This window comes from Phascolarctos cinereus, unplaced genomic scaffold (genome assembly GCF_003287225.1).
Source record: "Phascolarctos cinereus isolate Bilbo 61053 unplaced genomic scaffold, phaCin_HiC Scaffold_9;HRSCAF=440, whole genome shotgun sequence".
Classification (NCBI taxonomy): Eukaryota; Metazoa; Chordata; class Mammalia; order Diprotodontia; family Phascolarctidae; genus Phascolarctos; species Phascolarctos cinereus.
This window is the reverse complement of record NW_027556402.1, coordinates 48,689,138-48,833,316: the sequence shown is the minus strand read 5'-3', so window position 1 is coordinate 48,833,316 and position 144,179 is coordinate 48,689,138. Positions and strand designations below refer to the sequence as shown.

General features: G+C 38.9%; 3 protein-coding genes and 1 pseudogene across 3 annotated transcripts; 2 read left to right on the top strand and 2 right to left on the bottom strand.

Moving 5' to 3' along the window:
* Positions 1-75,535: 75,535 nt before the first annotated feature.
* On the bottom strand, positions 75,536-91,760 carry OSTC (oligosaccharyltransferase complex non-catalytic subunit). The gene is made up of 4 exons (XM_021001394.2): positions 91,526-91,760; positions 83,047-83,140; positions 80,792-80,989; positions 75,536-76,157 (listed from the first exon to the last, which is right to left on the bottom strand). Exons 1-4 carry the CDS (start codon positions 91,662-91,664, stop codon positions 76,139-76,141), a joined length of 450 nt encoding a protein of 149 aa, XP_020857053.1. The 5' UTR covers positions 91,665-91,760; the 3' UTR covers positions 75,536-76,138.
* On the top strand, positions 88,069-88,946 carry LOC144455422 (large ribosomal subunit protein eL6 pseudogene; annotated as a pseudogene).
* A 24,664-nt stretch (positions 91,761-116,424) lies between the features above and the next one.
* On the bottom strand, positions 116,425-121,739 carry RPL34 (ribosomal protein L34). The gene is made up of 5 exons (XM_021001401.1): positions 121,676-121,739; positions 120,098-120,171; positions 119,916-120,015; positions 119,398-119,501; positions 116,425-116,550 (listed from the first exon to the last, which is right to left on the bottom strand). Exons 2-5 carry the CDS (start codon positions 120,160-120,162, stop codon positions 116,466-116,468), a joined length of 354 nt encoding a protein of 117 aa, XP_020857060.1. The 5' UTR covers positions 120,163-120,171; positions 121,676-121,739; the 3' UTR covers positions 116,425-116,465.
* Positions 121,269-137,868, top strand: LOC110218620 (uncharacterized). The gene is made up of 5 exons (XM_078148841.1): positions 121,269-121,352; positions 121,436-121,877; positions 123,602-123,688; positions 123,985-124,090; positions 137,565-137,868. Exons 1-4 carry the CDS (start codon positions 121,269-121,271, stop codon positions 123,987-123,989), a joined length of 618 nt encoding a protein of 205 aa, XP_078004967.1. The 3' UTR covers positions 123,990-124,090; positions 137,565-137,868.
* Positions 137,869-144,179: the final 6,311 nt, after the last annotated feature.

Genomic DNA, 144,179 nt, shown 5'->3' with positions numbered 1-144,179 from the left:
AACAAGTTCAAAAATCTGCTCAACTGGAAAATTTCTCAGACATTTTGAAGATAAAGGTGACAGATTTGGAGGACAAAGCTCAGAAAAAAATGAAAGTATTATAAGGTTCGCAGAAAAAAAAACAGAAGAAAGAAAAAAGATTACCATTATATTTCATTGTCACACAAGAACATTTCCTAGAAAATTTGAAAACAAAAGGATTAAGATAATTCCAAGAACATCCACAAGAATCCAATTTGCCTAGCTACACTGTCATCAAAGCTATAATGACAGAGATTGTCATAGAAACAGTCAAGGAGAAAAACTCCACCTACCAAAAAACCACCCATTCAAATTACAAGTGAATTTTTGCTCCAAAAAAAGAATGACAGAAATAATTAAAATTTTATATACCGCAAGTGACAGAAAATTGTACTTCATCCTCAAATTAAACACCTGGCAAAGCTGACCATACTTTTCAAAGATGGTCATTTAAGAGGCAACAAGAATTTCTAGCACCTATGAGGGGGTGGGGTTGGATGTGTGCAAACCTTAAAGGAGCTTTTTAAAAATATTTTATTTTTTCCCCAATTACATGTAAAAACAATTTTTAATATTCATTTAAAATTTTTTTTAATTCCAAATGTTCTCCCTCCTCTCTTTCCTCCCACCCTCATTGAGAAGGCTAGCAATTTGATATAGGTTATACATGTGCAATCATGCAAAACACATTTCTGTGTTAGTCATGCTGTGAAAGAAAACAGGAAAAAAAAACAAGAAAAACAAAGAAAGTAAAGGAAAAGTGTGCTTCAATCTGCATTCAGATTCCATTAGTTCTTTCTCCGGAGATGGATAGCATTTTTCATTATAAGTCAAAAGGAGCTTTTTACATATATATATATATATATATATATATATATATATATAAAATATACACACACACACACACACACATATATAATACATGTATACACACACATATATATACACACACACATATATACATATAGGAAAGAATGAGAAACAGTTTTATTAAAAGCTGTCATACCCTGGACATGCTGCTATCTGCAGCTATTCTCTAAGTATCATTTCTGCTAGGTAAATCATCTTTGTGGGGTCTGTACATTGTTTTGCCTCTACTGACCTTCCTTACTCCAATCTCCTTTTCTCCAGGTTAAACATCTCCAATTCCTTCAACTAATCTTAATATTGTGTTTCAAGTACAGTGGCCTTCCCAATCATCTTATTCTGGATATTTTCCAGCTTCTAAATATCCTTGCTAAAATGTGGTGTTCAAAATTTTAAAAAAAATACACTAATGAAGCATTCAGAAGGATTATTGCTTCCTCTGTTATGGATGCTACTCCAAATAATACAACCTAATGTCACATTTCCCTTTGTTGGTAGCCGCATCAGATTGTATAGTTCTAGGTTATTTGTTTTTGTTGGTTTTTTTTTCAAGTTTCTTATTGACAATTTCTCTAAAACAATTAAAGATAATCAAATACAAAGAACTGGTTTTGGAGGACCTGGTTTTAAATCTGCACTCAGTTGTCCATCCTCTGTTTTCAAGGAGGACCAGTGACATCACGGGATGAGGTCTTGATTTGTGTGTGAATCAGATTTAAGTGAATTCGTATGTATGTGTACACACACACACACACACACATATACACACACAAAGAAGAAGGCAGGGGCTATCAGGCAAATGTGTCAGCTATAATTCGCAGCAGTTATACATCTCTACTTTCCTTTATAATACTTCCCTTCAGAATTACATTTCAGAAACTGAAAGTTTGCTACCTTTCTTCAAACGATTTTCTGCTGAGTTAAATATAACCAAAGACAATGTCTAAATGGGGGACAGAAGGAGTGTAACAACTTTACCAGAATTAGACTAATATTTAAAGTTTGTCACAGGTAACTCCTCTCCCTGTTACTGCCCTTCCCTGGTTTCTCAGGGCTGCAAGAAAACATCAGAGGAAAATGCAGGTTACATCTGTTTTGATGGGACTTCTATGTATTGTTAGCTTGTATTTGTCTCCAGTGTTTCTATTTTAAGCACTTTAATTAAACTTTATTGTTTTATGTTCTAATGCTATGTTGATGTAATCATTGCAAAGCTCTTTAAAATAATTAAATGTACTAACCATCTACATTATACTGAGATATTATATAGATACGGAATTTATAAGGACAGAACATTCCTGCCCTATAGGAGTTCATGAATAGAAAGTGAGATTATTAAAACACAAATGCACACACATAATTCACCTTTACAAATTTCACAAGATATCCTATCAATAACAAGGAGAATATGCATAGAAACAGACCGGGCATGCCGACTTTTTAACTTCTGAAGTGTCTTTCTTGGTAGCAGAGGTAAAACATTTATTGAACACCTGTGTCTTTAATACTGACAAATATCTTCTTTATCTTCACTTATCTTTTCTAGTCATTTAATGTGACTTCTTTCAATCCCCTTCTACCACACCTCAAATGTCTCTGCTTCTTCATTCATCTCTTCCTTCTTTCCATTCTCCTTCTAGCCTCTATCCCAGTCACTTCATCCTTTCTCTCCATCTCTGCTTGTTTCTCTCTCCCTGTTTCTTTCTTTCCATGTATCTCTGTCTGTCTGTCTTTCCACCATCTTTCCTATGTCTTCTCCCCTTCCCATTTCCTTTTTTTATTCTGTCCTTTCTTTTTCTCTCTCCTTTTATCTCAGACACCACCCAACTCATAGTCATCTCTAAGCACTTCCACCTAGAAGTTATATGATCCTCTAAACTCTTTGCTTTGTCTTTTTTGCACACTTATCACACTCAATGAGGCAGTTAGGTGGCATGGTGGGTTAAAGTCCTGGGACTAAAGTCAGGAAGACCTGAATTTAAATCCTACCTCAGACACTCCCTAGCTGTGTGAACCTGGACAAGTTATTAAGACTGGCTGGCTCAGTTTCCTCAACTGTAAAGTGGGTATCATAATTGCACCAACCCCACAGGGTTGTTGTGGGGATGTATATTGCTGGTGAGAATAACGTTATGTTTATTATTAAGGTTTTAGTTATACCATGTCAGGGACTTTGATTATGTCTCTTTGATAGGCTAACCGGGGTAAAGGTACATCTTATTAGCCTACTGGCAATACCTTGAGGATAACTATTGCAGATCTGAGCCTTCTCTTTGGACTTGGCCCTTAAGAGGGGCCAGAAAAATATGAGGAGAGGGCCCACAAGGATCAGAACTGAGTCAAGGGTCAATAAAGCATTTATTAAAGGCCTACTATGTACACGCACTGTGCTAAGGACTGGAGACGTAAAGAAAGGCAGAAGATAATCCCTGCTCTCGAGGAACTCACAGTATGAAAAAAAGAGACAACAAGCAAATAAATACGTATAAGCAAGTTATGGACAGGATAAATGGAGGGAAGGTACCAGAACTGGGAGAGGCTTCCCGTAGAAGACCCAAGAGAACGAAGAAAGAGGAACGCAGACAGAGACCAGAACCAAGAGACTGCCCCGGGGCTGCAGCAGAGAGAAGCAAGTTCCCCCTTCTTGGAGCCTTTCTGCATGTGGCTCATTTCTCAGCCCTAGACTCTCTGCCTGCTCAGCTCTCTCACTTTTTAGTTCTCTGATCTTTGAAGAAGTCCTATACTATTCAAGGGCTTGGTGTAATGAGTACATTATCTACAAACACACAAGCATCAGGAAGACTTCACCATTTAGAGGGAAACCCAAAAGAATTCTTTCTATGAACTCTCCTTTAGAGACTTATAATACTAGACTGGGTGGGACCCCAGTAGGGGAAGACAGAAACTCTGTGCTTCTGCTGACAGTTCTGTTCTCATTGCTCCTTTTCCAGCCCTTCCTCTTTCTACTGGAGATCTACTACCACCCTGCCGCTGTCCCCTGTTTCTGGCAGGAGCCACACTTCCTTCTTGCCGTGGTCATTATCTTATCTGTTTTGCTGCTCCCCAGTGTTGGGCTCTTCTTCACAAGAGATGGTGACCGCCTGAGAACACCTGGGCTATGAAGTAATTACAACGGGAATTCTAACGGATGGTGATAATATACTTTAGGGGTACAGTCTTTCATGGCTCCTGTGCCACAACTCGTCAAGGCTAAACTTTCTATCTACGTCTCCCACCTCTACACTTAGTGGCTAGAGAAAGACCTCTCTTGTAGCTCAGTGATTGGGTCTCTTTCTTCAACTGCAAAAATTGCTTTACAGTGAGGCAGAAACCTCTCCCTTCTTCAGCATCTGAGAGGTGTGCTTCCATTTACATCCACATTCCCATGAGGGCTCAAAAGACACTCCTATTTCTCCCACTAGCAAGAGACACTGCCTCCATTCCCCTCTAGGGCAGCTGAGCCAAGTCAAGACCTTGAAACCAGAAAGTCCTGAGTTGAAGTCCCATCCCTTGGCAGACACAAGCTTTATGTGTGACCCTACATTCCAACAGAAACAGATCCCTGCAGGCAGCATACTGACTTAGACAACTACAAATTAACATTACCTATGTCATATTGTACTTTTATTTACTTTGTTAAACATTTCTCAATTATATCTAGTGGTTAGAGCAGCACTTTGGGTTGATGGCTGAATTTGACACATCTACTCTTGATAATTTTCTATGACAATAAATTCCAGAAAAGGTGCCAACCTGCCTCGGTAAAGGGAGGTTCCCCATCCAGAAGTTTCATATACCAACCAAATCACAGGTCAAGTTGCTGATAACTATCCTTTATGTAGCAATGTTCAGAAGCTTCAGCGTGGGGATAAAATGAGACCCTTGTAAAGTACTCTGCATTGTACCTGGCATATAAAAGGTGATTAATAATTTTTCCCTTTGTGTAGTGCCTAACAGGGTTAAAAGATGAGTCCTTTATTCTGACTTTGTTTCTCTTTTGTGGATGTGATGTAGGAAAATACTTCAAAAGCTGTAAAGTACTTTATAAGCATAAGATTTTAGCTACATCATAGGTGTTCAAAATATTTGCTGAATACACATTACTGGTGCGAATAACACATAATGAATCAATGTAGAATTGGAATTAAATCAGAATAACACATTATATTATTATTAAGTTATTAGTTATATCATGCTGGGGATTTTGACTGTGAAAAGAAAACATCTTAACAATTAGAGATTTACGAAGGTAGAATGGGATGCCTTGTTGATAATAAGTTCCCCATCACTGGAAGCTGGACGAATATCTGTTAGGAATGTTGTAGCAAAGATACCTTGAGGTCTTTTTCAATTTGAAACACCCAGGATAAAGCCTTTCACTGGACATATGGCAATGATTTACTTTTGGATTCAAATAACTCAACTATAGTTGTACTTTGAACTGGTTTTCCATGTGACTATGGGAGTTTTGTGCATGTGTGCTGGGAAGACTACATATGGAAGAAAGTAGAGAGGGACACGTAGGCAGGCCCAGGACAATTTTCTGTGCTATAAATTTCCAGGTGGTGGAAGTGGAAGATAGCATGTTGTTTTTGTTTAGTCATATCTCACTCTTTGTGAGCCCATTTAGAGTTTTCTTGGCAAAGATACGGAGTAGTTTGTCATTTCCTTCTTCTGCTCATTTTACAGATGAGGAAACTGAGGCAAACAGGGTTATTAAGTGACTTGCCCAGGGTCACACACTATTAAGTGTCTGAGACCAGATGTGAACTCAGGAAGATAAGTTTTTCTTATTCCAGACCCAGCACTTTATCCTCTAAGTCAAACTGCCTTGGAAGATAGCATAGTCTAACAGAAAAAGCATTGGCCCTGGAGTAAGAAGATCTGAATTCAAATCTCATCTTTAACAAGAACTAGCTATATGAATTTGAGCAAGTTACTTAACCTTCCTGGCCACTGTTTTCTAAATGGCAAAATGATTAGATCATTGATGTCAAACCTCAATAGAAATGGGGCCTGCTAATCCATGCCGAAGGGTCCCTGTGGGCCACCAGTTGAATTAGTTTTAAAATGTAATATTATCTATGTCTTATTGTATTTTTATTTATTTTGTTAAATAGTTCCCAATTCATTTTAATCTGGTTCAGCTATACTTGAAAGCATTGAGTTGCTTGGCCAATGTATTTGACAGTTTTGGATTAAATGACCTCTGCAATTCCTTCCCACTGAGAGCTATGATCCCACGACCTTGTATTGTGCTGTGCACCTGGTACAGTACCTGGTATCTCAGCACAACACCCACCAGTTCCTCCAGGACGCTAGTGAGCATGTGCCTCTAAAGTACACATACCTATTATCAAATGGAACTTGTAAGGGACCATGATCACAATAAAGCCTGAAGTAGCAGAAGCCTGACATAGGATGTAATTTTGACTATACCTGATATATGCTGGAGAGTGAAAGCAGGAAATGTAGCAATGTCTGTTTATTTTTCATATTAGCAAAGTTTGAACTGAGTTAGATGGTTAGAACAGATAATATTATTTATTAACCTCTTGGAGAAGACTGAGACATGACAAAAAGAATTGACTCATAGATCATCTACATACCCATAATTACCTATTATAGTATAAGGCAGACAGAAAACATACACACATACAAACCATACCAGCCCACAGAACCTTTTTGTCTAAACTTCTGTGTTGCTAATTACTAGCTGTGTGATTTCAAGTAAATCACCTCTCCTTTGTAGTCCATTTTCTCTAGGGAAAATGAGATAGTTGGGCAAGACAATCCCTTTCCAGATCTAACATTCTGTGATCCTAGGCCTTGGATCCTGACTCTTGTTGAAGTGGGCACTGGGCTTTCTGCCATCTGTATAAGTAGGGTTTTGCAATTACTCTGGGTGTCTGGTATACTGTAACTCAGACTTTGCCCTTTCCCCCCCACCAAAGTCTCTCCCACATGGAGTGAAAATGCACATAACCTAAATATAATTGTTGTCTTCTCTTATTGGAAGAGAACTCCTATGGCAGAATCATAGATTAAGAACTGGAAGGGATATCAGAGACCAACCCTTTAATTTTTCAGATGAAGAAACTAAAGTTCCAGGAGATTAAGGTTACCTTATATTTATTTTGTATATATTTATATAATAATGATTTTATTATGCAAGGCATAATCACAAATAATTAATAGTAATTTAACCATCACAAAGCCTTTGACTTTATTCTCATGGGTTGTTCATGTCATATATATATATATATATATATATATATATATATATATATATATATATATATGCATATATATGTATAGGTGTGTATATTTAGAATTTTAGAATATTTGATCATCACATGGGAAATTATTTTCTACTTTAAATATGTTATCAAAACCACGATGTCAAACACAACTGATGTAAAACATGAGCTCCATCAGAGAGAGAATTTAAGCCTTCAAGGTTCTGCCCAACCTTAAACCTATTGTCATCTTTCCTAAATAGAAATGAGTATGGTTTCCAAGGTAAAGAAGGAATTAAGTGGATGGCATGATTACATGCTTCATTGAAAAACCCCATTAAGCTGCTTTATCTCTGGGAATCTTTATCCAATGGTGTCCAAATGTCATTTGGACTCAGTAAGTGTACAGGTCTAAAATGTTTGATGCATTCTGAGGAAAGAGAGAGAGAGGGCTTCTAGCTCGAATTCAGAGGTCCAACTGAACTAAAGGGTGAAGCCTTGGTCTCCTCTAGGCAAGCTCTATTAAGCTTATATCCAGGGAAAAGCTGTGGCTGTGTATGTCAAGAGAATCAGTCTTATCATATACTTTTGGAATTGTAAAATGACCTATAGCAGATTTGGAATGAATCCTAAAAACACAAGCAAACAAAAAAACCTTCACACAATATAAACAAAATACAGAGTTTACCACCTTAAGGTGTTATGGAGAGATTAATACTTTCTCCTCTTTTGAGGATTCATAAAAGTTCTCAGAGCACATAGCAAACAGGTTAAAAACTTATAGAAATACTTTTAGAATAAGCAGACGTCACTTCACCAAATAGAAAAGGCTGAAAATAGATATATAGTATTGGATTTGTCAAATGTAACCAAAAGTGGTTTACTTTCAGATGGAGCCTGTGAAACGGCTAAGAAAAGGCTCAAACTCCTCAATTGCCAAAGACTTCCAGGGCTTCACTGTTTAAAGGCTTCAGGGGTGCTATACCAACTTTCAACCGAGACAATGGCATTGCCCCTTTTTGTTTAGAGAAATCATGCTTTAGAAAGACATAACAGTATCTATCTTTGGTGTTCACCTTCTGACCCAAGAATATATTAGCACCTTGTTAACTGGTTAACAGTTCGCCATGATTACATACTGTGATGATGAGTGGAGTGGAGTGGACAGCAAGCAAATCCCACCCCCCAAACCCCCCACTCTCACTTCCTTAAGGCAACATTTGCATACATTGAACCAAAAATGTGTTGATGAAGAAGCATCAACTAACCAATGGATTATTCATGTGGATTTGTTTATCAAAATTCAGTTTCCAAAAACTAAAAATGTCCATGGATTTTGCACACTCTTTTAATTACTCCTGAAGTTGCTGGTGGGTATGTAGGAGCAGGTCACCTAAGGAGCACAGATTTAATGACCAATAAGGATGCTGCAAGGAAATGGTTAAAACTAAGCATCACATCATTGTAGGCATGTGGGGAATATCTAACAAGACACGACTTGGTGGCTAAAAGTATACATCAGAAACTCATTATCTTTCATAAGCTAATATGACAAATCCTCGTACTACAAATGTAGACCTCAAGCTATCCTTGATAATTCAACAAATAGACTGTACTGGGACAAGAGCATTATCACAAACAGAATTGCTGCCAACAATCACCCAGACATAATGTGAATCTATAAAAGTTTATGAGCGGTATTTTTAATAGCCGTCACCAAACCAAAAACTCATCATTTCTAAGCCATAAGAGGGGAAAAGGGGCTTAAAAACATAGAGACCTAGCAGAAGAAATAAAAATCATGTAGAAACAGAATTATTATTATTATTATTATTAAAATTATTAAATTATTAAAAGGATATATTATCCTCATCATCTCATTGTCTAATAGAGCTGTATCAATGTTGAACATACTGAACATGAACTTATGTATTAATAATTTTATTTGCTTATAAAAAGCAGCTATTTTATCCATCTATGCAATAGTCTGTAGAATATCAAATATAAAAGGATGACAGCAGCATAGGACCATTCCTATTTGAATTCTCTCAAACAAGATGGAAATGACTTTCTATAATGATAATAATAATAATAATAATAAATATACACAGAGCCCTAATATTTACAAAATATTCTGCAGATATTATTTTGTTCAATCCTCCCAAGAACTATATGAATAGGGTTATTATTATTCTTTTCAACCTAAGTTTACATGTACATTCTGTCTTTGTACCTCTAATATTTAGCATAGTACCTGCAATATGCTTGTTGATTAGAAACATCACTCATCTCCCCAAGAGTTAATCAAACGTCAGTTGGTTGACTGCTTGATTAGAACTGTCAGTCATTTTCCCAACTTCACCTGTATGGGAATCCCAAGTAGAAGAGAGAATTCCCATTCTGGTTCCCTGTCTTTTGTTGTTGTTATTCAGTCATTTCAGTGGTGTCTGACTCTTTGTGACCCCATTTGGGATTTTCCTGGCAGAGGTACTGGAGTGGTTTGCCATTTCCTTCTCCAGCTCATTTTACAGAGGAGGAAACTGAGGCAAACAGTTGTTTAGGGTCACACAGCTAGTAATTATCTGAAGCCAAATCTGAACTCAGGAAGATGAGTCTTCCTGCCTCTTGCCCTGTCTCAGTGCTCTATCCGCTGAACCACCTAACTGTCTTTGCATACCTCCTATTTCTGTTGTCACTCTCGGTTTTCCTGCTGTTTTTTTATTTTGAAACAAAGAAAAATAATTGAGATGTAGAGGGACTGGAGGATAGGAAAATCCTCCCTGAAATATGGCAATAGAAGTCTTTGAGATCCTTGAAGTCTGGTTTTTAAGTCAGGCAACAGTGCCCTCTTTCTTTTTGGCTAGGCAATGAGGTTAAGTGACTTGCCCAGGGTCACACTGCTAGTAAGTGTTATGTGTCTGAGGTCGGATTTGAAATCAAGTCCTCCTGAATTCAGGGCCGGAGCTCTATCCACTGTGCCACCTAGCTGCCCCAGGCAACAGCGTTCTCAATATCACTTCAGCAAGACAGTGCACATGTGGCCTCATTCTTCATGTTTGAATCTTCTGGGTCTAACACAATGCCTGGAACATAGTAGGTACTTAATAAATGCTGGTTAATTCATTGATTGATTGCCTTACTCTCTTTTTTCACCACTTTATTGTTGAATAGCTGCAGACATCTGAAGGTTTCAGCCAGTTTCTGCACAAGTTAGCGAATAACAAAGTAGAACTTTTTCATCTGAGTTGTTGACATGAGCTGAATAGCTGTACTAAGTATCTGATCTCACTGACCTGTATGATCATTTTAGAAGAGGACACTTTCAATCTTCACAACTGGGGATTGCCATCTTGCCCCCTGTCCAGTCTCTGTCTCGACTATAGGGTCTCTAGCCAGATTCTTATGGCAGAATCTTAATTCTTAGCTAAAGTCTGGTTCACCGTCTTTAGGAGGTGGCGTTATAGAGGCATTGTGGGTGCAGTGAAAAGAAGATGAACTTGGAATGCTGAATTCTCATTCTCAGATAGTTAATAAGCATTTATTAAGTACCTACTATGTGCCATATAGGACTATGTTGAGCTCTCCAAGGATGCAAAGTGAGGCAAAAACACAGTTGCTGTCCTCAAGGAGTTCACATTCTAATGGGGGTGGGGGGGGAGAGATAATATGCAGACAGCTGTGTACTTACAAGATATAGGCAGTGTAAACAGATGATAATCTTAAGTGAAGGAAGGTGGCACAGTGGATAGAGTGTTGAGCCTGGACTCAGGAAGGCTCATCTTTGTGAGTTCAAATATGGCCTCAGACACTTACTGACCAGCCCAAGCTTACCTTGGCAGGGCCTGGTAAGCTACTGACTGAAAAAGCAACTAGCCAAGAATGAATTGCCAAATGAGAGGAATTAAGAGATGCAAATCATTGCTTCCTTCACATTTTCATTAAAGACCAGAGCTGTCAGCTCCTGTAAAGCTTTAAGATTTCTCATCATTTCATAACTTTCTCATTTGGCTTGTTAACATTTAATTTTTAAAAAGTCTTTTGCTATTTCATGTTGATATCACTTTCATTTCCTTGGCTTCCTTCAAGATTCAGCTCAGATATGACCTTCAGCAGGATGCCTTTCTCCATTTCCCCAGCTGTTAGCACCCTCCTCCCCAAAATTACTTCTATCTCCTCTGTATGTAGCATGTATTTACATATTATCTCCATTGCTAGAATATAAGCTCTTTGAGGGCAGAGACTGTTTTGCCCTTTTAAAAAATTCCTAATGCTTAGCTCAGGGACTAGTATATATAGCTTTGTTAATGTTTATTCATTAATCGATCACTCAATGTATTCCTCTCACATCCCAACCCAAAGAGCCATCCTTTATACAAAAGAAAAAAGAGAGAAGAAAGAAAGCAGTTCAGCAAAACTAACCTGCCATAGTAACAAAGTCTAAGAGTATATATGTTCAGTTTGACGCCTTTGCAAAGAAGGAAAGGAGGAGTACTATCATATCTCTTTGTTGGGGTCAGCCGCGGTCATTTCAGTGATCAGTTCTCTGTAGTTGTTCTTACCCTTTGTTATAATCATTATGTATGTTTTTCCTTGGTTTTGTTTCGTTCATTTTGTGCCCATTCATATAAGTCTTTCCATGCCTTCTTTCATCCTTCACATGCACCATTCCCTACAATGCAGTGATATTCCATCATATTCTTGCAACCCTAATTTGCTTAGCCATTCTCTTATCAACAGGCTTCTGGTTTTCTCTTTAAACTCAACGCTATACTTACATGTGGGCAGCTAAGAGGCACAGTGGATAGAGTGTGGGCCTGGAGTCAGGAACACTTATCTTTTTTAATTCAAATCTGGCCTTAGACACTTACTAGCTGTGTGACCCTGGGCAAGTCACTTTCCCCTGTTTGCCTTAGTTTCCTCATCTGTCCAATGAGCTGGAGAAGGAAATAGTAAATCACTCTAGTATCTTTGCCAAGAAAACCCCAGATCAGGTCAGAAAGAGTTAGACACCACCGAAACAACTGAACAAAAAAAACCTTTCATGTAGTTAGGGATAAGTAGTGAACTTACAAGTTCTTTGATGTAGGGAACTCTTGGAAAGGAACTTTCTCTGTCCAAGGAAGGGGCAGCTAGATGGTACAGTGGATAAAGCTTTGGAGCTGGGGTCAGAAAGACTTGAATTCAAATCTTGCCTCAGGTACTTGTGAACTGTGTGATCCTGGTCGAGTCATTTAACCTCTGCTTGACTCAATTTCCTCACCTACCTCACAGGGTTGTTATGAGAGTCAAATGAGATAATAATTGTAAAGTGCTTAGCATGATGCCTGGAACATAAGAAGCACTATATAAATGTTATGTATTACTATATTGGCACTTTCTCTGCAATATATAGGCTTAAGAAATTGCCTAGTAGTGTTGTTCAGTTGTATCCAACTCTTCATGACCCTGTATGGGGTTTTCTTGGCAAAAATACTGGAGTGGTTTGCCATTTCCTTCTTCAGTGAATTAAGGAAAGTGGAGGTTTAATGACTTTCCCAGGGTCACACAGCTAGCAAGTATCTGAAGCTGGATTTGAAATGAGGTCTTCCTGACTTCAGGCGCAGTGCTCCTTCCACTCTTGCTTAGAGTACCAAGAAGTTAAATGATTTACCCAAGATCATACTACAACTTTGTGTCAGAGGAGAGACTGGAACCTGTCTTCCTGGCTCTAAGTCTAGCAGAGCCATACTGCAGCTTTTCATGTAGTTATTTGCAATAAAAATCCACAGAAAACCTAAAGATTGGTTATAGACTTATTCTAGGAGGAAAGAAATTAAAAACCTGTGCCCTGCTTTATAGGAAATCCATACAATAGGAATCCAGGATAGAAGAACTAGTTCATAAGCTCCTTGAGGGCAGGGTTGGAGTCTTATTTGTCTCTATATCTTCCCTAGCACCAAGCACAGGGCTCTGCATCCAGGAGGTGCTTAATCAATGTTGATTGAATATGTGAATGATATGAGCGGTGGCAGCAGCAATATAAAAGTGGAGTATGTAAGTAGATCTGGATTCAGTGGTGGAAGGAAATGGCCCCGAATTAAGAAATGTTTCTGAGGATTTATCAGTGGCATGACCTCATCCCCACCTCCCCGTGGGGGAGCAGATTGGCTCTGGCAAATGGATCTGGTCTCATTTCAAGCATCACCTATCAAGCAAAATATTAAGCAAATTTCACCTTTCCTCACCTTGGGTGTTGATGCTTTTTAGGAAAGGCAGGACATAAACCCGGTGTCCAGCCAACTGGACATAGTCAAATGTCCAAGGTTTGCTTGGAAGTACAGCTGGATGCTTGCTAAGGGCAGCATACAAGGGTGTGAGGGATCAAACTCAAATAGAATGACAATCTGACAACCTCTGATCTTTACCCCCAAGAGGTGCTGGGGTGATAAACATACAGATGCTGCCGATCTGGACCCCTTTCTACCATTGCAGGGAGCTTAGGCTTTACTCTTCTTCATGTACTAGGTGATCCAGGGACCTTGGCGTCCACACTCTCTGTTCCTTCTCATTCACTGTCCCTTATGCCTGGAATACTGTCCTTCCTCGTATCTCCTTCCTGGCTTCCTTAAAAAGACTCAGCTCCAATCCCACCTTATACAACAACCCTTCCCTGATATTCCTTCTCCCTGCCTTAATGTTATTGTTGTTCAGTTGTTTCAGTGGTGTCCAACTCTTTGTGACCCCATTTGGGGTTTTCTTAGCAAAGATACTGGAGTGATTTACCACTTCCTTCTCTGGCTCAATTCTTATTTTTTTTTAAACAATTGAGGAAACCAAGGCAAACAGGGTGAAGTGACTTGCCCAGGGTCACACAGCTAGTAAGTGTCTAAGGCCAGATTTGAATTAAAAAAGATAAGTGTTCCTGACTCCAGGCCCACACTCTATCCACTGTGCCTCTTAGCTGCCCACATGTAAGTATAGCATTGAGTTTAAAGAGAAAACCAGAAGCCTGTTGATAAGAGAATGGCTAAGCAAATTAGGGTTGCAAGAATATGATGGAATATCACTGCATCGTAGGGAATGGTGCATGTGAAGGATGAAAGAAGGCATGGAAAGACTTATATGAATGGGCACAAAATGAACGAAACAAAACCAAGGAAAAACATACATAATGATTATAACAAAGGGTAAGAACAACTACAGAGAACTGATCACTGAAATGACCGCGGCTGACCCCAACAAAGAGATATGATAGTACTCCTCCCTTCCTTCTTTGCAAAGGCATTAAACTGAACGTATATACTCTTAAACTTTGTTACTATGGCAGGTTAGTTTTGCTGAACTGCTTTCTTTCTTCTCTCTTTTTTCTTTTGTATAAAGGATGGCTCTTTGGGTTGGGATGTGAGAGGAATACATTGAGTGATCAATTAATGAACAAATATTAACAAAGCTATCTATACCAGTCCCTGAGCTAAGCATTAGGAATTTTTTTAAAAGGGCAAAACAGTCTCTGCCCTCAAAGAGCTTATATTCTAGCAATGGAGATAATATGTAAATACATGCTACATACAGAGGAGATAGAAGTAATTTTGGGGAAATGGGGAAAGGTGATATCTGAGCTGAATCTTGAAGGAAGCCAAGGAAATGAAAGTGATATCAACATGAAATAGCAAAAGACTTTTTAAAAATTAAATGTTAACAAGCCAAATGAGAAAGTTATGAAATGATGAGAAATCTTAATGCTGTACAGGAGCTGACAGCTCTGGTCTTTAATGAAAATGTAAAGGAAGCAATGATTTGCGTTTCTTAATTCCTCTCATTTGGCAATTCATTCTTGGCTAGTTGCTTTTTCAGTCAGTAGCTTCAATGCTGTCTAGGCTTGCTTACCAGGCCCTGCCAGGTTCTTAGGGTTAACAGCCCTTACTAGAATCTGCTTCCTACTTTGCTTAGCAAGTATGGCAGAAGGAACCATTTCTCGGTCTAACTATAATCACAGAACCATAGGTTTAGAAGCAGAAAGAAGTCTTAAGAGACTATCTCATCCAATGCTCTCATCTTCTAGCTAAGGAAATTGGGATCAGAGAGGCTAAACTACTAACCCAGGGTCAACAGCTAGTAAGTGTCAGAAGCAATGATTGAACCCATATCTTCCTGACTCTAACACTTTATCCACCATACCAGCACTTCTCAAACTTTTTGATCTCAGGCCTCCTTTGAACTCTTAAAAATTATTGAATGTCCCACTCCTCACCAACCAGAATATTTATTTATATAATTTATATTTATTGATATTTACCACATTAAGATGTTTTAATGTCTTTATGTTATTACGAAAATAGTTTTAACCTCAAGGACCCCCTGAAAGGGTGGCAGGAACTCTCAGGGGTTCCTGGACTGCGTTTTGAGAACTACTGAACTGTAGTCAATGTTGCCTCCCATGGAATTTAGTTACTTCCTTTACCCTCACTGGATGCCTTCCCACAAGTCAGCCCATGGCAGAAGCACACAGGCAATCACCCATTGAGAGAAACTCCCCAAGGGAGAAGGCCCACGAGGAAGCTATACCTCTGCCCAGTTTGAGATGCTAACCTGGATCACAGCCTCTTTCTAATTAACAGGTGAATTTGTTAATTAATTATTAATTTGTTAATTAATTAACAGACAAAACAACATTAACAGATCTTCCTTTTCCTAGGATCACAGAATTCTAGGTCTAGAGCTGGGAGAGAACCCAGAGGTCATCTAGTTTAGTGACATCAAATTCAAATAGAAATGGGAGACCACTAAACCTTAGAAAAGAATTCCTACAGGTTGCATATTGACTTGGAAAACTCATATTAACATGTCCTATTGCATTTTTATATATTTTGTTATGTATGTTTGACATCTCTGCTCTAGTGCAACCCTCTCATTTTACAGAGGAGGAAACTGAGATTCATGGATGTTGAAAGATTATATGATACTAGATCCAGGGCCGGGCCCCAAGGAGCCCTGTAGTTCATAGATAGGAAATTCAGGATGAGGAAGAATAAGGCACTTGCCCAAAGTCTAACAATTGGTAAATGAGAAATACATTATTTAATCCCAGGTCCTCTGACTGAAAAGACAGTATTATTATTTTTTTTGTGAATTCATGAAGCCTGCTAACTAAACGCTAGTAACAGTAATGGCAGTGCAATGATTAGCTGTGGTGCTAACATCTTCTCTCACCCTTGAGGTGTGAGGATACACTTCTCTGAGTCCCGAATGGATGGCCTGAAGCCACTAGCTAATTGCAAGTTACTTCTAACCTTTAGGTGAAGTCTGTCTCCTTTATCTCTTATTCTAGACTAGCTTGAGGTCTAGCTACCCTAGAAACCATGAGTCCTAGGTGGTATAATAGGCTGAAACAAGACGCCCATAATCCGTCCAAAAGAGACCACTCAAAAAGAGGTTTCCTTAGCATAGAAAGGGAAGGATATTCAGAGCAGGAAAGGGATGTTCATCCAGGATCAAGAATTGATTCAATTGAACATTGCTTTTGCAGCCTTGTTCATGCTGTTGATGTGTGGCCTAGTGTGTCCAGTATTTAGGGGAAAAAGAAGCTACACCAATGACCCAAACCAATTGAATCCCAGGGAAATTTCAAATACCTTTTAACGGAAATCTAGCCAAATGTGCCTGGAAGAAGTGAAGAGTTAGCATATTGCTCCCATCTCTAATAGCTAATGCTTTCATGCTATCATACCCACATATCACTGTTGGCATTATAGCTGGGCTTATTCCGAAGTGTTCCCTTCCTGTCTCATAGCTTCCATCACTTTTTAGACCTCTCGCTACATAAATAGCACTTGATTATTGGGTGTCAGAAGGTCGGGTTTGAACCCTAGATCCTGCCATATCTTATTTCTGTGGCCTCAGGCAAATCATCTAATCTCTTTGATCCTCAGTTTTCTCATCTGTTAAATAAAGGCATTGGATTAGATAATCACTAATGTTCTTTCCTCTATCTACATCTGTGATGCTACCATTTCTATTACCTGTGGGAGGGACCCCTCTCTCACTTTCAGTTCATTTGCAGAGCTGATGTGACCGACATATGCTGCACCCTTTCCCAGCTTATGTTATCTCTGATGGCTCATCCATCAGAAGGGAATTGTTTCTCAGAAGCCTATACATAGGGGCAGGTAGGTGGCACAGTGGACTGAGCACCAGCCCTGAAGTCAAGTTCAAATCCAGCCTCAGACACATAACACTTACTAGCTGTGTGACTCTGGGCAAGTCACTTAACTCCAATTGCCTCACCAAAAAAAAAAAAAAGAAGAAGCTTATACATATATCATATGTACAAGTAATATCAGTATACCTATATTATAGATACACATACAATATGACCATATAGCCATATTATACACAGTAATATATAATATAATATTGTAAAGTGAAAAACTGCACTAAGACTTAGGAGGCCCCCGGTACCATTATAATGTCGCCAAAGGAGAAAAATACTTCAGCACACAACAGAAATACAAGCTATTCTTTATAAAAAGTCATTTTATCACAATTAATTTGCAGCAGACTTTCCCCCTCTCCACTTTTCTGTCTTTAAGAAGAAAGTGAGCCTGTGACCTCTTCATGCTATTGGCTGTCTGTATCTTACTGCAGTCAGTTGGTAATGCAGTTTGTAAATAATTATACATGGGGACCCCTCTTTAATGACAGCCACCTCATAGGCTATATTATAATAGCATATACATATGTATACATATATATATATATATATATGCACATACATATACATATATATATATATATATATATATATATATATATATATATATGCACATACATATAGATAGACACACATAGACAGTTAAATATGTTACACTTATATCTGGACCTAGTTCCCCTAGAAACCGTGAATCTTAGATGATATAGTATAGTCCAGAGGTTCTCAAACTTATTTGGCCTACCACCCCCTTTTCAAAAAAAAAAATTACTCAGTGTCCCCCATCCTGGAAATCTTACAAACTAGGAATAAAGTCTCAGATTAAGTGTACAATTGCACCCGAAGCTACTGCTGCCCCCCTGTGTTCCAGTAACACCCAAGAGGCAATAGCATCCACTTTGGGAACCACTACTAGTCCACAAATACACACACATACACACACACACACACACACACACATATGTTAGATTTTAGCCCTATAGAGTTTGTGATTCCAACGTGACACACAATACATCCAAATCTATATAGCAAGTGAGTCATAAACCCCAACTTTATTCAATCATAGTTGCCATCCAACTCCACAATCTCCTTCCATTGGGCCCCATGGCACTACCATTCCATTTTTCTGTGCTCTGATAACATCGTAAAGATAGCAGCAGAGCTATAGAAACAAACAACTATAAGGACCACTGACAATTCCAAAGAACCAGTGATGAGTACCTTTCTCCTGAGAAAGAAGTGATGGAATCAATAAGCAGAATGAGAAATACAGCCAAGGTGGTAATTTGTTTTGCTTGACATATTTGTTACAAGAATATTTTTTTTCTCATTATGGGGTGCGGGTGTGGGAAATGGAAAGTGAATGCTTTTTAACTGGAAAAATGTGATTTTAATATAACTGACATCTATTGGTGTTTTAAAGCTTGTAAAGTAACACATATAAATGCACACACATATGTATTAACATATTATATTTGTGTGCATATATATACATGCGTATATATACTTTTACATACATTAATATACTGTGTTTATGTATATACTGTATTTACACATAATATGTGTGCACATAATATATATGATCACATAGCTATATTGTACACAATAAAATATTGTAATATAACATAATATTGTAATATAATTTAAACTATTAAAGATTAAAACTGAACTAAGGCTTGTGAAGTGAGATACATATGTAAACATATAAATATACTTACACTATATATACATATACATACATATATGTGTATATATATACACATATATGTATGTATATGCATGTGTATATATATATATACATATACATATATATATATATATATATGTGTGTGTGTGTGTGTGTGTGTGTGTGTGTTTTTATTTGAATCTTACAACAGCCCTGGAGGTAAATACTATACATACAATTATTATCATTTTAAGATGAAGAAGCAGGTTCACATGATATGCTTGCGGTCACATAGCAAGAAAGTGTCAGAGGTAAGATTTGAACCCAGGTTTTCATGAATTCACTTGCCCACTCTATCCATAATTACACACTGCACTTGAAACCAGCATCGGCAGACCAATCTGCTGGCATTTTTAGGTATTAAGAGGAAAGGATGATCATTCTTACAATCCATAATCTGCATCTCCAGTAGTAGCTAATATGTGGACTCTTTGACAATATTTGACCAAGTGATAATGAATGGATGAATGGGTAAATGACTAAATAATGGCCTGGGTCTTGGTTACTGTAGCAATATAGATTCCAGTGACATAATATTAAAATTTTTTCGTTAAATACCCCCTGCCACCTCCAGTGAGACTTGTCTACTTGACTTTCTTCCCATTTGAATGGGAGCAGGAGAGGGTAGCAGCCAAAGACATGGGAGAACCAGATGTATAAATTGGACACAGAGTTGGAAATAGATGGCAAGATACTCATTCTGATCAAACAAGGCATTTTCTTTAGGAACACACCTCTGTTTAGCTTGATATTATTTATAGCAAATTTATAGCAAAAAAGAAATGAAAGCATTTTTCTAGATGCCTAGGAAATTTAAATTATAAGTGATTAACCCAGGCGAGAAAAATCTGAGTAAAAGCTGAAAGAATTTTTTTTTCCTTTTAAAATTATTTGTTCTAAGAGAAGGCTTTCTGGGGATGGGAGAGAGATGATGGAAATTTGAACTATGCGAAAACAAAAGATAGCTATGAATTAAATCTTTTTTTAAAGAGAAAAAAAGCTAATTTTTATAGGGGCTCCAACATTTTGAGCAATATTTGGCAAACCAAATCCTAGCACAATATTTTGCTGCAAGAGTTTGGCCTGAAGATAGACGGGCAGATGATCCCATCCTGGCCTGTAGATGATGGAGGGCAAAGGTGTATTGCAATATTGACAAAGGGCCAGCACACATTGCAACACTCGCCTCCTGCCCTCCCTAACAAGGGTTGCCTCATTGTTACGTAAACAAACCTTGTAGCTTCAGACTAACAAACAGCCAGTGGTTTCTAGATCCAGCTACATTAGTGCAGCCAACATTGGCTCTACCACTAAATGCCATGACATTCATGCCAGTGTCCTCCTACACTCATCTACATCTGTTCATTTCTTATAAAGTTGTCCTTCAAAGCAGAAACACAGCTTTGCTCAAGGGTGCCATTGATGAAATTCCAGAAGAGCAAAGTTAGAAAACTGAGTTGTGGAGTTGTTGCCGAATGGACTGCTTGCATTTGATGACCTCAGTGGAAAAAGGCTGGATGAGACATCCTGTTCTAGCATGCCTTCCAGAGGTGACCCAACATATGGGCAAGCTGAATCACAGAAAGAGGAACAGAAATCATTATACAAGAGTCCCTAATGGAACCTCAGCCGGGACAGATCAGAGCCTTTTCAATCTACAATTCTTTTTTCAGGAAGCATGGTGAGGCCATAGTGCACTGAGCATTAGGCCTAGAATTGGTAAAACAAGCTCAAATCCAGCCTGACACTTACTAGCTACGTGACTGAGCAAGTCACTTAATCTTTGCCTGCCTTAGTTTCCTCATCTGTAAAATAGGGATCATAATTACACCTACTTCCACAAGATGTTGTGCTTTATGCACTTTGCAAAACTTAAAATGCTATGTAATTACTATTATTTAAAAGATTGTTCTCAACTGTGAGAATTTTCCCCAAATGACTCAGTATCATTACAGTTCTGTTCGCTGTTGTGAATAAAACAGACATTTTAATCATGTCCCACTTAAAATAAGACAAGAATGAAATATGTCACATTGACTGATTCTTCCTTTCACTTGAACACAATACTGTTGTGTCTCAAGGAACAGGGAGGGCCGCAGGCAGAAAGAGAGAGATGGGAATGTGGATGGAGCAGTCAGAACACACACAACTGTTATCAATTAATTTTGCTGGGCCTGGTTTGTGGTGCCCCCAGATAATAACAAGATGGCATCAGCAGTGGCAGAAAGATGTAAGAGATGTTATAGATATCAAATGAATAGGAATGAGTGACAGCTAGAGAGATGGAGGAGAGGGAGAGAGCGCACAAAGTGTCAAACATGGGAGACCAAGTGAATGGTAGTGCCACTTAGATATACAGTAAAGTCAGAAAGAAGAGCAGGTTCAGGGAGAGGGAGAATAAGCTCTGTTTCTTCTTTTACAATATGACTAGTACAGACTTAGGTGCATACCCTATATCAAATTGCTTACCATCTGAGGGCAGGGTTCAGTAAAGGAGGAAGAAAATTTGGAACTCTTAATTTTCAAATGAACATTAAAATGTATCTTTTCATGCAATTAGAAGATTTGTGTGGGTTTATTTTGTATCTTGCAACTTTGCTAAAGCTGTTAATTATTTCAAGAAGTTTTTTAGTTGATTCTCTAGGATTCTGTAAGTGTGCCATCTTATCATCTGCAAAGAGTGATAGTTTTGTTTCCTCATTGCCTATTCTAATTCCTTCAATTTCTTTTTCTTGTCTTATTCCTAAAGCTAACATTTCTAGTGCAAAATTGAATAACAGAGTTGATAATGGCATCTTTGCTTCACTCCTGATTGTATTGGGAGGGCTTCTAGCTTATCCTCCTAATAGATAATGCTTCTTGATGGTTTACATAAATATTAATGATCATTTTAAGGAAAGCCCCATTTATTCCTATGCTCTCTAGTGTTTTTTTTGATAGAAATGGGTGCTATATTTTGTCAAAGGCTTTTTCTGTATCTATTGAGACAGTCATATGATTTCTGTTGGTTTTCTTATTGATATAGTCAATTATGCCGATAGTTTTCCTAATGTTGAACCAGTCTTGCATCCCTGGTCACACTGTATGATGCTTGTGATATATTGCTGCAGTCTCCTTACTAGTATTTTATTTTAAAATATTGCATCAATATTCATTAGGGAAATTGGTCTATAGTTTTCTGTTTTAGCTCTTCCTGATTGAAGTATCAGGACCATCTTTGTGTCATAAGAGGAATTCAGTAGGACTCTTTCTTTGCCTATTTTTCCAAATAGTTGTATAGTAATCAAATTATTTCTTCTTTAAATGTTTAGTAGAATTCACTTGTGAACCCATCTGGCCCTGGGGATTATTTTCTTAGGGAGTTCCTTGATGGTTTGTTCAATTTGTTTATTCTAACATGGGGTTACTCTGTTTTCTCTTCTGTTCATCTGGGCAATTTATGTTTTTGTGAACATTCATCAATTTCGCATAGGTTGTCAGATTTATTGGCATATAATTGGGCAAAAAAAATTACTATTAATTGTTTTAATTTCCTCTTCATTGGAGGTGAATTCAACCTTTTCATTTTTGATACTAATAATTTGGTTTTCTTCTTTCTTTTCTAAAATCAAATTAATCTGTACATAAGGTCCATCTTGTCTCCATTAAGTTGCTCAGATTCTTAAAATGTAACCACAGGCTCAGATTCTTAAGATCTGGCCCACTTGCATTAGTGATACAAATGTTCAGATTCCTTAAGAGTCTGGCCAATATGGCAGATCTTTAATAAACCTTGTCTCTAGCTAAAAGAAGGCTTGGGTCAAATTCTTTTGGGCAGGACCCATGTCTCTTGCTCTTGATATTTTGGGGTCCCAGCACAGCTAAACTCCTAAAACTCCTAAACCGGATTAAAGCATACTTTTAAAAAATTAAAGCAAATCAAATTAACCAATGGAAATCTTTTTTTTTATTCACAAAACCAGCTCCTAGTTTTATTTATTAGTTAACAGTTTTCTTAATTTCAATTTTATTAATCTCACCTTTGGTTTTCAGCATTTCTGATCTGGTGTTTAATTGGGGATTTTTAATGTGTTCTTTTTCTAGTTTTTTTAGTTGCATGCCCAATTAGTTGATCTGCTCTTTCTCTATTTTGCAGATGTAAGCATTTAGAGATATAAATTTTCCCCTAAGCACGCTTTGGATGCATCTCACAAATTTTGGTATGTTGTCTCATTCTTATTAATGAAATTATTAATTGTTTCTATGATTTGCTTTTTGACCCACTCATTATTTAGGATTAGATTGTTTAATTTCCAATGAATTTTTAATCTATCTTTCCATGGCCCTTTATTAAGTGTAACTTTTATTGCATCATGATCTGAAAAGAATACATTTAATAATATTTCTGCCTTTCTACATTTCATTGTGAGGATTTTTTATGCCTTAACACATTATCAGTTTTTGTGTAGGTGCCATGTACTGCTGAGATAAAGGTATATTCTTTTCTATCTCCTTTCATTTTCTCCAGAGGTCTATCATATCTAGCTTTGTCAAAATTCTTTTTACTTACTTAACTTCTTTCTTCTTTATTTTGGGGTTAGATTTATCTAGTTCTGAAAAGTGAAGGCTGAGATCTCCACTAGTATAGTTTTGCTGTCTATTTGCCTAACTTCTCCTTTAAGGATTTGGATGCTATAACACTTAGTACACATATGCTTAGTATTGATATTACTTTGTTTTCTACTCTATGGTACCTTTTAGCAAGATGTAGTTTCCCTCTTTATTTCTTTTCATTAGATCTATTTTCACTTTACTTTGAGCTAATTGGTACCCTTACATTTTTCACTTCAGTTGAAAGCATAATAGGTTCTGCTCCAGTCCCTTACCTTTACTTTCTTGTGTTTCTCTGCTTAGGATTCTGGTTTTTAATTCACCCTGCTATCTGCTCCCATTTTATAGGTGGTTTCATTCCATTAACGTTTACAGTTGGGAGCAACTATGAGACACAGTGGTTAGAGCACCAGCCCCAGAGTCAGAAGAACCTGAGTTCAAATCTAGTCTCAGACCAGACACTCACATTTACTAGCTGTGTGACCCTGGGCAAGTCACTTAACCCTCATTGCTTCACAAAAAAAAAAATTACAGTTATGATTACTAACTGTGTATTTCCCTCCATTCTATTTTTCCTCCTGTTTACCTTCTCTCTCTCCTTTCAGCCTTTCGCTCCTCATCAGTGTTTTACTTCTGACCACTGCTTTCCCAAATCTGCCCTCTCTTCTGTCAATCTCTTCCACCCTTTTTTTAACCTCCACCCCTCCTACTTCCCTATAGGGTAAGATAGATTTCTATACCCAACTAATTGTGTATGTTATTCCCTCTTTGAGCCAATTCTGCTGAGAGTGAAGTTCATGTGATGCTCATTGCTCCTCTTTCCATCTTCCCCTCCACTGTAATAGGTCTTTCACATCTCTCCAAGTGAGATAATTTACCCCATTTTACCTCACCCTTCCTTTTACTCCCAGTGTAATTCTCTTTCTCACCCCTTAATTTTTTTTGGGGGGGGATATCATCCCATCAAAGTCACTTTATACCTACACCTTCTATCTATGTATACTCCTAACTGCACTGATAGTGATACAGCTCTTAAAAGTTACAAGTATCTTCTTTCCATGTAGGGATGCTAACAGCTCAGCTTTATTGAGTCCCTTATGTTTTCTCTGTCCTTTTTGCCTTCTTATGCTTCTCTTGAGTCTTGCATTTGAACATCAGATTTTTTGTTCGGCTTTGGTCTTTTCATGAGGAAAGCTTGAAAGTCCTCTTTTTCATAAATGACCATTTTTCCCCTGAAAGATTATGCTTAGTTTCACTGTGTAGTCCTAGTTCCTTTGCCCACTGGAATATATAATTCCATGCCCTTTGATTCTTCAGTGTAGAAGCTGCTAATTCCTGTATAATTTTTACTGTGGCTCCACAATATTTGAACTGTTCCGTTCTGACTGCTTGTAATATTTTTTCCTTGACCTGAGGGTTCTGGAATTCGGCTGTAGTGTTCCTGGGAGTTTTCAGGGGTATCTCTTTCAGGGGGTGATTGCTAAATTCTTCCAATGTCTATTTTACTCTCTGATTCTAGGATTTCACAGCAGTTTTCTTTGATAATTTCTTGAAGTATGATGTTCAGGTCCTTTTTTTGGTCATGGCTTTCAAGCAGTCTGATAATTCTTAAATTGTCTTTCCTGGATCTATCTTCCAGGTCAACCATTTTTCTAACAAAATATTTTACATTTTCTTCTATTTTTTTCATTCTTTTGATTTTGTTTGATTGATTCTTGATGTCTCATGGAGTCATTAACTTCCATTTGTCCAATTCTAATTTTTAAGGAGCTGTTTTCTTCAGTTAGCTTTTTTTTAAACCTCCTTTTCCATTTGGCCAATTTTATTTTTAAGATGTTTTCTTCATATATTTTCACTTTTGTCCTTCCTTGATCAAGCTGTTGACTCTTTTTTCATGATTCTCTTTCAGCATTTTCAGTTCTTTTCCCAGTTTTTCTTCTACCTCTCTTATTTGAATTTTGAAGGGTTTTTTTTTTTGAGCTCTTACAGGAATTCTTTCTTAATGATATGGGAATAATTAGACAAAGGTAAAAGTTTGTGAAACAAAGATACAGACACAAGGTTAAATCATTATCCCATAATCTAAAGCTGGAACAATCCGAGCTACTATAATAAAATACATATGTGTAAGATCTGAGCTATTCAGTGTAAAATTATAGTCCTTTCTATATCCTAAACAACTTAGTATACGTGTATTAGGCCTAGTCATATGCCTGTTACCAGATATATATTTCTGTACAAAATAAGGTCATTAAATATTTCAAAATGATATGAGTATAATTGGATATTGATGCAACAGTTTATGGGACTAAGCTACTATTCTATTAATTATTAAAATTGAATCACAAACATTTTCAGTTTTATTTTGAAGAAAAGAATTTTAATGTAATTGGTTTTCTTAGAGGGGAGTAACTTACGGAATATTTTGTATCATATCAATAGAAAAGTCAATTTTATTTAAGATCATTATTTAATATGGAAATAATACCTGTTTATACAGCATGTCCTGTGGCACAAACATGCATTATCATAAATAATTTATTTGATATGCACTGTTTTGAAATGGATTACTTGAATGTAGTTGAAATTAATTGGTAACTTTTATGTAAATTCATTTGTGTATCATAGATCATCTTCTCATAAAAAGTGTTTTATAACCTATGTTTTTATGTAAGGATTAGAAGACATTTGTCATGACATACCCTCTATAATTTATCAAGCTAGTGAGAACCAAAGTCGTCCCAGTAATTGTAGGTGGTCTTCAAGCCAAGGCCTCTGAAGAACCACCTCACTGGGGGGAAAGGAGAGGCCTCCTTCCCTTACCTTGTTGGACCAGAGCAAGGACCTTGGGAGCGTCAAAGGGTCTAAAGGATTTTGGACTTTGCATCTTGTTATTAACATCCTAGCACCATCCCCTCCGGGACAGCAGAAGCTGGTAATAATACCTGCATGAGAAGCCAAGGACCAACTAGACATGCATTTACTATGCTGAAGGGAGAACTTTTTTAGCATCCCAGGAATAGCTAAACAGGACTTCCAGCAAAGAGGAGCCATGAATTATCCCTTTGCGACATGGGTCCTCTAAGCCCAATTTCCCCTGCACTCTGGCTCTGTATATACTCTGCATGCATATTCTATATTTGTGGGAGAGTATGTCACGGACTCTGGGGAGGGGGTTGTTTTGTATCAACTGCTCTTACTGTACCATCTCAGTAAATATGCCTTTCTAAAAGCTATTGTAGGCTGTCTAAACTGATTCTGAACTGATAATGAGCAGGTGGGAGGGGGAAGAGGAGGCAGTGGAAAGAAGGTGAGCACGTCAGTGGGAGATTGAGACAACTGCATTAGAGAATCCCCAACAAATCTTCAAGAGCACCCTGAGAAACCTGAGGGGGAAATATAGCTTTCTTTTTGTTCCTGAGACTTGTCAGAGAGAGGAGCAATTGGAATAAGGATCCTAACAGCTTACTTGGACTATGTGTCTATGTTCTCTTCTAGTGATATTTGTGAAGTACTTAGCAAAGTGCGTAGCACTTAATACATCCTTCCTTCCTTCCTTCTTGTCTCCCTCCCTCTCTACCTTTCTTCCTTCCTTTTTTCCCTCCTTTCTTTCTTCTTTCCTTCCTTCCCTCCTTCCTTTTTATAAATTATAATTTTCTTGATCGCATGGACTTTTATTTATGTCTTTTCATCTCTATAGCTAAACACAGTGTTGACATATAATAGGTACTTAATAAATGCTCATAGATTTATTAATAGTTTCAAAGACAAAGCTACATATAATTATGTACAGATATATACACACTATATATACCTATATGTATACATCAAAGGCTATTTAAAATTGAATAATACCATGGAATTGAAACACCTCTTCTATAATGAGTACGGCTCTAGGTTAGAAACAGAAAACAAATGGTAAGAATGGTAAGAATAAATGAGCCCTCTCTGGATAGAAAAAAATAGCATAACTCTTCTTCTCCCTCCACAAGGTATAGAGTTAGCACTTAACCTTGTTAATAAATAATTTGGAAGAGACTATAAATTTCATAGTTTGTTGGATAACACTAAGCTTTAGGAGGTATCTTAATGACAAATTGGCTGCGATAAAATAAAGGATGACATCATGAGGCTCTGTAAACAGATAGTAAAGTTACAGATTGAAGATAAATTCATTTAGGGAAAAATAGAGGATTTAGAGCTGGAAGGGATGTGATAAATCATTTAGTCTGACCCTCACATTTAATTGATGAGAAAAGTGAGACAAAGAAAAGTTTAAATGACTTGGATAAGATCACACAAGGAACAGAGCTGGGATGGAACCTCAGGCTTCTGATTCCAAATCCAGCACCTTCCTACTAGAGGTGCTATGTGTTCTCTTGTTTTCTATCTCCCTCTCACTCTTCCCTCTTCTCTGTCTGTCTGTCTGTCTCTGTCTGTCTCTGTCTCTCTGTCTCTCCCCCCCTCCCCTCTCTCTCCCTCTCTCTCCTTCCCTCTGTCTCTGTCTCTCTCTCCCTCTCTCTGTTTCTGTCTCTATCTCTCCATTACTTTATCTCACTCTCTGCATCTCTAAAGATATGGATATACAGATCTAGATAATCTAAAGTATACTTATAGTACTTTGATCTGTCACTTACAACCAGGAAATGAAATTTAAGGATCTCTGTACCATGAAGACATTGCTTCTACAGCTAAAAAACCCAACAAAAATGTTAAGCATCACAGTATGGTTTACTGGAAACAAAATGGAAAATGGTATCCTATCCTTAGGGCACCTAGGTGGCACCGTGGATAGAGCTGAATTCAAATCTGACTTCAGACATTTACTAGCTGTGTGATCCTGGGCAAGCCACCTACCCTTGTTTGCCTCAGTTTTCTCATCTATAAAATGAGCTGGAGAAGGCAATGGCAAACCACTCCAGTCTCTTTGCCAAGAAAATCCCAAATGGGGTCACAAAGAGTTGGACAGGACTGAAAAACAACCGAACAACAACAATCCTATCCTTGTATAAAACCCCAATGCTTTTGCAGAAAGGATGATCTGTGTAGTTCTGGGCTCTTAACCTCAAAAAAGACAAAACAGGGTTCTGAAAAGAGCAAGCGAATGACCCTAGGGAGAGAAAGATTTCTTCTGTATGAAGACACTTATTTCAGTACGTCCAGGATCTGTCATTTCATTGCTATACATGCTCCTTCCATCAGTGCAGATAACAATGCTCCTATAGGGAAAATGACTGAAGCTGGAATTTCACTTTTATAGAAACACCCAGAGGACAGAAACTCCCTTTGTCGATGCAAGTTGGTGTCTTCTCTGTAATGTAGAGTCTTATAGAGTTGTGAGACCCCTGAGAGGTTAAGACACTTGTCCAAGGTCACTCAGCCAGCATGTGTCAGAGGCAGGACTTGAACTCAAGTTTTCCTGGCTCTCCAGCCAGATCTCTACTAATTACAACGCAGCTGCCTTACCCTTCTTTAAATAGTAATAGTAAATAGTTATTCTTGGAGAGTTGCTATCTCCCTATAGCCAATCTAGTCATGAACCTTAAGCCTGCAAGTAGCCAGAGATGCAGGCACATGGCTTGGACCAACCCAGAGCCCGAAGTCTTTCCAACTTGGTATGATCTGCCTGAGAACCCAAAATCACCTTCATATCTCAATAAGGCATCAGAATTTGCTTGTAGTTGACCCCTATAAGAGGACAGACTAGACAAAAATTAAAACTTTTAATGATAGGTTAAAAACTGAAGGGAGAAGCTATGCTTCTATCTTGGTAATAGTTAACAAGTAATTAATTATATGTACATATAAACACGGGGGCAGCTAGATCACACGGTGGATAGAGCGCTGGCCCTAGAATCAGGAAGAGCTGAGCTGAAATCTGGCATTAAACATTTATTAGCTGTATGGCCCTTAGCTCTGGTTTGTAATTCTGTTATAAGTCACTTAACTCTCTTTGTCTCAGTTTCCTCATCTATAAGATGTGTAAGACAGGGGCAGCGAGGTGGTGTAGTGGATAGAGCACTGGCCCTGAAGTCAGGAGGACCTGAGTTCAAATGTGAACTCAGACCAAACACTTGACACTTATTAGCTGTGCGACCCTGGGCAAGTCACTTAACCCCAACTGCCTTTAAGAAAAAAAAAAAAGATCTGTAAGACAAGCTGGAGAAGGAAATGGCAAACTACTCCACTATCTTTGCCAAGAAAACTCCAAATGTGGTTACAAAGAGTCAGACAGAACCAAAATGACTAAAGAACAACAACATATATACATATACAGTATTTATGTGTGTATGTGTATAGATAGAGAGGGAGAAAAGGGGAGGGGAGAGAGACAGAGACAGAGAGACAGATTCAGAGAGAGACAGAGACAGAGAGAGACAGAGACAGAGAGAGAGAGAATATGTATAAAAGAGAAGGAAAGTTCTCTTTGGTGACAGATAGAAAAATTAAGACCTCAGCAGCTACTCACTGGAACGTTGCCAGCCTCTAAATGGAGATGAGAATAGCACCTATATTAAGGCTTCTGTGAAGATCCAATGAAGTAATATATAATGCTTGTAATTTTACTGTACGTGAGAAAGCATACTCTTTGTTCTATAGGAAACCTGGAGTTCGGTTCAAAATAGAACAGATGCTGATAATAAGAACAAGTTACTGAGAGATGACATAATAAAATCAAGGACAGGTTACTCTACTCTGAGTCAAATTATTTTGCAAGGAGGACCATCCAAATTGCAACATACTTATGTGGGAGATCTGTGTTCTCTTCTGGTTCAGTTACTCCCTGTGGCCTGTTTGGAGGTAAAACTGATTTCAATTGCACTGGTGTCTGCCAGCAACATCATGGATGCCAACACAAATTTAGATCTTATCAATCAGTTTGACCATGGCCAGAATAGACTTCATTCTATTTTACATTTATTTGCTCTACTGAAAAGTTTAATTGCAATTTTAAATATTTTTCCCAAACAGGAGAGATTTTAAACTGATCAGATTTCAGCTGAGTTATTGTGCATTCATTTATCAGGCAGTAAGACAACAGGGAGATTTTATCATCCACATGGAACACAGAAGACAGCTCTTTCATCATGCCATTCCTACATTCATTCATACGTACGTCAAACATCCATATAGCATATATAGCATGAACCTACAGTGACTTCTCACTGCCTAAAGAATTTAGGCCAAATTTCATTAGTCTGGCATTCCAGTTCCTCCGCCAAAAAGAATCACCTGGGCTATCTAGTCTTATTCTGTATCCAAAATATGAATCATGCACTGTTACCAAGTCAGGCTGACTTCGTAATACCTTTCTCATCATCAAGTAGGCTGACCCAGAGAATATGCAGTAAATCAAATACACCAAGGCCTAGACCCTACTCCAAGGCACATGTGTGTATACATATATGTGTATACATGCATATATATTTTATATATACATACACATGCACATGCATTATGTGTATATACACACACATACACACATGTATATATGTGTATACATACATATATATTTTATATATACATACACATGCACATGCATTATGTGTATATATACACACATATACACACATGTATATATACATAGACATATATAGATTATGTCATACATACATACATACATATGGCAATATGAAATCAATGTATAGGTTCTAAACAGAGTTTACCTGTAGGATTTGGGGATGAGATCATAAAATGTCACTCTCTGAAGTTCAAACTAATAAGAATCAACATGAAAACACTCTGTCTCACAGTAACAGCCACGTTGTGTGATTACTAACTTTGATAGACTTAGCTCTTCTCAGCAATGCAAGGATCTAAGACATCTCCAAAGGCCTCATAATGGAAAATGCTATCCACATCCAGAGAAAGAAGTACAGAGTTTGAATTCAGATTGAAGCATACTATTTGCTCTTTTTTCCCCTTCTGTTCTGTTTTGTTTTCTCTTTCTTGTGGTTCCTCCTATTGGTTCTAATTCTTCCTTACAACATGAGTAATGTGAAAATATTTTTAATAGGAAAAAGAAAAGAAAACACTCTGTCTCCCCTCTATAAACACGTCCCCCATGTCTATGTAAGAAAGAGTACAGGTTTGTGGTAGGAGCAATAGCTTAACCTTTTCATGAAAGTTGGATTAATCTTTGCTTAAAAGATTTAAAGCCTATCCTTGAGTCTTTGGTTGGCTCAAGGGACTGGAGATTCAAGCTGCTGACTCTACTTCCTGCCTGCCTGAAAACAAAGCAGCCACAAGGAATTATTGATGTTTGCCCGTTGGATCCAGATGGACAACTGAGGCAAAGCAGCTTCTCTCAGCTGAAGCTTTCAAGGTGTCCCCAGTGTCTATCCTTGTTGAATATCCTTCCTTCTCCTGCTGGTACTAAGTAAATCTTCTAGTTAATAGCGGAATCATCTATGAGTGTTTCGTTTTCTTCTGATGTCAAACCTACAGTAGGTGAACTGGTATTTTTTTCGTTGACTGCCTTAGAAGGAGCTGTCATGTCGATATTTTGCAAGTACATCACATAATTGCAGAAAGCTATTTTGATCCCACTGATGACCTACATGGCATGTATTGTTAAAGCCTGAAAGCACAGTAGAACTAATAGCTTGCAGTTGTGAATTTTGGTGCGTGTAGGAGAAGTATGTGTGTGTGTATGTGGGGGGGCAGTCTATATAGGGTGTCCCAAAAGTCTTAGTACATTTTAAGCTACTGAGGATTCAAATGGGAGTTTTAGGAAGTATTATTTCAGTTACAGTAAACTCATGAAATGTTCAACTGGCTAGATCTCTGATCTGCCCTGACATTTCTCATGCTCTTTGCTCTTATGAAATACTGTATACATTTGATATATTATGAATGTCTATGAATTGATCTGTTCCCCTGAGATTTGAAGTTTGAGCTGGAGAAGACAACAGCAAACCACTCCAGTATCTTTGCCAAGAAAACCCCAGATGAGGTCACAAAGAGTAGGACATGACTGAACAGCTCAACAAAACAACAACAAAAGCTTAAAACCGCACTAAAACTTATGGAACACTCTGTAGAGATATATAATTATTTAAATAAAATTATTTAAAATTTGCAATTAAACTTTAGTAGCCTGTGGCTGCACTAACACTTTTGGGACACCCTCTAAAGATATACAACTATTTAAATAATAAATAAAACTAGTTAAAATTTGCAATTAAACGTTTAAACTCTAATAGCTTAAAAACAGCACTAAGATTTTTGGGACACCCTGTATTAAAAATATACACAAGAGAGAATTTGATGAGGCGCAGAGTTCTAGCAACACTTGATTTCTACCAATAGCTAATTATTTCAGAACATTTAGTAAAAGCCAGGCATTGGTTTTTTTGTTGCTGTTGTTTTTGCCGATGAAAAAGTCCCTTAACTTCTCTGGAAAACTTAGCTTCCTTTATTCTTCATTGTAAAATGCTAGAGCTAAATGAATTCTAAGGTCTCTTTCAACTCTAACATTCAATGAGTCTAAATAAACATTAATTTAAAAAATACCCATCAAGCAGTAGGGGATATTTTGGGGTCCACAGAATCTATTGAACCATGGCCTGGTTTCTAATTATAACTCTGGAAAAGAAGAGTACTGTGTGACCTTGGGTGAGTCACAGTCTCAGTGCCTCAGTTTCATACTATTTAGAGTTTGAAGGGCCCTGAGAAATCACCTAGTGACTTGTTTAAGGCCATCATCATAATCACCTTGGTCATAACCTCTTCTATTGGATTGGGAAACCATGATTCTTTTTATCATTTCATCTTCCTCAAAATCTGAAAGTGCTCTATGCACATAAGTGATGGATAAATGTTTGTTTAATGAAAGACTAGATGCATGCATTGAAGATGAAAATGAAGTTTATTCCTGGAGAGATTTTAGACATGGAAGTGTAGATATCTGATTTTTTTCTCTTTGTCTCTACACCATGATAGAGGGTATCTCAAAGCTTAAAATTGCACTAAGACTTTGGGGAGGGTCTATACGTTACAATCACTTCTTTGGCAATTAAGTATTAGCCATTCCAGAGAATGCTATATAAAATGCACCAAGTATCTGTCCAATATTATTTTTAATAAGATTCTTTTTGATCAACCAAAGTTATTTTCTATGATGGAGAGGCAATATTGTGTAACAGGGAAAAGACCAATATATGAAGTTTTAAAAAATCTGAGTAAAAAGCCTGTCACTGATAATTAATAATAATTTGGAACTGAAAATAAAATAAAATTGAATAAAAGATAATTAATAGCTTTGTGACTATGGCCAAGTCATTTAACTTCTCAGTGACTCAGTCAATTCTCTAAGACTGTGATTTAGAGAATAGTTGTGAATCTCTATTAGTAGAGAGAGTTTTTCACCATCTAACTACACACTTATAAAAATCAAAAGTCCCAACCAAAAAAATGATCAATTAATAATGCTAATATATAATAATGTCATATTAATAATGTGTTGATAATGTATGTGCATATGGGTTACCTAAATAAATAAATATGACTTATGAGTGACATGAATAGATATAATATGAGATTTGACCTGCATCTGACAAGAGAATTGCTTATATTCCTGGCATGGTAGCTGCGGGAGGGGGAGGGCCAGGCAGGCCCTATGAGAATCCTTAAGACTAAGCCCTCTTTTCTCCAGTATCTGAGAAAACTACTGAGCTAGAACTACAGCTATTTCCCCTCTTCAACTATTGATAATCTAGCCATAGGTTCAGAACAAAAGATGCTTCCAAGGTCGCCCTCAGCTTATGCTTTCCGGTTTAGCTACTTTCCACTAAACACTGGTAATATAAAAGACTATCACCGATAATGAATATTGAGGAAATTCATTTATCCAAACAAACAAAAAAAAACCCAAGCCAAAAATCAAAGCAGTTATTAGTTAAGAATATACCAATAAATATACAAGAGTGAATGAATGAAACTGGTGGGAGGGGGGAGATTTTGTAGCAAATTTCTGTAATAAAGTCCTCTTTTCTCAAATATATATAGGAAACTGAGCCAAACTCATAAAAAACAACAGCCATTCCCTAGTTGACAAATGGTCAAAGAATATGAGCAGGTAGTTTTCAGAAGAAATCAAATCTATCAATAGTCACATGAAAAAATGCTCTAAATCACTATTGATTAGAGAAATACAAATTAAAACAACTCTGAGATACCACCTCATACCTATCAGAATGACTTAACATGACAGAAAAGGAAAATGACAATTGCTGAAGGGGATGTGGAAAAATTGGGACAGTAATGCACTGTTGGTGGAGTTGTGAACAGTCCAACTATTCTGGAAAACAATTTGGAACTATGCCCAAAGGGCTATAAAACTGCACATACATTTGATCCATCAATACCACTACTAAATCTGTATCCCAAAGAGATCAAAGAAAAGGGGAAAACATCTATTTGTACAAAAATATTTATAGCAGTTCTTTTTGTGGTGGCAAAGAACTGGAAATCAAGAGGATGTCCCCTGGAACTTAATATTCAAAGTCCAAAGCTTCCAGATCAAATAAATTATGCCACAAGCAATCAGAAAGAAAGAGTTCAAGTACCAAGGAACCACAACTGGGATCACAAAAGACTTGACTAACCTATAAAGAAAAGGAGATCTTGGAATACAGCTTCCAAAAGGCAAAAAAAAAAAAGTTTGTTACTCATACATGCATGTATACATGCATGCACGCACGCATGCACGTGCGCACACACACATACACACACATTAGTTTGGTGTTGAAATACATTAAATTCAAGAGAAAAGGATGAGGGGACAAAAAAAGGGGAGAGGAAGACTTAGGAGGGAAGGTAAGCTAGAATTAGTGTTAAGCAAAATCCAGCATCAAAGAGTAGATTGTGAAGAGGGGTGGGAATTAAAAGGAAAGAAAGAGTAAACACTTGTGATCAAAGTTAAGATAAGGAGAGCGGAGGAGGATCAGTTGGGTGGAAACATCACACAAATTAAAGATCATTAGAATCAGGCACACCCTCTTTCAACACCTTCTTCTTTGCAAAGGGAGAGGCAGAAAGTCTGGCTGAAGCAGAGTATATAAATGGGAATAATATCAAATAACACTCGAAAGGGGAAAACAAAACAAAGAAATTAAGAATCTTTTGCAACTTCTTGGCCTCAAAATCATTCTTCTAAAGAAGTATCAACCCCTTCCTCTTTACCCAGAAAACAGTGAGCTAAATCAAATCCAAGGGTGGGGAACCCCCCGCCTCCAGGTAATATATGGCCCTCCAGGTCCTCAAGTGTGACCTTTTGACTGAATCCAAACTTCACAGAACAACTCCCTTTAAGAAAAGGATTTGTTCCATAGAACTTGGATTCAGAGACTTGTATGGACTGATGCTGAGTGAAGTGAGCAGAACCAGGAAAATGTTATACACAGTAACTGTCACTTTGTGCAATGACTAACTTTGACAGACTTAGCCCTTCTCAGCAATGCAAGGATATGACATCTCCAAAAGTCTCATGGTGGAAAATGCTACCCACATCCAGAGAAAGAACTATGGAGTTTGAATGCAGATTGAAACATGCTATTTGCTATTTTTTTCTTCTGTTTTGTTTAGTTTCAACTTTCTGGTGGTTCCTCCTATTGGTTCTAATTCTGCCTTACAGCAAGACTAATGTGAACATATGTTTAATAGGAATGTATATGTAGAGCCTATATCAGATTGAGGGCTGTCTTGGGGAGGGAGGTGGGAAAGTAGGGGAAGAAAAATTTAAAACTCAAAAGCTTGTGAAAGTGATTGTTAATGAATCAAAATAAATGAATGAATGAATGAATGAATAAACAAACAAATGAATGAATGAATGAATGAATGAGTGAATAAGTGGGTAAATAAATAAATAAATGACTTGGATTCAGTCAAAGGGCTGCATTTGAGGACCTGGAGGGCCACGTGTGGCCTGGAGGCCACGGGTTCCCCACCCCTGCTCTAAACCAAAGGCACAATTTTCCAGAAGCTGATACGAATACAAGGTAGGACAGTTTGAAGGATTTAAGTGATGTGTTTTAAAATGTAACCAAACTTTAAAAGTTTGATCACTCAAAAAACCCTTCATTGTCTTGCACAATACGAGAACATTACTTGAAGCATTTTCCAGTTCCTATTGTCAGTTCTCCATTCATCCTGGGTGACCCAAATGTTCAAGGCAAAGAGGAGAAAGTGAGTATGCACTCCCTTTCTCCCCAGGTTTTCCCACATTGAGCAAACTGTATCCCTCTAGACCATAAGCTCTTGCCTAAGACAAAAGAGAGTTGAATACACACACACACACACACACACACACACACACACACACACACATACACACACAGAGTATGGTGTAGAGAAACATCAGTGTAATATTAGTAAGGGAGGAGTCACAAACAAAACAAATTTCCTGATCCTGAAGGGAGGATTAAAAGGAAAATAATAAAAGCTAAGGCTAGAACCAAAGGGAGATGTGGGGGAAGGCACTCTTGGTGGTGCAGGTCTTCAACTCAAAGTTAAAAATGGGTTCTGGCCAGCTTGGGGCAGGGGAAGATGCAAAGGGGAGAAGGATACAGGAAGAGCTGTCACTGATGTCAGGTCTTTCCACAGCCTGACCATCTTGGGCACCCAAAGATAGGCTAAAAGATAAGCAGAGGAGAAAGGAAGAATATTCTAGGACCTAGTCTTTTGAGGGAAAAAAAATAGATAAAGAATTAGCTACTCTTCCCAACAAGTGAAAATGATATGAAGAAAACAATTAAAAAATATTTTTGTAGGGGCAGCTAGGTGGCACGGTGGATAGCGTTCCAGCCTTGGAGTCAGGAGGACCTGAGTTCAAATCCACCCTCAGACACTTGAAACTTACTAGCTGTGTGGGCAAGTAACTTAACCCCGACTGCCTCACGAAAAAGCAATATATATATTTTGTCCAATAATATGACAATAAAACTGTTAACCTAAATAAAATGTATGCATATTTGCAAAAAGAGAAAATACTAAGATTAACAGAACAAGACAATTTAAATAACCAAATTTCATTTTAAAAATAAATCAAATGATAGTTTTCTCTAGCCTCTAATTTTAATTATAAATGAATCTTTATGTTTTAGGTAAACAACCCATTCTTGGATCAAATAAGACATAAATGAACTCCTACAGGAAAAAAATCAGCACCAAATAAAAGAATAATTAATTCCAATATTATATAAATTGTTTGGAAAAATAGGAAAAGAAAGAATCCTAACAAGTTTCTTCTAGGATGTAAATATAGTCAAGGCACTTAAACCACGGAGGGACAAAGCAGAGAAGCAAAACTATAAGCCAGTATCACTAATGAATATTGATGCAAAAATATTAAGTAAAATATTAGAAAAGAGCCTACAACAACATATGAAAAAGATTGTACATGATGACCATGTTGGATTCATGACAGGAACATTGGGATTATTCAATATAATGAAAATTATATTAGGAATACATTAACAAAATCATATGATTATATCAATAAATACTAAAGAAACGTGACAAAATTCAATACCCATTCCTATTTAAAAAACAACAACACTCTACGGCAAAGAAATAAATGAATCTTCTCTTCCTACACAGTAAATAGTATCAGTCTAAAAAGCAAGATCTAAAATCCTATGTAATAGAAAAAGTTCTTTATGATAATAAGATTGGGATAAAGCAAGGATTTCCATTGTCACCATCATTATTTTATGCAGTGTTAAAAATGCTAATTATCCAAGAAGATTACAGCAATATAGCACAAGGATCATACACTATGACCAGGGGAATTTATACTGGAAATGCCAGACCGGTTCAACCTTAGGAAAACTATCAGCATAATTAACTATCTCACTAACAAAAGCAACACAAATCATATGATTATCTCAATAGCTACAGAAAAAGCCTTTGACAAAATACAGCACTCATTCTTATTAAAATCACTAGAGAGAGTAAGAATAAATGGAGATTTCCTTAAAATGATAAGTAATATTTCTGTAAAACCATCAGCAAGAATTCTGTAATGGGGATAAGCTGGAAGCATTCCCAATGCAATTGGGGTAAAACAAGGATGTCCATTATCACCTCTATTATTCAATATTATAATAGAAATGTTAGCTTTAGCAATAAGAGAAGAAAAAGAAGTACAAGGAATTAGAATAGGCAAAGAAGAAACAAAGCTATCACTCTTTGCAGATAATATGGTGGTACACTTACAGAATCCTAGAGAATCAACTAAAAAACTACTTGAAATAATTAACAATAGGACTTGTTGTTGCAACAAATTGCAGAATTGCAAGATACAAAATAAAGTCACATAAATCATCAGCATTTCTATATATTACCAACAAAGTCCAACAGCAAGAGATAGAAAGAGAAATTTCATTTAAAATAACTGTAGACAATGTAAAATACTTGGGAATCTCCCTGCCAAGAAAAACTCAGGGACTATATGAATACAATTACAAAACATTTTTCAACATATAAAGTCAGTCATAAACAACTAGAAAAAATATTAGTTGCTCATGGGTAGGCTGAGCCAACATAATACAAATGACAAATCTACCAATATTAATCTACTTATTCAGTGACCCACCAACCAAACTATCAAAAATTATTTTACAGGGCTAGAAACAAATCATAACAAAATTCATCTGGAAGAACAAAAGGTCAAGGATATCAAAGGAATCATTAATAAAATGTGAAGGAAGGTGGTCTAGCTGTACCAGATCTCAAACTGTATCGTAAAGTGGTCATTAGCAAAATAATCTGGTGCTGGCTAAGAAATAGAATGGTGGATCAGTGGAATGATTAGATACACATTACATTACAGTAAATGACCACAGCAATCTTTCATATGATAAACTCAAAGATCCAAGCTTTTGAAACAAAAACTCATTATTTGACAAAAATTGCTGGGCAAACTGGAAAACAGTATGGCAGAAACCAGGCATAGACCAACATCTCACACCATACACCAAGATAAAGTCAAAATGGGTACATGATTTACACATAAAGGGAGATATGATAAGCAAATTAGGAGAGCATGGAATTATATGTTAGATCTATGGATAAGGGAAGGATTTATGACAAAAACTATAGAGAGCATTACAAAATGTCAAATAAATAATTTTGATTATATGAAATTTAAAAGTTTTTGCACAAACAAGACCAATGCCACTAGATTTATAAGGAAAGCAGAAAACTGGGGGTGTGAGGGGGTGGGATTTGCAACAAGCGTCTCTGATAAAGACCTGATTTCAGAAATATATAAAGAATTGAGTCAAATTTCTAAAAATATAAGTCATTCCACAATTGATAAATGGTCAAAGGATATGAACAGGTAGTTTTCAGATGAAGAAATTAAAGCTATAGCCATATAAAAAAATGTTCTAAATCACTATTGATTAGAGAAATACAAATCAAAACGACTTTGAGGTACCACCTCACACCTATTAGATTAGCTAACATGACAAAAAAAAAAAAGGAAAACGATAAGTGTTGGAGGTGATGTGGGAAAACTGGGACACTAATGCATTGTTAGTGGGGTTGTGAACTGATCCAGCCATTCTGGAGAGCAATTTGGAACTATGCCCAAAGGCCTATAAGATTGTGCATACCCTTTGATCCAGCAATAACACTATTTAGCGTATATCCCAAAGTAAAAAAGGGAGGGAGGGAAGGACCTATTTGTACAAAAAATATTTATACCAGCTTTATTGTGGTGGCTAAGAATTGGAAATTGAAGCAATGCCCATCCATTGGGAAATTGCTAAACAAGCTGTAATATATGATTGTGATGGAATATTACTGTGCTATAAGAAATAAAAAGCAGGATGATTTCAGAAAAACCTAGAAAATCTTTCATGAACTGATACGAAGTGAAACAAGCAGAAGAAGGAGTACATTCTACACAATAACAGCAGTACTGCACCATGAAGAATTGTGAATGACAGCTATTTGAAGCAATATGATAATCCAAGACTAATGATGGAGCATAGTATCCACCTCCAGAGAAAGAACCGATATTGTTTGAATACAGACTGAAGCATGCTATTTTTTACTTTTTTTCTTTCTTTTTCTTTTATTTGAATCTTCTTGCACAAAAAGACTAATATGGAAATGTTTTACATGATTGCACATGTATAACCTATATCTGATTGCTTACTATATCAGGGAGGAGGGAAGGTAGGGAGGGATAGAATTTGGAACTCAAAACTTTTTAAAAATGTTAAAAATTGTTTAACACGTAATTGGGGAGAAATAAATATATATTAAGAAAAAAAAGAAATGCTAGCTATAGCAATAGTACAAGAGAAAGAAATTGGGGGAACAAACACAAACAAAAAAGAAACAACATTAACACATCTTGCAGATGATATGATGGTGAGCTATATAAATTATCAGCCTTTCTTTATCTTGTGAATAAAACTTAACAGAAAGAATTAGACAGAGAAATTCCATTCAAAATAACTACAGAGTGCAAAAACTATTTGGGAGTCTACTTAACAAGACATACACAGGAACTATATACACATGAATAACTACAAAATATTCTTTACAGAAATAAAAATAGACATATACAGATTAAAACGACTCTGAGACTCTACCTAATATCCACCAGGTTTGCAAAAATTACCAAAAAAGAAAAATTACCTCATTGAAGGGGCTATCTCTTGTTCAATAGTTAACTCTCTCTTAGTCTAATGGCAATTTATTGATGATGATTATTATTAATGGCAGTTGATGAACCACCTTCTCTACTATTTTATGGAGTCTGTGTTAGACAAAATCAGAACAGCTCAGAACCTCTAGTTAGGAAAATTCCCGACATTCGGCCAGATATTTAGATCTGTGCCCCATTTAAATTCTGTCTGTTTCCCACTAACCCCTGGCTTCTTGTGTTCACCTTTGCTCAGCACAAAGTATACAGACACACAATACAACCCTTCGTAACTGACCACTAATTTCTACATGAAGCAAAGGCAGGAAAAAAGAAAATAGCTTGAATTTTATTTTAATAGCATTTAATTTTTTTCCAATTATATGTAAAGACGATTTTTAGCATTCATTTTTACAAGATTTGGAGTTCCAAATTTTTCTCCTTCCCTCCCCTCCACTCTTCCTAAAATGTTAAGCAATTTGATATAGGTTACACATGCACAATCATATAAAACGTATTTCCATATTAGTCACATTTGTGAAAGAAGGAACAGACCAAAAAGGAAAAAAAAGGAAAAAAGTGAAAATAGTATGCTTCAACCTGCATTCAGAATCCGTCAGTTCTTTATCTGGATGTAGATAGCATTTCCCATCACGAGTCCTTTGCACTTCTCTTTGATCATTGCACTGTTGAGAAGGGGTAGGTCATTCATAGTTGATCATCACACAATCCTGCTGTTACTGTGTACAATGTTTTCCTGATTCTGTATAGCTTAGATTTTTAAAAAGAATATAACAGAACCTGTTATGAAGAGTAGAGGGTGGAGTTAGCAACAGAGTAGACTTTTTAAGAACTTCTTTCAATCCTGGAAGATGCAATTTTAACCAGAAGCTTCAGTCTGGATTCTTTTCCTCAGAAAGCCTGACGGAATCTGATAGCCCACCTCAACTTTTTCCTCTCTGTTGCAGATCAACTCTTTTCTCTATTTGCCCACTGCTGGCTGGGCCTCTGTCCAGCTTTAGCTCATTAAGTTCCAGGCAGAGTCTGAGGATGCTACTTCTATCATTGCTGCATTCCTCTGTAGCCTCAATGGACAGGCCACTCCCCCTGGAGAAACTTTTGCCTGGGGCTCTATTCTTCTGATTGGTGATCACCTCTTCCAAACCACTATTTCAAGAAGAACCCCAGACATGCTTCACTTCACTCCTGATTCTCTAGTCTTTGCCTCATGAGCACTCTTACTCTATGAATTTCTCCTCTTTTCACTTCTCTTCATCTCTCTCTCTCTCTCTCTCTCTCTCTCTCTCTCTCTCTCTCTCTCTGTCTCTGTCTGTCTCTGTCTCTCTCTGTCTCTCTCTCTCTCTCTCTGTCTCTCTGTCTCTCTGTCTCTGTCTCTGTCTCTGTCTCTCTCTCTCTCTCTCTCTCTCTCCCTCCCTCCCTCCCTCTCCCGGCTCCAAAATTCTGCAAATCATTAATGTTGATTAAACCAACTCTGCCATTACTCCTGAATCATATATATAGATATTGTCCATTCATCGTACCCATGACTTTCTGATAAAAAGTACTCCTCCCTGGCCTTCACTGCCCCTTGCATGTTGTATCCCCTATTATATAAGCCCTTTGAGGATAGGGATTGTTTTTGCTTTTTGTACTCTTCTCCTCCAGCCAACTTGGCACCTAATAAATGCTTAATAAGTGTTCTTTCATTCATCTATTCATACTGTTGCTTCTGCTGTTCAGTTCATGCAAACCTAACTCTTTGCTCTAAATCTGTGCTCCTGCAAACTGGGTCCCTTTTTCAAAACTCCTAGACATGACTCAAATCCACCTTTCATCTCAAACACTGCATTAGTTCAAACTTCTCTCAGGGAGAGAATATTTGTCCCTCTGAACTACAAATCTCAGAATGCTTCTCAGATTTCCAATTCCTATTATACTTTATTGAGAAAAAAAAAAAAGAGGTCATTCCCCCACGAGCTCTCTCTTCTTCTCCTTGGCTTTAAATTATAAAACCTCTCAACATCACCATCTATTCTCTCCTCCTGTACTCTATCTAATGGGGGGAAAAGATTCTTCCTACCTTCTACTTGTACCCTTGTTTTCATCATTTCTCTCCAGCAAATTAGCCCCACAATCATCTTCACCAACTCCCTAATAATCTTCAGTTCATTTAGCTCATTCTCTGCTGTAGACAAAGATATACATCTACAAGCTATTGTTCTGTATCTCCTCTCTCTTTCACAAACAAATTCCTGGAAAAACCTATCTATATTTGACACTACTTCCTTTCCTCTAGCTCATTTCTCAACTTCTTACAATCTGACTTTTGATCTCATCACTCAATTGAAACTATAATCTCTAAAGTTACCGATGATTTAATTGCAAACACTAATGGCCTCTTCTCAATCTTCATCCTTCTTGACCTCTCTGGATCAGTTGACTCTATTTACCACCATCTCCTTCTAAAAATTATCTCCTCTCTATGTCTCTATTACACCATTCTCTCATTTTTCTTAATACTTTGTCTTATCACTCCTTAGTCTCCTTTGTTACATCATCAGTCATATTGTGCCTCTTAACTTTGGAATTCCCAAGGCCATATCCTAGGCTCTCTTATCTCTTTGTGACTTTATCAGCTTCCATGAGTTGCATTATCATTTCTTCATTTAGTATCTTATTTTTACCAATTACATGTAAAACAATTTTCAACATTCATTTTAAAAAAAAATTTGAGTTCCAAATTCTCTCTCTCCCTCCCTAACCCCCTCATTGAGAAGGCAAGCAATTTGATATAGGTTATACATGTGTAGTGATGCAAAACATATTTCCAGATTAGTCATGTTGTAAAAGAAAATGTAGACCAAAAAAGAAAGAAAAGTAAAGAAAGTAAAGAAGTATGCTTTGATCTGTATTCAGACTCCATCAGTTCTTTCTCTGGGGATGGATAATATTTTTCATCATGAGTCCTTTAGAGTTGTCTTGGATCATCGTATTGCTGAGTACAGCTAAGTCATTCACAATTGATCCTCTTACAATATTGCTGTTACTATGTACAATGTTCTCCTGGTTTTACTCACTTCACTTTGCATCAGCTCATGTAAATCTTTCCAGGTTTTTCTGAGAGCATCCTGCTCCTCATTTCTCATAGCACAATAGTATTCCATCACAATCATATACCACAACTTGTTCAGCCATTCCCCAACTGATATCAGGGCAACCCCTCAATTTCCAATTCTTTGCCACCAGAAAAAAAAAACTGATATAACTATTTGTGTACATATAGGTCCTTTTCCTTTTTGTTTTTTAATCTCTTCTGGGATACAGACCTAGTAGTAGTATTGCTGGGTCAAAGGGCATTCATGGTTTTATAACCCTTTGGGCATAGTTCCAAATTGCCCTACATAATGGCTGAATCAGTACACAACTCCACTAACAGTGCATTAGTGCCTCAATTTTCCCATACCCCTTCCAACATTTGTCGTTTTCCTTTTCTGTCCTATTAGCCAATCTAATAGGTGTGAGATAGTACCTCAGAATTGTTTTAATTTGCATTTCTCCAATCAATAGTGATTTAGAGCATTTTTTCACATGTCTATAGATAGCTTTGATTACTTCTTGTGAAAACTGATTGTTCATATCTTTTGATCATTTATCAATTGGATAATGGCCCTTATTTTTTTTAAAAATTAACTCAGTTCTCTATATCTCTGAGAAAGAGGACTTTATCAGAGAAACTTACTTCACATTTTTTCACAATTATGACTGTTAACTGTACTTCCCTCTATCCTATTTCCCCATATATTCTATTTTTCTCTCTCCTTTCACCTTGTCCCCCCTAAAAAAGGTTTTGCTTCTGACCATTACCTCCCCAAAACTGCCATATCTTCTATCAGCACTTCCTCCTTCTCTTATCCCCTTACCCTCCTACTTTCCTGTAGAGCAAGATAGATTTCCACACTCATCTGAGTGTGTATGTTATTCCCTCTTTGAGCCAACTCTTATGAGAGTAAGATTCAAGCATTCCCCACCACCTCCCCCATCTTTCCCTCCACTATAAAAGCTATTTGCCTCTTTCATGTGAGATAATTTTCCCCATTCTACCCCTCCCTTTACCTTTCTCCCAGTGCATTCCTCTTTCTTACTCCTTAATTTTACTTTTTGTAGCCATCATCCCATCACATTCAACTCACACTTTTGCCCTCTGTCTACATATACTTCTAACTGTGCTAATAATGAGAAAGTTCTCATGAGTTTCAAGTATCATCTTCCCATGGAGGAATGTAAACAATTTAACCTTATTAAGTCCCTTATGATTTCCCATTCCTGTTTACCTTTTCATGCTTCTCTTGAGTCTTGTATTTGAAAGTCAAATTTTCTATTCAGTTCATTTCATCAGGAACGCTTGCAAGTTCTCTATTTCATTGAATGTCTACTTTTTCCCCTGAAGGATTATACTCACTTTTTCTGGGTAGGTGAAGCTTGGTTGTAATCCTAGCCCCTTTGCCCTCCAGAATATCATCTTCCAAGCCCCCTGATCTTTTAATGTAGAAGTTGCTAAATCTTGTGTTATCCTGATTGTGGCTCCATGATACTGTGGTTGTTTCTTTCTGGCTGCATGCAATATTTTGTCCTAGAATTTGGCCATAATATTCCTGGGAGTTCTCATTTTGGGATCTCTTTCAGGAGGTGATTGGTGCATTTCTTCAGTTTCTATTTTACCTTCTAGTTCTAGAATATCAGAGCAGTTTTCCTTGATCATTACTTGAGAAATTACATGTAGGCTCTTTTTTTGGTCATGGCTTTCAGGTAGTCCAGTACTTTTTAAATTATCTCTCCTAGATATATTTTCCGGGTCAGTTGTTTTTCAGTGAAATATTACACATTGCCTTCTATTTTTTCATTCTTTTGGTTGTTTTATTGTTTATTGATGTCTTATAAAATCATTAGCTTCCACTTGGTCAAATCTCATTTTTAAAGAATTATTTTCTTCAGTTAGCTTTTGTACCTCCTTTTCCATTTGGCCAAGTCTACTTTTTAAAGATTTCTTTTCTTCAATGAACTTTTGTATATTTTTTTCTATTTGGCCAATTCTGCTTTTCAAGGCATTCTTCTCCTCATTTGATTTTTGTACCTCCTTTACCATTTGGCCTATTCTCTTTTTTAAGGTGTTATTTTCTTCAGTATTTTTTTTGTGCCTGCTTTACCAAGCTGTTGACTCTTTTTTCATGATTTTCTTGCATCACTCTCATTTCTCTTCCCAATTTTTCCCCTACCTCTCTTACTTGCTTTTTTAAATCCTTTTGGAGCTCTTCCATGGCCTGGGACCAATTCATATTTTTCTTTTGAGGCTTTGGATGTAGCAGTTTTGACTTTGTTGTCTTCTTCTGAGTATGTGTTTTGATCTTCCTTGTCAACATGGTAACTTTCTCGGGGGCAGCTAGGTGGCGCAGTGGATAGAGTACTGGCCCTGGTTTCAGGAGGCCCTGAGTTCAAATCCGGCCTCAGACACATAACACTTACTAGCTGTGTGACCCTGGGCAAGTCACTTAACCCCATTGCCTAGCAAAAAAAAAAAAAAAACAAAACAACATAGTAACTTTCTATAGGCAGATTTTTTTCTGTTGTTTGCTCATTTTCCCAACCTATTTCTCTAATTTTTATCTCTTTGCTAAGATGGGGCTCTGCTTCCAAGTTGTAGGGCACACTGTCCCAAGCTTCAGGGGTTTTATGCAGCTGTTTTCAGAGATAATTCTAGGGACCTGTACATTTTCAATTCTTCTGAAGTGGTATGATCTAAGGAGAGGTGTGTTTACTACTCTCCTGGCCTGTACTCTGGTCTATGAGCAACCACAAGCCGTCTTTTCTGTCCTAGAACTGTGAGGAGAGTTCTTGCTCCACTGCAGCTGTGAGCTCTGGTATGCTACGGCTCCTTATGGGTGATATGGTTAGACCTAACTGGAGTCTATTGAGAGGAGGAGACCCAAGGACAGTGTCTGCACCATCAACACATTAGCTGAAGGAATAGGCATGCAGATGCTATAAGTGCTACCCAAGTTAGGGGTTCTTTTTTATCTGTCCCCAAGATGGGTGGAGACCTAGAATTTTACCAATCTGCCACATCTCAAATATCTGTCTAGTTTAGGGGTAGGAGTCTGCATTCAGAAAGAAAGCCACATCTCCAGTTGCTCTGAAAGGGGAAGGTAGCCCTTAGCTTATACTCCTCAGCTCAAGTTCTTCCCACAAAATGCTACACAAAAGGCCATCACAAATAATGAAGAGTGAGTAAACCCAGTTATTCAAGGAAGACAGCAAACCAAAACTGGAGAAGTTCTACAGATACTTAAGAGTGAGTGAGCTTTTTAACTGGGAGTTATATAATTGTGTTGTTGTTCTCCTTTGGTTGATTAGTTGTGTCCAATTCTCCATGACCCCGTTTGGGGTTCTATTAGCAAAGATACTGGAGTGGTTTGCCATTTCCTTCTCCAGCTCATGTTACAAATGAGAAAGCTGAAGTAAACAGGGCTAAGTGACTTGTCCAGGGTCACACAGCTAGTAAATATCTGAAGCCACATTTGAACTCAGGTCCTCCTGACTCCAGGCCAGGCATTCTAAGTATTGCGCTTGTCCTAGCTGTACTCAAATTAGCTAATATTTCAGCTCAAACCAAAAAAAAAAAAGAGGAACCAGTCTCACCCAAGGGGAATTATCTCTGGATTTATCAGCTAGAAGTCCAGGCTTACTGGGATACCACCTTCTCCCATGCATCTGTCATTCTGGGTAGATCTTGGTGCTTGTCTCTCACAGTGGTTGCTCTCCTCCCCAGAGCCCGCTGTCCACATATCTCTCCCTGAAGAAACAAGCTGTATAAATAAATATCTTACCCAGATGGGCATCACTGTGCTCACCATTCTCTCCACCAGTCAGAAGTCATGTCTCCTTCTACATATGCAACAGCATGCAAAATGTCCCAGGTTTGGGTAGAAGCCCATTTACAAATATAAGGTGCTACTGCTATTCAAAAACAAGCAAACAAACAATAACACCACATTATAGAAGTGTGGTATAGTACAGAGATGTTAAACTTGATGCTTTCTGGAATGAGTGGCCCACAACCAAATTAAAATGTAATTGAAAATGTTTGAAAAAAGAAAAATACAATACAACTTAATGTTAACTTGGTGTTCTAAGTCAATCTGTAGCCTGAAGGGATCTAATTTTATTCTATTGACACCACTGGCATAGCAGACAGAGCTCTGGTCCTGAAGCAGACCTGGGTTCAAGTCCATAATACACTGGTGTAACTTAAGTAAATTACTTTACTTCAAAAAAAACTTGGAAAGACTTACATGAACTGATACAGAGTGAAATGAGCAGAACTAGGAGAATATTGTACACAGAAACAACCACATTGTAGGATGACTGACTTTGATAGACTTGGCTCTTCACAGCAACATAAGAATCTAAGACAACCCAAAACATTCATGATGGAAATTGCTATCCACACCCAGAGAAAGAACTATGGAGTCTGAATGCAGATGGCAGCATACTATTTGCTCTCCTTTTCCTTTGTTGTTTTGTTTTATTGCTTTACTCCTGTGGTTCCCCCCATTAGTTCTAATTGTTCTTTACACCATGACTAATGGGGAAATATGCTTAACATGAATGTAAATGTAAAGCCTATATCAGATTGTATGCCCCCTTGGCCAGGGTGAGGGGTGACAAGTAGGGAGGGAGAAAATTTAAAACTCAAAATCTTATGGAAGTGAATGTTGAAAACTAAAAATAAATTAATTAATTTAAAAAAAAACCAGATTACCCAAGGCTGGGGGTGGTCTGGGTGTAGAGATGAAAAGAAAGAAAGAAAGAAAGAAAGAAAGAAAGAAAGAAAGAAAGAAAGAAAGAAAGAAAGAAAGAAAGAAAGAAAGAAAGAAAGAAAGAAAGAAAGAAAGGAAGGAAGGAAGGAAGGAAGGAAGGAAGGAAGAAGGAAGGAAGGAAGGAAGGAAGGAAGGAAGGAAGGAAGGAAGGAAGAAGGAAGAAAGGAAGAAAGAAAGAAAGAAGAAAGAAAGAAAGAAAGAAAAGAAAGAAAGAAAGAAAGAAAGAAAGAAAGAAAGAAAGAAAGAAAAAAGAAAGAAAGAAAGAAAGAAAGAAAGAAAAGAAGGAGAAGGAAGAAAGGAAAGAAGGAAGGAAGGAAGGAAAGGAAGGAAGGAAGGAAGGAAGGAAGGAAGAGAAAGAAAGGAAGAAAGAGGAAGGAAGAGAAGAAAGAAAGAAAGAAAGAAAGAAAGAAAGAAAGAAAGAAAGAAAGAAAGAAAGAAAGAAAGAGAGAAAGACAGAAAGAGAGAAAGAAAGAAAGAAAGAAAGAAAGAAAGAGAGAAAGAGAGAAAGAAAGAAAGAAAGAAAGAAAGAAAGAGAGAGAGAGAAAGAAAGAAAAGAAAGAAAAGAAAGAAAGGAAAGAGAGAGAGAAAGAAAGAAAGAAAGAAAGAAAGAAAGAAAGAAAGAAAGAAATTAATGAATAAAGTAAGTGAATAAGTAAGTAAGTCAGTCACTCTAACCTCTCAGTCATCTCCAAAATATTTGATGGTGCACACCTATGAGAATTTACCCTTTGGTGGGTATATGCAAGAGTGTGGGGGTATGATTTTCCCAATAGTACCTGTACAGTTGCTCCAGTTGGGCTTAGGTTATAACTGACCTGAGGGGCCAATGCTTCAGAAAGGAAAGTTTGAGAGCTTACACAGATACAAGAAGGAATGAGGTAAGTACCAGGGTATATCTTCTGACAGGTAAGTGTGGTTGTACTAGACATAAGTTCCATGATTGGCTGTTTTGGAGAAGGAAAATGACAACTCTTCTTCCTATCCTCCAGTTATTAAAAGGAATGTTCCTTTGGGGTCATGCCCCAGTGCCCCAGGAGCCCTAGATCACATTTTGGAGACCACTGATCTAGGCAGCATCCATTGGTAGTGAGGTTTTTTTTTTCTTATCTGAGAATTTCATATACCAGTAAAATCATAAAACCAATCCCAATCCTCTGTCCTTACAGAGAACTGTACCTCTCCCTATGTTAACAATGTCAATTTTCTTTTTATGTATAAGTACTGTGGTCGATACAAAGAAGCCCAAGTCATCATTCCTATCAATATAATTTGATACAGCATCCTTGTCCATATATTTTCCAGTTCATTTCAGAATCTTCCCTTTCACCTTGAAGGACCATATTTTTCCTCTGACTATACATTTGCTTCTTTTTGCCTCATGGTATTTGACCCTAGTGAAAACCACATTTATCATTTCTATTTCTTGGCACCAAGATATTCTTAAGGCACTTAGCCGAAAAATAGTGAACTAGGGAAAAAAATGCTGTGTGGTCTAATAAAATAGTACCATTTTTGCTTTTTTACCAGGTGTGTGATTATAAGCAAAGGCATAACTTCTCTGGGATTTATTTTCCTCATTTGTTAAGTGTGGGTAATCCAACACGTAGAGCTATCTTAATATGCAAAGGAGATCAAGAAGCTGGAGATGGATATCCCTTGGTTTCTAGAGGAAGTCTCACATTGCTGGAACATCGCCAGTCGTGTACTGCTCCCCCTCCCCCAGAGTGAGAAAGGTGTTTCCTGCTAATCCCCCAAGCTTCCTAGGGTACAAGACTGCTGTGCCCTGTCTTTTTGCTGGCTCGGGGTTTTTCCTGGGTTGATATTTTCTGGGCTTTCAGAGGTCAATGAGGGAGGGTGAGAGCAACTTACTTCTTACTCTACCATCTTGGCTCCTAGAAGTGGCAAGCCCCACCTCAGCATATCACGGGGAGATCCTGAGACCCAGGTTGGTGGAAGAGGCAAGTGCCAACACCAGGACCCCTGAGAGCCTCAATACAGGAAGGCAAACTGGTAGACACCAGCTCAGAAAATGACCACAGGCAATGGTGTTCTCCAGCAGTGAAATTACCAGGTGCCTCAACACAGCTCTAGGAAGCACAACTTCAGAAGGAAAGCTCTAAGCTGACAGACATCTACCAGTAGTGAAACATCCCTGTGCAAGGCCCGGGTGACCAGGAGCCAAACATTCAAGTGCAAGGCCCTGGTGAGCAGGAAAAGAAGCTTGAGTAAGTTCCCCCTTTGCTCCAGCAGGAGAACTCAACAGTTTTCTTTTATAAAAAGTCAGGAAATAGGCAAATGCCATGAACAAAAAGCAGAAACAGAAAATGACCATAGATTGTAATTTTGGGGAAAGGGAAGATCAAGGCACAAATTCAGAAAAGGACAACATTGTTAATATACTCACACCCAAAACCTCAAGGCATTATGAACTTGTCTCAAGCCCAAAAAGCCTTCTTGGAAGAGCTTAAGAAGGATTTTAAAAGCCAAATAAGAGAGGTAGAAGAAAATTGGTAGAAGAAATGAGAGGTATGCAGGGAGAGTCAATAGCTTGAAAAAGGAAGGACAAAAATTACTTGTAGAAAACAAGTCCTTAAAAAGTAGAATTGGCCAAATAGAAAAGGAGACACAAAAACTCATGGAAGAGAACTCCATGGAAAGTAAAATGGGCCAAATGGAAAAGGAGGTGCGAAATCTAATAGAAGAAAACAACTTGTTAATAATTAGAATGGGGCAAGTGGAAGCTAGCGACTCCATGAGAGAGCAAGAACCAGTCAAACAGAAACAAAAGAATGAAAAAATAGAAGAAAACATAAAATACCTCATTGGTAAAACAACTGACCTGGAAAATAGAACCGGGAGAGACAATTTAAAAATTATTGGTCTATCTGAAAACCATGATGAAAAAAAAAAAAGATCCTGGACAACATCCTTCAGGAAATCATCAAAGAAAACTACCCTGAGGTCCTAGGACCAGAGGGTAAATTAGTCATCAAAAGAATCCACTGATCACTTCCTGAAAGAGGTCCCAAACCAAAAACACCAGAATATAGTAGCTAAATACCAAAACTACCAGATCACAGAGAAAACACTGCAAGCAGCCAGAAAGAAACAATTTAAATATCATGGAACCACAGTGAAGATTATGCAGGACCTTGCAGCTTCTACATTAAAAGATCAGAAGGCATGGAATACAATATTCCATAAGGCAAAGGAGCTTGGATTACAACCAAGGATCAACTACCCTCCTCCAGGGGAGGAGATGGATATTTAAGAAAATAGAGGACTTCCAAACCTTCCTGATGAAAAGACCAGAGCTCAACAGAAAAGTTGACCTTCAAATACAAGAGGCAAGAGAAGCATGAAAAGGTAAACAGGAAAGAAAAAATCCCAACATATTATTAATAAAGGCAATTGTTTACATCTCTACCAGGGAAGATGACACTTGTAGCTCTTAAAAACTGTAATGTCATTATGACATTTAAAAGGGGGTATACTTAGAGGGCATGGGTTTAAGTTGACTTTGATGTTTTGGTAAAAAATCTAATTAAGTGGTGAAAAGGGATTATACTGGGAGAAGAAGAAAGGAGGAGGCAGATAAAGATAAATTATAACACATGAAAAGGCACAAAAACCATAAGCAGTAGAGGGAAAGAAGTGAGGGGAATGAGTATAGTTTGAAACTTACTCTCATCAGATTTGGTTCAAAGAGGGAATAACATAAATCGGTTAGGTATAGATATCTAACTAACCCAAAAGAAGTAGAAAAGGTAAATGGAAAAGGAAAGGGAAGGGGTTAACAGAAGGGAGCGCAGACTGAGAGAGGTGGTGGTTGAAAGCAAAACTCTATTGAGGAGGAAAAGGGAAAAAGAAGAGAAAAAGCATAAATGAGAGGGGAAGGGAATAGGATGGAGAGGAAGACACAGATAGTAATCATAACTGTGAATTTGAATGGGATGAATTCCCCCATTAAACAGAAATAGATAGAAGAATGGATTAAGAACCATAAACCTACAATATGCTGTCTACAGGAAACACATTTGATGCAGAGAGATACACAGAAAATAAAGGCAAAAGGCTGGAACAGGCTATATTATGTTTCAGCTGAAGTGAAAAAAGCAGGGGTAGCAATCCTGATCTCAGACAAAGAAAAAGCAAAAATGGATCTAATTAAAAAGAGATAAGGAAGAGAACTACATCCTGCTAAAAAGTATCATAGATAATGAAATAATATTATTACTAAACATTTATGCACCAATTGGTATAGCAGCCAAATTCTTAAAAGAGAAGTTCAGGGAGATACAGGAAGAAATAGACAGCAAAACTATACTAATGGGGGACCTCAACCTCCCCCTCTCTGAACTAGATCAATCTATCCATAAAATAAACAAGAAAGAAGTTAAGGAGATCAATAGAATCTTAGAAAAGTTAAATACGGTTGACCTCTGGAGAAAACTGTATGGGGACAGAAAGGAATATACCTTTTTCTTGGAGGTACATGGCACCTATACAAAAACTGGCCATTTACTAGGACATAAAAACCTCACAATCCAAAGCAGAAAGGCAGAAATATTAAATGCATCCTTTTCAGATCATGATGCAACAAAAATTGCATGTAATAAAGGAGATAGACTACAAATTAATTAGAAACTAAATAATTTAGTCCTAAAGAATGAGTGAGTCAAACAACAAATCATAGAAACAATCAATACCTTCATCCAAGAGAATGACAATAATGACACAACATATCAAAACTTATGGGATGCAGCGAAAGCAGTCCTTAGGGGTAGTTTTATATCTCTAAATGCTTATATGAATAAAATAGAGACAGGAGAGATCAATGAATTGGTCATGCAACTAAAAAAGCTAGAAAAAGAACAAAATTGAAAATCCCCAATTAAATACCAAATTAGAAATTCTGAAAACCAAAGAAGAGATTAATAAAATTTAAATTAAGAAAACCATTGAACTAATAAATAAAACTAAGGGCTGGTTTTAGGTGGGAAAAAAAAAACAATAAAATAAATAAACCTTTGGTTAATTTGATTTTAAAAAAAAAGAAAACCAAATTACCAGTATCAAAAATGGAAAGGGTGAATTCACCACCAATGAAGAGGAAATCAAAACAATAATTAGGTGCTATTTTGCCCAACTGTATGCCAATAAATTTGACAATCTTAATGAAATGGATGAATATTTACAAAAATATAAATTGCCCAGATTCACAGAAGAGGAAATAAAATAAACAACCTCATTTCAGAAAAAGGAATTAAACAAGGCATCAATGAACTCCCTAAGAAAAAAACTCCAGGGCCAGATGGATTTACAAGTGAATTCTATCAAACATTGAAATAACAACTAATTCCAATACTATATAAACTATCTGGGAAAATAGATGAAGAAGTTCTGCCAAATTTGTTTTATGATACAAGTATGGTGCTGATATCTAAACCAGGAAGAGCCAAAGCAGAGAAAGAAAATTATAGACCAATTTCCCTAATGAATATAGATGCAAAAATTTTAAATAAAATCTTAGCAAAGAGATAACAACTTATCTTGAGGATAATACACTATGACCAAGTAGGATTTATACCAGGAATGCAGGGCTGGTTCAATATTAGGAAAACTATCAGCATAATTGACCATATCAACAACAAAACTAATAGAAATCTCAATAGGTGCAGAAAAGGCATTTGACAAAATACAATACCCATTCCTATTAAAAACACTGGAGAGCACAGGAATAAATGGAGTCTTCCTTAAAATGATAGATAACATCTATTAAAAACCATCAGCAAGCATTATGTGCAATGGGGATAAACTAGAAGCATTTCCAATAAGATCTGGATATCCATTATCATTACTGTTATCCAATATTGTGCTAGAAATGTTAGCTGTAGCAATTAGAAAAAAGAAATCGAAGGAATTAGAACAGGCAAAGAAGAAACAAAGCTATCACTCTTTGCAGATGATAGGATGGTATATCTAGAGAATCGAGTAAAAAACTACTTGAAAGAATAAACAAATTTAGCGAAGTTGCAGGATATAAAAAAAACTCACACAAATTATTGGCATTTCTAGATATTACCAAAGAAGTCCAACAGCAAGAGATAGAGAAATTCCATTTAAAGTTACTATAGACACTATAAAATATTTGGGAGTTTACCTGCCAAAACAAAACCAGGAACTATATGAACACTTTTCACACAAATTAAGTCAGACCTAAATAATTGGAAAAAAACATCAGTTGCTCATGGGCAGGCTGAGCTAATATAATAAAAATGACAATTCTACCTAAATTAATTTACTTATTCAGTGCCATACCAATCAGATAACCAAAAAATTATTTTATAGAGCTGGAAAAAACAATAACAAAATTCATCTGGAAGAACAAAAAGCCTAGAATATCAAAGGAACTAATGAAAAGAAATGCAAGGGAAGGTGGCCTAGCTGTACCTGGTCTTGAATTGTATTATAAAGCAGTAATCATCAAAACTATTTAGTAGTGACTAAGAAATAGAGTGGAGGATCAGTGGAATAGGTTAGGTATGCAAGACATAACAGTCAATGACTATACTAATCTACTATTTGATAAATCCAAAGACTCCTGCTGGGAAAACTGGAAAAATGTATGGCAGAAACTAGGCATAGATCAACATTTTACATCCTATACCAAGATAAAGTCAAAATGGGTACATAATTTAGATTTAAAGACTGATACTATAAGCAAACTAGAAGAACAAGGAATAGTTTACCTTTCAGATCTATGGAGAAGAGAAGAATTTATGACCAAACAAGAGATAAAGAACATGGATGCAAAATGGACAATTTGGATTACATTAAATTGAAAAGTTTTTGCACAAATAAAGCCAATGCATCCAAGATGAGGGAGGGAACAGAAAACTGGGAAAGAATTTTTACAACCAGTATCTCTGAAAAAGACCTCATTTCTAAAATATATAGAGAGCTGAGTCAAATTTATAAGAATACAAGTCATTCCCCAAAGGATATGAACAGGCAGATCTCAGAGGAAGAAACCAAAGCTATCTATAGTCACATGAAAAAATGTTCTAATCACTATTGATTAGAGAAATGTAAATCAGAACGACTCTGAGGTACCACATCATACCTATCAGATTGGTCAATGTGACAAAACAGAACAATGATAAATGTTGAAGAAGATGTGGGAAAATTGGGACACTAATACATTGTTGGTGGAATTGTGAACTGATCCAACCATGTTGGAGAGCAATAGCCCAAAGGGCTATAAAACTGTGCATACCCTTTGACCCAGCAATACCACTTCTAGGTCTGTATTCCAAAGAGATCATAAAAATGGGAAAAGGACCCACATGTACAAAAATATTTATAGCAGCTCTTTTTGTGGTAGCCAAGAATTGGAAATTGAGCGGATGCCCATCAATTGGGGAATGGCTGAACAAATTGTGGTACATGACTGTAATGCAATACTATCACGCTATAAGAAATGGTGAACAGGCATACATCAAAAAAATTTGGAAAGACTTACATGAACTGATGCAGAGTGAAATGAGCAGAATCAGGAGAAGACTGTACACGGTAACAGCCACATTATGGGATGATTGACTTTGATAGACTTGGCTCTTCACAGCAATGCAAGAATCTTAAGACAACTCCAAAAGATTCATGATGGAAATTGCTATCCACACCCACAGAAAGACATATGGAGTCTGAATGCAGATGGAAGCATACCATTTGCTCTCTTTTTCCTTTGTTGTTCTGTTTTATTGCTTCATTCTTGTGGTTCTTCCCATTAGTTCTAATTGTTCTTTACATCATGACTAAGAGGAAAAGATGCTAACATGAATGTATACATAGAGCCTATATCAATCAGATTGTACACCACCTTGGGGAGGTGAGGGAAAAGTGGGAGGGGCAGAAAATTTAAAACTCAAAATCTTATGGAAGTGAATGTGGAAAACTAAAAATAAATAAATTAAATTAAAAAAAGGGAAGTCTCACATTGTTCCCACCCACTCCTCAACTCCTCCAGGGAATTTGCCCAGATCTTAGGACTACAGAAGGATCTGACTTTTCATGTTCTAATAAATTTTTTCTATCTTTTGCTTTTATATCACCTAATTTTCACCCCTTTTTTCTGTATCCCTCCCTCCTCCTCCTCTTAGAGAGTCATCGTTTGTAACAATATTTTTAAAAGAAAAAGAGGGAACAATCAGCAAAACTGATCAACATACTTTTTAAAAATTAAAATAAAGTGTGTCCCAAAAGTCTTAGTGCAGTTTAAGCCACTTAAAATTGCACTAAGACTTTTGGGAAACCCTTTATTAGTAATGTTATACCCTGTGGACCTCCTACCTCTGCAAAGAAATGAGGGAAGGTGTCTTCTCACATCTCTTCTTGGAAATTTTGGCTTTTGACAGGCTTGACTCACCCCACCTTGGGACTTTGGGGAAAAAACCCAGAAGACCAAAAGTAGAGAGGCAGCAGCAAGTGGGGTGGGAGTCAAGGAAGAAGCCTTGGAGGGAGGAGGCCACAAGCAGTGGGATCAAATCATGTGTAAGACCCAATACAGGCGTTAATTGGCTGAAACCAACGGTGACTCCTGGACCGCAGCCATTAAAACTTTATTCTTCTGTTTCCTTTTTCCCTCTTCCTCTTCAGAGAGGGTAAGCTCCTGATACCTTCTATTCCTGGATTAAAAGTTGACTCATCTTTTTAAAATGTGTTAACCTAAATACTATTCACCTCCAGAGAGAGAACTGATGAACTCTGAGTGTAAACTGAAGCATACTTTTTTCACTTTCTTTATTTTTTTTTTGTGTGTGTGTGTTTTTCTTTTCCAATATGGATGATATGGAAATATGTTTTGCATGACTTCACATGTATAATTAATATTATATTGTGTGCCTTAATGGGTGGGGGGAGAGGTAGGAAGGAGAGAATTTGGAACTCAAATTTAAAAAAAAATGAATGTTAATAATAAATTTTTAAAAATCAATTAAAATCTGTTAGCTTTTCTTTTCTCATACATTTATTTTGTTTCTTAAGCTTGAAATTGGCTGGGGGTGGGGGAATTGCTAATCTGAATTACTTCATTTAGTTTAGAGGAAGTTTATACACACACACACACACACACACACACGCATATCTAGTTTAGAGGAAGAGATTGAGGGAGCTTGTGATCCAAGAAAAAGAAAGATTTTGAATCTCCTGTATTTTTGTAAGAAATTCGTTGTCTACAAGCTCAGAGATGATAAATGGAATTATTGATTGATTTTTACAGCTTTTCAGGGCAGAAAGAGAGAATACTTACACCAGAATCCCTCTAAGCCAGGGCTTCTCAACCAGAGGTCAAACAACTGCCAGGCATGGCCCATGGACTTGGATGGGGGATATTTTCACTAACTTCTAACTAAAATTTAGCATTTCTTTTAATTATTAATTTAAAAAAATTATTCTGAGAAGAGATTCATAGGTTTCACCAGACTGCCGAAGGAGTCCAAGACACAACAAAAGGTTAAGATCCTCTTCCCTGGGCAATGATGGAGCGGATGGGTGATAGAAAAACTGCGTTTAGCTGGGCTAGTACTTAACTAGAAGCAGCTCCCTGCCCTCTTCCCCCTGGTCTTGATTTGGAAGAAAAGTCCTTCCCAGAAGAGAAGGGCCGAAGGAATGGCTGAAGAGACAGTAGTCTACCTAAGCAGAGAAGTAACCTGATGCACACACACACAAAAAAGTATAGGATTAGCTGGTAAGAGACAGCTTTGTCGACCAACACAACACCATTTACCAAGCTGAGAGATATGCAGAAGGGTTGTGAGGATAAAATAATAGATATAAAAAGAAGCCAAAAATAGCTAAAGATGACAAAAATATACAGTGTATGAAGCAAAGGAAGAAAAATAATATTTGATGGTTATATATATTCCCTTAAACTCTAAATAAATATGGACATATGTAGTCCATATCTAGTGCATGAATCCAGTCCAACTTTGCTTTTCTTAAGGGCAAACTACTTATTATTAAGTACTGGTCATCAAGCTTCACTGCCTCTAAGTCATTCTTCATTCTTACCTCTCCCTCACGTGCATATCTAATCAATACTCTTCTCTCCACCCCTATAGCTACCACCCTCATTCACATCTTTACCACATCTCCTCAAGGCTATTGAAATAACCTCCTAACTGGTATCCCTGCTTCTAGTCTCTCTTTTTCTATCCATTCCTGCACAGCTGCCAAAATAACCCTCCTAAAGCAAAATTCTAATCACATCGCTCCCCTGCTCAAAATTCTTCGGCTGTTCTGTTGTTTCTAGACTAAAATCCAAATTTCTCAGTTCATTATTTAAAGCCTTCTAACTTTCCAGTCTTGCCTCCTATAACTTGAATCACATACTTTATTTGAGCTTCAGTTTTCTCTTCTATAAAATGGACATTGCTACACACCCTCTCTACTTTCAAGGATTGTTGTAAAGATTAAATGAAATAATATACGTGAAAGCATTTCACAAACTGTAACATATAATATACATATATAAAATTATCTGTTATATAATGATAAGACTAAGTTGGGAATAAAAACAAAAGACTCTCTGATATGGAATGGCTAAAGAACATGTGCAAGTATTCAATTATACCCCAGATGTCTGGAAAAAAACTAGCACTTTCATGTTTGTTTTTTTGGCTAGGCAATAGGGTTAAGTGACTTGCCCAGGGTCACACAGCTAGTAAGTGTCAAGTGTCTGAGGTTAGATTTGAACTCAAGTCTGCCTGACCCCAGGGCCAGTGCTCTATCAACTGTACCACCTAGCTTCCCCCACCCCTTTTTTTCTTTTTTTTTTGGTGAGACAGTGACTTCAAGTCACATGAAGTGACTTGCCCAGGGTCATACAGCTGGTAAGTGTCAAATGTCTGAGGCCAGATTTGAACTCAGGTCTTCCTGAAAGGGCCGGTGCTCTATCCACTGAGCCACCTAGCTGCCCCTATTTTCATGTTTAAAAGGAAGATGACATAGTTACAAGAGTTAAAAGAAGCAGATATTTGACTTTCATTTGCAGGATTAGGCTGGTAGAAGCACAGCCTTGCAGTGAACAGTAAGAATCATTAGAAAATTTTTTAAAAAACCTTTAAAAATCTGACACGAAACTGACATTGAATGCTTTAATTACACGTGTGCGCATGCATTTGTATTCACATGTCCACCACTCCTATTTAAGGGGGTAAGTTGCAACAACCAAAAAAGTAAAGCTAAGAATGGTAAGAATAATAGCATTGTGATGATTTATAAAGTGCTTTACATACACGTGAACAAATTTAGACCTTTCAGGACACTTCATAGTGTGGGGCAATATATTATCAAAGAGGGGCAGCTAGGTGGCACAGTGGATAGAGCACGGCCCTGAAGTCAGGAGGCCCTGAGCTCAAATCTCGCCTCAGACCAAACACTTGACACTTACCAGCTGTGTGACCCTGGGCAAGTCACTTAACCCCAATTGCCGATAGATAGATAGATAGATAGATAGATAGATAGATAGATAGATAGATAGATAGACAGACAGATAGATAGATAGATAGATAGACAGATAGATAGATAGACAGATAATATAGATAATATATAATATATATATACATATTATCAAAGGATGAGTAACCACTGCTGCTACCTCCGCCACTACCACCTACATTTATGTTGCATTTCAATGTTTGCAAAGCGCTTTCCTCAGAACACCACAGAGGATGTTATCCCTATTCTTCAGTTGGGGAAGTGAAGGATCACGGACCTTGGCTTGCCCAAGCAGAATGACTTTGCCCAAGGTCATACAGCTATAAAAGATGTGTGTCATAACGCCAACTTTAACATATATCCCAATATGTCAATGGAACCACAACAGCATTGGTATAGATACTTCCTCTCTTGGTGCAGAGAGAAAGCTCTCCATACCTTCTCACCCATTAGACTGTAAACTCCTTGAAGTCAGAGACTGTCTTTTGCTTCTTTGTATCCCCAGTGCTTAGCATAGTGCCGGGCACATAGTAGGTCTTTAATAAATGTTTTATTGATTGAGGCAATTCTAATCTGTGTCTAATCTTCCACAGAGAATCTACCCCACACATCAGAGGTCTTACCCATTGGTCTGTTAATATTTTGTAGATATTGGTACAGCATTTGGGTTGCTCATCTGTTACCCTTTTATCTTGCTATATTACTACTCCACCTCCTTTTCTGTTGATACACACCTTCTAGAAAGTCTCAGTGCCAGAAGACTGACTGCTGGGTGGGTAATTCTTTGGCACTGGGGACCCATGAAATCAATGAAAATCGACAATGGCTCTCAATGTGTGAAAGGTACAGCGAGGGTAGCGCCTCTATAGCGAGGTGGCGAGCAGAGGCGTAGAGAGTAGGGATCAGTCATTAGATAGACTACAAGAGTTCATTTAAATGTGCATGCTCTACAAATGTGAGTTCCTTGCCCAACATGAGTTGATCTTCTACTAGAGAAACTGAACAGCGTTAACACCAATATCCTCGCCATAAATGAATCTGAAGACGGAAGTTGTAGCTCAGTGGAAGGATAGCTCACACATTCTCCTGAAGAGATGGGAGACTTGGTTTAATGGTGCGCCAAAGAATAAGAAACATCATTTCATGGCCCTTTGGTCATCTTGCCTTGAAGTGTTCATGGTAAGCACAGCAAAGGGACCCACCATGAGGACTGTGGATGACTGCATGCCAGTATTGGTTGTAAAGAATGAAGAAGGAGGGAAATATTACCAAGAACTTGACAAGCTCACCCTCACCAAGTGCTAGATAACTTCAGTGTGAAGATGAGCACAGGATAGGTTGGGGAAAAAGTTGGAAAAGTTGATTCAGGATTAAGAAATGAACGAGGCAAGTCTTGTCGGTTATACAGCAGCCTCACACTTGCGCCTGATATAGTATCACATGATACATACTTTCTTATGGCTTTTAACACGATATATAAGAAACACCTTCAAATAGAAAAAGATTATATTCTGGTCTAGAAAAAGGTCCACAGTATTCTCCGGCATATTAAATATGGTGTGTAGGTAAATCACTATTAACTTAGAAGAAGCAAATTAAATTAGTTCATCAATGATGCCCACATATGATCAGAGTAGAAGAGAAACAGAGAATAGAGAGACTAGAAAGATGATTACCTAGAAATAGTGGTTGGCACCAGGGAAAATTCAAAGCAAAACATGAAGACTAAAAAATTGTAGCATTTGGACTGAAATCATTTGCATCTGTGGACTTAATGCCCAACCCCTCTCCCCCGGATCTTCAGTTTCAGTGTTCTTTTGGCAAGTTTATAATAGCAACTGCTAGGAAACACTGAACAAAAAAAAAAAAAATATATATATATATATATATATATATATATATATATATACTTTTCTATCAAGAAGGAAGGGCTGCTTAGCTTTCCTTACTTTCGTTTTCTGTCCTCTTGGTCCTACCACTTGATGTGCTCATCTACACAACATTTTGGGCCTGTGTTTACTATCTACAGATGTACAGAGCACTGCTAACTGCCAGGAGGGAGCTGGTAAATGTGTGGATGTACTTTGCCAAGAAAACGGCTGCTTTCCTCTCATCCCTCTGAAAGTTGGGAACGCTGAACCTGCCCCATGGCTCCTGTGACCCTCAGGGAAAAGCCTTGTTCTTGCTCTATCCAAAAGCGTTTTAGGGGAGTGTAGATGTTATTTAATCTTGTCTGTACAAGTTCTAGAAACTGGAAAGATGACTTCTCTCTCAGGGGGCAATGTTTTATTTCACTCAAGTAATTTCTTCATATCTCTCGGCTATTTGCAGTAGATGACTATACTTTGAACGATAATTAACTGCTTGTTTTGGTTTTATTATAAAAGGATACTTTGTGCATTTTAGATTGAACGTATAAACTGGCATTCTTTTGACTAGTCCTTAATGAATTTACAGAATATGTCCTAAAAGAATGAGATTCTTTAATTTTATCTCATGTCCCTTCATAGGTAGTAGAGCATATAACACTGGATTTAGAGTCAGATTTGGATTCAAATCCCAGCCCTGACACTTACTGCTTTGGACAAATAATTTTACCTAAGAGCATCAGAAAAATCTGTAATTCCAGGGGGTAAGGCTAGTACTCTTTCCAAGAATCTCATTGATTCCTATGACTATTGACAAGATTTCATGGAAAAGAACATTGGATTTAAGAGGAAGGTAATCTATGATTTAGTCCTCAGTCCCCTTCCAATAATACACAAAATATATTTGCTTTTAAGCACTGTTAATTTAGCATCATTTACTGGGTAAAGGATTTGGAGAGAGCATGTCTCAAATACAAGTAAAATTTTCCATGTCTGCAGTGTTAATTTCTTCTTAAACCTATCTACTTGAAGCATGCTTCCTCATCTGTAAAATCACAGGGCTGAACTAGATAACCACTCAAGTTCTTTCCAACATTAAAATCCTAAGCTATGCTACAGGCAATATTGTATAGAAGAAATCCCACTTAACTGGAAGCTAGAAAACCTGGGTTTGAATTTCAGCCCTGTCACTTACTTCCTACATTGCTAAGTGTGGTAGAACCAATATTTGCCTTGCAGTCTTCCTAGTTTTTCCTTAAAAAGTATTTAAATGATTCTCATTTGTCTCGGGTCATTGACCTAATTTTCTAAACGCCTAAGTATAAGAGACAGCCCATGAGAAGGTAGACTTGGCTCTCCCTCAGGCTTGACTGGCCTTTCAACATGGCCCACACAGAGGTAGGGAAACTGTATGCAAATGAACAAATGCCATATCCTTCCGTGTATCTTTTGTATGCTATAGTTAAATAAATGTTTGTAGATGGTCTACAAGTACCTTGTTTCATTCCACTTCCAAACCTGAAGTTCCAGAGTTGCCTATTACCGGCTGGGTTCTAAAAGATGGTCCTCTAACAAATGGATAGAGTATAGGAAGCTTCTACTGTTAAGTGGGAATGGCACGCTCGTGATACTTTGGGTGTCAGTGCCCTTCAACATCAGGTTGAGACTATGCCAGAGGTTGAGACCTCCAGTCCCGGTCCCAATATACTACCTCATCTGCCATCCCAGAGGTGTCAAACAGCAGCCTGGCATCCTCTGATGGAGCCAAACCAAATTAAAATGCAGATGGGAAATTTTTAACAAAATAAATACACAGATAATGTTAACATATGGTTTTCTAAGTCAATTAGTGGGCCTCATTTCCATCTGAGTTTAACACCACTGTGCTAGCCCTCTGCCTACGAGCCTTGGCTCCTGTGGAATATTGCTTTTCTTGTTTACCCACGATGAGAAGCATATGCAACTGGAATTTGCCGGGTATTAATTCAGTACCAGGGACAGAATGGGGTCTCGGCAAATCCTCCCAGTAGAATATGGCTGTTGTATAAGAGAGCTTTGAGGGATGCGTTGGATAAGATTTCTGGGTGGTGGCTATGGTTCTGGTAGAGTGGTCTCAATCACAGGGTTGAGATCCAGTGTTAGGGCCTGTCAAGAACAGAACTCGACAATCAGTGGCTTTCCCTTTTGGAATCAGGATGATTAGAGAAATTTCGCCAATATCTCCCACTCCATACAGTCAGGGGCTCTTAACTTTTTTTGTGTCATGGACCCCTTTGGCATTTTAGTGAATCTATGGATTTATCAGAATAATATCTATAACTCATAAAACAAAATATATAGAATGATAAAGAAAGCCAATTATATTAAAATAGCTATAAAAATATTTTTAAAACAACTTTCATAGGCCCCAGGTTAAGAATCTCTGCTTACCGTCAAATAGTTTTTGGACACGGTTCCAGTTGACTTTCTGACCCTTTCTTGTTCAGAACACAGTTCCAGGGGACCTTTCTTATCCTTCTTTATTCAGTCCCTGCTGAAGTCAGTCAGGCCTCAAGCTCTCTGCACCCTCAGGGACCCCTCAGTGAACTCCATAGCCCCAAGGGGAAATGGTACAAGTCCTCTGCAGTTAGCAAGCCTTCTTTAGACAAGTTTCCCAGACAGTATTTGGAGGACCGAGGGGTGGTACTGTTGGGAGACGCCTCAATTTCTTATGACATGAGGAAGGTGAAATTGCCTCTCCATAGCTACGGTGAATGTGGATTTACCTGGGGAATACTTGGACTTGGTGGCAATCTTGGGTTCCTTAATGAAGTCGAAAGAAGAGTTCTTATCTAGGCCTCTAGGGACAGGGATTTACTAATACTTCCCACTCATGGAGTTCCTCAGGGAGAGGGATGTGCTAGTTGGTTGACTGGGGAAACCTGAGGAAACAGAGCCAAAAGGTGGTCCCTTGTATCAGCACTGGCACCAGGACAGGCTGCGGGCAAAACGTGATGACCTCTTAGCTACCTGACTACAGATGACTTTCGATGACCAGTGGTGGAGATCAGTGACTATGATAGAAGAGTCATCCCTTGCACTGTGGCTGGTGCTATCTGTCCTCATCACTACTTTACATTAGGAGACCCTCTGTGAATGGCAAAGATTTGGCATCACCAGACACATAGACCAGAATCTCAGGGGTGGGGAGCCTGGAGGCCATGTGTGGCCCTCTAGGTCCTCAAGCACGGCCCTTTGACTGAATCCAGACTCCACGTCCCACAGGACGTTCTGGGAAGTTTGGATTCAGTCAAAGGGCTGCACTTGAGGACCTAGAGGGCCACATGAGGCCTCGAGGCCATGGGTTCCCCACCCCTGGACCTGACCGTAGAAATCCAGGGTTTTTGTCCTTCCAAAGTGAGGAAGCAAAGCCTTGGAATTTAGTTATCATTATTCTCCATATTCACGTTGCTTCTTTGGGGAGCTATTACTCTGCCAAAACACCAATTTACTTTAGCTGCTCTGAGCCTGTTTCTTCTCCCATAAACTGAAGATACTTATTTTCCTCACAGGATGTTGTGAGAAAAGCAGTTTGTAAACTACAAAGTGCTATACAGTTGTTCCTATTCCATTAAGGGACAGCTGGTAGTGCAATGGGTAGAACACTAGGCCTAGTGTCTGGAAGATCTTACTATCTGTGTGACCCTGGGCGAGTCACTTAATGCTATTTGCCTCAGTTCCTCATCTGTGAAATGGGGGCACACCAGAGAAGGAAATAGCAAACCACTCCAATATCTTTGCCAAGAAAACCCCATGAACCAAAGTGCATGGGGTCAGGTCAAGTTGGACACAACTAAACAACAACGATCCCATTTAACGTTCCAGTGGGGGATACCGCTGACCCTCTACAAAATCCCCCTCCAAAGCTTCATCACAGTGTCATAGGGACCCTGGGCTCTAAAAACTCTACCAGCTACACACGAGCTCTGGCAAACTGTCTCACCCACACCGGAAAGGGTTCGACAGACTGCCTAGAGATCAGACTGCCTCTCAAGCACCAGCCTAGCTAAGCAGGCTAAGGCTCATCACCAGTAGACTGCCTCTTAGGTGAGGAATTCTTTGGCCTCAGCAACCCATATTCAAATACTTTGCTAGATCTGGCTTCTAAACTAAAGTGTGAGTCCATTTTCCATTGCTAAATGATAGATAGCAATTATATAGCACTTTAAGGTACATACATTATTTCATTATTTCACAATAAGATAGGTACTATGTTATTATCCCCATTTGACAGATGAGGAAATTGAGGAAGACAGTGGCTAAGCATGGTCACAGTGCTAAGAAGTGCCTAAGGTAGAACTCAAACTCAGGTCTTCAGCACTCCAAGTCCACCCTAAGTGACTATGCCTAATTCTATTCCTGGAAACTTCAAAGGAAGTTTACGGGAGAGAGACTCCACATGTACTTCTGATGGATGTTATCCACCACCTTGGTAGCGATATAAAAAGTGATTTTTAACCAGGAAGGAGATACGGTAGAAAGGAGATACTGTCTGAGCCTGTACTCTTTTATCAAAGCTGTAAAACCCTCCACCCTCCTCGGACCCCTCCTCAGAAAATTACTTAGTGCTCCCTCCTACTTATCTTCTGCTTGTTCACTGGCACGCTAGAAGATTGTTTGGACTCTGAAACTGGCTGAGGAAACTCCCTTTCATTTCTCATCCTCTGCAGGTTTTGTTTTTCTTTCCTCTTCTCAGAGGCTACAGACTACAAAAGAAAGAATCAAAGGAAAATGAGAATAAAGCCAAGCTTGAATAAAGAACATGGAAAGAACAGAAAGAATACAGGATGGTCTTCCTCTACCTCCTCCCATCCCCTCACTTCACTCCCAGCTTTTAGAGCAGGCTGGATAAGACTAATACAAGAAAGGAAAGTGTTTCTTTTGAAACCTAAAAGCTGTTTCTCCTGAGTTATTTTAAGCATATCATATCAAATCGTAAGATAATGAGATTCTTTAATTTTGTCTCGTGTCCTTCATAGGTAGTAGAGCATGTAACACTGGATTTAGAGTCAGGTTTGGATTCAAATCCCAGCCCTGACACTTACTGCTTTGGACAAATAATTTTGCCTAAGAGCATCAGAAAAATCTGTAATTCCAGGGGGTAAGGCTATACTCTTTCCAGGTCTTAAAATCTCATTAATTCCTGTGACTATTGATAAGATTTCATAGAAAAGAACATTGGATTTAAGAGGAAGGCAATCTGTGATTTAGTCCTCAGTTTGCTGCTAACTGGCAAATATTGACCTTGAATTTACCATTTAAACACTTTGGAGTTGTTTCTTCATAAAATAAACGGGTTAGATTAGATTATCTATCTCTCTACTGGCTTACAGGTTTAACCTTCATTTATCAAACATTAATTAACCGTCTGTTCTGTGCAATGCCTTGTGCAAGACATGAAGTTTTGGCCTTCCTTTCTCCTCCTCCTTCTCCTTCTCTCCTTCTCTCCTTCTCCTCCTCCTTCTCTTCTCCTTCTCCTCTCCTCCTCTTCTCCTTCTCCTTCTCCTCCTCTTCTCCTTCTCTTCTCTCTCTCTCTCCCTCTCTCCTCCCTTCTCCTCCTTCATCTCTCTCTCTCTCTCTCTCTCTCTCTCTTCTCTCTCTCTCTCTCTCTCTCTCTCCCTCTCTCTCTCTCCCTTCCTTCTGCCCACATATCACATCCTTCCCTGTGGGCACTCTGTCCAAAGAGAATGTAAATTTTAACCTCTGAAACCTTATTTAAAACAAACAAAACAGCCTTAACTCCAAAGCACTCTTGCTCTCATTGATTGGGCAACAATAGGTCTCAGACCCTACTTGGTCATTGTGTGGGCCCTGATTGGCTCAGAATGAACGTAAATAGCAACTGTTACTGTTTTGACCAGAAACCCTAAGAGTCTTCCCCTCTCAGATCGATTTAAAATTTTTTTATTTTTATTTATTTATTTAAAATGTTGACTAGGTAAACAGGCCATTCTCTGCCTTAATTCTTATTAAGCCTTAATCACTAAACGGGCATTGCCTCAGTCAAACTAAGACCTGTTAAAGACCTTAGCTTGAAAATGCCAAGGTCCCCCACCCCTGGCCAGTTATCTTGATCTATATCTCTGGATATAGATGGACCCAGATGGCTCCAGAGGAAAGTGAGGCTGGTGACTTTGCAATTCAATGGCACATCATGGCATCACTTCCCTGATGTCATGGTCCTCTCCAAGAACGAAGGACAGACAACAAAAATGACATCTTCGAAAGGGAGAGGGATATGTATTATGTGTTTTATTTCATTGGTATAGGAAACTCTTGCATGTAACTACCAGTGCAGAGCAGCACCTTCTCTGCAGCTTAGAGAAATGTCTTGCCCAGAGACACTAAGCCAGTACGTATGAGAGGCTGGTCTTGAACTCAGATTTCCCTTTCTCTTGAATCTGGAACTCTGCCCACCACAACAAACTGCCTCTTTCATCTCAGAGAAGTTAAAGAAGCAATAAAGTCAATTATTCCCCTTTCCTAAAGTGAATTTATCCCAAGTTCTTTACCAGGTCATGATTGCACTTCCCCCACAATCATGCCTCATCTGGCAATCACATTTAGATTATAACTCCACTGTCTTTGGTCTCTGACTAATGTGAATTTAATTCCAGTTATTAGAATATTCTAGAAGACAAAGTATTTGCTCTTATCCCAAGAAAATGGGATTATTTGCTCTATCCACTGTGCCACCTAGCTACCTTTCAATTAATTGTTAAAAAAAAAAATTCATGAGAGCAGCTAGGTGGTGCAGTGAATAGCACACTGGCCCTGGAGGACCCGAGTTCAAATTTGGCCTTAGACACATGACACAAACTAGCTGTATGACCCTGGACAAGTCACTTACCCCCAATTCCCTTACTAGAGGGAAAAAAAATTCATGTGGCCCACCCCTATATGGATTTCCAATAAGTATGTGCAGACACTGTGGAAGGCAGTGGGGACACAATAACAAAAATTAAATTATATGACCCATGACTATAAAAACCTAGGATACCCCACTTCATCTCTTTCATCAGTGCAACAAATATGGCAGATACAAAAATACAAATAAAGCCTGACACAAAGTCACTTATACCATCAAATAGTCCATACTAAGCTCTGTATTAAGCAGCACTGGGATACTGAAAGTCACAATTGAGTAGTACATTAAACCACTCTGAGCCTGCTTCCTCAACTATGAAATGGGGAATAGAGTTTAAACTACCTTACAGAACCACTGTGGGCTTCCAATGAGATAAAAAACGAGAGAGTATTTTGTAACTCTATTAACATTAAACACTACATACACAAATCAGCAAGCAAATTCTGTTCTGTGGACGTTTCCAAAAAAAGAGAAGATGGGTTCTGGTACCGGTAGCCAGCAGCCCAACCACCCAAGTCTTCCCTACCTATCCATCTTCTGTTGGATTCTCTTCCTAAAGTGCAAGAAAGTTAAAAAAAAAAAAGCATCATAAAAGAAAAGTCTCACTTAAAATCATAGCCCTGGCAGTGGTTTTTAGAATAAGACACATAACTCTTTAACAAGAATGGTTCCCGCTGTCACCATATTTCTACACCACTAAGTTTGACTAATTCAATGAGTTGTGTAAATCCTGGATTTTAGTTTCCTCCTTTATAACATGAAAAGGTTAAACTAGAAATTAGATTCATCTTGGAGCAACTAGGGGCGCAGTGGATAGAGAACACTGGAGCCGGAGTCAGGAGGACCTGAGTTCAACTCTGGCCTCAGACACATTACAGTACTGGCTACGTGACTCAGGGCAAGGCACCTAACCCAATTGCCTCACTAATGGCAAAAACAGACTCATTCTAACAGGTGAGAATGACTCTATAGCTGAATTGACACGCATTATGTTGCTTAGATTAAATTAGTAGGTATATGATTCATACTCTTAATATTTAAAAGAACTACTGTGACAAATTCAGACAAAAATTGACAAAAAAAAATTATTACTATACTCCACCAAAGTATTACAGAAGGCCATACAATAATTTGTAACTTTCAATTACCTTTATCCAGTTCATTCACTTTAATGTGAAAAATCTAACAAAAATTTTGGCTTCATGAACCTAATCAAAACTGTTCTTATTCCAAATTCCAATCAAGAATTCCACATTTACTAAATTCTTTAAATAAGCTCCCTTGAAGTTGGAACAGGGATAAGTATTTATTTTGATATATAAAACCTTAAGTGTTTTGAATTGGAAAACTTTAACATGTAAATTGCACCACCTGCTGGCACTTCCTATAACATGATCATTACTTATTTTCAAGAGCAAGGTTATGGGAGAGGATTCTGGAAGGTGACAGAGTAGGTTAGAAAATTCCAGGCTCTCCAAATTTCCCCCAAAAAAAGACAGAATATCACCTCAAAGCGAATGTAGAGCAGCAGAAATAAATCAAAGTCAGAGCAAAGCAGCTGTCCTCCTCAGGCAACTTGAGAGGACCTCCAGGGGTGGAGGTTCTTCCCAAGAGCAAACATCTCAGACTCGGCTGAATCAATAAATAAGCCCTGAGTGTAGCTGGGTCTCAGGAACTTCCACCTTATGGGTAGTATGGAGGTTGGATAGCGAAGTAGGGGAGGGTTAAAGGACCCTCCACTGTCTAGGGACTCCAGTCCCAGATGCATTGACCAGATGTGGTCGTGGCCTACAGCTGTGGGTAAGGAGTAAGCACATTCCCAGTGAGTGCAGTAGCAGAGGGATAGGAACCTTGTTGGCTGTGGACACTTGCAGGAGAGCTGAGTGCCTGGTTTCAGCTCCAGGGCAGAGGAGAGAGCTAAGGTTTACAAACTACAAGAAGAACTGCAGGGAGCAAGACTGTTTGTGGGACACCATGGCTGGGGGCCCTAACCGTGGTTTGGGGGTAGAGAGCCCAAGGTTGAGCCCCAGACAAAACTCAGAAAATAACAGTAAAAAGGACTGAGGTCTAGGGCACCATTTCCTACACCCGAGACTTGAGGCAATTACAATAATAAGCTGCTAAAAATAAAATAAAACAAAAATAAAAATGAGTAAGCAAAGAAGAAAGAACAGACAGCTACTATGGGGATAGAGAAGATCTGGGTTCACCTTCAGAGGACGATAATGAAGTTAAAAAAGCCACTCCTGACTCAAAAACATCAAATGGTCACAAGCCTAAAAAGAGTCATTGGAAGAACTTTGAAAGGATTTCAAAAATCAGAGAGATTGAGGAAAAATTAGGGGAAAAATAATAAAAGCAATCCAATAAAATCATGAAAATTATGAGAATAAAGTAAACCAATTTGAAAAAGAGATCCAAAAACTTAAGAAAGAAAATCCTTGAAAACTAGAATTGGGCAATGGGAAGCTAATGACATTATAAGACACTAAGAAATAATAAAACAAAATCAAAAGAACGAAAAAATAGGAGAGAATGTAAAACATCTTATTAGAAGAACAGCTGACCTGGAGAACAGCTCAAAGAGAGACAATATGAATTGTTGGACTATCTGAAAGTTATGAGCAAAAAGAGTCTTGCTACAATATTACAAGAAATTATTAAGGAAAATTGCCCTGAAGTTTTACTCGAGGAGGTAAAGTAGAAACAGAAAAAAAATCCACTATTCACCACCTGAAACAGATGCTAGGATGAAAACTTATGGGAATATTATAGCCAAGTTTCAAAGCTCCCAGGTTAAGGAGAAAATACTATAAAAATAAGAAAAAAAACAATTTAAAAGCGGAACTACAATCAGGATCACAGAAGCCTCAGGAGCTTCTATGTTAAAAGACTGTAGGTCTTAGAACATAGTATTTTGAAGAGCAAAAGAGCTGAGGTTACAACCAGAAATAACTTACCCAGCAAGCTGAATACAACCTTGAATGAAAAATAAAGGATATCCAAAGAACTAAAAGACTTTCAAGTATTTGTGACAAAAAGACCAGAACTCAATGGAAAATTTGACATGTAAGATTGTGGAGAAACATAAGGTGAATAGTAAAGACCTAATAAGGTCAAATTGTTTACTTCTTATGTGAAAATATCTTAAGGCTGTCATCATTACTTGGGTAGTTTGAAAGAAAGGCTCAGGCTGAGCTGAGTAAGATGGGTTGATTCTAAAATATAAAACTGGCTGGGAGGGGTAAAAAGGAGCAGTCATTTCATAAAAATGAGGAGTGAAAGGAAGAACTGATACAGAAGAATTGAGTGAGGATGGGGGACTGGATTAAAGAAGGAACATATTCATCTAGAAGGGTAAAAAAGTCTTCTAAATTCTAAAGAAGTAAGAGGGTGAGGGGATAGGAAAAGGGACTTTTAGAAGGGTGTGTACATCAAGAATTAGGATGGTAGAGGAGAGAATAAGGGAGGGATTGTTAGGTGGGTAAAGATGGAAGGTGGGGGAGAGGATAAGGAAGGGACTCTTAGAAGAGTAGGTAGATTAAGGAATGGGAGGATTGGGTAGTGCTCAGAAATAAACTAGATGTTTAAGGAGGGATAGAGTAAACAGGGCAAGAAGGATAAGGAAAAATAGAAGGAAATACACAACTAGAAAACTAACTTTGAATGTGAATCGGATAAACTTATCCAACTTAAAAATAAGAGATACACAGAGTTAAAGGGCTGGAGTAGAATTTATTATGCTTCAGCCGATGTAAAAATAAGCAGCGGTAGCAATCATGATCTCAAAGTTAAAGCTAAAATAGATTTAATAAAAGAGATAAAGGAAACTATACTATGTCAGCAATATTATTCAATATTGTTTTAGAAATGTTACGAATAGCAACAAGAAAAATAACTTGAAGGAATCAGAATGGGAAACGAAGTAATAAACTATCTTTTTGCAGACAATAGTATATTTGAAAAATCCTAAATATTCAACTAAAAATTAGTCGTAACAATAATTTTAGGAAGTAGTAGGATATAAAATAAACATAAATCATCAGCATTTTTATGTATCACCAACAAAACCCTGCAAGAAGAGACAGCAAGAGATGCCCCATTTAAAATAACTATAGACACTATAAAATACTTGAGAGTATACCTGCCAAAACAGACCCTGGAACTACACAAACACAATTATAAAACATTCTTTAGACAAATAAAGTCAGATTTAAATAATTGGAAAAATATTAATTGCTCCTGGGTAGGCAAAGACAATATAATAAAAATGACAGATTTACCTAACTAAACTATTAATTCAATGCCATCCCAATTATATTACTAAAAAATTATTTTACTGAGTTAGAAAAAAATAATAAAATTCATCTGGAAGAACAAAAGGTCAAAAATTTCAAAGAAACTAATGAAAAAAATATATATATAAAAGAAGGAGGTTCAGCAGTACCAGACCTCAAACTATACTATAAGGCAGTAAATATCAAAACTATCTGGGACTGGCTCAAAAATAGAAACGTAGATTAGTGGAAAAGAGTAGACATAAATACATAGTAAAGGATTATAGTAACTTCTGTCCGACAAATGTAAAGATTTAAATTTTAGGAATAAGAATTCATTATTTGGTAAAAAATTGTTAAGAAAGCTGGAAAGCAGTTTAGCAGAAATTGGGCAGACCAATATCTTAAACCATATACCAAGATAAGGTCAAAATGCATACATGACCTAGAGTTATCTGGAGTTATCTCAAGAAAATTAGAACATGGAACATACTACCCACTAGACTCATGAACAGGAGAACAATTTATGAATAAACAAGAAATAGAGAGTATAGCGAGGTGTAAAATGGATTTCAATTATACTAAATTTAAAAGTTATTGTACAAATAAAACTAATGTAGCCAAGATTAGAAGGAATTTTCCAGGAAAACTGAGGGAAATTTTTCAGTCTTTTAAAGAATATGAATCATTGCCCAATTGATAAATGGTCGAAGGTTATGAACAGGTAGCTTGTCAATGAAAAAATCAAAACTATATGTAGTCATATGAAGAAATGTTCACATCATTATTGGTAAAATGCAAATTAATACAACTTTGAAATATGATCTTACACATATCAAATTGGTTAAAATGACAGCTGCCCTTCAATTGAGGAATAGCTACATGTGGCATATGTTGCGCTATATATCAGGGGGAACCTTGTGCAAGTCAAGCTTCAGAAGCCTTGTTTCCTCTTCTAAATGAAGGGCTTGGTTCTTAGGTTGTGGGCCATGTGAGAGCAGGTAGCAGTCCCATCTGGCTCACAGGTCACAGTTTGCCAGCCCTTGGACTACATACTCTCTAAACCACCTTCTAGCTCTAGTTCCTGTGACTAAGAGGTAGAGGCCTACTCGCCATTTAAAAGATCCTGGGCTAAATGATAAAGGCAGGAAAGAAAAAACCATGGCTGACCACAAAGAACCAAGAGGCCTGGTTAGGAAGCAGATCTGAGGGACACCTGGTGGGAGGAACAGAGAAGTGTTTGTCCATGTCCAAAATGGGACAACAGTTGAAAACGAATGGACAGGGAGGCTGGTGGTGTAATCCTATAATAACAACTATGGGGAAGAGTCTGAAGTTGGTGGACTGCTTGACTTCAGAAATACAGGAGGGCTAAACAGCCCCTGGGAATGGAGGGTCACCACACTGCCTAAGAAGGGGTGAACCAGTCCAGATTGGAAAAACAGCAGGTTAAAACGTCCTGACGGGGTGGCTAGGTGGTGCAGTGGATAAAGTGCTGGCTTTGGAGTCAGGAAGACCTGAGTTCGAATCCAACCTTAGATACCTGACACTTACTAGGTGTGTGACCTTGGGCAAGTCACTTAACCTCGACTGCCTCACCGAAAAAAAAAGTCCTAACAATCAGCGGTGGAAGAGGAGCCCAGGAACGTTTGCTGTCCAGGCAAGATTGGAAGACTCAGTCTTCCCCCACCTTCCCCCCCCCCCAAAAAAAAAGAAAGAAAAGAAAAAGACAAATTCTATGATGCTGTAGCTATAAGGTTATGCACTCATTCAATCAGGTAAAATATTAGTTTCAGATACCACACACACAAGTAGGTCAGTAGAAAAATGATTTATTTAGGCTCCTTTCATACATCTTATTGTTTAGGAACACAGTCTCACACAAAATTACAGACTTTGAGAGCAATACTTAAAATAATGAAGGGTCAGGTCAAGGCAAAGCTGATCCCCCTAGACAGAGTCATCAGCCTGGAGGCTCCAGCTCCCTGAATGCACTTGTGCACATCTTCACCAGAAGTGTCTTTTCCTGAAAAGGTGAAATTTACAAGTGGGCTTGTAGGAAATACGGGAATACTTTATTCAATAGTTTCATTATACAAAGGAAAATAATTTCTCTCAAAAATGGGGGGGGAAAACAAAGAGGACAGATGTGATTACTTGACATGAATGATGGGTCAATATAGAAAAACAATGGTGTTATTACTATTATTTTTATAAGATGATCACATCAATGGGACCAAGAGGGTTTTTTCCAAAAACTGAACTAAAACCTTTGCATTTTTACACCAGGCCTTTCCTTATGTCATTCTGAGACCCAGTAAATCCATGTTCCAAACTTTGTCCTGGCAGGCAGAAGGGCTTTTGAAAAGCCATTAAAAGCAGCGCATCCGGTTATGGTTGTATCTTCACAAAAGGAACTCTAACCCAGTAGATAGCCCCTGTAGAAACATAAGAGTGAAAAGCAAGAATTAAGCCATTTCATTCACAATCTTTCCAACTGTCTCTCATTTCTTTTGTAAAGACCTTTTCACACATGCCCTTTGATCTTAACAGCAATCCTGCGAGGGAAGTGCTCCTACTATGGGGCTTCCACAGTGACATTTTTAATGACCCATTTTTAATCTCACTGATGACCAGAAAAACCATGTTTAACCAAATATTTTTGTGGTAATAAATCAGTGTCCAAAAAGACAAAGATAAAAGCAGAGGAAAGAGAAAATTCCGCACACCCAAAGATATGAAAGAGGAAAAGATTAGCAGCTCTGTTTGCAGTAGGAAAAAACTGGAAATTGAGGGAATACTCATCAACTGGGGAATGGCTGAACAAGTCACTGCATACGAATGTGATGAAATACCATTATGCTGTAATGTGTAGGAAAGAGATGATTTCAGGAGCCTGGGAAGACTTGTATGAACTAATATAGAGTAAAGTGTGCAGAACCAGGAGAGCAATATAATAATATTGTAAAGACAATGCATTCTGAGAATCCTAGAACTCTAACACTGTGACCAACCACAATTCCCAAGGACTCACGATGAAACAGGCTACCCAACTTCTGATAGAGGTGACAGACTGAACGTGCAAATTGAGACATAATTTTCTGGGACATGGCCAAAACAGAAACTTGTTTTGATTGGTTATACAAGTCACAGGGGATTTGGTTTCTCTTGCTTTCTCAATGAGGGATAGGGAAAGGCGGTAGGGAAAGAAGGCAGATCTTCACTTGAAAAAAAACTCATTAAAAAAAAAAAAAAAAAGAAAATTCCTTATAAATTTAAAAGTCAGAATGCAGTTTCCTGTAGAAGACACAAACTACTCCTATAATTAGAATTGGGGTTTCTAGAACTTAAATGATCAGTTAATCCAGCTCTTCAGATAATGTGGAAAAAATATGGTGATGTAAAAAAATGATAGTGAATGGCCTATGAGGGAGAAAAAGACATGCTTCTGTGAAGGGGATGGAGGACATCCAAATGTGATATCCTTCAGGGAGGGAGAGGATGATGGGCAGCAGCTAGCCTTGCCATTCATGGTTTCTAAATCAGCTAGTGTGATACATCGGATAGAGTCCCTCATATTCATACAAATAGGGGCCATGAAACCCCTTTGATAATGACAGTTTAAGTTAAACCCAAGTTTTGACATTTTTCTTTAAACATTAAAATATTTTTAAAATTTAAATTATGACCAAAAAATTAATATTGTTTTCAACAAAGTGATCATACATTGACAGGTGGCTACAGCTTCCCCTAAATGACTGTGCAATAACAATATGCAATAATATTTTTATATTTAATTATTACATCAAATCATTAAAAATCCTGCACATTAAATATAAGTAGTTCAATACAACTCTCAAATAAGAGATACAGTTTGCTTCTAAAGGGCAAACCCATTTTCAAGATGGGAGGATTCAGTGCTTTCTTTGTGGGCTCTCTAGATGGCTTTTTGATCTGGGATTAGCGAGTACAAATAATTCTGACATCTTGGCTAGGCCTCAAAAATAAATTAACTTGAAATAAGTAATTTTTTCTACTGAACTATTATGTGGGTGGGTGGGGTATCTGAAAGTGATATTTTAGCTGACAGTGTATAAGGCCTACAAGTGGATTCCTCATGTGTTTTTTGTTTTTTGTTTTGTTTTTTAGGCAATTGGGGTTAAGTGACTTGCCCAGTGTCACACAGCTAGAGTCAAGTGTTTGGTCTGAGGGCGCATTTGAACTCAGGTCCTCCTGACTTCAGGGCCAGTGCTCTATCCACTGTGCCACCTAGCTGCCCCAAGTGGATTCCTTATGAAGATTAAAATTTAAAAAAAAGAAAAGCAAGTCTAGAAGTCAGAATCTGGTCCTATGACCTTAAGATTAACAAAACAGGTGAATGCTATTGAAAGAACATATCTAAATTCAGAATACTAAACTACATACTAGCTATGTTTGCATATAATAACCACTGTAAATGATAATTCGTAGTAATTCAAAGTTGCAGAAAAAGCACCTGCCCCATACTAGTGAGGTGAAGCCTGAAGGAATACAAATTTGTTTTCATTTAACTGATAGGACATGATCATATTTGTACATACTGTGGCTTTGTGCTTATATGAAAACAAGCTACAGCGATATGTTTTCCTCTCCATCTCAGCAAAATGTTAAAGTCATCTTCTCCCATCTTGAAATATTTCCATACCACAAATTGGGGCAGGGGAAGAATTTAAGGCAAGGGAATGGAAAACAGGAGAAACCCCAAATAAAGAGAGAGTACACACTGCAAAATGTCAGTTATAAAACATTAAGTCTTGCCAAATTCAAGGAGTCTTACAGCAGATATTTTATAATTTGAATATATTTTACAGTGCCTACTCTTTTTTCAATGTTTCCATAAAAAAAATCAGAACGAAGGCTAGATGTGGAGAGGAGAGGAAAAGAAGGGAGGGAAGGGAAAGGTAGAGAAGGGTAAGAGAGGAAAGAGAAGAGCTGATGAGATCACCAGAAAGAGCTGGAAGAGGAGCTGCAGGGTACAGGGGGAAAGAATACTGACTAGAGACAGAGGATGCCCACTGAAAGCTTACTTCTAATGCTTACTGGGCCTCAGTTTTCTTATCTGTTAACACGAGAAAGTTGAACCAGATGGCCTCCGCTATCACACCCAGCTATAGGTCTACAATCCTATTCTAGGAGGGCCAGGCAGGGAGTATGGTCCAGAAGATCAAGAAGGAAGATAGCTGGAAAAAAGCCATCCAATTTGGCATTTAAAAGGTCATTGGTGACCTTAAAAAAAAGTTTGTGGTATATGAATGTAATGGAATACTATTGTGCTATAAGAAATGATGAGCAAGTAGACTTCAGAAAAACCTGGAAAGACCTGTATGGACTAATGCTGAGTGAAGTGAGCAGAACCAGGAGAATGTTGTACATAGTAACAGCCACGCTGTGCGATGACTAACTTTGATAGACTTAGCTCTTCTCAGCAATACAAGGATCTAAGACATGTCCAAAAGTCTCATGATGGAAAATGCTATCCACATCCAGAAAAAGAACTATGGAGTTTGAATGCAGATTAAAGTATACTTTTGCTCTTTTCTTTTCTTCTGTTTTGTTTTGTTTCCTCCTACTGGTTCTAATTCTTCTTTACAACATGACTAATGTGAAAATGTTTAATAGGAATGTATATGTAGAGCTTATATCAAATTGCATACCATCATGGGGAGGGAGGCGGGGGAGAAAAATTTAAAACTCAAAAGCTTATGGAAGTGATTTTTGAAAACTAAAAAGAAATTAATTAAAAAAAAAGTGTTCATCCAGTGAGGGGACTGTGGGTTGATAAATGTTGCATATATCGTTAAAAAAAAAAAAGTTTTAGTAGAATGCTAGCTTTGGAAGCTAAAACTACAAACGGTTTAGGAAATACAGAAAAAATATATGGCCGATTTCCATGTGAGGTCCATAAAATCAGTGTCAAAATTATATAGGCCAACTCTTTCAAAATACCTCCAAAATTCATGAGAAATGCTACCTACCTCCAAATAGACCAATGGACAAAATACAGAATGAATCATCATTTTTCCCTCCTCTTTTTCTTTTCTTTTTTTTTTTAGAGGGGTAGTGGTGATGGAAGGGTAGACATAACTTGAATAATGCAGAAATATGCTCTGCATGACTTCATATGTATAACGGATATTGTTAATTCTTGCCTTCTCAATGGTAAGGAAGGGGTAGAGAGAGGGAGAGAATTTGGAACTGAAAATAAAAAGAAAACTGAACAAAAAAAGAAAACCTCCAAAGCTACAGAAAAATATGGAAATAAAACACAATGATGTCAACTACCTTACTAATATTTCTTAAGAAATAAAATCTTAACTATGGAATTTGAACGTAGATTGAAGCATATTATTTGCTATTTTTTTTCTCTCTTCCATTGAATTTTGTTTTCTCTTTCTGGTGGTTCCTCCTATTGGTTCTGATTTTTACTTACAACATCACTAATCTGAAAATATGTTTAATAAGAATGTGTGTATATATATATGTATATGTAGCCTATATCAGATTGTACGCCATCTTGGGGAGGATGGTGGGGAGGAAGGCGGAGAAAAATTTTAAACTCAAAAGCATGTGGAAGTGACTGTTGAGAAATCAAAATAAATTAATTTTAAAAAAAGAGGAAAAAAAAGAAATAAAATCTTACATCAGCACCACAGACATGAATGGCCAGTTGGGCCAATCACACACGTCTACATTCAGGTCTCTCTGAGAACATATCACACCTTTGGGCACATCCTCGGACGCACAAATTTTTAACATCAGGATCCATCTCTGGAACTCTCTATCATGCTTAGAAGTAACGGGCTAAATGAAGAGGTCCAGGTTCTAGGACAAGACCATTCATGGATTAACTATGTTACAAGTCATCTACCTCACCTCTCTGGCTTCAATTCCCTCAAATACAAAAGGAGTTTCATAATAATGAGCATTAAGGTCCTTCCTAGCTCAAAAAATTCCTTACGCTATGTTCTGCATATTATTCAGCTTTACAATGAATAATCATATGAACCATGAACCAGAATGCTTAATGACTTACGGCAGCTTCATCCTCATGAACACTCTCGCCATGAAGAAACTCAAGAGGACGCTGACGAAACCAATGAATAGGAGAAGAAACCTATTGAGCTTGGGAATATTTGGTGCATTGGATCGGTCTAGGATTATGAAACCTAAACCTCCCATTGTAAACAGGAAACTGGATGCAAGTCCTTCCATAATATATTGTCCATTTACTCTGCAAAAGAAAGAATAATTTTCTGCAAAAACTATTAACGTGAAAATTTCCCGCATTCAAGACTAGCTTTCCTTTAGTTTGAAACTAGGATTCTTGAATGCAGCCCTAACTCCCACCTTCTTTGCGGAAGTGGGAGATCATGGGTATGCAGCCAGACATGGCTGCTGTGTTGGCTGGATTTGTCAAACTGCTCTTTCTTCTCTCTGAAACCAAACTCTAGTTTGTGTTGTTTTGGTGGTGGTTCTTGTTTTTTGTCACCCATTCATTCTGAATTTTACAAACAGTCTAATATCTAGAATAACAGTTATTTTTAATTCTTTATTTCATTTCCTTATGATTCCATCTATAGAAAAAAAATTCACATTTTTAGCTGTGTTGCACCCAAAACTGACATTCTGATAGAATGCCATTCTGCCCTCTTAGCTCAGCTGTAAAACATTTACAAACACTCAAAATATGCTTTATCAATGGCAAATTAATTTTAACTTAACAGATATTTTCTTGTGTGATAGGTAAAAAATTTTCATTTTTAAAGGGGAAATCTTTTAAGGGAATATTACAAATTTAGAGCAATACTCATTACTTGAACATAATTCATCACGCTGAGAACATTTCAAGGCTGATCTTAAACCCTACAAGCTTAAAGGAAAGCATTTTTATTAATTACATATGCTATAAAGTGTCAAGTGTTTGGTTTGAGGCCACATTTGAACTCAGGTCCTCCTGACATCAGGGCCAGTGGTCTATCCACTGTGCCACCTAGCTGCCCCAGCAAAATAACTTCTACCTGTATGCCAAGAAAGCAACTGGTCTCTGATGTCCATGTTCATCTGTCATAGCTACCTTTCCTTAAAGAAGGTGAATTTTTCTTAAACAAGTGACTATAGACAAGGGTTCTTAACCTTTTGTTGTGTCACAGACTGCTTCTTGGAAAATTGTTTTTAAATGTGTAAAATAAAATACAAAGGAAATTACAAATGAAACCAATTATATTAAAATACAATCGCTAAAATAAAAAACAAATTCACAGACTCCAGGTAAAGAATCACTGCTGTAAGAAATAAAATCAGGGTCACAGGCCCAACAAGACAGCAGAGTGAACATTTTCTCTAATCCTCACACCCTCTCAAAAACAGAAATGATGCATCAATAAACAGTGTCAGCAGTCTCCGAGGTCCAAAGATAAAAACTCCATGAACTAATGCCTAACTCAACACTCACCACCCACTGCCAACCACACTAACTAGCCACCCAGTCCTGGGCTTGCAACAAAATGCAACCCCCTTAATTCTCCCTTTCCAGTGCTATGGAGATCCAAGCTCCAATCTGCAGAAATACGCTAAGGCCTCAGTAGCCAGCATCGGCAGACTGGTCCATGCTGCAGAGATCTCTGCAGGAGAGCTGAAGAACAAAGAGAACAGGGGAACACATGTGTCTGGACTTAAGAGTTCAAAACCTCCTAAATTTCTGCTCTCTCTCTTCAGAGATTCAAATTCCAAATGACAGAAATCTGCCCAGGTGACAATGGCACCAGCATAGCAATACTTAGTACCACCAGGCCAGAGAACTTGGGAACAGAGAGAATGAGATGTGACATCAGGGACTGGAGGGGTGGAGACATTCCACTAAGCCTAAGAGAGAGTCCAATCTTCCCAAAAGTCTTGTGGCAGAAACCTAGCTAATGAATTGTCCACTACAGGAGGATGCTGAGATGCTTTTGAGATACTACCCCTAGAGAAAAAATAAACTCAGTCACTCCAAAATCCAGCATTTAAGGCAATTTCATAATTAAATAATGGTGTCTTCCCTAAGGAAATTTGGTTGCACTTTAAAATAAGCACACATTGTTCTATCTCCCTCCCACCCCATCACTGCCCCGTTACTTTAACAAAACTTTTTTTTAAGGCAATTGGGGTTAAGCGACTTGCCCAGGGTCACACAGCTAGTAAGTGTCAAGTGTTTGGTTTGAGGCCACATTTGAACTCAGGTCCTCCTGACATCAGGGCCAGTGGTCTATCCACTGTGCCACCTAGCTGCCCCAGCAAAATAACTTCTACCTGTATGCCAAGAAAGCAACTGGTCTCTGATGTCCATGTTCATCTGTCATAGATCCAACACTAGGAGGTTCCACAATGACATCATAAATTATTCCTATGTGGAAAATAACAGTGAAAATTAGACTATTAATAAGGTTACAGCTTTCATTTATCTCTGAAGGTACAAAGACTTTATTTTATTAAAATAAAAAATGCTTAAGATTTGTTTTTCTCCAACTATAATGATCAAAGACCCAGTCTACTTAAGATATGGCCCCTTTAATTTTGTGTTCAGAATTTCAGAAAATTATTCCAAGATAAGAATGAGACTGTCTTAATTTTTAGTATTGCTTCAAAGTAATCAATATTGGAGAAGGCCTCCAATATTTGTTTAAAGGGAAATACAAATTTATGGCTTGAATTGAGCAAAAAAAGAAAATGTACTCCATAACTATTTCAAAAAATTGCTTCCTTTAAATTGTGAGCTATTTCTGGAGAGGTCCTATATATGTTAAATTTAAAATCAAATGAAATGCTTTAATGTCCTATGTCCAGATTCCTTCTCCTCATGACCACCGTCATAAAGAACTTCTCCCCAGTACAAACTACCTCTCTGTGCCTCCCTTTGGCCTCTAATGAACGATACCCTCATATCTCAGTTTTTAGGAGAGGAGGAGAGAACTTTCCTCCTTCAAGCAAATCTGGAAACTGAAATGGACCAAATTAAACAAGAGGAATTTATTACAAACTTACTTTGCAAATTGTTTTGTCTAGTTAAGTATACAGGCCATCGGGGAGTTAAGAAAAAGTTCATTATACTTGTTTGATTTAGGTTCTATACAGCTTAAACCATCAGAAAAAAATTATGCTTTGTTTCCAATCAATTAAATAATTTAAAAAATGTATTAAATAATACCCAAGAATAACGCTAACATTTAAATTGAACATTAAATCAAACTCATTCATTTGACAAATAGTCATTCAGTTACAGATGGGGATCCTGGCCCTCAAAGAGGAAGCTCATTATCTTTCCCAAGTCAGTTGTACCTCCTAACTTGTCTTTCTCTGGCAAAGGCTCTAACATTCTCCTATTCCTCCAGTCATATTCAATAAATGTGCAGTAAGCACCTACTATGTGCAAGTTACCGGAAATAACAGATGAATAAGAAAAAAGTTTACAATCTAATAGGGAAGATAAGTTGGTGGCGGCAGCGAAGACACATGCTTTGATGGATCTGTAGTCTTATTCTCAAATAGCACATTTGATACCAATGGAAAGAGCAGTGGATTTTTTTCTACTGATAAAACCATCACCAGTTTCTGACGCTGAGCCACTGGACAGTACCAAGGACTCTGGTGGTGAGCACTTTCTTGTCCTGGTCCTGCACAGTTGTGGTTGCTGAAGAGTTCTGTAGAAGCTGCAGCATGTGAAGCAGCTGCCAGGTCCTGCTCCACAGGGGTTGCTCCTCTAGATGATGGCTTCAGGGACTGGCCTAGAAACAGGCCTTGTCTTTCTTGGGGGCTGATCCCAGGGCTCCTGAGCTTACCTCCCATCACTGGAAGTTGGTCATTGGTTCGTACTGGTGGTGATGAGGAAGACAGGTCCCTTCTTCATACTGCTGTTCCCCTCAGGGATGGCTGACATTTCAGGGTTGCAGACGATACAACATTTCTTTTGATCCTCACAACAGCCGCATTCAGCAGATGCCAGATTATCCCACTTACCTAATGGAGCCCCAGGTGCTTCAGCAGCTTAAGCTGAGGTGCCTGTGGTCACACAGCTAATAAGTATTAGAGGGCAGAACAAGATCCAGGCATCTGCTGACCCCAAATCCAGTGCTTTATTCATGACACCATACCATCTCATTTCAACGGGAGGCAATGGAAGGATAGGGAGGAATGGGAATCCAGGAATGAGAGACGTCATGGAAGATGGGAAATAGCAAAATAAATGTTGGGAATGGGAGAAGGGAGAAGAGGAGGATGTGTGAGGTGAAAAATGAGGTAGGCTGAAGTCTGTCCATAGTGAGTTTTAACAGTATCTGGGGGTCTTCAATCATGACCTGCTCCTCCGTCCCACCCCAGCTACACAGCAATGGTGTGAACTTGGCATTCTGCACAAGTGTCACTTCTATGAATCCTGAAACTCCCCAATCTGATCACAATCTATTGTCATGCCACCTCTCACTCTACCCCGTTCTTCACCCACAGCACAAGTTCCAAGCAATCCTATGCCCTTCAGGTCCCTCTCAGGCCATCTCCTGTGACCCTTGGTGAACCAGTTCAACTCTATATAGTCTCTTGAGACCTTTGCCTCCTTATATCTCAACTGTGCCTTGCCAAGCCGATCATCCCCAAAATCTGTTGCTACTCAACAAAAGTGGAGAAAATCACAAAATCATGCTGATGAGGTCCACTAAAAATTTATCTTGTGCAACCTCAACTGGGCCCTCACTGTTGCAAAACAATCTACACCTCCCTAATTAACTCAGTATCTCACCACAACAGGTCTTCAAACCTTTTCAACCCTCTTTACTTCCTCAGCTCCTTCTTTCTCCATCCCCTCTCAACAGATAGATAACCTTGCTCCCTATTTTACTGAAAAAATTAAGGCCATTCACCAAGAACTCCCTTTTCTCCCCTGTCCCTCTCTTACATCACCCAGATACCTTCTGCCATTATCTTCCTTCACCATTTCACATGAAGAAGTGGCCCTTCTTGCCAAAGCTGATCCCATTTTCCCATTCCATCCCATCTTCTCCAACATATTGCCTTCTCTATCATCCCTACTATCACTTATCTTTAACATCTCCCTTTCTACTGGCTGCTTCCCTACTGCCTACAAACATGCCCATGTCCCCACCATCCTCAAAATAAACCCTCACTTGATACACCCAACCCTGTTAGCTCCTGTCCCATACCTCTCCAGCCTTTTGTAGCTAAATTTCTGGCAAGGGCTCTTGAAAATAAGTGCCTCCACTTCCTCTGCTCTCACTCTTGACTCTCTACAGTCTGGCTTCTGACCTCATAATTCAACCAAAACTGCTCTCTCCAAAGCCACCAATGATCTCTTAATTAACTGCCAAATCAAATGGCCATTTTTCAATTCTCGTCCTTTGAACTTTCTGCAGCCAACCCCTCGCTCTTTAAAATTCTCCTCACTAGATTTTTATGATACTGCTCTCTCCTGGTTCTCCTTCTACCTGTGCGATTCCTCCTTCTCCACGTCCTTTGATGGAACTTCATCCAGGTCTTGCCCAAACACCATGGATGTTCCACAGAATTCTGTCCTGGGCCATCTTTTCTTTCCCCTCTATACTATTTTACTTAGTAATCTCATCAACTCCTATGGATTTACAATTATCTCTACGCTGATGATTCTTAAATCGATTTATCTAGTCCTAACCTCCACTGACCTCCAGTGTCATATCCAACTATCTATTAGCCTTCTTGACTATATGTCCTGCAGTAATGTCAAATCCAACACATTCAAAACTGAACTCATTTTCCCCCTGCACACCCTCTCGTCCTTCCAAACTTCCCTATTACTGTTAAGGGTACCACACAAGCTCAAAACCAAGGAGCCACCCTTGATTCTTCACTTTCTCTCACCCCCATATATCCAATCTGTTGCCAAAACCAGTTGATTTCACCTTTGTAAAAATACCTCAGATATATCCCCTTCTCTCTTGATACTCTACCACCCTGGTGCAGACACTCATCTCCCCACATGTGGACTACTGTAACAGTCTGCCTGATATGACTCCAGTCTCTCCCTATTCCAGTCCATCCTCTACTCAGCTACCAAAGTGATTTTCCTAAGTGTAGGTTCAACCAGGGTGTCCCCCCCTCCCCCCAATAAACTCCAGTGGCTCTCTATTACCTTCAGGACCAAACATAAATTTCATTTGGCATCCAAAGCCAAATAACCTACCCCTCCCACACACACACCTTTCCATTCTTCTTAGACCTTATTCCCCGCAATGTTGGTGTTTGTCCTTCATTTTCAAAGAGGACCAATGATATCACAAGGTGATGCCTTGACTTTCTTGTGAACTGGATTTAAATGAGGCAGAGCTGCACAACGTCATCAGCCTCCTTCTCTCTTCCAGAGTCACTGAAGTCCAGTGGCAGGAAAAAAGTCAGGATGACTTCCATAGCTAAGAATCAGTGGATAACCTTTGCTCTTTGATGCCTGACCAAGCTCTCCACAGAACCTGCTTCAGCCATCTTCATGGCCAATGGAACAAACTGTTTTAATCCACCAGTGCTGCTGGGGGAAATCTTCACATGTTTGTGGTAGACATCCCCCAACTCACTGACAGGTTTGAGGCCTGCTGGCTTAGCCCATCTGCCAAGACAGTTTTACCACAGTATGGTCCCTGCTATAGCTTCTTGGAGCCACAGGTGAGAGGTGGGTGACAGGTGGACACCAAAGGTGTGTGAACAGCCCTGAAGAGGGCTCAGCAAGCCCTCGTATCAGAGCGGTTCTCCCGACCATGTACTCCTTGATCCAGTGACACCAGCCTCCTTGCTGTTCTTCAAACAAAACACTCCATCTCTCAGGTCTGGGCTGAGACTTTCTCTGGTTGTCCCTGGAATGCTTTCCCTCCTTATCTCCACCTATTGTTCCTGGCTTTCTCCGAGTTCCAGCTAAAATCCCACTCCCCAATTCCTTTTAATCTTAGTGCCTTTCCTCTGTCAGTCATTTCACATTTATTTTGTCTAAAGCCTGTCTGTACATAGTTGTTTTCATGCTGTCTCCCCCCACTGACTGTTATTAAAAGGGGTCCGTCTTCTGCCTTTCTTCAAGTGCTGAGCACAATGCCTGACACAAACTGGGCACTTAATAAATGCTTACTGACTCTCTGACAAGTAATGGAGAGTTTGTTTTTGATTAGGTGAATGACACTATCCAAACCATTTATCAGTACAATTTTCTAAAAGTTATGCAGAGCACCAACTAGAGCAGTAGTTCTCAAACTTTTTTTTGTTTCTTTCACAGTATTATTCTTTTTCCTGAAGAATCACTGGAGAGCTCTTTCCCTTCTCTCAAGATGGCGGACAAAAAACTCCCAAAGGAACCAAAGGAAAAGAAGATCCGAAAGGAAAAAAAGGAGAAAAACAAGAAAGAAGATGTGGCTGAAAAGGTGGTGAAAAAGCCCCGAAAGCACTGCAGTTGGAACCCAGTCCTGGCCTGAGGGATCAGTCAATACTCTGGGTCTGCAATGTATTCCAGGAAAGCCATGTACAAGCAGAAATATGCTGCACCAAAAAGCCGGACTGAAAGGAAAAAAGAAAGAGAAGGTGCCTGCTACTATCTCAAAGCCAGTTGGTGGTGATAAGAATGGAGGAACCTGTGTGGTAAAGATTCGCAAGATGCTGAGGTATTACCCTACTGAGGACGTGCCTAGAAAGCTGCTAAGTCATGGCAAAAAGCCCTTCAGCCATCATGTGAGGAGACTTCGATCTGGCATCACCCTGGGCACAGTTCTGATCATGCTCACTGGCCGCCAAGGGGGCAAGAGAGTGGTTTTCCTGAAGCAGTTGGCTAGTGGCTTGCTCCTGGTGACTCGACCTCTGACCATCAACCGTGTTCCTCTAAGAAGGACCCATCAGAAATGTGTTATTGCCACCTCTACCAGGGTTAACCTTTCAGGTGTAAAAATTCCAGATCATCTTACTGATGCTTACTTCAAGAAGAGGCTCTGTAAACCTAGACACCAGGGAGAGATTTCTGACACAGAAAAAGAGAAATACGAGATTACAGGGTAGCACAAGGCTGATCAGAAAACAGTGGACCCTCAGATCCTGTCCCAAATCAAGAAAATCCCTCAGCTCCGTGGTTACCTGCGTTCTGTATTTTCTCTCTCTAACGGAGTTTATCCTCATAAACTGGTGTTTTAAATGCCTTGCACCGAACTCTGATTAAAAACATCTGGAATAACAAAAAAAACCCCAAAAACCAGAATCACAGAAAAGATGAGAGACTCACACAATTACACATGCAAATTTATATAATTCACACATCCAGCAAAAAATCAGGACTATCGTGTCACATGAAAACCACTGCCCTAGAGAAGGGAAAGCCTAAAGGCAGGGAGACCAGTTAAGAATCTGGACTGAAGGTCTTTGCAAGAGACAATGAAACTCCTAGGCTAAGATGGTAAAGAGGGGATTGATGTTGGATACACTTCAAAAGAAGGTTGACAGCACTAGGGATAGAAATAGAGAAAAAAATCAAAAACAACTCTGTTTGAAACTGGAGGACTTGAGAGAACAGAACAACATCCACCAGACATGTGGGAATGTAAGATTTAAGACGACGGATAGGGCGTTGTTGGGGGTAAGGTGAAATGAGCTTGGTTTTGAGGCATGCTTGAAGTTCCATTTGAATATGCACATGGCATCCATGTGTTCAATGGGCAGCTGGAAAGGTGGGGCCAGAGTCTAGGAGCATCAATCAGGTCTGAAGATACAGATCTAAAAGTCATCTGCAGAGAGGTGATAACTAAAGCCATACCCTACATAAAAATGATTGATGTGACAGTGTAGAAAGAACAGCGATAAGGACAGATACTTGGGTGATATTCCCGTTTAAAATAGGAAGATAATGATCCAAGGATCTAGAGTAGGAGTGGTCAGAGAGTGAAGTCAGAAAAGAACACAGATGCACCCTCTAAAGAAACCATTCGGGAGTTGTACTTTAAATTAAAAAGTCTTCATGCGCTTGTAGGGTCTATAAACTCTCCAATAGACTTCTGAGATCTAAAGCTTCCTGGGAGGGCAGAGGCTAAAGAACTGTGAATCTAATGTCGGTACACAGTAATTTCAGGCAAAGCTAAAAGCTTTACCTTAAAAACTTCCATAATGGAAAGAAGCTGGTGAACCGAGAATCAGGAGACCCAAACTTTAATCTCAGCTCTGCCACTAACTAGCTGCTTGATCTCAGGATAATGAGAGAACCTCAAAGAGGGATGGAAAACAGGTGCCATCCATTCTAACCTACACCTGAAAAAGAATCCCTTTCTACAAAATACTGGACAAGTGGTCATCCAGCCCTTGCTTGAAAACCTCAAAAAAGTTTGAGGTGAAACCCCTAGGCAAGAAATGCCTTCTTCCACTTTGGGAAAACTACTGAGGCTCATATGGCACCAGGCCCTTCACCATCCCAGATGCCCTTTTAAAAACATTCTCCAACCTATTCAAAAACTTTGTAAAACACAGCACCCCAAACTGAATACTAGAAGTGCTGGGGTGACCAGAACAGAGTGGCATGGCACTATCACCTTCCTAGTCTCTGATGCTATCCCTATCTAGACAACCTAAGACATTTCCTCATCAATAAAGGTTCAACGGAATTAGATGACTTCTACAGCCCCTTCCAGCTATGACATTCTATATGCAAATGAAATCACATTTTCTCTTTTCTTAATCTACAATCCTTATGATTCAAAGACTTTTCTAAGCTGAGTTTATCCAAAATGAAATCAGAAAGCAGCCAGTCACGCTTGAAAGGGCTGAAGGAAGAGGCAATCCAAGAGGGGTTCATCACTGGATTGCCAACTCATCACTCTGGTCAAGGACCCACCCTTTTCAACTTCTCACTTCCAGTGCTTCCGAGATTTCGGATTCCCCTGGTGTTACTAAGACTGAGGGCAAACCTCCCACACGGTTCATTTTGTGAATTACGGTGCTGAAAAAACGTTCCCTGACGAGTATCCTTCTACTTTTTGGCAAAGAACTCCTCTAAGTTAAAGCAGGCTGGTTCTCTGCCAGCTTTTGACGTCCAAGCTTACTTTACTTTGTCTATGAACAAAGAAAATTCTCTAACTCTGGATCTGCTTCCGGGGCACTTCTAACCCAAAGTAACCAGAAAGGGTGGGAAAGGGGAAGGGAACTGGCCCTTAACTTTAATAGAACTGCACTCTTCTGTAACCCCAAATATTTTATGGTATGCATGTACAAACACTATTTGAGCAGGGGTTCACAGACTTCACCGAGCAGACTTACAAATGACACAGAAATGGCGAAGAACTCCCGGACTAGCTCCCTAGGTCTGGACAATTCAACGTTTATTGAACTGAACTGTTATTCTACTTGTCTTAAATAGAGTCATTTCTCTGTTATCTCCCCATTAGATTTAAGCTCCTTAAGGGCACGGACCGGCTTTTCTCTCTTTTTGTATGCCCAGCGCTTAACACAATGCCTGGAACTTAATAAATGTTGGCTGAATCGAATTACGTAGCTTACTTTGTACGAATTTGTTTGCCTGTAGTCACCCTCATTAGACTGTATGCTCCGGGTGGGCAGGGGCTGTCTTTCGCCTCCTTTTGCGTCCCTAGGGTTGGCACATAGTCGGCGCTTTAATTTTATTGGCGAACTAACGTGACAAGGGTCTATGTGCAGAAGCTGGGGGCCAAGGGGACGCTGTGAAGGCGAGGGAACCCGGAGGCAGAGCCCGCTGGGAACCCCCGACCCCGAGCCCCGCCGGCGTTACCTCCAGTGATGAGGAAATAAGACACCACCACCAGGGCGTACACCGTCATAGCCGACGGCATGTGGGCCCATGGCGGCTTCTTCAGCTTCAGGTTGGGACACTCGAGGACCACGAAGGGCACCCGGTACAACGTCTCCATGTCGGCGGCGACGTGCGACGACCCCCAAGCCCTTCACTCCGCGGCGCTGGCGCTACCGCCGCCGCCGCGGCACCGGAAGGAGAACCCTTGGTGGGGAGCGTGCTCGGGGAGGGATCGCCGGGGTCTTGAAAGCTAAGAAAAAGCCTGAGGAAGAACAGACGACAGCCGCGGCAAGCAACCCTAGAAAAACTAAAAAATAAAATTTAATTATTTTCAGATGTTTCGTGACACTGGAGGTGTTCAGAGATTTGGGGATTTTTAATATACGATTGAGTGATGAGGTTTAGCCGGCCAGGACTCGCACGGCTCTAGACGTGGCGACGGCGGAGGAGCGGAATGACCGCCTCCCTCCTCGCCGCTCCCCACTGGCCGCCCGGAGACCTGGGCGGGCTCTGATGTCGTGGAGCTCCGGGATTGGATGAGCATGGGTTGGCGGCTGGGTGGGCGGGCGCTTTGGGTTGCCGGGCAGCTCAGACCCAGACCGGAAGTTGTGTCGCTAGCCTTACTTCTGCTTGGGGAGAAAGCCTAGGCGTTTGGGGGGGACCCTCTTAGAGGAGTTCGGAACCCCAGTTTTGTTTACGCGCAAGAGCCCCACTCCTGTAATAGCAGAGTCATATTTCAAGTGCAGATTTTCGGTCTCTAGATCCAGTGTTCTAATATAACATGCCTCACTGCCTTTTGCCCTTGACTTTCACCGCTGTGAAATTAGGGATGGGGGAGGGGAGAAGGGCGACGAAGCGGACCCCTAGCCTAGTCCCAGCTGCTTGCAGTTCTGTTGTCTCGGGATGTTTTAGCTCCATACATAATGCAAAATGCCTTTTCTATTATATCATCTTAGCATTGGAAGGGACGTCAGAGTCATTTGGTCCAACACATTCTTTTTTCCTTTTTTTTCTGCAAGGCAGTTGGGGTTAAGTGACTTGCCCAGGGTCACACAGCTAGGGTCAAGTGTTTGGTCCGAAGCTGGATTTGAATTCAGGTCCTCCTGACTTCAGTGTCGATGCTTTATCCACTGCACCATCATGTCCAGTGCATTCTTGAGCAGGAAGTGCAACATCCCCTTTATAACATCCCAGCCTACCGGCCATGAAGCCTCTGCTTTAAGAATCCCGGTGAAGCCCTGACAGCAATATTGCATGGTGGTCTACTGTGCACAACTTAGCTATGTTTAGCAATACAACTGTCCAAGACAACTCTGAAGGACTTCAGAGGAAAGGTGCTGTTCATCTCCAGAGAAAGAATGATAGAGCCTGGATGCAAATCAAAGAAACTTTTTCTTTACTTTTCTTTTTGGTCTGTTTTCTTTTACTGAATGACTTACATGGAAATGTTTTGCATGACTACACATGTATAATGTGTGTCAAATTGCTTACCTTCTCAATGAGAGGGAGAGGGAAAGGAGGGAGAGAATTTGGAACTCAAAATTTCAAAAAAAATAATGTTAGAATCGTTTTTTACATGTAACTGGGAACACAATAAAATATTAAATTTAAAAAAAAGAATCCCAGTGATGGGGAACAAGATCTTTTGAAGTAGCCCATTCCACTTTTGGACAGGCTCGGAAGGCTAGCAACAGTTTTATTTTGTTTTTCATCCTGAAAATAGAAATGAAAATTAATCTAGCCCCAAAGAAGAGTTTAATGTCATAACCTCAAGAAATTGTTTTTCTCAGAGCCGTAGATTTAATCTTTCCTATTTGTATGAAGTCTATGCACTAAGATACATGTGTTATTTATGGTTTGTACTGTTCTGTATTTTTTCATTTTTTTTACTGAACTCAAGAGTTAGGGCATCTAGGTGGTACAATGGATAGATCATTGGGACTGCAGCCCAAAAGACCTTAGTTCAAATCCGGCCTCAGATACTTCCTAGCTGTGTGATCTTGGACAAGTCACTTAACCCTGTTTGCTTCAGTTTCCTCATCTGTAAAATAAGCTGGAGAAGGACATGGCAAATCTCTCTAGTATCTTTGCCAAGAAAACTCCAAATGGAGTCACAAGAGTTGGACACAACTCAAAAGACTGAAAAACCAAATGAGAAACTTAATGAGGCAATTAATAGGAAATTAACTACTTGCTTTAAAATTTATCCTTAGTAATATTAATAGAGTTGATTTAGGATCATAACATTCAGATCTTATCCTGCTGTTAATTACAATTGGAACTAGAGATAATAGTTTTGTACATTCAGTAGAAGTCTACTTCCTTAAAAGGAACTTCAACTGAGAGATCATAGTGGAAAGATCACTGTGTCAAGAGTTAGAGGTCCTGGGTTTAAGTCCATTTCTGATACTGGACTAGCTATGTGACTTTGGGCAAGTGATCTTCATGTCTCTGAGCCCCAGTTTCCTTATCTCTAAAAAGAGGGATTTGGACTAAGATCCTTCTAGCTCTAAATCTATGGTACTATGAAAATCTACCTTATTGCAACTTTTACCCATTTCTTCTAGAGCTGACTTGGGGATAAGCCCAGCAACTGTTAGGACTCTTTCAGTGACAACTCTTCAAATGCTAGAAGGCAGCTCTAGTGTGCCCTCTAAATCTTCTCTTTTCCAAATTAAGCACCTCGGTTTCTCAGCCAATCCTTGTATGAGATTGTTTCTACTAGTCCTTGCCCAGTTCTCTAGTTCTAGGCCTGTGGACTCAGAGTAACTTGGTAGTTACCAAATGTATGTATGGGGACCACATATGGCCAAGGCTCTTCACAGCTCGTAGAGTGCAGGACCCTTTCTTTCTTAGGAAGGTCCTTAATAGAGTTCATTGTAGAGTGTGGTACTGGTGATGAGTGAGCCACTCTTCTGCTCAGCTGGCCTGGTTTCATGTTGGGCACGGGGCTTCGGCTAAGTGAGTCCATCTGCTGGTAGACTAGGTCAAGCAAATGACTAGGTTGTAGACCTGGCTCCTCACCCAGTTCTGCTATTGGGTTGGATTGAGCAAGATGCTCAATCTCGGGCTAAGACTGCTATTGGGCAGGTAACTTAGCTACACGGCAGCTGATGCTCAACTAGGCCATACTTGGCCAATGGACTGTTCCATTGGTCCCCTGATGTTACCTTGGGCTCTCTCTTTGATGGGTTGTTGCATTCTTCAGCCTCTCTGTAGCTCAGCTGGTTGGTGATTGTGCTTCCTTCAGATAGTGTTTCAGTACTCTTTTTTAGCTGGAATGCTATTGTATTCTTCCAGCCAAGACAACTTCAGCCTTGGATTGACAGAAATCTCTCTTCATGGATGACCTTGGGGACTGGGTTCTGAGGTTTGTTACTGCCAGGCAGGATGTGTGGACAGGTCTAGCCTCTCCTGCTTGACAATCCATTGTGGTTCAGAAGTGGGTTTCCTTCGTTGAAGGAATGCCCTTAGTTACGGTGTTTAGCCAAGCTGCACTTCCCAGACTACTATAGGGTCTTATGCAGGTGAATGGTTGGAGACAGAAGTGAACAAACATTTACTAAGCACCTACTGTGTGCCAGGCATTTTACAAATATGATCTCATTTGATTTTCAAAATAACCCTATGAGATAGGTGTTATTATCCTTATTTTACAGTTGAAGAACTGAGACAGAGGTCAGTTTACTTTCCCAAGGTCACTGAGATAGTGTCTGAGGCTGGATTTGAATTTAATGCTTCCTGATACCTCGCCTAGCACTTTATCCATCGTAACACCTAGTACTAAAAGGATCTGTGTCATTTTTTAAAAATTGATTTTTGGTTTTATATACATAATAGAAAAGGAAAAAACAAAAGACTGTACATGAAACTGCAGGTCTTTATTATGTACAACTTTTTTTTTTTTAGGATTAACACATAGCTTTCAGAACTATCCTGCTTGTCTGGTCTTCTTTTATATATGTATACATACATATATATATATATTTAATAAAAATGCCTGGGGAGTTCATTGAGCCTTAAACTTTTTCTAAGGTGTAAAATGTTTCCTTGGCGTGTTTCTTTCCCCTTCACATTTTAATATCTATTTCTCTTATACCTTCCATCTTGGTGAAGTCTGCACTGGGCACATCTTTACATCTGTAATTCCTTGGAGAGCTTTCTAAAAGATGTGGGATGTTATTGCATGTCTAACTCTCTAAGAAGGTCTTCCATGCTCTATATGATGGGGTTGAAACGAAGGGAAGCAGGATGGATAGTCCCTGACAATACCACCTGTCCCAGCTCCATGGGCCCTTTATGGAAACTGAAGGCATTGTGGAGAGATGGCCACTTCTAAGACTTCTTGAAACATAGAGTGAAGAAAGCAATTAACAGTATGGACAGATGAAAAAAAGGCAGGAAAAGAGACGGTGAGAACAGAGAGATTAGAGATCAGAGAAGCCAACAAGTAGGTTGAAGTTCTAAGAGAAGAAGTCCTTGAGATGATAAAGCCTGGGTTGACAAAGAGAGCTCGGAAAGAGTACTTTGGGTAGGGTAGTGGAGATGGGTTGGGAATTCCAGGAATATTATCCTCTCATATAGTGAAAAGCAATCTGCTTCAGTGTTCAGGCTTCACAACAGACCCTAGAGCTTGTCTCATTATTACATTTGAAAATTAATTTTCAACTAGAATAAAATAAGGAATACTCAAATCCTTTTAGTTACAACAGAGGGATGAAGGGGGCAGTGAGGTGGGGCAGTGGATAGAGCACCAGCCCTGAAGTCAAGAGGACCTGAGTTCAAACCTGGCCTCAGACCAAACCCTTGACACTTACTAGCTGTGTGACCCTGGCCAAGTCACTTAACCCCAATTGCCTAAATTGCCTAAAAAAAACCAAAAAAAACCCCAAAGGGATAAAGAATTTGTCATTGTTCTACTGACAGGTCTTGTTTGCTGCTAGTAATATATGGTCTTTGGGGTAAATTAAGGCTATTCTTTTTTCACTTAAAAATATGGCCACCACAATGTAATTGTCTGTAATTATTCTTCAAACAGAATGCATGAACTTAAATATTATTAGCAGTTCTTTAAAGTGCATCTTTTAGGGAAATCTTGAAGGGTCTTTAAACTTCAAACAGGAGCTGAAATATTCAGAGACACACCAGGGACTTGGGACTCCTTCTATGTAGAAGCAGGTGTTTTGTTTTGAACTCCTTTAAAAACTTAGAGTAGCTTTTCTCTTAGCAGATGATTCCCAAGGGAAATGTCTTAGTCGTCTGACTCCAAACTTCTATAACCCAAATGGATAAAACACAGGAAAATATGTTATGGAAAAGTCTTCTTTTGGATGTATTAAAAGAACCAAAATGTCTTTTCCTTTTCAACCTATGAGAGTTCGCAAATGTTAACTCTGCTTAGAGAAATACTTCTAAGCAATTGATTATGCCAAAGCAGAGCAACTCTATGATGCACAATACTGTGCTGGGCACTTGAATTTAGTAAAAATGCGAGGTTTTTAAAAAGATTATTATATTTATAAGTTCATTGAGGTCAGAGATTATTTCATTTGTACCTTTATCTCCCTAATACCTGAATGGTGTGGACATTTAAAAAGGTTCAAAAGGCATAATTTCTGGGTAATTTAATAATTTTTTTTAATAAAGCCAGCATTTTAATAAAAGGATGGTAATTTGGCCCTCTCTCTTGGACCAAAGACAATCATGGTGGCAGACTCATGGCTTATATGCCCTTTTGGAAGAGTTGTGGTCCCTGAGTGGCAATCAACTCTAACTGACTAACAATTAATGAGAAAATTAATATTATAGTGGAGGGCTGGACCTGAACTTTGATTATGTCATTTACTTCTAAGTTACCCCCAGCCTTGGGCAATCTATTCAAAGAATTTATTCCCACCCAAACCTGAGTAGAACACAATGGCTGCCCCACCTGGGTGGGGTCTGGATAGAGGATAAGGTTAGCTCAACCTTCAGAAACTGAGGTCTTGCAATGAAGAAATAAAAAGGGGGAAATCTGAATCTCCCCAAATCATTGGTTAGTAATAATCATTTCACTTTAAATGTTTTGTTGCATTGAGTTTCATTGGCTTAGGTTCTCCTTCCACTGAAGCCAATTGAAGCACTTTTGACTTTTAGTATATTAAATTATAGCATCATAGTTCTAGAGCTAGAAGAGACTTTATATGTTAACACAGAATCCAACCCTTTATTTTATAGATGAGAGATCTGAGGCCCAAGGCTAAGTGACTGCCCACAGTCACATAGGTAATAAGTACTAGAGACAGAATTCAAACTGACATGCCGCTGACTCCAAATTTAGTGTTCTCACTACAAGATAATTTTTATGAATTCCTCCAACAAACAAAATTATCAATTTTAAGCCAGTCAACTGATGTTGAAAGCTTTTTCAAACTTAAGTAGCCTACTATTTACAAAATTGATATACAGGTTTATCTAAAATGGGGAATCCAGACTCCCCCACCTCCACCCCACTCCCTCATTATGCTAAGAACTTCAGTTTCCCCATGAATAGAAGAGGTATAGCATAGTGAATGGAGGGTTGGACTTAATCAGGAATACTTGGGAAAACACGAACTATGTGACTATGGGCAAGTTAGGGAACCTTTCTAAGCCTCAGTTTCCTCATCTGTAGAATGGAGATAATAGTCCTTACCTCAAAGAGTTGTATGTATCTAATGAGATGCATATGTATACATATGTGTGTACCTATAGCTCCATCTATCTCTATATCCCTATATCCCTATCTCTATCTATAGTGTTTCATAAACCCTAAATAACTATATAAATGTCAGCATTATTATTAAAATGAAGCTGGACCAGATGCTCCCTCGGTTTCCTTCTAGGTGTAAGTCCCATGATTCCAAAATCCTTCATGTGACTAGACACCTTTCCCAAGAGTCCCTGTTTTGACTTACTTGGAATGCCCTTCTTCCTCACCTCTCCTCTCAAACTTTCCTCAAGGCTCAGTTCAAGTGTTGTGTCCAATAAGAGGCCTCTCTAGTTGTTAACACTGTCTTCTTCCTACATGTTATATCTCCTAGTAGAATTGTTGAGGTTAGAGGTTTACGTGTGCTGGGACCCCAAAATCAAGAAGCAGGTCTTGCCCAAATGAATTCAACCCAACCCTTCTTTCAGCCAAAGACAAGATTTATTAAAGGTCCGCCATATTGGCCAGACTCTTAATGAATCTGAACATTTGTGAGCTATTGGCTAGATTATAAGAATCTGAGCTAGACTTTAAGAATCTCAGCCTCTTCATGGAGACAAGATGGACCTTATATACAGAAAGACTGTGGGAGGGATCTAGGAGTGGCCAAGCAGTTTGGGGTGACTGGAGGAGGGGTCTGGGAGAAGGGTATCTTGATGGAAGTGGCCAAGACACTGGGGTGACCAGAGGAGGGGTCTAGGGAGGATCTTGATGGGAGTGACTGAGAGGTCAAGAATGGGGTCTAGATAGGATCAAGAGTGAGCAGTAGTGGGAGGGGGCAGCATCGAGGAGGTAACAAAATAGGGAGATGGGCTAAATTAAGGGTAACAAAGAACTGGGAGATTGGGTGTAGGCAATAAATAAAAGGCCAGTTGATAGGATTATAGCCTCAGGAAACTGCTAGAGACTTCTTTGACAAGGAGAGTTTAAAGAGGGGATTTCTTAGGGCCCATCTTGGGCCAGTACCCCATCAGAATGTAACCCAGTCCATTAAAGGACCATGGGAGTCATTATCCTTTTTTACAGCCTGGTGTAGCTGAAGGAACCCCATACTTGGAACCAGGGTAGAGAGTCTCTGGACTTGTAATTGCATTCTTTATGGAGAGCTCACAGAAGAGGAAACTTTCTCTACCAACACCCATCAGCACCTTCTCTGTAATTTTAGTCTTGGAAAGTTTCCTAGAGAATTGAAAAGGTGGTCACTGTCTCAAGTCTTGGCTTTAAGGACAGTTCCCTATATACTGCCTTGCTGCTCTAAACTCTCTCTCTCTCTATCTCTACTTCTCTCTCTCTCCCCCCTCCCCCTTTTCTCCCTCCCTTTCTCTTTCTCTCCAATTGTCATATATTACATATGTGTATGTGTGTGTGTGTGTGTGTGTGTGTATATATGTATATATATATATATATATTTATATATGTGACATATATCCACTTGTACACTTTAGATATATGTATACAAATCAATATCATATTGCTTGCCTTCTCAGTGGGTGGGTGAGGGACTGGAAGGTGAGAGAGAATTTGGAACTCAAAATTTTTTTAAAAGAATATTAAAAATAAATAATTTTGGAAAACTAAGTAAATATATGTATCACATAGGGTATGCAAATAATATCTTAAAATTTTTCCATTTTAGTTTATAACTTCCTGAAGTTCAGATATAAAGTAAGAGTACATATGTCTGATACCATTTGTATCTAACCAACCATATCATTGCAGGAACATTTTCTTTTTTTCCCATAAACATTTTTATTTTTGAAGTAAGAGAGTGAGGAAAAAAACATTGATAACATGTTTAAGAGACTTTTGATTCTTGAGAGACCTTTTCAAGAAACTCCCTTTTCACCTTTTCTCTTTTTTTCCTCTTATACAGTTTTTAATTACAAATATTGTCAGGTGCTCATTCCATTTCATGTCTTATCATTGCATCAAATGCATTTTCTTTTTTTTCTCCTTAATAGTATTTTATTTTTTCCAATTACATGTAAAGATAATTTTCTTTTTTTTATTGTATTAATTTATTTTGACTTATCAACAATTCCTTCCATATGCTTTTGAGTTTAAAATTTTTCTCCCCCTTCCCCCCCACCAACCTCCCCAAGACGGCACACAAGCTGATATAGGCTGTACATTTACATTCCTATTAAACATATTTTCATATTAGTGATGTTGTAAGTAAAAATTAAAACCAATAGGAGGAACCATCAGAAAGAGGAAACAAAACTCAACAGAAGAGGAAAAAAATAGCAATTCAACTTCCATAATTCTTTCTTTGGATGTGGATAGCATTTTCCATCACGAGACCTCTGGAGATGTCTTAGGTCCTTGTATTGCTGAGAAGAGTTAAGTTTATCAATATTAGTCATCGCACAACATGGCTGTTATTGTGTACAAAGTCCTCTTGGTTCTGCTCACTTTACTCAGCATCAGACCATACAAGTCTTTCCAGGTTTTTCTGAAGTCAGCCTGTTCATCATTTCTTATAGCACAATAGTATTCTATTACATTCATATACCACAACTTGTTCAGCCATTCCCCAATTGATGGGCATCCCTTCAATTTCCAATTCTTTGCCACCTCAAAAAGAGCTGCTATGAATATTTTTGTACATGTGGGTCCTTTTCCCATTTGTATGATCTCTTTGGGATATAGCCCTAGAAGTGCTATTGCTGGATCAAAGGGTATGCACATTTTTGTAGCCCTTTGGGCATAGTTCCAAATTGTTCTTCAAAGTGGTTGAATCATTTCACAACTCCACCAACAATGCATAAGTGTTCCAATTTTCCCACATCTTCTCCAACATTTATCATTTTCCTGTTTTGTCATGTTAGCCAATCTGATAGGTGTGATGTGGTATGTCAGAGTTGTTTTGATTTGCATTTCTCTAATCAATAATGATTTAGAGCATTTTTTCATATGACTATAGATGGCTTTAATTTCTTCATCTGAGAACTGTCTGTTCATATCCTTTGACCATTTAAAAGATAATTTTCAATATTCCCTTTTATAAGATTTTGAATTCCAAATTTTTTTCTCCCTCTCTCCTTCCCCAAGATGGCAAGCAATCTGATACAGGCTATATTTGTACAATCATATTAAACATATTTCCACATTGGTTGTGTTGTAAAAGAAGAATCAGAACAAAAAGGAAAAACCATGAGAAAGAAAAAAAAAGAGAAAATAGTATGGTTCAATTTACATTCAGACTCCTTAGTTCTTACTCTAGATGTGGACAGCATTTTCCATCGTGAATCTCTTGGAGTTGTCTTAGATTATTGTATTGCTGAGAAGTGCTATGTCTATCCAAGTTGGTCATCGCATAATGTTGCTATAACTGTGTACAATGTTCTCCTGGTTCTGCTCACTTCACTCAGCATCAGTTTATGTAAGTCTTTCCAGTTTTTTCTGAAATCTATCTGCTCATCATTTCTTACAGCAAAATAGTATTCCATCATATTCATATACCACAACTTGTTCAGCCATTCCCCAATTGATGGGCATCCTCTCAATTTCCAATTCTTTGCCACCACAAAAAAGAGCTGCTATGTACATTTTTGTACATGTAGGTCCTTTTTCCTTTTTTATGATCTCTTTGGGATACAGACTTAGTAGTGGTATTGCTGAATCAAAGGGCTACAAAAATGTGCATACCCTTTGATCCAGCAATAGAACTTCTAGGGCTATATCCCAAACAGATCAAACAAATGGGAAAAGGACCCACATGTACAAAAATATACATAGCAGCTCTATTTGTGGTGGCAAAGAATTGGAAATTGAGAGGATGCCCATCAATTGGGGAATGGCTGAGCAAGTTGTGGTATATGAATATAATGGAATACTATTGTGCTATAAGAAATGATGAACAGGCTGACTTCAGAAAAACCTGGAAAGACTTGTATGGTCTGATGCTGAGTAAAGTGAGCAGAACCAAGAGGACTTTGTACACAATAACAGCCACATTATGCAATGATTAAGATTGTTAAACTGAACCCTTCTCAGCATTACGAGGATCTAAGACATCTCCAGAGGTCTCGTGATGGATAATGCTGTTCACATCCAAAGAAAGAACTATGGAAGTCGAATCGCTCTCACTTATTTTTACCTTCTGTTGAGTTTTGTTTCATCTTTCTGATGGTTCCTTTTATTGGTTTTAATTTTTACTTACAACTTCACTAATGTGAAAATATGTTTAATGGGTATGTAAATGTAAAGCCTATATCAGATTGTGTGCTGTCTTAGGGAGGGTGGTGGGGAGGAAAAGAGAGAAGAATTTTCAACTCAAAAGCATATGGAAAAAATAAAAAAATTTAAATTAAAAAAATAAAAGAATGGTTGGATCAGTTCACAACTCCACCAACAATAGTTGTGGAAACATTTTCTATAAAAAGAACAATATTGAATCATCTTGCTCTTAGAAAACAGAATATGCATGAAGTGCAGATAAACCTCTATGTAGTGTTGCATAAACATCCAGAAAGGATTAATGTTGAAGAAACAAAAATTACAAAGGTAGTATATATTAACCTATCATCTTAACTTGAAACTCCCCAAAAGCAAGAATGAAGCCATGTGTATTTCTGACTACTGGCTAATAAATCCTTTAGGAAGAAAAGATGAGCTTTATAATATCCATTTTTTTTCTTCAGCTCAAGAAAACATTATTGTCTGCCAGCTATGATACTATGCCAGGTTACGGAGATCCAAAGGCAGAAAACTGAAATAATCCCTGTCCTCAAGGTGCTTAATTTCTGCTCGGTAGACACAACATGTATACAAATAAGCACATATGAAAGTTGATCCAAAGTCATTTCAAGTGGGACAGGGTGGTAAGAGGTGTGTACCTGAGCCATGCTGGGAGTAAGCTAGGGCTTCTATGGGGCAGAGACCAGACAGAAGTGCTTTCAACACATGGGGACCACTATGCAAAGAAACAAAGGCTGGGAGCTAGAATGTCATATCTATAGAAGAGCTACCTTCTTTGCCATTCCTCCAATAGGACACCCTATCTCTTGACTTCTTGCCTTTTCATTGGTTGTCCTCCATGCTTGGAATTTTTGTCCTCCTCATCTATGCCTCTGAACTCTCCCCAAAGTTCCACTTTCTACAAAAAGCACTCCCCAGTCTTTAATCTTAGTGCTGTTCCTCTGAGATTATCCCCAATTTATCTTGTATATAACTCATTTGTATATAGTTGTTTGCATGTTTTCTCTTCCATTAGACTGTGAGTTTCTTGAGAGCAAGGACTGTCTTTTTTTTTCTTCTTTATATCCCTAGCATTTAGCACAGTGCCTGGCATATGTTAGGCAGTTAATAAATGCTTGTTAACTTAGACTAACTAATTATAGAGCCATTTATCCTGGAATGCAAAAGGTGTGAAGGGAATAATAATATGAAGTATGGACTGGAAAAGAACTATAGAAAATACTAATACAAAATCTTGCAGACTTATTAGGGATAACAGGGGAGAAAAAAGAAATTAAGGCAGCCCACCTGGCCTTGATTTACTTAAAGAGACATGCTGAAGAAATAGTTTCTTCTCTTCAATTTTGTAATAATCTTTTCTAAATTCCCAATTGAAATCACCTGGCTATAGTTTAAAAAGAAATTCTGATTTTTGCATGATGATTTTTCTAGCTATACATAACCCTTTCCATTACAACAGCCTCTCCTATTATAAGGAAATCAAGAATCTATGTATTTTTTTCCTTCCATGACCAGCACCATGGCAATTTCTATCAAGTTATGGAGCATGGAATTTGATTTGAGGATGAACATTTAACCATATCTGGTTCTCAACGAATATGCTGTGGCTACTTTGTCCTTGATCAAGTCATGTTTGTAAAGGTCATTGTAGAGGTCCACCTTGCCTAAAATGATTAACTCTTCTAGCTGGAAGGGACCTTAGACAATATGGAGGCTAACTCTACCTGAAGTATGAATCCTTCCTCTAAATAATGAAATCGTTTCTGTTTAATCACCTCCAGTTACAGGGAACTCACTAACTAATGAGGAAAGACATTCTATTCAGGGGATAGTTGTAATTGTTAAAAATTCCTTTGCATTCTGAACTCTGTGATCCAGTGATTCCATAAGAAATAGGGTCAGGTCAATTTATTTATTTTAATACATTGAAGCTTGCCTTACTAACTTCATTCTTCTATCTCATAGTTTCTTTCCATTTTATGGTTATATTATGGAATATTTGTAGATGAACCCTGTGTTTTTCTGATGTATTAGTGAGATAGAAGCACCAAATATAAAGTATGGTGCTACAGGAAGAACAATGGTCGTAAGCTTTGGGCCTCAATTTGCCCATTTTAAAATAGGGTTAATACTATTTGTACTATTTACCTCCCAAGATTACGTCACGCAGTCAACAAGCATTTATAAGTAATTAAGCTCCACATAAACGTTAGCTACTATTTAGTGTCAAAAATAAACATTGTTTTATCTGTGTATTTTGTCTGTTTTTCATCATTCATTTTATCTAATATCTAGTATATTATCTATATTTAGGTACTATTTAGTGTAAAAAATAGGCAGCTAGGGAGCTCAATGGGTAGAGCGCCAGGCCTGGAGTCAAGAAGACCTGAATTCAAATATGATCTCAGATACTTATAAGATGTGTAACCTTGGGCAAGTCACTTAACTCTTTTTGCCTCAGTTTCCTCATCTGTAAATGAACCAGAGAAGGAAATGGCAACCCACTCCAGTATCTTTGTCAAGAAAATCCCAAATGGGGTCACAAAATGTCAGACACAGCTAAAATGACTGAACAACAATCCGGCCTTCCTGTTAGCTGCCAACATGTAGTTGCTTATGTAGCCACAGTGGGGCAGGAGTTCACTTTCAAAAACAATCACCGTACTCCACAGCAGTATAATTTTAAAACCACTCAACTCTTGCTGACAGGGTGAGATTTACAAATCATATCCACAAGTATAATGAATGGAAGTGTAAGCGTACTTAAAGGAATCCCACCTCCAGGTTGTGAAGGCCTCATTAGCAAATGCATCACCAAAGCTGAGGTCCTGCCACACAATGTGTAAGCACATTTAAAAAATCCAATGTGTATTTCTGTTCACAGAAACATCTCATAGGAACAGTGTTTTAGTTGAATAAAATAAAGTAGTTTGGATTTATGTCAACTGATTATCTTGCAAATCAATAATTTTATTTTTTTTATTGGGTTTATATAAAACACACTTTTCAATGTGTGCAAATATGGATAAATCAGTCCTTTAAAGGATCCATTGTTATTTTCTAAACCAGGATAAAGGAGATTTGGGATGAGAGTAGTGGAATCAGAGGATTTTGGTCCAAATCCAGCCTTTGATGCTTATTAGTTAGGTGACCTTAAGGTAATATTTTATTATTTGTCCTAAGACAAATAAGTGTCCTTTATAGATGAAGTTTCTTCATCTATAAAATGAGGAGCTGGCTATCTATCTAGATTGGTGAGCCCTTGATCTTTCCTATGATTCTAAATCCTATTCTATTTCTAAATCCTATGACCTCTAAAAGCACCGGAAAAAAGAGATGGGTGTCCCAAAAGAGTAGAAATAATACTTAGGGACAATCTCGAAGACACCAAAAGAATCTGTCCCATAATACAAGCTGTAATTTTGGGGCCTATGCAAAACATAGATTTCATCACAACTTGTCCTTTTTAGAAAGAGTAAAAAAAAGAAACCCAAAGATTCCTTTGTTTATGTCTATAGATGTCAAGAGGTAAAGCCTTTTGGGTAGATTCAACTGTTACTGTTCGCCATTCGACCAAATACAAGACCATTAGCGGTCAACATGGTTCTGTCATAAGAACTTACATTGATTTTTAAAATGAAAAGACTCTGGTTTAGAAATGACAATGGATCCTTTAAAGGACTGATTTATCTGTATTTGCACATATTGAAAAGTGTGTTTTATATAAACCGAATAAAAAATCTAACTTTTTAAGAATGTTGTAAAATATTTCCATATGTATATTATATCAAAGTACTTTTCTCGAGTTTGGTTGAAAGGAAATACCCAGCGCATTAAAGCCCATCAGAATAGATGGTTCCAGCTGTGGTTTTCAAATGCCCAAATGTGCCTCTGCCCAGAACTAATCAAATACAGCTTGGCATATTTGGCAACTTAAAAAAAATTTTCCCCTTTATTTGAAGAGATGAAAAAAAATCATACTGTGTAAAGAATAATATAGAAGGATAAAATTTCAGCTGCCTTTTTTGAGGGGCCATTTTTAGCATTATCACTTTTCTTTAATCATTCAAAATGGGATGCACCATCTTGATGCATTTTGCTTCTCTCTTTGGCCAGGAAGCCCCCAAACTGCTTTGAGGAAGCCACAAAGGGGCAACCTTCTTAGAGAATACCAAAGACTCAGATTCTCCAAGTGGAGGAAAAGGTTCATTTTACAAATGTCATATTTAGCATTTACATTTATGTGTGGTATGGTTGTTGTCCTTCATTCTTGAAGAGGACTGAAATGACACCATATTTATTTCTATTTATATTTAAAGCATGGGACTGAAACCCATGCCCCACTGGGAAACATTTTTTTTTCTGCTTACCTATTGATTTCTGCTACTTTTATAAGTAGAACATTTTTTTTTTGCAAGGCAATAGGGTTAAGTGATTTGCCCAGGGTCACACAGCTAGTAAGTGTTATGTGTCTGAGGCCGGATTTGAACTCAGGTCCTCCTGAACCCAGGGCCAATCAATAGAACACTTTTTGCTATAGATTATGGGACTGTAAATCCCTACTATCCAAAGGGACACTTTCCATCCTACTCAAAATTCCTTTATAGGGGACAAATAAAGTTTCACATAGAATGATCAGAGAAGTAAAGTCCAGAGAAGTAAAAAGACTTAAAATCATACTGAGGTAGAAGTGAAAGGGACTGGATATGTGATTTCCTTGGTATGGAGAACCCCCAGGTAAGGAAACTTCCTCTACTGACTCAGGTCAACACCTTCTTTGCAACTTAAAGAATTACCATTGAATCAAATGTTTTTCATGTTAGACTCTTCGTGACTGTGTTTGGGATTTTCTTGGCAAAGATACTGGAGTGGTTTGCCATTTCCTTCTCCAGCTCATTTTACCAGATTAGGAAACTGAGGCAAACAGGATCAAGTGACTTGCCCAGGGTCACACAGCTAGTTAAGTGTCTGAGGCCAGATTTGAACTCAGGAAGATGAGTTTTCCTGACTTCAGGCCTAGCACTCTATCTACTCCTCCTAGACAGTTCAGAAGACACTAAAAAGTTAAGTGACTAGCCCAGGTTCACACAGCTGATATACAGCGTCAAAGGTGGGACTTGGACCAGACTGCCTCTCTATGGAGCTCTATATGAGTATTCAATTCAACAAAAATTTCATTAAGGACCTATCATGTGCAAGGTACTGTACTAAGCAATGGAGATACAAAAAAAAATTTTTTTAAACAGTCCCTGCCCTCAAGGAGCTTACATTCTGCTGGAAGATACAACCTGAAAATAGAGAAATAAATATCGAATAATGTGAAAAGAGAAAGACCACTAACAACAAGACGGATTGAAAAAGGCTTCCTATAGGACGTAGCATTTGAGCTTAGCTTTAAAGGAAGCTAAAGGTTCCAAGAGGTAGAAAGGGGGAAATAGTGCATTCTAGGCATGGAGAGGTAAAATACTGAGTTCTGGGAATGGTGAAGTTTGTCTTAAACATGGAGTGAGTGAAGGGGGAGCACTGTGAAAAAAAACAAAAGTTCAGAAAGGTAGACCTGAGGCAGATTGTAAACAGTTTTAATGCCAAATAGAAGCATTTATATTTTAGCCTGGAAGCAATAGAGGGCTCTGGAGATGCTGGACTGAAGGAGCGCATTGTGAGAACCAAGCCTTAGAAGGTTAATTTGGCAGCTGTGGATAGGGTGAATTAAAGAAGGGAGAGACTGGAACCAGGGAGCCCAGTTAAAAGGCTGTTCTAGTAGTCCAGGTGATGAGGGTTTGAAACAGGGGGATGGCTATGTGATTGCAGAGAAGGTGATATTAGAATGTGAGAGACACAGTGGAGGTGTAATCAACGAAACTAGCAACTAATTGGATGTGGGGCAGCTAGGTGGTGCCATAGTGCATGGAACACCAGGCCTGGAGTCAGGAAGACTCATCTTCCTGAGTTCAAATCTGGCTTCAGACACTTACTAGCTGTGTGACCCTGGGCAGGTCACTTAACCCTGTTTGACTCAGTTTCCTCATCTGTAAAATGAGCCAGAGAAGGAAATGGCAAACTACTCCAGTATCTTTGCCAAGAAAACCCCAAGTGGGGTCACAAAGAGTTAGACACAACCTAAAACGACTAAACAACAAAAAAAAATGGATATGGGGAGAGGGAGAGAGAGAGAGAGAGAGAGAGAGAGAGAGAGAGAGAGAGCGAGCAGGGTGCAAGATTTCCTTATTGGCAAAATGATAGAGGTTGGACTACATGATCTCTCAGGTCCACTCCAGTTGTAAGACTATGATTCTATGATCTTGTGATTACCATCCAAACCTTGAAGGATGTTGGTGAAACTAATAGAGCTAGAAAACTTTGGAGTAAGAGTGGGCTTAGAAGGGAAGATAATGGATTCTGTTGTGGGAATCCTGCATCCACATGATGATCTCTAGCCCAGGACTGGCACTCAAGGGAAAAATTAGGACTGGGTGTATATATTTGAGAGTAACCACCATAGAGGTGATTATTGAACTTAATCAACAGATATTAGAAAGGGAGTAAAGAGAATGAAGGCCCAGGAGCCAACCTTGGGGAACACTTTGGAACAGGGTATAGCAAAGAAGAGCAGTCAGACATGTAGGGGGGAACACGAGATTAGGGTCACCAAAGTTGAGAGAGGACATCGTGTCCAGGTGAGGGTATGGGGCACAGGGTCAGTGTCAAAAGCTGAAGGGGTTGAGAAGGATGGGGCTATCCGATTTTTAGCAATTAAGGGACTGCTGGTAACCCTGGAAAGAGCACTTTGAATTAAGAAGTGAAGTCTAAAGCCAGGTTTCAAGGGACTGAGAAGTAATTGGGAGGTGGGGATGTGGAAGCAGAGAATTTAGATGACTTTTTCCTAAGTTTGGCTTTGAAAGCCTGGAGATCATTTCTGAGAGATTTTTAGAACAGAAAGTACTGAAAGACAGAGGAGGGACAAGGGCTCAGGGAAGTTAGGGACACAGAGTGGTCCTGAAATTTATTGATGTGCAGATTACGAAAAATAGAATCAAATCATTTTAGTGTTGTTTAAAGATCAATATTAAAACTGGTGCCCTGCCCTTGCCTCCCTAAATCGGCTTAACAGCATGGGTACTGTTGCATAGCCTCATTTGGCGGGGAGGAGAGGGGCTTTGAGAATCTCAGTTCATCCTTTCATGAGCCAGTATGGTATATGGGAGGGGGCCATCTCTAGTCAGCCTGATCTATATCTTGCCACCGGACCCAGATGGCTCCTGAGGAGAAAGTGAGGCTACTGACTTTGCACAGCTCTGCCTCACTCAAGTCCAATTCACTTGCATGTCATGGCATCACCTCCTTAATGTCATGGTCTTCTTCCAGAATGAAGGACAAGAAACAACAAAGATCATGTAAATTAATTAATTGACTAAGATCACATAACTAGCTAGTTGATAAGCTTTTATTAAGCACCTACTATGTGCCAGGAACTGTACTAATCCCTGAGCACGGCAAAGAAAAACAAAAGTCCATCTCTGCTCTCAAAGAGCTCACAATGTAATGGAGATGAAGTGAAAAACAATTGCGTACAGACAAGAGATACAATATACATGATAAGTTGGAGATAATAGCATTCAGGGAGATTAGAAAAGAAGATGGGATTTTAGCTGGGATTTAAAGGAAATTAGGAGTCAGGGATGAAGAGGGGGAGTATTCCAGGCATGGAAACAACCATTGAAAATGCCTGGAATGTAAAGATGGAGCATGTTGTGTAAAGGAACAGCTAGGAGGCCAATGTCACTGGAACGAAGAATACATGTTGGGGAATAAGGTGTAAGAAGACTGGAAAATAGGAGACTAGGTTCTGAAGGGCTTTGAATGCCAATCAGAGGATTTTGCATTTTATCCTGAAGGTTATTGGGAGGCACTGGAGTTTACTGAATGGGGATAGGGGTGTGGGGAAGAGTATGTATGTGATGTAGTCAGACCTACATTTTAGGAAGATTAATTTGACAAAACAAAAAAGTATATTTTTAAGTTGGTTTTTAAATTAGCTCTAGGATTCTAATTCTGATAGGATTCAAAGCTACAAAGAGTCAAGTACAATTCTTACGTTTGTATGTAAATAAACTGAAGCCCTCAAAAGGCTAAGTGGTTTTCCCGAGCTCGTGGGTAATAAGTAAAGTTAGGACTTGAACCCCCAGCTTTTCTGACCAAATCCAGAACCCCCAGCTTTTCTGACCAAATCCAGCACTCTTCCTCTGTACCAGTGGTGATTTGCTGAAGGGGGAAGACTGCATGAGTTTATAAACAGCAGAGCAGAAAATGGAAACTATCTGTTTGCCCTACAGCATACCTACCTCCAAGATAAAATTATTTATAATTTATACTATATATAATATAATTAATTCATGCATCCAAATTACAACTCAATATTCAGGTACACCAGAAATATATAATATAAATATAAATACAAATCAATGAGAGAAAACTAGACACTAGAGTCGAGCAGTCTCCACAAATTACAAAATATTTTGAGAGAGGGGCTGTCTTCTCTTTGCATCTACATGTGATCAGTATAAAAGGACTCCTGCTTTACTCTGCTCTTTCAGTGTAATCTAGGACAGATGTATAAAATTCTCGTCCCCCATATCATGGACGTTTGGGATTAAACAATTATCTAGGAGATTCAAGCTGCTAATTCCAGTAGTGGGCCAAATGTACTGTCCTTAAAGTAGGCTGTCTATTAAAATGAGATCTGTTAAGAAAAAAAAATTAGCTATTTATTGAAAATTAATTACATGAATCAATTACCATATTATTGGGTAAGAGGGCTTTAAAATTTTCTTTTGATACACAAAAATGTTTAATGTTTTTATTGATCAAGCATTGATTAAACTCTTTCCCTGTCTTGTCCTCAACCTGGAAACTAAATAAAAGTTGTTTTTGTTCTTTGTTCTGGAAGAGGACCATGACATCAAGGAGGTGATGCCAGGACATGCAAGTGAATTGGATTTAAGTGAGGCAGGGCTGTGCAAGGTCACCAGCCTCACTTTCTCCTCCAGAGCATCTGGGTCCAGTGGCCAGATAGAGACATAGATCAGGACGACTGGAGATGACCCCAAATAAAGAAGAGAATGGTCATAAGCCTCCCTTGGGTTTTATATGGGCCAGATTTCAGGAAAAAATAGCGTGCATGAGGGTATGTTTAAATTACAGAGTGCCTACTGGTTTGTTACTTCTTGTTACGTCATTTCAGACTTATGTGACTTTTGGCGACTCCATCTGGGGTTTTCTTGGCAGATACTGGAGTGGTTGGCCATTTCCTTCTCCAGATCATTTTACAGATGAGGAAACTGAGGCAGAGTTAAATGACTTGTCCAGGGTCATGCAGCTAGTGTCTGGGGCTGGATTTGAACTCAGGAAGATGAGTTTTCCTGACTCCAGGCCCAGAGCTATCCACTGTGCCACCTCGCTGCCCTTGACTTGTAATATTGCTCATATTCCTCAGATAATTATTCAGCTCTGCCCTTGACTTTGCCTGAGCAGGCATAGCTTTTTGGCTATCAGCTCCTATTTCTCTGGAGTGTTGTTGAATAAGAGTCAAATAAGGCATCCACGGGGCACATCAGAAAGGGCTTTGGACCTGGAGTCACAAAGACCTGAATTCAAATCCTATCTCAGACACTAGCTATGTGACCCTGGGCAAATCACTTTATTTCTCAGGCCTCAATTTCCTCATCTGTAAAATGGGGAAAATAGCACTACCTCATGGGGTTCTTGTGAAGATTAAGTAAGATAATAATTATAAAGCACTTAGCACAGTGCCTGGTACATAGGTAAATATCAGTTAATATGATTATGACCTCTCAGGGTTGTTGTGAGGATCAGATGAATGTAAAGCACTTAGCACAGTGGCTAGCACACAGCAGGTGCTATATAAATGTTAGCTAGCAGTAACTGTAGTAGTATTAACAGTAGTAGTATTCCCATTTTATAGATGAGGACACTAAGGCTGAGAAGGGTAACTTCAGGGTCACACAGCTAGTTAAGCATCTGAGTTAGGATCTGAATTCAGGTTTCTGTGATTCCTGTCCAGAGCCACCTAAGCTGTCATGGGACTTGCACAAAGTCACAAAGCTAGGAAAGAGTAGAGCTGGCACTTGAACCAAGTCCTCTGGTTCCAAGTATGGGCTTCCTTCTGTTACATCAGGCTATAAAAATGGATAATGACTCCCAGAGGCCTTCAGTGGACTGGCTTTAATTAAATGAAATGGTGAATTAATATGACAAAGTCAATATAGTAACTACTCTGATAGCAGGAAATTCATATTTGTACTCAGTATTTTTTTTTATTAATGCTCCTTAGGCTCCAGAGAATATGCCAGAATAAAAGAGAATGATGAATAAGATAGAGAAACTAGGCCAGGTATATGCCACATTAATCTTATCCATAGGTGCTTTTCAATGAGATTTTATTCAGTATTCATGATTTAAATTTAAGCTGCCTGAACACTCCTGTAGGACTTTCCCTCCCCCTTTTTGCTGATGGATGAGATGGGAAGGGAGCTGACATTTGTGATCCTACATCTTGGGTTGTGCATGGCCTCCAATTAGTTATGCCTAAATGAACCAAGCTTGTCATTTCCACAGTGATAGAATTTATGGATCCTCTCTGGTTTCAAGCCAGAGAACTAATTCTAGAGATTACAGGTGAATGAATAAAATCATGGCATCTAAAATATTATAATACATGAGAGCCATACCTACAGGGTAAAAATGAAAAATGGCATCCTTTGGTTAATAAAATGTTTATATATAATAGCATTGGCTCATAATGGTAGAACCTGGAATTTTCCAATTTAATTCAACAAGCATTTATCTTGCCCTCCTATGTGCCAGGCTTGACACAGGCAAACAAAAGTAAGTGATTAAAACAACACAACTCAAACAATTCTTCTTTAAGGAGCTTACATCCTGCTGGAAACAGAACTCGGAAACAGACAAGTAGATATAATAATGTGAGGGGGGAGGGACTCCTCAGCACTAAGAGATTAGGAAAAGCTTCCCTTAAAAGATGCTGCCTGAGCTGAGCCCTGAAGGAAGAAAATAAGAATTGCTGGTTTGCAAAGCACTTTACCTTCATTACCTCACCTGAACCTCACAAACAACACTATGAGGCATGCATTACCATCATCTTCATTTCACAGATGAAGTAACTAAGACTGAAGAGATTAAGTGACTTAGCCAGGGCTGCACAGTTAGAAAGCAGCAAAGGTAGGATTCAAAACCAGCTTCCTTACTCCAGTCTTTTGCCCTGACCAACAGGACACTGTTGATGAGTCCTGGTATGCACCAGTGAGTGTGGTTGGAAATGCCGACTAAGCCCCATTTCTAGGGCAGCATAGCAGACTAGTATCCCAAGGGAGAGATAGGAGGCCTCATGTGCCAGGGAAGTCAAGCCACCATCTTGGCCACCATCTTCCCTCAGATCTTGGGGGAAACAGTCCAGTCCAGGACTCTGAACCCAAGACCTTTGGCAGTAGTGCCCAGACTTGCTTCCAGCGCAAGCCCCACGGCTGTCATCAAGGAGAGAAGTCCCTGTGGGGAAGGAGTCCATCTTCATCATCACTATTTTCAACAACTGTTGACCAGTTACCACCAACAGATAGGACCCCAGACAGACAGTCCTGCCCTCACATTTGAGGAAGCAACTCCTGTGGAGGAGCAAGCCATCCCCACCAGATGCCAAACGACTGCCAGTCTAACTGAAGCAAAGGAAGACGCAGATACCAAACAAGTCACACCACTACCACCACCACCACCACCACCACCACCTCCCCTCAGACCTTTATGGGGACTGTCCAGAAGCCTGAACCCAAGAGCCTTGGGAATAGCTATACTTTAAGCCTAGTGCCCTCAGCCATCAGCGTGGGAAGTGAAACTTGTGGAGCTGTAGTCTGGGAACTGCTTCTGAAGGGACTACTGTCCCAGAAAAGACATTCTCGCCACCAATGTCCTCGGCATTGTCACGGTTCAATGTCAGAGACTGATATGATTTGATCAGTGCCAGTTTGTGCAGCCTAAATGCCAAGCTGAAAACTGTCTTATCGTGGTGGCAATAAGAAGCTTCTGAAGAATCTTAAGCAAGGAAATGACGATCAGATCTGTACTTTAGGCAGTGATGTGGTGGACAGACTGGCAAGGGGAGACTTGCAGGGTATGGATGATGACATCTTTTTAGTTCTAAAATGGAACTGCATTGCTAATTTAAATCGCAGTTATAATCTAGTACTTTAAGGTGTGCAAAGCACTTTTAAAAAAGCATTTTTTCCTATCTTCTTTCCAATGCAGTCCAGATTCCAATAAAATAATAACAAAACTAGGTGGTACAGTGGATAAAGCTCTGCACCTCATGTTAGGAAGAGCTGAGATCAAATATAACCTGCTGTTAGCTGCGTGACGTTGGGCGAGTCACTTAACCTGTTTACCTCAGTTTCATCTGTAAAATGAGGATAGTAACACCTACCTCCCAGAGTTGTTGTCAGGATAGAATGAGACATTTTTTAAGTGCTTTGCAATAATCAGCAAGGAATCTGAGCTATCCCTTCTGGCTGACGAAAATCAATGTAGATTTCATTAAACGGGGCAATTATCTAGTCTCTAAGGATGGGTAGGATATCACATGGTCCTGAGCAGTTTTTCTTAGGTCTTTTTTTTCTTCAAATTAAAACAAGTAAAATTAACAATATAAAAGTTCATGCAACACTCCACATCTGGAACACTCCCCATTGTTTAAATTGCTTTAATAATTCTATTTTCTTTCACTTTTATCTCCCACTCCATTGAAAAAGAGAAAAAAAAATTCCTTGTATCCAATATGTATCATTAAGCAAATTTTCTCACTGGCTGTACACAAAAAAAATCTCATCCTGCTAGTCCTTTAAACCCTCACTGCTTCAGGTAGCTAAAACTCGGTTGTAGACGTCCAAGGTGCACAGGTAGTTTCCTCACTTAACAAGGTTCCAATCCTTAGGATTTTATCAATACAAGGAGTTCTAGTTTGGACAAACATGCCCTAAGTTAATCAACAACATTCAGCTCTCAGGACTCCTGACTCTACCTATTGGACAATAACCAATTGACAGGAAACTAAAACCTATCTAAGCTCTATTGGCAATTGATGGTGAACTTTTTCCCAATTTGCCATTGACAGATTTTTTAAATCAAGGAGGTGACATGATAAACTGGGGATCTGAATTATGGATGGGCATACATGGGATGATTTATAATTTACAGAAGCCTTGCTGGGAGTGAAGCCCCACCTGCTGACTAAAAAACATCCATGGCTAAAACCATGATGTCTCCCCTGCTTTTTTCTTCTGTGACTCCTCAGGGAAAGAGAAAATATTAGTCTTAGAGAGGACTCACTGGAGGGAGTTGCTGGGTGCCTCTTCCTAACGATAATCCATTTGCCTTTTTTCGCATCCCAGTACCAAACACATAGGCCTTTCTTAATAAATGCCTGCTGACTTCTCTCAGAGCTTTAACTTCAGAAATTTTGGTGAGATATAGTCTAATGTGCACATTAACTCAATCAACAACCCAACTATTTTAAATTTTGGGCACCAGAAGCTGCTTTGATTTGAGATTCACCAACTTAGACATAACTGTGTTTTAGATTTATCTTTTAGAAATCATGTAACTTAAAGTTTCCATTGTTAAAATATAACACATACATAACAAATAAAATAAAAGAACATACATCATACCTCAGACATCTAATTCAAGTCTCTCATTTTAACAAATGAGAAGCTGAAGCATTTAGGTAATTTCCCCAAAGGTCCCACAGATAAAAAAATGGGAGAGCCACCGAGATTCCCGTTCAGTTCCAAATCTGAAACATTTCCCACTATAGAACCATAAGGACTAGCAATAGCGATACAAGAGTCCAGAACACTCAAAACACATTTTAATTTTCTTTATTATTCAAAAAACAGATCCTTTTTATTTACTTTTTTGACTCTGTGCTTGTGCCTTCAACACCTTCACAACAATTTTCTGCTCCTCAATCAGGAAAGCACGCTTGATCCTAGATAGAAAACATTTAATGTAAAAATATTTCTGAAATTAAATCTCACTTGATAAGCCTATTGGTTAAAGCAATCAAACATTAAAGCACTTACTACACAGGCATTGCGCTAAGTGCTGGAACAAAAGGCAGGGGAAAACCCTAAAATAATTTTCACACTTTTAACCAGACTTATTAAACTCAAGGCTGACATTTTCCCCAAGTGTAGAAGTTCTTAAACTGGGTCCACGAACTTAAATATAATGCAACAACTTTTTACTTTTTCTCCCCCCCCCACCCAAAAGGCTACATACCATTAAGTGCTATAATCTCACACATATACATTCATGTGCATCTATGTAAGACCATACTATACTTATTTGTGCTGTTTCTCTGAAGGTAGATAGCATCTTCCTTCCTAAGTTCAAGTCTTTCCATACTTGCCTAAATCCACCACAATCCTGCACCACAGCAATATTCTAACCTTATAATGTCCAGTTATTTTAAACAGTCTAATTGATTTCTTTTGAAATCTTATGCCTTTAAAATCATCACTGAGGGTCCCAGACTGCCTGAGGGATCCAGGATACAAAAAATGTTAAGAAGCCCTGCCCTCGGGGAAAGTCACTTCCCTGTCACCAAAGGCTTGCTAGGTAATTATCACAAGTTAAAATGATGATTTCAGATGGACCTCTGGAGAAAACTGAATGGGGATAGAAAGGAATATACTTTTTTCTCGTCAGTACATGGCACCTACACAAAAATTGACCATGTACTAGGGCATAAAAACCTCACAATGCAATGCAGAAAGGCAGAAATATTAAATGCATCCTTTTCAGATCATGATGCAATAAAAATTATATGTAATAAAGCGCCATGGAAAGACAGACTAAAAAATAATTGGAAACTAAATAATCTAATCCTAAAATGATGATTTCAAAAGCTACTTCACATGGATGCCTCTGTAGTCCCTGGATGACCCTACCACTTTCTACCTATCATATAAAGGTAGATAAGACCATTTTAGTTTAATTTTCTCATTTTATAGATGAAAAACTGATGCCTAGAGAGGATAAGAATTTAAACTCAAATCCAGTGCTTTTCCCATCACAACACACTGAGTCCAATGTTTTAATAGTGTATTTTAGGTTTTCAAGACTTCCAAAATTTACATAAGGCCTTGATCTAAAGGGAAGAATATTTAAATCCTAAAACAAATCCAGTTATTTTCAAATAATCCAACATCCAAAAGAGCCTTAGGATGCCAACTCCAAGAAAAGTTTGCTACCAATAAGAGTTGTAATCAAGTGGAAAGGAAAGACAGGGAGGGAAGCTAATCTCACCCCAGGGTTCAAAAAAAGGGAAATCAATTATCAAGATCTAAACACTCAATTTCAACATTATTTCCGAACGCTTTAAGGATGCTCTAAAAGAAGTCTTTTTTAAATATTTCAACATGAATACAATTCTTTTAATCACTCAGCCTTCCAATGAGTAACTGGCAAAATGAGGTAATTTCAAATTCAAAGAAACCTGGGCTAAGGTCAGATGTACACGAAGCTGGTGAAGAGGCTGCCCCTTCCGCAATAGCCTAGTGGCCCTAGTCTGTGGGCCCCTGCAATGTGTTTGTCCTCTGAAGAGCAAAAGCTGAGCTGGCTTATATTGACAACCTAGCATGGAGGCCACAGGCCCTTCCCCACAGCTCCATCCAGGCGACAAGCACTCGTTTGGGAGTAAAAGGAATCAGGTCTAAATCCTCATCTCTACCGAAGCTTAAGCCAGTCACCAAACCTCACTGGGTGTGCTGTTGTTGCTTAGTTGTTGAGTTGTGTTGGACTTTGTCTCACGCACAACAGGAAGAACCCGAACACCCAAGACTGCATCTCCGCTGTGTTACAGGACATAAACAAATAAGTACGTTTTATGAAGAGAAAGAATAATGAAAACTATGTGGATCCGAAGGAAATGGCGAAGAGCTATGATGCCACTGCTGGGAATATCCGCTGTCCTACTACAGGAGAGCTAACATGAAATACACCTGGAAAAGGAGGCTGAAGCCAGACCACGAAGGGATTAAAATGCCAAGCTGTGAAGCCTGCTGTTTATCAAGGAGGGAAAAAGATTCTAGAGCAGGAGAATAACAGGATCAGTCCTGCGCTTCAGGAAGATTTGTGTAGTTGTGTGATAACCCGGAGTCAGAAAAACTCAAATTAAGAGGCTTTCCTCTATAGAGGTTGGTCCCCATCCCTCCCCACACACTTTAAAGCAGCTGGTGATGAAGGGCCAGAGTTTAGGGATGGAAAAACCAATTCTGGCAGTCACCTGCATAAAGAGCTGATAAGGTAAAAAAAGGGGATAGAAAAGGAAGAAGGCCCAGGAGAGAGCCCTGGGAGAAATGCCCACAATCTGGGGCAGGGCACAGATACTGGCAAGAGAACACCGTCAGGGACGTGAACTTAAGGGCAGTTAACAGTGTCAAAAGTTGGAGAGATCAAGAAAGATGAGGCTTTCAAGAAAAATAAGGCTTTTCAAAAAAGGCTTTCCCGAGCATTTAGCTGTTTGTACATCAGTGCTCACATCCATAAAACCAAAGAGTTAAATAAGATACTTTCTACAAGACACACAACTTCAAATTTAGTCCAATTTTAATCAACCTAGCTACTAATGGGTAACACTGAAATAAATGACAGGACTTCTTGTTTACCCCCTCCCCCAAAGCTTATTATAAAGGTTGGCCTGCTTACCCTAAAATCCAGTAAAAATGCAAATAAACATGTATCCCCCATTTCATATCAATTTTGAGTACTATTAATCTTGAATACAACCCCTTCTCTGCCCTACCCGAATTTTTAACAAGACGGCTTTTACCTGTCACGCACACATTTTGCACACATGGAGCCACCATAAGCCCTGCTAACATGCTTTTTTGTCTTTGACAGCCTCATGAGAACTTTAGGTCTCACTGCACGAACCTGCATAAGAAACAGCACCAACTGTATATTAAAATATGCCTTTAAGAATGTTACCTGGTAGTGTTAGCATCTTTACGATTATGCCACTAGGTGAATAAGCGCTGGCTTCATATAGCTCCCTTCTTAATAGAATTTCCTTTCCATTGTTTTACAACCCTTGGAAGCCAGAAGCCACTGAAGAAATTCACTTTCAAATAAGAAAGTACCCATTAATCCTCCACCCCCCCAACACCTATTACATAGCAGGTAATGCTCTAAAAGGTTGGGGATGGCAAGGCAGAAAACAAAAGTCTCTACCCTCAAGGAGCACACATTCTATTCGTGATGCAGACCCTGATTAATTAGGAGTCCCCAAAATTACAAACAGCAATGTGACAAGCTGATTAAAGAAAAAAAAATAAATATAGAACTTACACCTCGAAGTCTTCCTGGGCACACACCACAGGCTGATTTTGGTGCTTTTCCAACTTTCTTGGTATAAAGGTAAACAATTCTGTTACCTGGGGTTCGTGACCTGTGTCAAAAAGAGGAAAGAATTAGTAAAGAAATTTCAAGAACTTGTAATATTTATAATAAACATAGAAACAAATACTTACAGCCTAGTTTTGTTGGAAGCTGTATTGTAGGACAGCCTACGGCGATATGTCAGACGCTGAACCATTTTTAATTTCTAAACAAAAAGTAGCAGTATTAGTCAAATTCTTAGATTGTGACATCAATTACTTTTCTTGTTTAAAAAAAATTTTGAGTTCCAAATTGTCTCCCTCCCTTCCTACCCATTGAGAAGGCAAGCAATATATATGCCCTTTGGCTTTATCATATGAAATCATGCAAAACATACTTCCATTTTCTATTTATTTTCAACATTTCATTTTTTAAAACTTTTGAACGTTATCACTACATCACATCCAACAAAATATCAATTTTATAACTGATAACCGCACTGAAGCTGTTTATTATATTAAGGAACTGTATTAGGCCTCCCAGGATGGACTCAGGGTTGGAATAGACCTAGAAGATCCATCATTTGGCAGATCAGAAACTGCAGGATTAAAGCCATCTACCTAAGGCCACACACACAAAGTGGCAGAGCTGAACTCAAGCCCTAAAATCTAAATCCAGCACTATTCTATTGGATAAACCAAAGATAAAACATAACATGTTTTTGACAGTTTAAATTTCTCCTCTCTATTTGAGGAAGGAAAAAGCACACCCCTTTCACAGAACAGGAGCTGATATTTACTCCCCTGGCACTACACAGGGACCTCCAACAGAAAAGGAGGGAGAGGAGCCTAGAAAAGCTAACATCCCTTCCCAGACTTAAACGGATAATTTAAAGTTTAAAATCTATAACTTGAATAAGCTTACTGGAATCCAAATCGTGACTGTGACTAGGATTCAGGAAACGTGGGTTCTAATAGCTCTGGCTCCTGGTGAGCTTCCGAGCCACTCTGGCTCCTTCCTTCTCCTCAATTTCCAAATGCAAACCTGCCAGGCCCGGTGAAAACGGCCACAGCCTTGGGGGTCCGCCTGTGGGACTTCAGGAACATGCCTTAACTCCATTTATTAAACCAGAGGAATGGGACTCCACGACCTCCCCTTTCACGCTCTATCTAGGATGCTACAGAGGGGTTGCTAGATGCTAAATGTGCTTTTGCACAAAATGACTCAGAAATTGCAAAAGGGCAAAGGTAAAAAGATAAGTTTTGTTTTTCTTTTTTAATGTGCGTTAACTCAAACTAGTGACTTAGCTTTTCGGTATCAACAATGAGTTTTCCAATTCAACCTAAGCAGCGAAAAAAAGGGCAAGTTTCGGGCACTGATGCCGCCGGCCTCCTCCCCTCCCCCCCCGTAAAAACTGAGCCACGGGCGGGGCCCCAAGGGCGAGTTCTCCGTAATGATCTCCTCCCCCACCACGTCCCCGCGAGCCCCAGGTCCCGGAGGATCCCAAGGACTCCGGCCCCGGAGAGCGGGGTCCCAGGCGTCACCCTCTCGTGGGGTGCCGCCGGAGCCGCCGGGAGAAAGCCACACGCGCTCCGAGCCGCCGTCCGCGCTCGTCGGCGTCTCGACCCCCGAGAGGGACCCATCCCAAGCGACTCCGGCTCCTGCCGCCTGCCCGATGGCGGCGGATTGAGAAGAGGGGCCAAAGGCAGAGAGCAGAGAAACCACCATACCTGTCAGGTCCACCACCGGAAGAGGGAAGAGAAAGTGCGTCCGAGTTCAGAGTTCAAATAGTGACTTCACAGGATCTTCCTTGTGCGTCCCGAGAACGGAAGTTTCGTAAGAAGGGGGAGGGGCTAGTATGGGAGCAGCCATGTTGTACGGCCTCTGACGACTGCCCTACTGCTACTGATGAACTGAAGGTATTCCAGAGAAGTACGTAAATTTGAAATTTAGAGAAACCGAGCCAGGGTTCTTCTCAGATCCTTATAGTATTGAAAGCAATCCCTAAGAGCTCAGCTAGCCGTCTGCTAACCATAACCATGAAGTGTGTGTTATGAACCTGAGTTCAAATTTTGCGTCTGTGACATTGGAAGTTTCTTAACCTCTCTGGGCTTCAGTTTCCTCGTCTGTAAAATAGGGAATTGGGATTGGACTAGTTGACTTCTGAGATACCTTCCATCTCTAGATTATGATGGTGTTGATAAGCATGTATAAAATGCCTTAAAAATACCTCATTTTATATTTACAATATCCCTGGGAGGTAGGTGCCTTATTATCCCTATTTTACAGATGAGGGAACTGAGGCAAACAAGTGACTTGCTCAGGATTACACAGCTTGAGGAGGGATTTGAACTCAGCAATCCCGCTGAATAGAAAGGACAAGTGATCCAGGGCAGGCACTCAGTTTTACCATCTGTAAAATGGAAAGGTTGGAACAGCTCAGCCTTTCTTGTGCCCCTTTGTTACTCTGGTGAAGCCTATAGGCCCCTTCTCAGATAATGTTTTTAAATGCATAATATAAAACGTACAGGATTACAGAAGAAATCAACTATATTTGTACACAGTTATAAAACATTTTGTTTTAAAATTTAAAATTTAATTAAGTTAATTTAATTAAAAAATTTATGGACTCCAGCTTAAGAATCCTTGAAACAGATGATCCCTGGGGTCTGTTTCAACTTCCAAAGTTCTGTGAAAATGTGTTCTGTCCCAGCTTGCAACAATCACTGAGAAGTTTGGAGGAAAAAAAATATGGGGTGGGAGGAATACCACGGAAGACAGATATGACTGAACTCCTCCAGCACTTGTATCACAGACATTTTAACCTATAAGAACTTAGAAATTGAGTCCTTACCAATGAGAAAACTGAAGAATAGGAGACTAAATGATTTGCCCAAGATTTTACAGTTAGTGTCAGAAGCAAGATTCGAACCCAACTGTCCAGACTGCTAAGCTAGTTCCCTGTTTTTCCCCTTATAAATGCATCATACTCACTTTGGCATGTATTATTTGATAGGCTTATTATTCTAAAGAATGGAATGTTTTTCTTTTTTTTTTTTAATTAATTTTTAGTTTTCAACATTCACTTCCATAAGTTTTTGAGTTTTAAATTTTTTCCCTTCCTCCCCACCACCCTCCCCAAGACAGCCCGCAATCTGATATAGGCTGTACATGTACATTCCTATTAAACATATTTTCACATTAGTGATGTGGTAAGGAAGAATTAGAATCAATAGGAGGAACCACCGGAAAGAGGAAACACAACACAGAAGAAGAAAAATAGCAAATAGTAGGCTCCGATCTGCACTCAAACTCCACAGTTCTTTCTCTGGGTGTGGATGGCATTTTCCATCATGAGGGCTTTGGAGATGTCTTAGATCCTCGCATTGCTGAGAAGGGCTAGGTCTATCAACATTAGTCATCACACAATGTGGCTATTACTGTATGCAGTGTTCTCCTGGTTCTGCTCACTTCACTCAGCATCAGAAGAATGGAATGTTGTTCTAAATGAAAACAATATGTACACAGATTGTAGGCAGCGAGGTGGTCTGGAGTCAGGAAGACTCATCTTCATGAGCTCAAATCTGGCCTCAGATACTTCCTCGCTGTCTGACCCTGGGCAAGTCACTTAACCTCTGTTTACTTTGATCCACTAGAGAAGGAAATGGCGAATCACTCCAGTATCCTTGCCAAGAAAACTCCATGGACAGTGTGGCATTTGATCCTCACAACAACCCTAAGAGGTAGGTGCTTTTAGTATCCCCATTTTACAGTTCAGGAAACTGAGGCAAACAGGTTAAATGACTTGCCCAGGGTCACACAAATAGTCCGCATCTGAGGCTGGATGATGTCAAGGCTTCCTGACTCCAAGCCTAGTGCTATAGCTATTGCAGCGTCTAGCTGCCTAGATAACACAATTTCTATTTTTTTTTGGGGGGGAAGCAAAGAATAAGAAAAGCTTTCTTATCTTCCTCACTTTTATAATATTACACATATATACTGATAAGAGTTAATTGCAAATATTTCTGTTTCTACCCAGTGTGACAGCCAAGGGTTATGTACAAGACTGTGTCCAAAGAAGAGTGGAAGGCTGAGAATGCAAGTCACAGCCCAGTGAGGCTATCTGTCCAAAACAGTGGACACAGGTGAGCAGGACCCGGATCTGAGCTGTCATCTTCCTCTGGGCATCAGCTCACATGCAGGGGAGGGAAGAACTCAGGGCTCATGGCTAAGATGGATCACACCAGGAGTCATTCAACTAGTTAACCAAGTGAGTGTGTTCAGGAAACCCAGAAAATTAAGTGGGGCCAGGTTGGGTTCTAAGGATGCAAGCAACAAGGTTTGCTTAAGGGCAGAGTTGGGGAACTCGCGGCCTTGAGGCCACATGTGGCCTTCTAGGTCCTTGGGTGCCACCTTTTGACTGAGTCCAAGTTTTACAGAACAAATCCTTTTGTTAAGGAGATTTGTTCTGTGAAGTTTGGATTCAGTCAAAGGGTGGCACTTGAGGACCTAGAGGGCCCCACGTGGCCTCGAGGCCGCAAGTTTAGGAAATACTGAGAGCCATATTGTTTTCAAGTCCATCTCAGCCGTACATAGTCAAGGAGCCTCAGCTGGCCCTGACAGCCAGACCCATCCTTGGGGCTCAATGACAATTTTTTAAATTTTGATTCAGTTCAATTCGACAGGCATTTTTAAAACAGCAACCATGTACTAGGTGCAGTGCCGAGAGCAAGGGATACAGAAACTGTAACAGCTCCTGCCCTCCGGGAGCTTACATTCTATTGGGGGACTAGGACTCCAACCTGGGCATAAGTCGAAAATTACAAAAGATTTTTGAGACAGGAAGAGTGCTCATAACCGAAGGGACAGAAAATGCCTTACTTTTCTGGGAAGTGCATCAAAGTTGTATGGGGACGCCTAGGTGGCACAGTGGATAGAGTGCCAGGCCTGGAGTCAGGAAGACTCATCTTCATGAGCTCGGATCTGGCCTCCCACATTTACTGGCTATGAGACCCTGGGCAAATCACTTAACCCTACCTGCCTCAGTTTCCTCATCTGTAAAATGAGCTGGAGAAGGAAATGGCAAACTACTCCAGTATCTTTGCCAAGAAGACCCCAAATAGAGCCACAAAGAGTCAAATGTGACTGAAAAAAGACCAAACAATAACATATAACTCTATGAGATAGAGGTGAGAATGGAGGGCATCTCAAACATGGGGGATTATTTGAGCAAAGATGGAGAGGGAGGAGATGGAATGTCACATACGAAGAATGGTGAGCAGACAAGCTTGACTGGAATGGACAGGGTGTGAGGATGACTAACATGAAATAAGACAAGAAAGGTTGTTGTGTGTGTCCTTTGTTCTCCAAGAGGACCATGACATCAGGAAGACGATGCCAAGACTTTCAAGTGGATTGGATTTAAGTGAGGCAGGGCTGTGCAAAGTCACCAGCCTCACTATCTCCTCCAGAGCCCTCTGGGTCCAGTGGCCAGATATAGATCAGGATGACTGAAGATGGTCCTAAGACAAGAAAGATAGATGGGAGGCTGATTATGGAAGGGATTAAATGTCACACAGAAGATTTTGTATATAATCCAGGGGGTGATAAGGAGCTGTTAAAGATTTTTGATTTGTGTGACAAGATCATATCTATGTTTTAGAAATATCAATTTGTTTAATAACTATGTGACCCTGGGCAAGTCACTTAACCCCATTGCCTAGCCAAAAAAAAAAATATGTGTGTGTGTGTATATATATATATGTGTGTGTGTGTGTGTGTGTGTGTGTGTATTTTTGACAGCCAATAGCATTGTATATCACCTCATGCCTACTTTTGAATTCACATACAAGTGAGTGGGATAGACACCACCTACCCAAATAAAAATTCAGAGGTTTCTCTTAGTAGAAACAGAAGTTTTATTCTAGCAAGTCTTGCGTGAGAATTGGGCATCACCTACCCAGGGCGGACTGGAGTAGGGAGGCAGGATACAAGCAGTAAGCAAGCAGTTATATCCCCTTAGACAAACAACTCTAAGAAACACCCTCCCCCCACCTGTTTACCTCAATCTCTTTATCCCCATTGGTTGAGGTGAGAGACCTTACATTCTACCCAGAAACTAAGAAATACATTTTACCCAAAACAAGCTTGGGACCTAGAAGATTGCCTTATTTGGTAAAGATAAGGCTGGGGTGGTGGTTACAAAACAAGGGAGGGGGTGGGTAACAGGTGTATGACCCGATCACATGATTTATAGGAAAACTTAACTTAGGCCCAGCTAATGTTAAAGCTTTAACTAAATTTTGGGGGCATAGCTTCCATTTCACATGAGAAACTTTCACTTGTCCCACATGGTCCCCCCTCCATTTCATAGTTGAAAGTTTGTCACGACAAAACTGGTAAGTTTCTGCAGCCTCCCTGTTTGCTATTTCATCAGGGTTTGACCTTTCCTCTTCTTCCTGACTGACTGTCATCCATTCTTGATTCCCCAATATCATTAGTCTTGTGGACTCACTAGCAGGCTCTTTTAATGTAATCATTCTAGAAAGTGTCCTCTGTACAGTGGTGGTAATTAACTGCATCATGCAAGGGACACACACTGGGAGTAATATGACTCCACTCACTGCTATCAATAAGAACCATAAAACCTGCTTCCACCAAGTTCCCCCAAACCAGGACCACCCCTTTAAGTAAATATGGGAAGGATTAATCTGAGCATTGACAAATCAAAGGGGCAGCCTCTTCATAAGTGCAGATAAAGAGACCCAAAAGAAAACAATAATGCAATTGTCTCTTTAAGATTCAAAAATTATTTTCTTATTCAGCTGTCTGGCAGAGAACATCATCAATGAAGTCCTCTTGTCCATGGTATTTGCTCCAGCCATCTCCAGCACAGCATCCCAGCATCTTCCTCTTCTTCTTCTTCTTCTTGTAGAACCAGCTTTCTGTCCATTCTCCTGCAGAAGTGATCTTAGCACAATTTTAAATCACTATTTCTAGTCCTTATAACCCTGATCATTTTTACAGACTCAATATTAAAATCATGGCCAATTGTCATGTTCAAGAAATGCACATCAGTGTCTTATACTTTACATTAATCCATTATTAATTTCTTCACCAGGGGGATGAGACTTCACTATGGAATTAATCGCAGGCTCCAGTACATACATATCAATTTTTAACACAGTACATATAAATTCTTAAAATTTTTGTCATGCCTTGTTTCTTTGATGGCATTTACAAATCACAAGCCATTCTTCTTTTGACATTATTAATCAATGGTAACAAAACTTTAGATGAGCATGATATTATCCAAATAACTAAAATACCATTCTCACAAGCCCCTGATTATCTCCATACCATTACCAAGAATTAAAAGACCCTAACTCATACCGGAACACAGTCCCAGTTCTAGAATAACCTAAGATGTTCCATAATCAGTTATTTTAGTAAATTTGTTACTATACTTATAAAACCTTCTGATTATAGAAACTAGCCACTAAGAGATTAGAATAAGGGAACAATATTCCCCTCAACTTCCTATCAACTCCAGACAGAGTGTTATGTCAAACTGCACTGAGCCAGACTTAAAGTCCACCAGGTTTCGGTTAAGGAAGGACACCTGGAGTTAGACTCAAACACAGTCAGTCATTAGTCCCGGCAAGTTCCAACAATCAGTTTAAGATATGACTATAATCTAATCCTTTTCTTACGTCTCATGCTGACTACTTGCTCTGATCATAGAAACTTACTATAGAAGGAAAAAGAGCAGGGACAGGTGATATATTAAATATGACAGGATAAAACATCCTTAGCTTTGTTTAAATTCAGATAGAGTAGCAGTTCTCTAATCATGCAGTATCTGTTTCTCCTCATAGCCAAACTCAGGAAAATAGTCAGGTGGGAAACATTCCTTTCCAAAGGAACACAATGGGGAAACTGAGCCAAGAGGATGCCATCCTAGATTGAGGCCAAGATTGTCCCATAGGCCTTTTTCCCAAATAAATCACATTCCTCTAAGCAGACCTCCACCTGTTCTTGTGGCATTTCTCTCAGATACTGATTTGATGCAGACAACTATACCCAGATTTAAACTCAAAACAAATTAGTTATAGTCCCAAGAGCCTTTTACCTCAAACAGCAAGTCTCACTAATCACAGCTTAAAGCCAGATGCAGTTAATTTTGCTCTCGTGGAGTTGCAATAAGCAATATAGATTTACCAGGACTCATACATAAGAGATCTCACTTTACTTCTTTCCTTCTCAAATTTAAACTTGCTCTGGTGTGAAAGCCAGTCATTAGAAATCATTTCCATCTACTGTACATAAACTTGCAACTTCTCAGCAAGTCAAGTTCATTGTCTAGGAACTGCATAATCCTAACAAGTTCTTTTCTCAGGGCAAATGACCTTGCCCACACAGATACAGTAATTAATTATCCCTTTTAGGTTCTAGCATTAAAACAGTAATCCCAAACAACTTAGTTAAAAATCTCACAAATTTCATAAATGATAACAAAACAATTTTAACTGAAAATTCCCTTTAAATAAAAATTTGGAAATTCTATGATTTCTTAAATCCCCAACGGCCAGATTCATTCCTTTTTCTCTTTTCTCTGAAGACACAATTAATTTAACATTCCAGATTATAAAAAAAATTGCCCTTCCAGCAACATAACTAATACAATTGAAAACAGACTCAATAAAAAAATCTTTCTTTCTTTCTAGATTCCCTTCACCAGATTCAACAGTCTCCTGGGGCCACATAGTTAATAAATTTCTTAATGCCAAATAACAATATGTGCTCTTAAAATTATACAAATACACATTTCTAAGTTTAATACCCTTGGCCCTTTATAAAGGGATATTATCCACAAATTCATATATTTCTTCAATATTTCAGTTCCCCATTCATGTCCACATTTTCTTGCGAAAGTTTTACTAACAGTTTGGAATCACCTATTGTAATCAGGTCAGTTTAAAATGTATTGGGCCAGTATTCTAACTACTTCTTTTTGCTTTCCTTCCAGGTAGGCACGTCTGGAGCTTAATAATTAATTGAACAGTAATAATCATAACTCACAATAACCAATATCTTTATCATAGCCAGTATCCATGTTAGATTTAATTAGAACCCACCCACGGATCTAGCCTGAAAGGTGGGTGGACATAATTCCTTCCATCTCTCCATAACTTTATCTATTGGTTTTTAAATTAGGCCAAAAAAAAATTATTTTTCCATCCTTCTGCTTTAAAACATACCACTTCTTCACACCTTCTCAACTTACTTAAACTTTCTAAAGCTATTCAGAGGGTTAAGACCCCCCCACCAAATTACACTTACCAAGACTGCTACACAGCTTTCTTTTTGCATTTCTGAAGGGAGATAATTGAATAGGGCTCTCCCTCCCTCTCTCTCTTCCCAAACTGCCTTTACAACTTTACTATGCACTCTAAACAATTCACTCGTCTTACACTATTTTCAACTGTTCTTTAGTTTCTTTCAATTTACTTTAGTGCCAAACAGTATAATAAATTCTGACTTAAGCATTAATTTAAGAGCATCACATTTCATTTGAAATATTACCAGAATGAATTAAATTGCCTTTGGTTGTGTTCTGGTACACAAAAACTTTTCTCTTTTATGAGAGGCAGAAAAGATTAAGTGCTACCTCTCTTTTTGATCTGAGGGGAAAAGGTTCCCTTTTTTCTTTGTCTTCACACTCAAATTTGGCCAGAATTAGAATGCAGAGAGAGAGAAATTATTTTTTTTCCCAAAAGTTTCAAAACTTCTTACTTTCAAAACCTCTATTCACACTGCGCAAATAAATTATACCTTCCTTAAGCTTTCTACACATACTCCTCTCTCCTACATGCTTAAACTTTCTTGCCTTTCTTTCTAATGGACTTTGATTAAAGTCCCTTTAAAACCGCACATATCTTATTTCTTTCTAATTCTGACCTGACACTTTGAAAATCCTTCTCAATTTGCTTTTTACCAATCATATAACCTAAATAATAAAATATTTTTCTCTCTTTCACTCTCTCATCTACCTGCTCCTCTGAAGCTGCTGTTACCAGGGAGGAAGAGGGGGAGAGAAAGACAGCGACTTTCCAGAGTCCAGCTGCAGCCTTTTGCTGTCTGGCTGCAAAAGATACACACTGACACTCACTCATACCACGCACAGACACAAACACACAAAAAAATAGACATACAACAACCCTCCGCCCTGTAGAATCCTCAAATCATCAAATCATATTTAATCATTTTCTCTCTATCTTTCCCTTTATGTTTTGGTAGTTCATTCCAGTTCTGCAATTGATTGCCTAAAGGACTGTCTATAGGAACCTCACATTTGCACTCCGACTGTGCAGATCCAGATTGTTCCTTTCCCATTCCTAAGCCCTTACCTAGGGAATTTATGGGAGTCGTCACTGAACTCCCTGAGTCTAAAGACTCAGCCGAATCACTGAGGAGGGTCGCCCACTCCTCACCAGTCACCCATGAAGCTTTCTCAGTGGCGTCCTTTCGATGAGGTATCTATTCCACAATTTGATTAGGGCTGGACTCCGCCTAAACCAGAGTCTGCCCTAAAGGGCCCTCACCCTATGCCGATTACCTCCAGACCCCTGAGTGCTTACCTCTGGGTTGCATGCCTACAACTTACTGTGACTGCTGTCACTTACTGGCTGGCCGGAATTTCTTAGTTTCATTTTAATCGTTGGAGCCCTAACAAGCCTTCTGTTTCTCTGAGTCCCTCTCTTCGGGGTTATTTCAAAGACTGGGCAGTAACCTCCCTCTGGGACTCAAGACCTCCAAGAAATCTTGGATGCCCGCTTGGTCTTGACCTTGGCAAGGAAGCCCCCTCCCTAATCAAAGAAAATCCCAGATGATTCCCCAACTGAGTGGAATAGAGACCACCTACCCAAATAAAAATTCAGAGGTTTCTCTCAGTAGAAACAGAAGTTTTATTCTAGCAAGTCTCACTTGAGAATTGGGTATCACCTACCCAGGGCGGACTGGAGTAGGGAGGCAAGATACAGACAGCAAACAAGCAGTTATACACCCTTAGACAAACAACTCTAAGAAACACCCCCCCCCTTGTTTACCTCAATCTCTTTATCCTCATTGTTTGAGGTGAGAGACCTTATATTCTACCCAGAAACTAAGAAATACATTTTACCCAAAACAAGCTTGACAGCTAGAAGATTGCCTTATTTGGCAAAGGTAAGGCTGGAGTGATGGTTACAAAACAAGGAAGGAGGTGGGCAACAGGTGTATGACCCAATCACATGATTTACAGGAAAACTTAACTTAGGCCTGGCTAATGCTAAAGCCTTAACTAAATTTTGGGGCGTGGCTTCCATTTCACATGAGAAACTTTCATTTGTCCCACATGCAAGTGAATGGGGACATTATGAATAAAAGCAAAATTTGGACTTGTTCAATTATGAAAGTACCTTCTATGGGCAAAATATAAAGCTAGATGTTAGGAATATAAGGTACCTGTCCTAGTGGCGTTTATAATCTAGGTTGATAGACACATGAATACAATAATACAAAATGTATTATGATACATACATAACAGAAGGGCAAATCACTCTGCAAGGGTCTAGGAGGCTGATGTCTCCAGATCTGGAATGAGGAATAACCAATTCACTAAATGGAACGTGTGTTAGAGCTAACTTTTGGCAAGGCTAATGCCTGATGATTTCATTCAAAGTTTCATGCTAGGCAGTTAGGTGGTGCAGTGGATAGAGCCCTGGCCCTGGAGTCAGGAAGACCTGAGTTCAAATCCAGCTTCAGAGACGTAACACTTCCTAGCTGTGTGACTCTGGGCAAGTCATTTAACCCCAATTGCCTCACTAAAAAAGAAAAAAATAAATTAAAATAAAATAATAAAAAAACAAAGTTTCATGCTATGGAGAAGGAAATTCTGGAAATAAAATTAATGTTTTATTTATTGAAACATTACTGTACTTTGTTAACCCTCATCAGAGGATTTAAAAAGGAAACCTTGGAAACAAGCAAAAAAAAAAAGAAAGAAAAAAATTACCTTATGATGTATCAACAGACACAAAGAAAGGATTAGGGACCCTAATGTTTGTTATTTTTAAAGCAAGCTAGTCTTCTAAAACTGAATTGTACAGAGCACAGGTATTCTGGGTTATGGGAATGGGGATTCCATGAGAAAATTCTGATATTTGCTAGAATGCTCTGGTGTTCCACTAAAATATTAAATATCAAATTATGTTGTAATTAAAGAATAGGAGGAAGTTTATGCTCCCTGAGATATGTATAGGAAAATGTTCTAGGTGGGGTGCTTGAGAGGGAGCCCCTATCTGGGGAACAGGGCCTACAGGTCAACAGAAGATACGGGGTGTCAACCAGACAAAGACACATTCTAGTGTGGAGTGTAGTAGAGGCAGGAATGGGGAGTGAGACACACAAGATGGCCTTTATTTCCTCCCACCTGAGGAAATTTGGCTGCCATTACTTCTAATATCATATTTGCGTTGTAGAAGGGAAGATGATTCCCCTATCAAGTATAGGACATGTCTCTTCTCAGCTCCCTCTCTTCCCATTTAGTCCCTTTCCTTCTATCCTCTATTTGAAATAGCACAGAGCTGTGGACAGGGCACTGGACCTGGCATCAGGAAAACCTGAGTTCAAATTCCTCTTCAGGAACTTCACTAGCTGGGCAACTTAACCATGTAACTTCCCTGTGCCTTAGTTTCCTCATCTGTAAAATGAGGAAGTTGGACTTAGTGGCATCTAAGTTTCCTTGCCATTCTAAATTTGTTGGGCCTTTCCCTCCCACCCATCTGCTTACCTACTCCCCATCACTTGATAAAGGGCAGCGGATAGAATGCCCAGCCTGGACTCAGGAAGACTCATCTTCTTCACTTCAAATCTGGCCTTAGACTCCCTAGCTGTGTGACCCTGGGCAAACCTCAGACACTTGCTAGCTGTGTGACCCTAGGCAAGTCACTGGACCCTGTTTGCCTCAGTTTCCTCATCTGTAAAATGAGCTAGAAAAGGAAATGGCAAACCACTCTTTGCCAAGAAAACTCCAAATGGGGTCATGAAGAGTCAGACAGGCGGGAACAACAAATCACTTGATAAAAGGGATGAAGAGAAGTGGAAAGAAGTAGAAAAACAATTTATTGCAGTAAGCAAGAGAACAATGTGTATACAATAACAGCTCCGCTAAAACCAAAATCTTTGGAAAACTAAAAATTGTGATCAGTGAAATGACTAAACCAAGATTCCAGAAGACTGATGATGAAACATACCACCTATCTCCCAACAGAGAGGCAATAGACTCAGGGTGCAGAATAAGATAAGAATATATTTTTGGACATGACCAGTATGGGAATTTGTTTTGCTTGGCTGTGCGTATTTGTTACAAAGGTGTGGGTTTTCCCTTTTTTTCTCGTAGAAGTGGGGAAGATGAGCTAGGAGGGAGAGAAAATAAGCTGGTTAATTGGGTAAAATTAAACTTAATGCATATACATTTACTTATTTATTTATTTATTTATTTGCTTTGGAGAAGCATCGCATTAGTTACCTTCTCTTCCTCTCCTTTACTCCCCTATCACACTCGTCTCTCCCCTGGGCAGTTAAATTTGCTCAGCCTATGACACAACCAGCTCTCATTACATACCTTTTATTGCTTCTAACATTCATATCTTCGTTTTAGCCAAGGGGATAATACTGTTCAGGCGTTTGTCCCCCTTGCCTAGCATTGCCCTGATGAGGCGATTCTCATAATGTTGTTGTTGTTCGTCCTCCGTTCTCAAAAAGAGGAACGGTGACAGGATATTCTCAAAAAGAAGGTTGAACTGTGTCAACAAACGGATAACACTGAATATTTGAACGGTCTGATTGGGTGTTGCACCATCTTCCAAGCTCAGCTCTGAAGGTTCCTGGTAAACTGTTCAACCAGAGAGTGTTAGCTGTTGGGATACCTGTCCTTGAATCCAGACCATGTCTCCAATTACAGACACAGTGGCATTAGTATTGGCTATGTGAGGATTCTTCAGCTAATGACAGCCAGAGGGAAAGAGAGATTAGGAGCTTGATTGGCAGAACACCTTTCTTCCATCCTCCTGTTCTACCTGAGAAGCATTCTTGCAAGTCTTGGGCAATACGCTCTTTGTTTCACTGTGAACCTATTGGATTTTTTATTTATTGTCTCAATTGTCATTTCACTTAGTGTAGGGAACTCCTAGGTAAGGGAACCCCTTCTACCAATTCAGATTAGTAACTATTCTGCAATTTAATGGTCTTAGAGGGTTGCCTAGGATACTGAGAAGTTAAATGATTTACCGAGGATTACATATCCTGTGAGTGTTGGAAGTAGTTTTTGAATGGAAGTGCTCTTGACTCTCAGACTAGCCTCACTCTCTGCTATTCACTATAACCCCTCACCCACACCTTTGTTTATATCCATTTACCTCAGTGAAGGTAGCAGCTAGGTGGTGCAATGGATGGGAGTCAGGAAGATTCATTTTTGTAAATCAAATCTGGCCTCAGATGTGTGACCCTGGACATGTCACTTAACCCTATTTGCCTCAGTTTCCTCATTTGTAAAATGAGAAGGATATGGCAAACCACTCCAGTATCTTTGCCAAGAAAACCCTAAATGAGGTTGTGAAGAGTCAGACAGGACTGAAATGACACAATAACAACAACTTCAATGAAACTTTCCCCCCAGAATGACGTAGAAATGTTTTGGATTCCTACTTCAGTGGGAACAATTGTTTTAAATTATTTTCATTTATTTTTAAATATTTCCCAATTACATGTAAAAATTCTAACAATCATTTTTTCAAAACTTAAGTTCCAAGTTCTCTCCTTGCCTCCTGTCCCTTCCACCTTCTTGAGAAGGTAAGCAATTTAATATCAGTTGTACATGTGAAGTCATGAAAAATATATTTCCATATTAGCCATGTTACAAGAGAAAACATAAACAAAATGAACAAGAGAAATAAAGAAATTTTAAAAGTATGCTTCAATCTGCATTCAGAGTTCATCAGTTTTCTCTCTGGAGGTGGATAGCATTTTTCTTCATGAATCTTTTGGAATTGTGTTGCTGAGAATAGCAAAGTCATTCACAGTTGATCATCATTACAATATTGCTGTTACCATATACAATGTTCCCCTGGTTCTGTTCACTTCACTTGCATGAGTTCATATAAGTCTTCCCAGGTTTTTCTGAAAACATCCAGCTTGTCATTTCTTATAGTGCCATAATGTTCCATCACAATCATGCACCACAACTTGTTCAGCCATTCCCCAATTGATGGGCATCCCCTCGATTTCCAATTCTTTGAGTAACATCTATTTAACAGCGAAAGTACTTTGTAGCAAGGGGGAGAATATTTTTTATAGAATGCTTCCCCCATATAGAAAGCTCATAATAACATCATGTTGGTCTTGAAACTTTTCTTTTAAAATGTCATAACCTCATAAAAAAGAGAATTAAAATCCTATTATTTTAATTTACATCTAGCCACAAGATAAGTAAAGTTATCATTGAAATTCTAATTAAATGGGATGATTGACTAAGGTAGGACATCAAAGAAGAAAAGTGAATATGATAAGTCGAAGTCTTATTAATTAGTCTGCGTGGAAGAAATTCCAGGGACGTCAAGCTGAGGCTGCTGGAAGGAAAAAAAAAGCAGACAAGAAAACCCTGGTTTCTTTGAAGTTAGGAACTGAGATAGTGATGGAGGTAATTGTGTCTGACTGGATCCTGTAATGAAGAGCCGTAAATCAAACCTAGGAATAGGAGGAAAGATTCAAGTAACGAATGTGGCTGCCCACCCCCATCCCCCCGCTGCGAAGAAACAGAATGCAGAGCTTACTAATTGACCCACTCTATTTCCCAGTAGCTCTCTGTTATTATTTATTAATTTTTAATTTCTGAATTATTCACGTCCTGGGAAATTATTCTTGACAGGCTGTTAGGCACACCACAGTTAATGGAGGATGAAAGGATGGGTACCAGAATTAGCAGGGATGTAGTCACAGGCTACTGGACTTAATGATTTTGGATAGGAAAATTGATTTCACACAGTGTGTCACTTTATACTACTTTAGGCATACACCAGCTATTTGATTAATTGAGGAATAATCAACTCAAAGTATATTTGAAGTGGAAATGACTCACAGTGTTCAGCTGTTTATTTTTCCCCCTTTCTGAGAGAACTAGATTTTCTTGAAGTTGCTGATTAAAAGCAGGTAGAGTCACATGTGCACACCTTGAATGTATGTATACCTGTTGGAGTCTAATTAATCTCTGAAAGGAAAACCCTGAAGTATAAGAAGAGCCCTGAAATATTTTTGTCTCCCTTTTAACTTGATCTCCTCTTTCTTTTTTCCAGTGCTTCTAAAATATTTTCTGACCTGTCCAGTGGCTCAAACATTAGCTATGATATGTGTTACTGTCAAGGATAATACGTAAGAGAGGGCTATCTTTGGTTGCTTGATGACCTTCGTTTGAAACCGATAAAAACCAGAGTTCTTTTCAACAAACAAAATCTGAGGCCAGATTTGAACTCAGATCTTCCCAAGTAAACATGAAGTGCTTAATGAGTACAGTCCGAGAGTTTCAAAGTTTGGATAAGGTTTCTTCTGCCTTCACAGACTTTACAATCTAGAAGAGGAGTGTAATACATGTAGGACAGCTGGGTGACATAGTGGATAGAGCTCCAGGCCTGGAGTCAAGAAGACTTACCTTAGTAAGTTCAAATCTGGCGTCAGACACTTACTATCTGTATGACCTTGGGCGTTAACCCTGTTTGCCTCACTTTCCTTATCTATAAAATGATCTGGAAAAGGAAATCGCAAACCACTCCAGCACCTGCCAAGAGTACCTCGAATAGGGTCACAAAGAGCTGGATGTGACTGAACAACATTATATATGTAACTGGAACTGACTGATGAGAACTCAACCTTGGGAATATGCACAGGGGTACTCTACCTAAGATCAACCCACGTGAATGCTTATGGAATACCTTCTGGAAATGCGTAATGGTATGGAATGGAGGGCCCTGACCCTCATTCAGAGAATAACCAGGTTTTCTGCCACTGTTTCCTTTCTACACACTTTAGACTTTTCTTACAAGAAAGAAAAGCCTTCTAGCTGACTGTCAGGCCAGAAAGGAGAGCGCCCATAAAAAGTACCAGCTGGCCAAACTGAGTTTTCACTCTCTTTCCTGGCGGTAGTCAAGGCAAAGACTGTTATAACCAGAGGTGTGCTGGCAAATGTTAACAACTGGCTTTCTTGGGAAAAAAAGTGAGCAAGACACTCTTTTAAATTTAATCCACATTATTAACATTTTCTTAATCACTTTCTCAAGTCTAGACAATAAACAAAACTATAGATGAAGCTCTGATTTATGACATTTGCTGATCTCTGAGTTGTAACCACTCATGCTGAACACAATCAGAAGCCTAGCTCCAGCAAACCCTTGCTTGTAAAACCTCTGGGTAGGGAGACAGACATGGTGCCAGTGGTCTGTTTATTCCTACCCAGGCTAACATGAAACCATGAATGCATGGCCCTGCTGTTGCTTCTGTTTCCATTATTCTATTCTTTCCTGTTCTTAGGTGAAAGAGCATTGGAGATGGAATGATTGAAAGAGTCAGCAGAGCTTGCTGACCATGGCTACTATAACCCTGTGGAACTTGATCTAGCCCAGAAGTGGATCAACTTGGCAGCTGAGATGCTATGTCCTACAAGCATTGGCCGGGCCACCCCTGGAAGTGAACCTGATGGTGGGAAGAATGTTGATAGCTACCATGTTAAGTTTGAGGTCACTCTCTTCACGGACCAAACCATAGAGGGAGAAGTATCCCTGGAACTTTGATTCTTGCTATGTCTTTTCAGTAAATGCCCCTTTGTAAAAACTAAGTAGTGTTAACTGGCAAATAATGTTGGGGAAATAATCATTGGTGAATGGGAATATCAAACCAAAGGCATTGAAAAGCCCCACTGTCCTTGAGGGGTATCCCAACAGTCACACTCTGGGGACTCAACCTGCTAGGGCACATGTGGATCAAGAGAGCAAGTCTACTTATCATCACTATGTACACAATAAAACACAGTAAAAATAACATACGATAAGTACAGAAGAGAGATTCAAGCAAAGTGACGTGTGGAGAACTGGTCCAAAGCATATGCACAAATACATTTATAGAAGTCCTGTTTTGTGGTAGCAAAGATTTGGAAGCAAAGTAGATTATGATGATGATGATGATGATGATGATGAAGATGAAGATAATGGTGATGATGGTGGTGATGATGGTGATGATGATGATGGTGATGATGGTGATGATGGTGATGGGTGATGATGATGGTGACGGTGATGATAATGATGAGGATGATGATGGTGATGGTGATGATGATGATGGTGATGATGGTGATGGTGAGGATGATGATGGTGATGATGGTGATGATGATGGTTATGGTGATGATGGTGATGATAATGATGATGATGATGGTGATGGTGATGATGGTGATGATGGTGATGGTGAGGATGATGAGGATGATGAGGATGATGAGGGTGATGATGGTGATAGTGATGATGATAAAATAACATTTATATAGCACCTACTATGTGCTAGGCACTATGCTAAGCACTTTATAATTACCATCTCATTTGATCCTCATAGTAACCCTTGGACATAGTAGCTATTAGTATTATTATTATTATCATCCCCATTGTACAGATTAGGAAACTAAGACAAACAGGGCTTAAATCATTTACCCAGGGTCACCCAGCTAGTAAGTGTCTGAGGCCACATTTGAACTCAGGTCTTCTGGATTTCAAGCCTAGCACTCTAACCACTGTGCCAACTCACTGTGCTCCTAATTAGATGCCTATTAATTGAGGAATAGCTAACCATGTACCATTGTACATAAATGGTGCTGTAAAAGATAATGACAATGATGAATACAGGAAAACATAGGAAGACTTTTACAAACTGATACAATGGAAAGTAATCAGAACCAAGAAAACAGTATAATTTTATGACTTTTGTCATAACTGACTCTTCGTGATCCCATTTAGCGTTTTCTTGGCAAAGGTACTGGAGTGGTTTGCCATTTCCTTTTCCAGCTCATTTTACAGATGAGGAAACTGAGGCAAACAGGATTAAAGACTTGCCCAGGGTCCTACAGCTAGCAAGTGTCTAAGGTCAGATTTGACCTCAGATCTTCCCAAGTCTAAGCCTGGTGCTCTATCCACTGCACCACCTAGCTGCACTCCCCTCACCCCCCAATATAATTGATATTGTTCAGTTGTGTCCAACTCTTTGTGACCCTGCACACCAATACTGTCCATGAGGTTTTCTTGGCAAAGACACTGCAGTGCTTTGCCATTTTCTTCTCCAGTAGATGAAGGCAAACAGAGGTTAGGTGACTTGCCCAAGGTCATACAGCTAGTGTGCGAGGTGGTATTTGAACTCAGGCCTTCCTGCCTCCCAGCCCAGAACTCTATCCATTGAGCCATCTAGCTCCCATAATAAAGACTACAGCTATGTAGACTGAAAGACCACCACCACCACCAATCACAAAATGTTGTAACTGGATTTTGTGGAATTATAATGATCAAGTTAGGCCTCATAAAAAAAAAAATTTCTGAACAACTATCTCTTCCAGCTTCTTTGCAAAGGGGGTTGGCATGGGGCAATCAATGGGTGTGAAAGACTCTCTATAATGATTCACTTCCTTGATATATTGGTTAGTTCTGCTGCATTATTTTTTCCTTTCTCTTTATTCTTTGTTATAAGGGATAGTTCTCTAGGAGGAGGGTGTGGGGAGTGATGGACTCAGAATTATAGGTGATGTAAAACAAACCTACAAAAAAGTATAATGCTCATTGTTCCACCAAAGCAAAATATTGTGTGTTGCCAGAGAAAGCAAAAGAAGAAAAATTGTTATTGAACAGGACTAACACCACTTCCACTAGACTCTCTCTTTCTTTCCTCGGTTTTGCACCCTTCCCTACAATCTCTAGCCTTGCCCTGCCAATTCCACTTTTGAAATTTTTTAAAATTTAAATTAAATTTAAAATTAAATAAAAAAACATTTAAAATTTTATATTAGAAAGAGTACTGAACAAAACAGGGACTGGGGACTGGACTTGTGAAATGGGTATAAATAAAAAGTGTCAGTTTATCCTGACAAGAAGGTACCAAGAAAGTTCCTTAGGGCCAGCTTGCCTTAACTCAGTCTTCCACAACCGTTGATATGGTCTGAAAGGGAGCAGTTACAAATCTGGAAAATGTCAAGATGCAGGGATGGAGGAAGGGAGAGATGGGATGCTAACGAAACAGGAGGATAAGGTGGTTGAGAGATAGAATGTGGGGAAAAGAGATGAGGAAGATCCCAGCCGAAGCTTCTCCTGGTCTGTCCTTTATCCCTGGTTCTTATGCCCCAGCTACTGGTGCTGTGCCCATGGCATTGGAATTCGCTGATATGACCTCTTCTGCTCCTAAGCCTTCCCACCTCTAGGGCCAGCCTGAGGCTCATCAAGTGGGGCAGAGTGGTCCATGGTGAAGTATATCTTTTGGCATGTGGGTCCTTCTCAAATCTTCCTCAGGTCTCTTTTACCACTAGTGTGTCCTCTACTTTCTGCTTCATCAATCTCGTTATCCAGGACCTGCTTTCTCCCATAGTATCCCATTATCTTTTCTCCCATTCCTCCCATCCTTGCCTCACCCCCTTACCTCCATGTTCCTCAGATCTAGGCACTTTGTGGTTTTCCTAAGTCATAATGACCTAATCCCTTAAAGCGCCTCACAGAGGGGTTAAGATCCTGAGGCCATGTTGATTCTCTAAGCATGAGTAAGGATATAGTCAGGGGTCTTCCCTGTCCAGGCTATATCAATACATCCAGCCTCGGAACCCTTGAAATCCACAGAATAAGTTGCATGAATGGACATTAAATAGGTCATTATTCCTTATGTTAATTGAACTAGATTCTTGTCTTTCCTCAGAAAGTTCTGGAAGTTTCATCTGCATCTTTTTTTTTGGAGGGGGTGAGGCAATCTGGGTTAAGTGACTTGCCCAAGGTCACACAGCTAGTAAATGTCAAGTGTCTGAGGCGGGATTTGAACTCACATCCTCCTGACTCCATTGCCAGAGCTGTATCCACTGTACCACCAGCTGCCCCGGCCTACATCTTTTTGTAACAATCATAACACTGTGTTTGTGGACCCACTATTTCAAACACCATCTCACGATGCACAAATCCAGAGGCATTTCCATCCCAGAGGTTCAAGCGGAGCGTTTGTACCTGACCTGTAGTAGAGCCTTCTGAGCTTGTATTGGACTGATCGGCTACAGTGGAACCCACTGTACCTTGACCCCAACATAGTGATGTCATTGATCCTCTTGGAGTATGAAGGACAGACAACAGCATCTCAAACAAGAGACAGCGTTTAGAATGCACTAGTATCGGTCAGTGGTGCCCCAAGCCCCATGGCTATGCTTTGTAATACAGATTTTGAAATTCATATACATAGTTATCCCTTGTACTGTACGTATATACATTACATATTTCTATATACACTCTGTTCATATTTGTATTTATTCACTGTATTGTGTATATACTTAAGATGTATTTATTTGTCCCACCTCCCCCCCCCATTAAGATGTAAGCTCCTCACCAATAGAGATTATTTCATATATTGTACTTATATCTTCAGTGCCTCAAATTGTGCCAGGCACATATTAGGCATTTAACAAATGCTTGTCAATTCATTGGTTGATTGGAAAAGTCCATGTCTTAAGGGGAGATGGTGATTTTACTATCCAGACATTAATTCATCTGTTCAGCTAATAAATTTAGACAGCTCTGCCTAGGATCACAACTCTGAGAAACACAGAGAAAAGAATATCATTCAAAGTGAGGCAAAGATTTTTCTAATTAGAGTTAAAGACCATACTGCTGATGATGTGTGAATTGTTTTCTTTTTTTTTATCTTTTTATTATTAAATGACTTGCTCAGGATCACATAGCTAGTGAGTGTTATGTGTCTGAGGCTGGATTTGAACTCAGCGCTGGTGCTCTATCCACTTTGCCACCTAGCCAGCTCCTGTGAATTGTTTTCAGTGAAAGAATTTTTCCTGTGTGTTTTGCATCACTGCACATGTATAACCTGTATCAAATTGATTGTCTTCTCAATGTGAGGGAGAGGAGGGAGAGAATTTGAAACTCCAAAATTTAAAAAACGTCCAGCAATAGCACTTCTAGGGCTATATCCCAAAGAGATCAAACAAATGGGAAAAGGACCCACATGTACAAAAATATTCATAGCAGCTCTTTTTGTGGTGGCAAAGAATTGGAAATTGAGAGGATGCCCATCAACTGGGAAATGGCTGAGCAAGTTGTGGTATATGAATGTAATGGAATACTATTGTGCTATAAGAAATGATGAACAGGCTGACTTCAGAAAAACCTGGAAAGACTTATATGGTCTGATGCTGAGTGAAGTGAGCAGAACCAAAGAGGACTTTGTACACAACAACAGCCACGTTATGCAATGACTAAGATTGTTAAACTGAACCTTTCTCAGCATTATGAGGATCTAAGACATCTCCAGAGGCCTCATGATGTAAAATGCTGTCCACATCCAAAGAAAGAACTATGGAAGTCAAATCGCTATCCCTTATTTTTACTTTCTGTTGAGTTTTGTTTCACCTTTCTGATGGTTTCTCCTATTGGTTTTAATTTTTACTTACAACTTCACTAATGTGAAAAATATGTCTCACGGGTATGTAAATGTAAAGCCTATATCAGATTGTGCACCGTCTTGGGGAGGGTGGGAGGGAGGAAGGGGGAGAAAAATTTTAAACTCAAAAGCATGTAGAAGTGATTGCTGATAAATCAAAAAAATTAATAAAAAAACCAAAAAAAATTTAAAAAACGAATGTTAAAAATTGTTTTTACGTGTAATTGGGAAAAAAATAAAATATTCAGTTTTTTAAAAAGAAAAAAAAAAGAACTTTTTCCTGATGGATTTGTTTATGAAAACAACTTTTTATAGGAAGGTTAAAAAAAGTTTAAATTGTTTATTGTAATCTATGCTTCACATCTTGACCTCTGCTCCAGAAGTTAAAAACCAAATGGATCCAGAGATCAAGAAGCATGGATTACTTAATGTCATGTTTCCTCTGACTGCTAGAAGTTCACCTTCTCAAATTCTCATGATTAACTTTTATTTTAAGGGCTTATGTTAATTTAGCTATACTCCTGTCCTCACTTCATACATTCATGTCAATCTAATCAGCTGCCAAATTGTGCTGCTTCTGCCTTCACAACATCCTTCTCCTCTGTGGCTCCTCTCCACTCACAATTTATTATCTTAGTTCAGGTCATCTCCGCACCTTGACTAGATTGTGGTAATCATGTCCTCAGTGGTCTCTGTGCTTCACGTTCCTCCTTACTCCAGTCCTTCCCACACACTGCTCCTTTATTCATTCATCTCCACTGGCTCCCTAGTCCTTACAGGATCAAATATGAGCTCCCCTGTTTAGCTTTTGAAGACCTCGACTCCCAACCTTTCTTTCTAGCCTCATTGACATTCCTGTCCCTCTAGTACTCTGCGCCATACTACTCTCAGCTCTTCATAGACAACACTCCATTTCCCATTTCCTCATGTCTGCACTGGCTGCCCGTATGCCTGGAGTGCACTCCCTCCTTAACTCTGCCTCATTGAATCTCTTGTCCCTCAATGTTCTCACAATTGTATCACCTCGAGCCTGGATCTTCTCTGTAAATAGCTGATTTAATATGATGTTTTCCCCATCTTTGTTCCCTTTTGTACCATTTCTACTTTTTTCTATAAAGTGCTTCAGGAGCTGTGGTGTTAGCATTCAAGTGTATTATTTCCACTATCTTTGATAGAAAAAGTTTGTTGTAATGTTTTTGCAAACATTTTCCCATTTTTCTTCTGTTTGTAGTTGCTTTCCCATTTTCATCTTTCATGCCTTTGGGATGACTTTGCTTAGGTAGATGCCTAGCTAAATTTTCTTTTGACTAGTTTTACCATCCACTGCATCTTTCTGGTTTCTGATGTGATCGTTCTCATAATTATCCATCGTCCTTCTTTCTAAGATTTTATATATAAGTTTATATTCTACCCAGGTGTTGCCTTTAGCAGCTTTCTCTCTTTGTTTGGGAAGTAATTGACAACCTGGACCATCTCTAGTCTTCG

Coding starts and splice junctions, on each gene's coding strand:
- OSTC (XM_021001394.2), bottom strand. CDS start 91,664: ATGGAGACGTTGTACCGGGTGCCCTTCGTGGTCCTCGAGTGTCCCAAC. Junction 83,141..91,525: donor TTATTTCCTCATCACTGGAG/GTAACGCCGGCG, acceptor TTTTCCACATAG/GAATAATTTATGATGTCATT. Junction 80,990..83,046: donor GTTGCTTTCTTGGCATACAG/GTAGAAGTTATT, acceptor TTTCTTTTGCAG/AGTAAATGGACAATATATTA.
- RPL34 (XM_021001401.1), bottom strand. CDS start 120,162: ATGGTTCAGCGTCTGACATATCGCCGTAGGCTGTCCTACAATACAGCT. Junction 119,502..119,915: donor GCCCAGGAAGACTTCGAGGT/GTAAGTTCTATA, acceptor TTTCTTATGCAG/GTTCGTGCAGTGAGACCTAA. Junction 116,551..119,397: donor GCAAAATGTGTGCGTGACAG/GTAAAAGCCGTC, acceptor TTTTCTATCTAG/GATCAAGCGTGCTTTCCTGA.
- LOC110218620 (XM_078148841.1), top strand. CDS start 121,269: ATGAGTTTTCCAATTCAACCTAAGCAGCGAAAAAAAGGGCAAGTTTCG. Junction 121,353..121,435: donor GCCTCCTCCCCTCCCCCCCC/GTAAAAACTGAG, acceptor CGCGAGCCCCAG/GTCCCGGAGGATCCCAAGGA. Junction 121,878..123,601: donor ACTGAAGGTATTCCAGAGAA/GTACGTAAATTT, acceptor TTGATCCACTAG/AGAAGGAAATGGCGAATCAC.